The sequence below is a fragment of the Schistocerca cancellata genome, chromosome 1, assembly GCF_023864275.1.
Source record: "Schistocerca cancellata isolate TAMUIC-IGC-003103 chromosome 1, iqSchCanc2.1, whole genome shotgun sequence".
Taxonomy (NCBI): Eukaryota; Metazoa; Arthropoda; class Insecta; order Orthoptera; family Acrididae; genus Schistocerca; species Schistocerca cancellata.
The window spans coordinates 746791380-746935558 of NC_064626.1; the positions used below are offsets into that span (position 1 = coordinate 746791380).

Genomic DNA, 144179 nt, shown 5'->3' on the forward strand with positions numbered 1-144179 from the left:
ACTTTATCACCTCTGCCCACCAACAGATTGGATCCCGCCTGGTGACGCGGCAAGTGAATCATATCAGCGGAGCAGAGACGAACGGAAATCATTCTAGCTATGGTATGAGCCGCAAATTGGGAAATGCGCTGACCTAAGAGACTTTGACATAGAGCTGTCAGGAAATGTGCATTTCAGAAACGAGGAAGCTAGTCGGGTCTTCGCGTACTATTGCCTTCTGCACCTATGGAAAGAGTTGAAGGACGGTGAAACCACGAGTAGGCGACAAGGACGCCCACGCTTCATTACAGATGGTGGAGATCGGAAGCTTGCCCGGTCTGAAAATCAGATCGAATGGCGATCCAACGACAGGGTACATCATTATTTTGGAGCACACTTTTTACCTCGCACGGTTTGAACATGGGGCTCCGCAGCAGACGAACCCTACATGTCTCCGCGTTGATCCAACGTCGTCGTAAATTACGCTTGCAATTGGCACGGTTTCATCGGGAGGGCCAACGGAAATACGTCGCTTGGTCGGATGAATCACGTTTCTTGTTACACCATATCTTCGGTCGTGTTCTTATACGCCGTTATTCACGCGAACGGCAGCTCGAAACAGGGCCTGCCCACGGACGTGGGATGGTGCTGACAGTATTCTGCTGTGCGTGATATTCACCTGTACTTCCATGAGACCTGTGTCAGTAATTCAAGGCACCGAGCCAGCTGTGGATTATTTGTGCGTTATTGGGGACCACCTGCATCTCTGATGCCTATGGCATCTTCCAGCAGTGTAACTGTCAGTGTTAAGGCAAGAATAGTTCTACAGTAATGTAACAAGCACGACACTGAACTTACTATGTGTTGGCCATAAAATTCGCACGAAACGAACTCGATGAAACACATCTGGGGCGCTAAAGGGTGCCTGAATTACAAGAACTGTATGACCTGTGCGTAGACATCTGCTGCCACATACCTCCGGAAACTTACTACAGACATGTTGAGCCAATGCCACTATCAACCGCATAATGTTCCAAAGGCGGACCAATACGCTATGTGATGGTGGTGATAATGTTTTGGTTCATCGTGTATCCAAAGTGTGATGAAGATAAAGAAATTCTTCCTACTTTTCACTGATACTGCACTGGAGATCCAAAGAAACTGGTACACCTGCCTAATATCGTGTAGTGGCCCCGCGAGCAATCTTGGAGGGATGTCCATAAATCCGTAAGTGTACGAGGGGGGCGGGGCGGAGGGGGTGAAGATCTCTTCTGAACAGCACGTTGCAAGGCATCCCAGATATGCTCAGTAATCTTCATGTCCGGGGAGTTTGGGGGCCAGCCGAAGTGTTTCAACTCATAAGAGTGTTCCTCGAGCCACTCTGTAGCAATTCTGCACTTGTGAGATGTCGCACTGTCCTCCAGGAATTGCTCAAATCCGTAGGAATGCACAATGGACATGAATGGATGCAGGTGATCAAACATGATGCTTACGAACGTGTCACTTGTCAAAGTCGTATCGAGACGTATCAGGGACCCGTATCACTCCAAGTGCACACGCCCCACACCATTACAAAGCCTCCATCTGCTTGAACAGTCCCCTGCTGACAGGATCCATGGATCTATGAGGTTGTCTCCATTCGCGTACACGTCAATCCTCTCGGTACTATTTGATATGAGACTCGTCCCACCAGGTAATATGCTTCCAGTCATCATCAGCCCAATGTCGGTGTTGACGGGCCCAGGCGAGGCGTAAAGCATTGTATCGTGAGGTAAACAGGGGTACACGAGTAGGCCTTCACCTCGGAAAACCCATATCAATGTTTCATTGAACACTTCGCATGCTAACACTTGAAGGCCCAACATTGAAATCTACAGCAATTTGCGGAAGGGTTGCATTTGTGTCACGTTGTTATTGGACCTTTTTCCGGTACCAGCGACATCGGAGATTTGATGATTTACCGGATTCCTGATATTCACGGTACATTTGTGAAATGGTTGTACGGGAAAATATCCACTTCATCGCTATCTCAGAGATGCTGCTGCGTCCCATCGCTCGTGCGCCGATTATAGCACCACGTTCAAACTCACTTAAATCTTGATAACCTGACACAGTAGCAGCAGTAATCGATGTAACAACTGCGCCAGACACTTGTCTCATGTAGGCGTTGCTGACCGCAGCGTCCTATTCTGCCTGTTTACATAACTATTTGAATATACATGCCTGTACCACTTTCTTGGGAGCTTCAGTGCATATTACAAAAATAACTTTTAACTGTGTCTATGTCAAAAACTTAATTCAGGAGAGGATAGAAGCTGTATTTGAAAGCCGGTGAAATGAAATCTGCGTTTAATGGTTAGCCTCCAAATGGTTGTGCAAATAAGTGGAAATGCGTAGATTTAAGGCACTTACTCAACAAACCCCCCCGCCCCCCACCCCCCAGAACCATGGACCTTGCCGTTGGTGGGGAGGTTTGCGTGCCTCAGCGATACAGATAGCCGTACCGTACGTGCAACCACAACGGAAGGGTATCTCTTGAGAGGCCAGACAAACGTGTGGTTCCTGAAGAGGGGCAGCAGCCTTTTCAGTAGTTGCAGGCGCAACAGTCTGGATGATTGACTGATCAGGCCTTGTAACACTAACCAAAACGGCCTTGCTGTGCTGTGCTGGTACTGCGAACGGCTGAAAGCAAGGGGAAACTACAACCCTAATTTTTCCCGAGGGCATACAGCTTTACTGTACGGTTAAATGATGATGGCGTCCTCTTGGGTAAAATATTCCGGAGGTAAAATAGTCCCCCATTCGGATCTCCGGGCGGGGACTACTCAGGAGGACGTCGTTATCAGAAGAAAGCAAACTGGCATTCTACGGATCGGGGCATGGAATGTCAGATCCATTAATCGAGCAGGTAGGTTAGAAAATTTAAAAAGGGAAATAGATAGGTTAAAGTTAGATATAGCAGGAATTAGTGAAGTTCGGTGGCAGGAGGAACAAGACTTATGGTCAGCCGAATACAGGGTTATAAATACAAAATCAAATAGTGGTAATGCAGGAGTCGGTTTAATAATGAATAAAAAAATAGGAGTGCGGGTAAGCTACAACAAACAGCTTAGTGAACGCATTATTGTGGCCAAGATAAACACGAAGCCCACGCCTACTACAGTAGTACATGTTTATATGCCAACTAGCTCTGCAGATGACGAAGAAATTGAAGAAATGTATGATGAAATAAAAGAAATTATTCAGATACTGAAGGGAGACGAAAATTTAATTGTCATGGGTGACTCGAATTCGATAATAGGAAAAGGGAGAGAAGGAATGGTAGTAGGTGAATATGGATTGGGGCTAAGAAAAGAAAGAGGAAGCTGCCTGGTAGAATTTTGCACAGAGCACAACTTAATCATAGCTAACACTTGGTTCAAGAATCATAAAAGAAGGTTGTATACATGAAAGAAGCCTGGAGATACTGACAGGTTTCAGATAGATTATATAATGGTACGACAGAGATTTAGGAACCAGGTTTTAAATTGTAAGAAATTTCCACGGGAAATTGTGGACTCTGACCACAATCTATTGGTTATGAACTGTACATTAAAACTGAAGAAACTGCAAAAAGGTGGGAATTTAAGGAGATGGGACATGCATAAACTGACTAAACCAGAGGTTGTACAGAGTTTCAGGGATAGCATAAGGAAACAATTGACAGGAATGGGGGAAAGAAATACAGTAGAAGAAGAATGGGTAGCTTTGAGAGATGAAGTAGTAAAGGCAGCAGAGGATCTAGGAGGTAAAAAGCCGAGGGCTAGTAAATCTCCATGGGCAACAGAAGAAATATTGAATTTAATTGATGAAAGGAGAAAATATAAAAATGCAGTAAATGAAGCAGTCAAAAAGGAATTAAAACATCTCAAAAATGAGATCGACAGGAAGTGCAAAATGACTAAGCAGGGATGGCTAGAGGATAAATGTAACGATGTAGAGGCTTATCTCACTAGGAGTAAGAGCGATACTGCCTACAGGAAAATTAAAGAGACCTTTGGAGAAAAGAGAACCACTTGTATAAGTATAAAGAGCTCAGATGGAAACCCAATTCTAAGCAAAGAAGGGAAAGCAGAAAGGTGGAAGGAGTATATAGAGTGTCTATACAAGGGCGATGTACTCGAGGACAATATTATGGAAATGGAAGAGGATGTAGATGAAGATGAAATGGGAGATACGATACTGCGTGAAGAGTTTGACAGAGCACTGAAAGACCTGAGTCGAAACAAGGCCACGGGAAAAGACAACATCCCATTAGAACTACTGATGGCCTTGGAAGAGCCAGTCCTGACAAAACTCTACCATCTGGTGAGCAAGATGGATGAGGCAGGCGAAATACCTTCAGATTTCAAGAAGAATATAATAATTTCAATCCCAAAGATAGCATGTGTTGACAGATGTGAAAATTACCGAACTATCAGTTTAATAAGTCACGGCTGCAAAATACTAACGCAAATTCTTTACATACGAATGGAATAACTGGTAGAAGCCGACCTTGAGGAAGGTCAGTTTGGATTCCGTAGAAATATTGGAACACGTGAGGCAATACTGACCCTACGACTTATCTTAGAAGCTAGATTAAGGAAAGGCAAACCTACGTTCCTGGCATTTGTAGACTTAGAGAAAGCTTTTGACAATGATGACTGGAATACTCTCCTTCAAATTCGGAAGGTGGCAGGGGGAAAATACAGGGAGCGAAAGGCTGTTTACAATTTGTACAGAAACCAGATGGCAGGTATAAGAGTCGAGAGACATGAAAGGGAAGCAGTGATTGGGAAGGGAGTGAGACAGGGTTGTAGCCTCTCTCCGGTGTTATTCAATCCGTATATTGAGCAAGCAGTGATGGAAACAAAAGAAAAATTCGGAGTAGGTATTAAAATCGACGGAGAAGAAATAAAAACTTTGAGGTTCGCCGATGACATTGTAATTCTGTCAGAGATAGCAAAGGATTTAGAAGAGCAGTTGGACGGAATGGATAGTGTCTTGAAAGGAGGATATAAGATGAATATCAACAAAAGCAAAACGAGGATAATGGAATGTAGTCGAATTAAGTCGGGTGATGCTGAGGGAATTAGATTAGGAAATAAGACACTTACAGTAGTAAAGGAGTTTTGCTATTTGGGGAGCAAAGTAACTGATGATGGTTGAAGTAGAGAGGACATAAAATGTAGACTGGCAATGGCAAGGAAAGTGTTTCTGGAGAGAAATTTGTTAACATCGAGTATGGATTTAAGTGTCAGGAAGTCGTTTCTGAAAGTATTTGTATGGAACGTAGCCATGTATGGAAGTGAAACATGGACAATAAATAGTTCGGACAAGAAGAGAATAGAAGCTTTCGAAATGTGGTGCTACAGAAGAATGCTGAAGATTCGATGGGTAGATCATATAACTGATGAGGAGGTACTGAATAGGATTGGGGAGAAGAGAAGTTTGTGGCACAGCTTAACTAGAAGAAGGGATCGGTTGGTAGGACATATTCTGAGGCAAGAAGGGATCACCAGTTTAGTATTGGAGGGCAGCATGGAGGGTAAAAATCGTAGAGGGAGACCAAGAGATGAATACATTAAACAGATTCAGAAGGATGTAGGTTGCAGTAGGTACTGGGAGATGAAGAAGCTTGCACAGGATAGAGTAGCATGGAGAGCTGCATCAAACCAGTCTCAGGACTGAAGACCACCACCACAACAACAACAACAACAACAACAACTCAAGAAACCTTAAAAGGCACTCGCAAAAGGGAGACAATTTCGGTAAATAGTATTGGTATTCCGTATCAATAAAACGAGGAACATTGACAAATAAACACTGAAAAAGTTATCCCGTAAATTTATAATTCAGTGTTGGCAGCTGCAAATGGCAGACAAATTATAAATGGTCTCTTTTTGTGTAGTGTATTTGAAGTGAAACAACGGTAAATTACCGCATCGTAACTCCTATATATCACATTGTCATTTTATGTTGATTTTTTTTACGTTAGCAATGGAAATGAAGGGTAACGCAGAATATTTCAGGAGGGGGAAAGAACGTACATTATGTAAATGTATACTCTATTCTCATTCTTTGCGAGATACGACTATTTGGAATTCCTAGGAATCTTAAGAGACAGGTCATTGCTTAGGTTTTATTAATCCCAGATTATCAAATCTTAGTGGGATTTGAGATTGCAGTAATGTATAAAAACAGGATATTTTTATAATCAATTTGATATGGAACTATCATTACGGGTCAATGAAGTCAACTAATGCACAACCTATAAATTACGACATCGTTTGAATAACATGTGACGTACTAAACTTTGTTATGTTTTAGCGGTAATGTAACATGCCCCCCCCTTTTTTTTCAAGTTTTCTAATTTTACCAACTTCCCTTTACACTAAATGTTCACCAGTGACACTGGCGGCTCCAATACCTTTCCAGTTGCTCTTTAAGGTTCAAACAAACATTTCGAATGTGGACTTGCAACTCGCAGCTTGATTGCATCTTTAGCTTCTTCACATTGACCTTTGAAACAATAATCAAGTTAAAGTCGTATGCTCTGTGGTATGTAAAGAGCTTAACTTACCTGTCTGTGTCTCCCAAAGATTACAAAAACTGTTCTCTAGGTATCTCAATCATTAAATGAAATTAGAAATTTTTCACTGACTTTTTTTCTGAAGGCAGATAGATCGTTGCCAAGTTACACTCGTATTTTCAGTCGTCGTCGAAACTGAGTACCTCTTATTTCCATGTTCACAGAGAAAATAATTTCTAGGGATGGATTTCTTGGAAAACTGATGGATGTATATCTTCGTAACGTTTTACAAAACTCTTTATAGGAAACAAAGAGAGTCAAATATTAAATGTTGAATAGCAGAGTTCGTAGTGCGTATTATTCTACTTTGCCTTTTTCTCCAAAGTCAGTAACTGTCACACCTCATCTGTATATCTAATGTTAGTATTTTCTCCCAGCGTATCCATATAGTAATTAAATTTAGACTTACTGTTTGCAACATATGCTCTACCCGCACATTGTATTCCCACTCTCAGCTAAAAAGTTAGTCACGTAAATACATATAAATGTTTTTATAGTTCGTCTACTTTGACTGCTGCAATAACAGAAGATCAACAAGAAGAGAACGATAAGTCATTCGCTGAATTTTTTTTTTTTGCAGATACAAACTCCGTGTTTCACCCTTTCGTATCCACCCCTACTTCTGTTATTTTATTTGTTCATCTGATGATTACTTTGTCCTCCCTAGGTGAAAAAACAGAAGTACAATGCACTAACTCCTGCTGCAACTAACCTCTGGTCCTTCAAGAACTTTCTAGTTACGTCCCTCACATTGGAAGTGATATTTGGCACTGTGTGTAGGAACCTATTCCGAGGGTACATGGATTATTCGATAACAAGATTCTAATTTGTGATGACAGACTGCATGCTGAAGATTAGATGGGTAGATCACATAACTAATGAGGAAGTATTGAGTAGGATTGGGGAGAAGAGAAGTTTGTGGCACAACTTGACCAGAAGAAGGGATGGGTTGGTAGGACATGTTCTGAGGCATCAAGGGATCACCAATTTAGTATTGGAGGGCAGCGTGGAGGGTAAAAATCGTAGAGGGAGACCAAGAGATGAATACACTAAGCAGATTAAGAAGGATGTAGGCTGCAGTACGTACTGGGAGATGAAGAAGCTTGCACAGGATAGAGTAGCATGGAGAGCTGCATCAAACCAGTCTCGGGACTGAAGACCACAACAACAACAGACTGCATCATGAAGTATATCAGAATTTGGTTTTAAGTGATAGGGGGTATAGCGACAAACATTGAAGGTGTACTTCCTTGCGTAAGTTAAATAATACTTCGCGTTCAGCTGTGTTAATTTTCCCGCAGATGCTGGTCAAGCACTTCGTCGGCTGATTTCAACCAAATTGCATCGATGTTTGTGCATCAACTAAAACTACCACAGGGACGTAACTGAATAAATCACTGTTCTGTTATTTCAGTAATCATTTACTGTCACTACATGTTTACTACATTTCAGTTGCAGTTCATATCCCCTTCTTTCAGCCACTGAACCTAACATGAGCTTCCTTTGTGTAGAAACTACTTGTCCTGATTGCCTTATTATTCCATTTCATAGTAAGCGTATGTAATTTTCAGGCGTCATGTTGACGCTCTCGGGCGATTCCTTTTATCTGACCTGCAAGAATGTACGTAATTATCCTCTTTACTTCCGTAATCACTTTTTTAAAAGAGGGTACTGAAGCTGAGACTGATTTATGTATGTTTCCTCATGATCTTAAATCAAAGATTCATGCAACAGATTATTTGTTCGTTTAAGGCCAATTTAACGAATTACGATTTGGTAGTTTTATATAGGTGCAGTTCAGAACAGCGACTCACTGGTCCTGTTAGGACGTTTGCTATCAGATTTTCGCGGGGAAAATCTGTTCCGTAGATGAATGAACACTCAGCGATGAGACGGTGCGACGATTTAGTTATTGCCTTGGCCCACAGTGTACGGTTCTAATACTAAGTTTCCAACCTCAAACTGCTTCCAGCCAATAAACTTCGGAAAAAAACAGTGTTACACCATTAATAAACGATACGTTTGGGACAATCGGTGAACTGTTTTACCAATATTCTTGTATTCCTCACAGCTTTCACTATTAGCCACCGAGTTAACTAACGGCAGACGCAAAAGATGTCACACAGGATGACTACAAACAGCGTACGCGACTGGAAGATCCCTCAGCGAAAGGGATATAGGCTATACAATTATTATTGCGTCCGTGCTATTTGTAATTTAAGTGTCATAATCCCGAAGAAATTACAACGCTATGCATTTCATACACTGATGTGGTGCTGAACTCCTGATCCAGAAGTCTGACTTCTCTGTTTCTTACTCCATAGTAAGAAATTTTGAACAGATTTGGTGAATGTAAGATTTTGTGGCGAAATTTAATAACAGTCATGGGAATGACAGCCACGATGTGTTAACGTAAATCATGCGTCATCTAAAGAACTGATTTTCAATTGCAAAATATCCTGTAAAAGTTGTTTAATTTGTAGCAGATATTACCTTGGATGATCAGTTTTCTTACGAGCTCAATGTTCTCCATCATCATTTCATTAACTCTCATTTTGCTTTCGTCATTTTCAAATTATTTCTGCACACTGCGAAACTAATCTGTTGTAACCTTCCTAATAAATTATTTACGATGTGCCTACTTGGTCTCCTTAAATACAATTATTTATTCACGAATCCTTCCTCGTAACTCCACCATTGGCTTAGAGACTAACAACTACCTCACATTCTCTCACTGAACTATCCGACTTAACTGCGACTGTACGTTTTACCTACCTGGAAAATATTAACGCGTTCTCCGATCATCCTCACTATCAGACACATTATGGAGTTTAGCGTGCTCTGTTTCCGTTAACTTCCCACTTCCCTCCGAGCCGCCGCCCCCTCCCCCCCCCCCTCACGAATAATTTTGTATTTTCACATATTGTGTTTCATCGAAAACATTTGAATGCCTTTTTCAATCGTAAATTTTAGAAACAGATACATATACATTGAAGAGCCAAAGAAACTGGTACAACCTGCCTAATATCGTGTAGGGCCCCTGCGAACACGCAGAAGGGCCGCAACACGATGTGGCATGGACTCGACTAACGTCTGCAATAGTCCTGTGGGAATTGACACCATGAATCCTGCAGAGCTTTCCATAAATCCGTAAATGAACGTGTGTGGGGGGGGGGGGGGGTGGACATCTCTTCTGAACAGCACGTTGCAAGGTATTGGAAATATGCTAAATAATGTTCATGTCTGGGGAGTTTGGTGGCCAGCGGAAGTGTTTAAACTCAGAAGAGTGTTCCAGGAGCCCCACTGTAGTAGTTTTATGGAGTGTGGGGTGGCGTATTGTCCTGCTGGAATTGCCCAAGTCCATCGCAGTGCACTATGGACATGACTGGATGCGGGTGATCAGACAGGATGCTTACGTGTTATCTGTCAGAGTCGTATCTAGATGTATCAGGGGTCCCATATCACTCGAACTGCACACGCTCTACACCATTACAGAGCCTCCACCAGCTTGAACAGTCCCTTGCTGACGTCCAGGGTCCATGGATTCATGACGTTGTCTCCATACCCGTACACGTCCATCCGCTCGATATAATTTGGAACGAGACTCGTCCGACCAGGCAACATGTTTCCAGTCATCAACACCAGTGTCGGTGTTGACGGGCTCAGGCGAGGCGTAAAGCATTGTGTGGCAGTCATCAAGAGTACACGAGTGGGCCTTCGGCTTCGAAAACCCATATCGATATTATTTCGTTGAATGGTTAGCACGCCGAAACTTTATGACCAAACATTGAAATTTGCAGCAATTTGCGGAAGGGTTGCACTTTATTCTATCACGCTGAACGATTCTCTTCAGTCGTCGTTGGTCCTGTTCTTGCAGTAGCTTTTTCCAGCCACAGCGGTGTGTGTGTGTGTGTGTGTGTGTGTGTGTGTGTGTGTGTGTGTGTGTGTGGTTTGTTGCTGCAGGATTCCTGATATTCATGGTACACTCGTGAAATGGTCGCACCGGAAAATCCCCAGTTCATCGCTATCTCGGACATGTTTCTCATCGTCTGTGCGCCGACTATGACACCACGTTCAAACCAACTTACATCTTTAGCGCCTGCCATTGTAAAAGCAGTAACCGATCTAACAACTGCCCCAGACACTTGTCTTATATAGGCGTTGCCGACCGCAGGGCCGGGTTCTGCCTGTTTACATATCTCTGTATTTGAATGCGCATGCCTTTACCAGTTTCTTTGGCGCTTCAGTGTATAAGAAGATGGCTCAAAATGTAGCTAACAGCTATCCTTAGCTATTTTAGTTTTTATTGTCACCTCTTCCTGGCACTGGAAAGCTAGTGTTAAACCGTAATTACGAATGTTTAACTAGAAAATTAAATACAAAAAGTATAGTAATTACTGGATGAAATTAGAAGGCTGTATCTTTAGGAAATTTAGAAATAGAAGTATGACTATCATATTGAATTGCAAAATTTTAGCCAGTTTCGCTACCATCCGGCTTTTCTGTAGCATTAACCAATAGGCTCATGAACACGCCTCCAGGCCTGGCACAAATTTTGAACTATCATTAAGTTACATTGCAGGTTCGACACATCTGAATTGTTTGCACTATCCATCTCATACCACTGCAACCTCGCCGATTTCATCCGTATCATCCACAGATTCCATTTTAATGCGTTGCATCAATTTTTCGATCGTATCGTAACCTTTGGCTGAACACTTACGAAGTATACGTGAGAGCTGCATTTCTACGGCATATTCCGGAGGTATTTAGCTTTCTGGAGGTTTGTCGCTTGTTGGGTACTAGCGTTCCAACCAGCAGTGTTCCAATACGCAATCTCTTGAGTGATTTCAGTGTCCCTGCGATGCCCTCTGTACCTGTTTGAATATAAAAGGCGATACCTTCCTGAAGCTGCCCTCTTTGCCTTTCACAATCAGACTCATTCTGACCAGCAGCATGCATGCTGTTACTATTAACAGAAGAACTCTTGAGTCTTTAGGAATGACTAAACGCACCCTCTTGTTAGGTTGGGTGCTGGTATTTACCAGTGGCCTACCCTTTCCGCTGGGAGGAAGAGAAAATTTCGAAGGGTCCATTTCCGTCCCACGAGCAGCTAGGGAAATAAAAGTTCACCTAGACAGAGGCCCACTTGCCTACGCAGGCCTAATAGAACTGAAGGAGTTGCTCTCTACTGACTGCTCCACTTCAACCACCATGCATCTCGTCAGCGCACAGCACACCTTGAAACTGAGGTTTTTCTATCAGAGGTTTTAACTTCCTTCGTGATCCGGACAGTCAAGCAAAGATACCCGTTCCTTGTGAAACACAATGTTCCACGGCTGCGCCGCATTGTGGTCACTGAATCAAGTCCATAACTTATGCAGACAGAGAACTGGCGGCACTTACAAGTCTCCAGCTCAAAAACCATTGGGTCACCAAGCCCGTACCCAGTAAACGAATACTGAGTCCCTGAGGGCATTACTGAACCAAAGTTGCTAGCATTCGCTGAAATATGCACCGTGAACTATTGTTTGTGCGGTTGGATGGATATTTAGACATGACTTAATTAAATCTGAAGTGTTGTAACCATTTCGCGGGCAGGCGATGTGTCATAAAACGCTTCAGGCTTTAAGGAGCCTCGTGATTCATTCTAATTGTGAAGTTGTATGAGAAACAAAAAATGTAACATGACAGTCACATTTTGCTATGAGCAATGTATCGTATACATAATGTAGAGCTTAATTCTCAAGGGGCATATGTTCAAAATGGTTCAAATGGCTCTGAGCACTATGGGACTTAACATCTATGGTCATCAGTCCCCTAGAACTTACAACTACTTAAACCTAACTAACCTATGGACGTCAGACAACACCCAGTCATCACGAGGTAGAGAAAATCCCTGACCACGCCGGGAATCGAACCCGGGAACCCGGGCGTGGGAAGCGAGAACGCTACCGGACGACCACGAGCTGCGGACGGAGCATATGTAATGACTGCTGAGGTTACTCATTCCTAGTTGTAATATATCTCTCAACTTCCCGAAAAAGATCAGACTATTTTTCGTAATGAGAAGACGCTTTTTGGAATGAGATTTAGCGTTGGCAGAGCATGAAACGTCAATTGAGACTGAGTTACCAGCAGTTTTGGTGGTATAGCGAGGGCCGACGTGAAGAGCACAAGTTTTTGAAGACATTAGGGACGGAGTCGTCTTTAGAGACAAAAGTGACGAGGTCTTCCTCAGTGACATTAGGTCTGAACCGTCTAAGGAGACATTTGATGAGAAGACAGGAGAGGGCAAATACCGATGCGACCCGTACTTAGCCACCATCACCCGCTGCCACTTCATCCCACCTCGGCACCATTTAACTTTTGCATGTTATGCTGCAATATGGCCAGCGATCAACAGTCGTGAGACAATAGGAGCTCTTTGATCTCACTTGATGTTGGTCGTCCGTTATGTCCTTGGCCTCTTGGCCATGATGTTTGTTATTGGATTTTCTCGCACGCTCATCCTCCACACTTATCAAACCGATGCAATCATCACGAACAGAATGACCTCGAGGTAGCTTTGTAACCTGAGTAATCTGTTCTTTTATAAGCCACAACGGACTCATTTACATTAACTCACTTTGTGCACTCATTTGTTGTAAGTCGATTTTGTTTACTTGTTTTTGCCCAGTGATAATCTACATTCAGCTAAACTGCCAGTAAATTAATGTTTCTGAATTCCTGTTTCATTCTTGTGTACATCTCTCCCCAATGCTGTTCTCATAATTACTAATTTCTTGACTCACAGCTACAGTTCGTATGTCAGGAGCATCGCTCCCTTCAGTTTCCTTGCGCTTACTTCATTACCGTACATTTCAGTAGTAGTGAGGTGATTTCCATATCGAGAGGAGATAATTTGCGCGTATCAGAGGGTTATTTAGTGAAGTGTAACCGTAACCCCAGTGGCGTGTTGTAGTCTCTCTGAAACGGAAACACCTAGAGTGAGAAAATCTTTCACTTTATAGAACGTCGATTAGCGAAATACTTTCCTAAGTGTGGGAATCTTAGTTTCTGCAGCCATGTAGCTGCAATTGCTACATTAAAGCCTGTGGTACTGTTCTCTGGATTAAACAACCTTACCTATGCTTTTTCTTTCAGTAATCACTTACGTGTTTCTTGAAGTCTTCTCAGCGAATAGAATATTCCACCGTCTTTCAGCGTGTGCATCCGGGACATCGAAATTTCGTTCCCCGAGTTTTGTGCTATCAGAATTATAGCCACCTTCAACGGGACTCATTTAAAACCACTCGACAGAGTGATCTGCATAAGAACGGCATGTGGAAATAAGGTGCTCTGCAGAAGAACGGCATGTGGAACACCACTGACAAACCAGGGCTCTACAGCCAAATAAAAATATTCAGTGGCTGGACGTTGTGTTTCCACTAGCCGTTCCACAGATTACGTGAAAGTCAGCGCACTCGCCACAACCTCATCCTATTGGGATTCAGTGGTTAAGGAAGGTGTGAAAGGAATTGGCAGACAACTGCGAGGATTTCAAGCTCAACAATTCAAGGCAACTACACATTTCACGTCTGTGCTCTTAAGGGGAATTATTGTTCCAAGTCTTCATTTGCCTGTTATTGCAATTCCTGCAATTCGTGATAGTAACTAACCATGTAATTAGTATGCAATGCGAATTTGCTGGCTCTGTGACTGACATTTTGTTTCCAGATGCGTAATCTTTTCCTATGATTGGCGCTGTTGTGCTGACTGTCTTATCTGTGTCGCAAGCGCATTTTACTCCACATTACTTGTACATCATTGCGTCACATGGTTTTAATACAGTCAACTACTCGCCCTGAAGCTGGGCTATAGGAGTAGCAGCCGAAATATCGGCAGATGATATGCTGTCCAGAAGGTACGCCCAAAAGTGCAAATACTCACTTATTAAATGAAAGGAAAATATGTTTGTGGACGTAGTGTTACGAAACAATGTAGGAACCAAAGATTGTACTACAATTTACATTTCACGTAATATGGTAGAAGCTGCAGATAGGTTGCTTTTATTTTTAATCGTAATGCGCTACATAACAGTATGCAAAAAAGGTACAAAATTTGACGTTGCGTGGGTCGATGCGTGTGTCTGGGAAGCGCGACGGCGGAGCGCAGGAAGGCAGAGTAGGTAGAGGCGGACCGGACAACGCGGCGTGTCCAGGGCAATCAGGAGTCCTTGCGGTAGCCGGCGCGAGTGCGCGGCGCGAAGCCGATCATGGTGCCGCACATGGGGCAGTAGTGGCGTACCATGCAGTACCAGCCGCAGTAGAACGGTAGCCAGCAGCACCTGCGGAAGACCAGACTTAGTATCACCGCAGTGGACGTCACAAACACGAATTGCAACTACTCTAGGAAATTACAAAAACATGCGCCGATCTACATTTGAGCAAGATGTATGAGAAAGGCGAAATACCCTCAGACTTCAAGAAGAATATAATAATTCCAATCCCAAAGAAAGCAGGTGTTGACAGATGTGAAAATTACCGAACTATTAGTTTAATAAGTCACAGCTGCAAAATACTAATGCGAATTCTTTACACACGAATGGAACGACTGGTAGAAGCGGACCTCGGGGAAGATCAGTTTGGATTCCGTAGAAATGTTGGAAAACGTGAGGCAATACTGACCCTACGACTTATCTTAGAAAATAGATTAAGGAAAGGCAAACCTACATTTCTCGCATTTGTAGACTTAGAGAAAGCTTTTGACATTGTTGACTGGAATACCCTCTTTCAAATTCTGAAGATGGCAGGGGTAAAATACAGGGAGCGAAAGGCTATTTACAATTTATACAGAAAGCAGATGGCAGTTATAAAAGTCGAGAGGCATGAAAGGGAAGCAGCGGTTGGGAAGGGAGTGAGACAGGGTTGTAGCCTGTCCCCGATGTTTTTCAATCTGTATATTGAGCAAGCAGTAAAGGAAACAAAAGAAAAATTTGGAGTACGTATTAAAATCCATGGAGAAGAAATAAAAACTTTAAGGTTCGCTGATGGCATTGTAATTCTGTCAGAGACAGCAAAGGACTTGGAAGAGCAGTTGAATGGAATGGACAGTGTCTTGAAAGGAGGATATAAGATGAGCATCAACAAAAGCAAAACGAGGATAATGGAATGTAGTCGAATTAAGTCGGGTGATGCTGAGGGAATTAGATTAGGAAATGAGGCACTTGTAGTAGTAAAGGAGTTTTGCTATTTGGGGAGCAAAATAACTGATGATGGTCGAAGTAGAGAGGATATAAAATGTAGACTGGCAATGGCAAGGAAAGCGTTTCTGAAGAAGAGAAATTTGTTAACATCGAGTATAGATTTAAGTGTCAGGAAGTTGTTTCTGAAAGTATTTGTATGGAGTGTAGCCATGTATGGAAGTGAAACGTGGACAATAAATAGTTTGGACAAGAAGAGAATAGAAGGTTTCGAAATGTGGTGCTACAGAAGGATGTTGAAGATTAGGTGGGTAGATCACGTAACTAATGAGGTATTGGTTAAAAAAATGGTTCAAATGGTTCTGAGCACTATGGGACTTAACTGCTGTGGTCATCAGTCCCCTCTAACTTAGAACTACTTAAAACTAACTAACCTAAGGACATCACACACATCCATGCCCGAGGCAGGATTCGAACCTGCGACTGTAGCGGTCACACGGTTCCAGACTGTAGCGCCTAGAACCGCACGGCCACTCCGAGCGGCGAGGAGGTATTTAATAGGATTGGGGAGAAGAGAAGTCTGTGGCACAACTTGACTAGAAGGGATCGGTTGGTAGGACATGTCCTGAGGCATCAAGGGATCACAAATTTAGCATTGGAGGGCAGCGTGGAGGGTAAAAATCGTAGAGGGAGACCAAGAGATGAATACACTAAGCAGATTCAGAAGGATTTAGGTTGCAGTAGGTACTGGGAGATGAAGGAGCTTACACAGGATAGATTAGCATGGAAAGCTGCATCAAACCAGTCTCAGGACTGAAGACCACAACACAACATCTACATTTAGTTAGTTACATGATACATAGAACATTCGAACGATTCTTTTACCGAATTGATGTGAAACGAGTCAATTCACAGGAAGTATATATATATACATTAATGTTAATATTACTGAAAACGTTATTGGTTTTGTCATATTCATGCAACTACACATTTTCTTAATGGGAACCAGTTTTTAAGGTTGGTTTGTGGGATTGAAGGGACCAGACTACTAGGGCCATCGGTCCTTTTTTCCATGAACTTTAAACACTCACAAGGAATAATAACAAACAATGGAGATGACGAGAGACGACACAGGACGAGAAAGACACAGACAGAGACCAGACAGAAGGTTGGTTCAAATGGCTCTTAGCACTATGGGACTCAGCATCTTAGGTTATAAGTCCCCTAGAACTTAGAACTACTTAAACCTAATAAACCTAAGGACATCACACACACCCATGCCCGAGGCAGGATTCGAACCTGCGACCGTAGCAGTCCCGCGGTTCCGGACTGCAGCGCCAGAACCGCTAGACCACCGCAGCCGGCCCAGACAGAAGGAATTAAAATCACACCGAGTGTGAGTGGTTGGCCGACCATAGAAAAAAAAAAAAAGAGCCAACCAGCAAGAAACGCACTAAAAACCCCAATCTAAAATCGTAGGCCAAAGGCCAGACAACACAAAAAAAGAACACACACTTAGATCAAGCAATAAAAACCCCCTGCACGAATAAAACTCAGAACTAAATGTGCCATCACAACGTCATCTGATAGAAGCGCAGGAAGTGTATCAGGCAGCTCAATCGTCTGCCTGAGCGGATTTAAAAGCGGGCAGTCCAACAAGATGTGGACCACAGTCAAAGCTGAACCGCAGCGTCAAAGGCGAGTCCTCACGGCGCAATAAATAGCTGTGCGTCATCCAGGTGTGGCCAATGCACAGCCGACAGAGGACAACAGAGTCCTTGTGAGAGACCCGCAAGGAGGAGCGCCACGTACCAGTAGCCTCCTTGATGGCCCGAAGTTTGTCGAGTGAACGAAATGCGCGCCATTCTTCACCCGAGGTGCGAAGTATCTTCTGCTGCAAAACTGACTTGAGGTCGCTCTCCGAAAGGCCAGTCCCCAAGGGCGGTGCACCGACAGGCTGTTTGGCCAGCGTGTCAACACGTTCATTTTCCGGGGTGGCTACATGACCCGGGGTCTACCACAGGGCGGCCGCAAAGGCCAAGAGTATGGAGGGACCCCTGGATAGCCATCACCGGACGAGAGCGAGGGAAACACTGGTCGATAGTTCGTAAACTGCACAAGGAGTCACTACAGATAACGAAGGACTCACCTGAGAAGGAGCGGATATACTCTAGAGCGCGAGAGATGGCGACCAGCTCGGCAGTGAAAACACTGCAGCCAGCCGGCAATGAGTGTTGTTCATAATAATCACCTAGAGTAAGAGCATAAGCGACACGACCAGCAACCATCGAACCATCAGTACAGACAATGCCAGAGCCTGGAAACGCGGCAAGGATTGAAAGAAAGCGGCGGCGGAGGGCCTCAGGCGAGACTGAGTCCTTCGGGCCCTGTGCCAAATCGAGCCGAAGGCATGTGTGGGGCACACACCACGGGGGTATACGCAAAGGGGCCTGGAGAAGAGGTGGAAGACAGAAAACCTCGAGTGCAGAGAGAAGAGCTCTGATGCGAATCGCGATCGTACATCCTGACCAGGGCCACCGTTCCGGAGGATGGATGCCTCGCTGAGGGAACAGGAGACGATAATTGGGATGTCCAGGCAAGCTACAAACGTGTGTAGCATGAGCGACCAGTACTCGTTGGCTCTGGAACCACAAAGGAGGGACACCTGCCTCCACAAGTATGCTGTTGAGAGGGCTTGTCCGGTAAGCTCCAGTGGAGAGTCGGATCCCACTGTGAAGGATGGGGTCCAGTAACTGCGATGCAGGGGATGCTGAACCGTAAGCCAGGCTCCTATAATCTAGACGGGACTGATTTAACGCCTGGTACAGCTGTAGAAGGGTAGACCGATCGGCACCTCAGCTGGTGTGACTCAAGCAACGGAGAGCGTATAGATGCCACTAGCACGTCTGTTTAAGCTGCCAAATATGAGGCAGTCAAATCAACTGGGTATCAAAAATCAATTCCCAAATCCGATGCGCCTCCACCCCAGCAAGTCATTCGCCGTCAAGATAAAGCCGTGGTTCAGGGTGAACAGTGCATCGCTGGCAGAAATACATAACGCAGGTCCTGGCAGCAAAAAACTGGAAGCCATGTGCTACAGCCCAAGACTGCGCCTTTCAGATAGCGCCCTGCAGCTGCCGTCCAGCAGCTGCAATGCCAGTGGACCTATAGTATAGGCAGAAGTCATCAGCATACAAGGAAGCCGAGACAGACGTTCCAACCTCTGCAGCGAGCCCAATAATTGCAATAAAAAAAAAGCAGACACTTAAGATCGATCAATGCGGTACCCCATTCTCCTGAACTCGGGGAGGCCGCAACTTGCACAAAGAAGGAACGAAGCGACAGAAAATTTTGTATTAAAATCGGGAGTGGACCCCGAAGACCCCAACCATGAAGCGTAGAGAGGATGTGATGTCACCATGTCGTATGCCTTCCGCATGTCAAAAAAGATGGCGACCAGATGCTGAAGGCGGGCAAAGGCTGTACGGATGGTAGACTCCAAGCTCACCATATTATCGGCGGCAGAGCAGCCCTTACAGAACCCACCCTGAGATGGAGCCAGAAAGCCCTGAGACTCAAGTAGCCAACTCAACCTCCAGCTCACCATGCATTCGAGCAACTTGCAACGAACGCTTGTAAGGCTAATGGGCCAGTAGCTGTCCACCTCCAGTGGGTTCTCACCAGGTTTCAATACGGGTATTACGATGCTTTCCCGCCATTGCGAAGGGAACTCACCCTCAACCCAGATACGGTTGAAAAGGTCTAGGAGGCGGCGCTGGCAGTCCACTGAGAGGTGTTTGAGCATCTGACAGAGGATGCGATCTGGCCCTGGAGCCATATCAGGGCAAGCAGCTAGGGCACTTTGGAATTCCCACTCACTGAATGGAGCATTGTACGATTCAGAGTGGTGTGTGTGAAATGAAAGGCTCCAACGTTCCAACTGCTCTTTCAGGGAGCGGAAGGTCAGTGGGTAATTTGCAGAAGCGGAACTCTGAGCAAAATCCTCCGCTAAGCAGTTTGCAATTGTGTCTGAGTCAGTATAGACTGCACCATTCAGTGAAAGCACAGGTATGCTGATGGGGGTCCGATAGCCATAGAGTCGCCCAATCTTGGCCCAAACCTGCGATGGAGTGGTATGGAGGCCAATGGTGGAGACATACCTTTCTCAGCACTCCTGCTTGCATTGGCGAATGAGACGGCGGGCTCGTGCATGGAGCTGTTTAAAGGCGATAAGGTGTGCCAATGAGGGATGCCGCATGTGACACTGGAGTTCCCACCTGCGATCTTTAATCGCCTCAGCGATCTCGGGCGACCACCAAGGCACAGTCCTCCACCGAGGGGACCCAGAAGAACAGGGAATGGCAGATTCTGCCGCCGTAATGAAGCCAGTGGTGACCGAGTGAAGCACAGCATCAATGGCGTCATGAACAAAATGCTCAATAGTGGCAATGGAAGTGATCAGGTCCCAGTCAGCCTTATTCATAGCCCATCTGCAGGGGCGCCCAGGAGAGTGACGCTGTGGCAGTGACAGAAAGATTGGAAAGTGGTCACTACCGCACAAGTCGTCAGGCACACTCCATTGGACATATGGTAATAAGCTTGGGCTACAGATCGAAAGGTCGATGGCTGAGTATGTGCCATGTGCCACACTGAAATGTGTGAAGGCATTATTTAAAAGAGAAAAGTCGAGCTGTGCCAATACTTGCTCAACAATGCTGCCTCGGCCTGTTGCCACTGATCCATCCCACAGCGGGTTGTGGGCGTTGAAGTCGCCCAGTAACAGAAAAGGTGGAGGCAATTGGGCTATCAGCATAGCCAGGACATGCTGCGGGACATCACCATCAGGTGGAAGAGAGAGAATGCAGACAGTAACAGCCTGAGGCGTCCACACCCTACAACGACAGCCTCTAAAGGTGTTTTTAGAGGGACAGACTCGCTATAAAGAGAGTGAAGGACGTAGATGCCGACGCCACCAGATAACCTCTCATGAGCTGGCCAGTTCTTATAACAACCCCGATAGCCACGGAGGGCGGGGTCTCGCATCGCCAGAAACTAAGTTTCCTGAAGAGCAATGCAGAGGAAAGGGTGAAGGCTGAGAAGTTGTCGGAGCTTAGTAAGATGGTGGAACAAACTGCTGCAGTTCCACTGGAGGATGACATTGTCCATGGCCGAGAAAAGCGTGAAGGGACCGAGGAGGCAGATTACGCTGCTAGGTCACCTGCTGCCACCAACTGATTACCTGTGCTAGTGACATCCATTGTGTCTGAGAGTCCAGCGAGATCTAGGTCCTCAGCAGACTTCAGAATCTCTACCTCACCCTCAGATGCAAAGCTTGTAGGTTGCTGTGGGGTGGGTGCCACTGCACGTTCCTTCTTCTTAGAGGTGTTCTTCCTGGACTTTTCTCGCTGCTTCTTGGCTTTCACTGGCTGGGAGAGCTTCACTGATTCAGTCTCCAGGATGGAGGAGGATCGTGAAGCCCTACGACCAGCTGCTTGTGTGCACTTATGCCACTGCCAGAGGTCATGTCATTCTTCCCACTTGTGGGACGTCCCCGATGGTTGGGGGTGGGGGGGTGGGAGGGGTTGCTCCCAAGGTAGGTGGCGCAAGAGCAACAGGGTGGGTAGTGACCCCCATGGGCAAGGGGGCATGTTGAGTTTTACAGCTCGGTGAGCTGACTGGAATTCGCTGAACTGATGGGGCTATCACAGTTGTCATAGCGGCGGCATATGAGGAAGTCATTCACGCAGGATGGAGTCACTCATATTTCCTTTTAGACTCCGTATAGGTCAGTTGATTCAGGGTCTTATATCCCATTATTTTCCACTCTTTCTGTAAGATCCAACAGTCTGGCAAGCAAGGTGAACGATGCTCTCCGCAGTTGACACCGATGGGAAGTGAGGCACATGCAGTATTGGGAAGTGATGGGCGTCTGCAATCTCGACGTGTGGCTGGAAGAACAGCAGGAAGACATATGGCTGAACTTCCAGCACTTAAAGCACCACATCGGGGGAAGGATATAGGGCTTGACATCACAGGGGTAGACCATCACCTTCACCTTCTCTGGTAATGTGTCACCCTCGAAGGCAAAGATGAAGGCACCGGTAGCAATCTGATTTTCCTTCAGACCCCGATGTACGAGCCAGACGAAATGAATACCTCAATGCTCTAAACTGGCGCGCAGATCGTCATCAGACTGCAAAAGAAGGTCCATATGGAAAATAACACCGTGGCCCATATTTAATCTCTTATGGGGTGTGATCGTAACAAACATCCTCCAACTTGTCACAAGCAAGTAATCTTCGTGACTGGGCAGAGGATGGCTTTTTTATCAATACTGACCCAGAGCGCATTTTGGACAAGCCCTCCACCTCCCCAAACTTATCCTCTAAATGCTCTACGAAGACTTGAGGCTTTGTTGTCATGAAAGACTCCCTATCAGCACTCGTACAAACTAGGTACTGGGGCGAATAAGTGTCACTGCCATCCTGAGCCTTACGCTCCTCCCACGGTGTGGCCAAGGAGGGAAACGATTTGGGATCCTATTTCTGAGCGCTGAATTGGCCCTAGAACGCTTAGAGACTGCTGGCGGCTGGCCACCAGCAAGAGATGGTGTACCACGCTTCATTGCGTGTCATCTGCCCTGATGCCACCCACTCCAACCAAGGGTCCTCCCCACGGGCACCACCCAGCCTCAGCAAGGGCCACCTGGCAGGATGGCCATTGCCAGGAGCCCCGATGCCCCAGTGAGATAGGCACCTACTCCTTGGCATACATGGTGAGTTAATGGTGCAGGCATCAGCAGAGCGATCCCTGTGTTGTCAGGGGGCTACAACTAACAAGGTACATGGCGGCCCCACCACAACCGACTGGTTACCGTGCTGGATATTAGGTGGAAGGAAGTCCATGGTCGTCGTCTCTGCAAAACGCAACATTGCACAGTGCATGGTGGAAATCGCGCCCAGGAATGTATCCTCGTCCAAGAGATGGAGAACGAGCGGGACGGCAATGTGACGACGAGAAAGCTGGCTAAAGGTCTCAATGCACGATGGACACAATGCACCCTGTAAGGCACCCGTCCCCAACTGGCTCGCTCTTCGGAAGAATTTGGAAATATGGAGGTCAAACCCGAGAGGGGACTATCACATATAGGCCGAAACGTTTGAGACTCCTTTTAGTCGCTTCTTACAACAAGCAGGAATACCGTTGGCCTAATGTAACCCCTGAACCCGCAGGGGAGCCAGTTTTTAAGCAGAAATTCGTCAATTTCATAGGAGTTGTCCAGGAGAAATAAGTTTTAAAACTAATTTAAAACTTGCTTCGCTACCTGTCAGACATGTTATATTATTGGGCATATAAAAATTTTTGCTGCTTCATATTTATCTCCTATCTGAGCCACTGACAGCTTTAACAATGGCTTATATATGTCTCTGTTCCTTCTGGTGTTGTGGTTATATACATCACTGTTCTTCTCAAGTTGTGATGGATTATTTACGAAGAATTTTATTAGCGAAAATGTATATTGTGACGGTGCAGTTAGAATGTCTAGTTCCTTTAAGTGGTACCCACATGACGTCCATTGGTGAACATCACACTTTATTCTTACTGCACGCTTTTGCTTTTGGGCTATCAATAGTTTCTAAGTGACGAATTACCCCAGAAAATTATTCCGTACGACATTACAAAGCGAAATTTTGCTCAGTATGTTAGTAGGTTGATACATTTGTTTCCAAAAATCAGATTGGCAAGAGTATCTGAACTTGTTTGTTTAAAAAGCTCAGTAATATGCTTCAGCCAACACAAGTTTTCATTAATATGTGCACCCAAAAATTTGAAGAATTCTACCCTACTTACGCACTCCTGCTCACGTGTTACTCAAGTTGCTGGTCTTATTTATTATACAGAACTGCATGTAGTACGTTTTTCAAAATTTTGGGAGTTCCAGTTTTCAGAAAATTACTTAATTATTTAAAAAATATCATTTACTAAATCTTCTGCTGCTTTCTCACTGATATGATTTATTTTAACACTAGTATCGTCTGCAAAGGGTACCAATTTTGCTTGTTAAGTGAAGGAACAGGAGGGGGACACAAGATTAAACTCTATGGGACTCCTTTTGCAATTTCTCTTCAGTCACTAAAATTTTCTACGTTTCCGACATTGTCTGAATTACACAGCACACCTTTTGCAGTCTGTCAAATATGATTCAAGCCAGCTGTGCATAAAGCCATCAACTTCATAAAACTAGTGTTTTTCTAAGACATCATCATGATCTACACAAACACCTTGGAAAGCTCACGAAAAATAAAATACCAACTGGCGGTACAATAGTATTTAAGCTTGAACTATTTGACAAATTGAAGTGTAAACAGCATTCTCAGTCGGCCAACCATTCTGCAATCCAAGCTGTGGTATTCTGAGTAAATTATTGGCTCTAAGTGTGCATCTACTCTTGAGTATATTTCTTTTTCCAATATTTTCGAAAAAGATGTCAGTAAGGAAATCTGGTCAAAATTGTTTATGTCTGTCTTCTCACCCTTCGAACGAAGTGATTTAACAACTACATATGTTAATCTGCCTGGAAAAATTCCCTGTACCAGTGATATATTGCCTATGACACTGGAACTACTTTTTAGAATTCCGTTTGAAATTCCACGATCCCTACACGAGAATTTGGTTTTTAGAATTTTTATAATTGCTTTAATTATAGTGAAGGATTTTGTGCTACTTCTAGTTGCTTATTGTTTTGTGGAATTGCATTTTTGATATATTCCTCTTGCTTCTTAATCTGAATCATTTAATCCTATATTTTATGCTACATTTATAAAGTGATTTTTGAAAGTACTTGTAACTTGCATATTATCAGTCACAACAATGTCGTTTAGTTTAATTGTTATGGAATCTTGTTCACTGACTGCCTGTCTCCCGTTTGACAATGCCCCATATAGTTTTAATCCTATTATCTCCATTATTTCTGTCAAAACATGCATACTTCTGGACATTTTAATGATTTGCCTTAAATCACTACAGTATTTTCTGTAGTACGCAAGTAACGTTGTATCTTGACTTACTCTGGCCTTTACAGAAATTTCTCTTTTCCTCTTACATGAGATTTTAATTCCGTTAGTTTTCCACAGGTTAGTTTTTTAATGGATCTTCTGGGTGCTTTAGAAAAAGCATTGTATCCCATTCTCATTAATAAACCTCACTGCTTTGTAAGAATCTGCCTCAGGGATGTAAGGTGCCATAATTGTCCATCATGCTCAGATAAGCCATTAGCAATTGGATAAACTTTAGTAGTTTCATCCTTAGCACTGTCAATAAAAATGTTGACAGTATCTTACTGTTTTGCTGTACATGAACTGGAAAATTGACGAGTGAATTAGATTGAAGCACCGAAAAAATAACTAGTTAATTTTTTCTGTACGTGTGTTAAGAAATCTACATTGAAATTTCCACAAACTACCAACTGTTTCTTCTTGCGTGACAGACAGCTCAATAATGCGTCTAGATTTCTCATAGCTGAAATTTTCCTAGAGAGGATCTGTATACTGTTACAATTATCAGAAGTATTCTGCAGTAACAACTCACAAGCACATGCTTCTAGGTTCTGATCAACACAAACGCTATTTGTTTCAATATTTAGGCATACAACAATCTCATCACCTTGTTTTTCTACTCGCAGTATTTATTGCCCTCCATTACGTAAGACTATCGCGAATTCATTATCAGTCTTTCGAATAAGATTCAGCGTAACCAGTGGCGGCTATTGTACAAGAGTACTAGAGCACTTAAACACCGTAACTTTTGACACCTTGCTGATTTATTGGTTATTTTTCTTCAAATGCTATTAAACCTCATTCTTTATTTATTTCATTAACAGTACAGAGTAACCCACCACCTTGAAATGTAAGGTGGGTCGGATGCTTCTGAATCTAACAGAAAAGCCTTCTCATTGTTACAATCTTACTGTTATACAGTAGTTAATGCTTTTTTAAAAAGAACATGAAGAACATTATATATAAAGATTTCTGAGATTACAGCGAATTGAATGCTTAACAATTGTTAAACGTAATGTCAGGGTCACGAGCACACCTTCAGTTGTGCACAGTTTAAGGAGCTTCTCGCTCGTGTAACTGGCGTGATGTTATTGTCTTATGGGCCAAATACATACGGCTTTGATAAACAACGTTCACGGTGTGCACAGCTAGCCCTTACCACTCATCTATGAGTTTACATCAATGCCAGCAGATGGTATCACACTGCAGCAGACTTATCCCCGTTCACTTGGCATAAATCCCGCTAGAAAGTAGAACATTCCTCAGATATGACAATTCACTCACTATGTAGTAAAATTAGGTTGGACATCAGTATGTGTTATACTTACCCTCATAGAAAAACCTATTTCGTGGGAATCTGAATGAGATACAGTGTATTAAGTTTTGGATTTTATCATATAGTAATACGTTAGAAGTGCTGAGAACTGAAGCACAACATTATCGATTGTGAAATTTTAGTATTTATTCGTGCTTCTGACATCTGTTGATTTTACGGTGGGTCAAGTTTATCTGTAAGACCACATCGTACGTATACATCGACATTCACGTAAAGCTGTATCAAGAGTTCCTCTGATACTCACTTAAACGTGGCTTCGAAGACTGTACGCTTTTGTCCCTTACAGTTCTCAGCGCCTCATTGTTAGTCTAGTCAATTTGATTATTTCCGCAAATTGCAGTTTGTGTTTGGAGCTGGTTGTGTACTGTGAAGGAATCTGCTTTCCTGGCCTCCCACGCCAGATCCATTATCTGGGAAAGTGCCGAAAGCAAATCTATGTGACTGCAAGCGAACATTCAACAAATAACTGTTTAATATGCGTAAGCTGTTGTGTGGGATGATTTTCAGCCCGGAAGTTAATTCGTTAACGAAAAGATGTATTAAGGATCTTTTGTATTTGTCCGAAAAAATAAACAGAATGAAAACTCCTAACACAAAAACGCGAAACGGAGAGTTGTGAAAGCTTAAACATTATTTCATCATCATCAACGCCATAATAATAATAATAATAATAATAATAATAATAATAATAATCATCATCATCATCATCGGTTGGCGTTTTATATGTCAAGAATAACTCACCATATAGCGGAGATGCTGAGTCGCGATAGGCACAACAAAAAGATTCACACAATCATAGCTTCTGACCATTAAAGCCTTTGTCAGCAGTAGACGCGCACACACACACACACACACACACACACACACACACGTACGTACGTACGTCTGCAGTCTCAGAGCTGAAACTACACTGCGAGCAGCAGCACTGGTGCATGATGGGAGTGGCGACGGGAGGGGAGGGGGTTAAGGAGAAGGCTGGGGTGAGGAGGGGTAGAGATAATACGGTGGGAGTGGCGGACAGTGAAGTGTTGCAGCTTAGACGGGGGGGGGGGGCGGCAGGAGAGAAGGTGCAGAGGGGGGAGGTGGTAAGTAGCGGAAAGGAGAGAAATAACAAGAAATTAAAAGACTGGGTGTGGAGGTGAAATGACGGCTGTGTAGTGATAGAATGGGAACAGGGAGGGGGTCTGGATGGGTGAGGACAGTAACTAACGAAGGTTGAGGCTGGGAGGGTTATGGGAATGTAGAGTGTATTGCTGGGAAAGTTTCCACTTGTGCAATTCAGAAAAGCTGGTGTTGGTGGGAAGGATCAATATCGCATAGGCTGTGAAGCAGTCATTGAGATGAGGGGTATCATGTTTGGCAGCATGTTCAGCTACAGGGTGGTCCAATTGTTTTTGGCCACAGTTTGTCAGTGGCCATTCATGTGGACAGACAGCTTGTTGGTTGTCATGTCTACATAGAATGCAGCACGGTGGTTACAGGTTAGCTTGTAAATCACATGACTGGTTTCACAGGTAGCCCTGCCTTTGATGGGATAGGTGATGTTAGTGACCTGACTGGAGTAGGTGGTGATAGGAGGATGTATGGGACAGGTCTTGCATCTAGGTCTATTACAGGGATATGAGCCATGAGGTAAGGGATTGGGAGCAGGGGTTGTGTAAGGATGGACAAGTATACTGTGAAGGTTTGGTGGACGGCAGAATAGCACGGTAGGAGGGGTGGGAAGGATAGTGGGTAGGACATTTCTCATTTCAGGGCACAACGAGAGGTAATCTAAACCCTTGTGGAGAATTTAATTCAGTTGCTCCAGTCCCAGATGGTACTGAGTTAAGAGGGGAATGCTCCTCTGTGGCCAGACTGTGGGACTTTGGGAGGTGATGGAAGAGTGGAAATATAAGGCATGGGAAATTTGTTTTTGGACAAGGATGGGAGGATAATTACCATCAGGTGAGGCTTCAGTGATACCATCAGTATATTTAGAGGACTGATCGTCACTGCAGATGCAATGACCACTGGTGGCTACGCTGTACAGAAGGGGCGGCAGCTGTCGAAGTGGAGGTATTACTGGTGGTTAGTAGGTTTGATATGAACGGAGGTACTGATGTAGCCATCTCTGAGGTGGTCAACATCTAGGAAGGTGGCTTGTTGGGTTGGGTAGGACCATGTGAAGCAAATGGGGGAGAGGTTGTTGAAGTTCTGGAGGAATGTGAATTAGGTGTCTTCACCTTCAATCTAGATAGCAAAGATGCCATCAATGAATCTGAACCAGGGTGAGGGGTTTAGGATTCTGGGTTTTCACGAAGGATTCCTCTACATGGCCCATGAATAGGTTAGCATAGGATGGTGCCATGTGGGTGCCCATAGCCGTACAGCGGATTTGTTTTGAGGTAATGTCCTCAAAGCAGAAGTAATTGTGGGTGAGGATATAGTTGGTCAGAGAGACTAGGAAGGAGGTTGTTGGTTTGGAATCCATGGGTCATCTGGAAAGGTAGTGATCGATAGCAGTAAGGCCATGTGCATTAGGATGTTAGTGTACAGGGAGGTGGCATCAATAGTGGTGAGCAGGGCACCATGTGGTAAAGGGAAAGTAACTGTGGAGAGTTGGTCGAGGAAATGGTTGTTATCTTTTATGTAGGAGGATAGGTTCCAGGTAAGGTCGCCCCAATGAGGCCGGTTACTGTGCTCCCACTGAGAGGATCTCTGCTCTCGTAGACCAACACCTTCAACCTATTAGCCTGTGAAAGCTTTCGAAATGTGGTGCTACAGAAGAATGCTGAATATTAGATGGGTAGGTCTCATAACTAATGAGGAGGTATTGAATATAATTGGAGAGAAAAGAAACCTGTGGCACAACTTGACTAGAAGAAGCGATCGGTTGGCAGGACATGTTTTGAGTCATGAAGGGATCACCAATTTAGTATTGGAGGGCAGCGTGGAAGGTAAAAATCGTAGAGGGAGACCAAGAGACAACAACAGCATCTCTGTGCAAAATGGAGCAAAGCTTTCTATATTTATACAGATCCTTCAGAAAACGCTTCAGAAGGTACCGTCGGGTGTACTATCTTATGGGTCACTTAGAACAGTATAAGCTTTGTCTCAGACAGCTGAAGCGTTAGAATTCGTGAAGGCAATTAAGTGTTCTGTGACACAGAATGACGAAAGGATTGCGATTACTTTTGATTCTAAGAGCTGTCTTGGTGCCTTAGCCTCCTTAGGTATCCAGTTACCTTTCACTGACTTGTTACGTCAAGTTAAACCGGAAGGAATGTTCCGGTGGGAAGGAGAACGGAGAAAATCGGTAAATAAAGGAAAATATTTTAGCTGGACATGATCCCATATACCCAGCTTACCGCGGTTTCGAAACATATCTGTACACCGCGGAGCTATTTCTCCAATCACGACATTTTTCCTTTTCATAAATTTCGTCTACAGCTCACACGTGTGACTGCAACAGTTGAGATGCGGGGGACATCAATCATTTAGTCTTCGGCTGCTCGAAGTACGACCAGTAGAGAGAACAAATTCCTCTAAGAACCTAGGAATCATAGGATTCCGTTCCCAACAAGCATTATTAGGAATGATATAGCAGTGCTTCGATGTCCGACAAGATTTATTTTAGTGTGCAGTTTCAAAATATGACCACAGAGCCATACACTAGGTGCAATCGTCATTTTGCTTAAGAAATCGTTTGTATCTCAAAAAGGAGTGAATTTTCAAACTACTTTTTTTTTACTCGCCGCTTAGAAATTAAGCATCTCTCTGCTTACCAACGGTGAAGAAACGATTAGTTATGATGGCAAACTGCCTATTGGCTTCTGTCTCTGCTTCTTCGGCCGACGTTCTTGTGTTTCGCCAGAACAAGTGGTTGTCATTGTCAAAGCTCCACCCGCCATTGCTGGTGGTGAACTGGAGCTGAGCTCGCGGCCGCAGACTATAAGTACCTGGCGCGCCAACGTCCGAGGGCTTCTCCACGGTCATTTCCGGTGCGGTTCTCCTCTTGCTATCCGCGACGGTCGTTCGCTGCAGCACGGGAAGCCAGGACCCGTTTCCCTTAAGACTTTTTTCTTTCTTGATGTGATTTTGTAGACTTTCCCGGCGTAATAACTGCTGATGTTCTTCACGGGTTTGCAGCCGGATCATGTCGTCGTCCAGACAATATTTCGGTGGAGCAGCTGGCCACCATCTTCAGGTGCACTGCCTCGCTGGAACTGGATTCCAGCCACAACGGCGGAAGCCTTTATACACCACGGACAGAGCACTGCGCGTACGCGAGATGATGGGCACCGCCTCCTGGCGGCAAGTTGACACTCAGCGCGCCGGTGGGAGAAGACGGCAGAAACGATAAATAGCAACAGCACTAGTTGGAAGAATCCAATGATCGAAAAGAAGACCATAGTCGTTTAATGTCTGACAAAATCGGATTCCATATCTTACTTAGAGGAAAACCCTTACCCATGTTAATAATATTACTTGATAATCTAAATCCCCCCCCCCATGAACCATGGACCTTGCCGTTGGTGGGGAGGCTTGCGTGCCTCAGCGATACAGATGGCCATACCGTAGGTGCAACCACAACGGAGGGGTATCTGTTGAGAGGCCAGACAAACATGTGGTTCCTGAAGAGGGGCAGCAGCCTTTTCAGTAGTTGCAGGGGCAACAGTCTGGATGATTGACTGATCTGGCCTTGTAACATTAACCAAAACGGCCTTGCTGTGCTGGTACTGCGAACGGCTGAAAGCAAGGGGAAACTACAGCCGTGATTTTTCCCGAGGACATGCAGCTCTACTGTATGATTAAATGATGATGGCGTCCTCTTGGGTAAAATATTCCGGAGGTAAAATAGTCCCCCATTCGGATCTCCGGGCGGGGACTACTCAGGAGGACGTAGTTATCAGGAGAAAGAAAACTGGCGTTCTACGGATCGGAGCGTGGAATGTCAGATCCCTTAATCGGGCAGGTAGGTTAGAAAATTTAAAAAGGGAAATGGATAGGTTAAAGTTAGATATAGTGGGAATTAGTGAAGTTCGGTGGCAGGAGGAACAAGACTTTTGGTCAGGTGATTACAGGGTTATAAATACAAAATCAAATAGGGGTAATGCAGGAGTAGGTTTAATAATGAATAAAAAAATAGGAGTGCGGGTTAGCTACTACAAACAGCATAGTGAACGCATTATTGTGACCAAGATAGACACAAAGCCCATGCCTACTACAGTAGTACAAGTTTATATGCCAACTAGCTCTGCAGATGATGAACAAATAGATGAAATGTATGACGAGATAAAAGAAATTATTCAGGTAGTGAAGGGAGACGAAAATTTAATAGTTATGGGTGACTGGAATTCGTCAGTAGGAAAAGGGAGAGAAGGAAACATAGTAGGTGAATATGGATTGGGGGGAAGGAATGAAAGAGGAAGCAGCCTTGTAGAATTTTGCACAGAGCATAACTTAATCATAGCCACCACTTGCTTCAAGAATCATAAAAGAAGGTTGTATACCTGGAAGAATCCTGGAGATACTAAAAGGTATCAGATAGATTATATAATGGTAAGACAGAGATTTAGGAACCAGGTTTTAAATTGTAAGATATTTCCTGGGGCAGATGTGGATTCTGACCACAATCTATTGGTTATGAACTGCAGATTGAAACTGAAGAAACTGCAAAAAGGTGGGAATTAAAGGAGATGGGACTTGGATAAACTGAAAGAACCAGAGGTTGTAGAGAGTTTCAGGGAGAGCATAAGGGAACAATTGACAGGAATGGGGGAAAGAAATACAGTAGAGGAAGAATGGGTAGCTCTGAGGGACGAAGTAGTGAAGGCAGCAGAGGATCAAGTAGGTAAAAAGACGAGGGCTAATAGAAATCCTTGGGTAACAGAAGAAATATTGAATTTAATTGATGAAAGGAGAAAATATAAAAATGCAGTAAATGAAGCAGGCAAAAAGGAATACAAACGTCTCAAAAATGATATCGACAGGAAGTGCAAAATGGCTAAGCAGGGATGGCTAGAGGACAAATGTAAGGATGTAGAGGCTTGTCTCACTAGGGGTAAGATAGATAGTGCCTACAGGAAAATTAAAGAGACCTTTGGAGATAAGAGAACCACTTGTATGAATATCAAGAGCTCAGATGGCAACCCAGTTCTAAGCAAAGAAGGGAAGGCAGAAAGGTGGAAGGAGTATAGAGGGTTTATACAAGGGCGATGTACTTGAGGACAATATTATGGAAATGGAAGAGGATGTAGATGAAGACGAAATGGGAGATAAGATACTGCGTGAAGAGTTTGACAGAGCACTGACAAACCTGAGTCGAAACAAGGCCCCGGGAGTAGACAACATTCCATTTGAACTACTGATGGCCTCGGGAGAGCCAGTCATGACAAAACTCTACCATCTGGTGAGCACGATGTATGAGACAGGAGAAATACCCTGAGACTTCAAGAAGAATATAATAATTCCAATCCCAAAGAAAGCAGGTGTTGACAGATGTGAAAATTACCGAACTATCAGTTTAATAAGTCACAGCTGCAAAATACTAACGCGAATTCTTTACAGACGAATGGAAAAACTGGTAGAAGCCGACCTCGGGGAAGATCAGTTTGGATTCCGTAGAAATGTTGGAACACGTGAGGCAATACTGACCTTACGACTTATCTTAGAAGAAAGATTAAGAAAAGGCAAACCTACGTTTCTAGCATTTGTAGACTTAGAGAAAGCTTTTGACAATGTTAACTGGAATACTCTCTTTCAAATTCTGAAGGTGGCAGGGGTAAAATACAGGGAGCGAAAGGCTATTTACAGTTTGTACAGAAACCAGATGGCAGTTATAAGAGTCGAGGGACATGAAAGGGAAGCAGTGGTTGGGAAAGGAGTAAGACAGGGATGTAGCCTCTCCCCGATGTTATTCAATCTGTATATTGAGCAAGCAGTAAAGGAAACAAAAGAAAAATTCGGAGTAGGTATTAAAATTCATGGAGAAGAAGTAAAAACTTTGAGGTTCGCCGATGACATTGTAATTCTGTCAGAGACAGCAAAGGACTTGGAAGAACAGTTGAACGGAATGGACAGTGTCTTGAAAGGAGGATATAAGATGAACATCAACAAAAGCAAAACGAGGATAATGGAATGTAATCGAATTAAGTCGGGTGATGCTGAGGGAATTAGATTAGGAAAGGAGACACTTAAAGTAGTAAAGGAGTTTTGCTATTTAGGGAGTAAAATAACCGATGATGGTCGAAGTAGAGAGGATATAAAATGTAGACTGGCAATGGCAAGGAAAGCGTTTCTGAAGAAGAGGAATTTGTTAAGATCGAGTATAGATTTAAGTGTCAGGAAGTCGTTTCTGAAAGTATTTGTAAGGAGTGTAGCCATGTATGGAAGTGAAACATGGACGATAACTAGTTTGGACAAGAAGAGAATAGAAGCTTTCGAAATGTGGTGCTACAGAAGAATGCTGAAGATAAGGTGGGTAGATCACGTAACTAATGAGGAGGTATTGAATAGGATTGGGGAGAAGTTTGTGGCACAACTTGACTAGAAGAAGGGATCGGTTGGTAGGACATGTTTTGAGGCATCAAGGGATCACAAATTTAGCATTGGAGGGCAGTGTGGAGGGTAAAAATCGTAGAGGGAGACCAAGAGATGAATACACTAAGCAGATTCAGAAGGATGTAGGTTGCAGTAGATACTGGGAGATGAAGAAGCTTGCACAGGATAGAGTAGCATGGAGAGCTGCATCAAACCAGTCTCAGGACTGAAGACAACAACAACAACAACAACAACAACAATCTAATTTCAATGGATTCTTTAAGAACACATTCCCAACAGCGAGAAGCAGGAGAGATCAATTGTGTCTTGTCATACATCATCCTGTGTCCTTCGTTAAGGCAGTGTTCCGCCACTGCTGACTTCTCAGGCTGGAACAACCGAGTGTGCCGATGATGTTCCACACACTGGACCTGAATAGTTCGAATAGTTTGACCAATTTATTTCTCCGCACAGTGACACGGAATTTCATAAACCCCAGGCTCCCTCAAGCCCAAATTATCTTTAACTGAGTCAAGAACGGCTCTAGTCTTTGCCATCGGCGTAGAAACACTTAATATAATATTTTCTTAAAATTCTTGAAATTTTGGATGATATACTCCCCGCAAAAGGTAAATAAGCAACAGCTTCAAAAGTATCCTCTATTGGTTGATTGGTTGGGCTTGAAGGAACCGAACAGCATTGTCATCAGTCCCTTGTTTCAAATGTGGTCCATTCCGATAGTGACATCTCAGAAAAGTCAGAACGATAAAAGGGAAAAGGCTAAAATATGTAAAAGGGGAATCATGTTGTCAATGGTAAAAACAAAATGAGGTAAGTCAGCAAGAGAGGGAACCCAATGCTATGCTAGAGGCAGGAAATATCCCACCTCTGAAGCAGCAGAGGCAAGACCACCTGCGACTTATAAGGTGCAACCGCTAGAATGTAGAAGGGCATATGGGAAAAGGAGACTAACCAATCCTAAAATAAAAATAAAAACAGAGTAAAAGGGGAAGAAAAGAGGATCTCTGTCAGGGAGGGGAGTCGAGATTCTCCAAACACAGCTTACAGTGGGAGATACCCCAACACTCACCGCCCTGCCCCAACACCAGAGAGAGATTAAAAACCTTAAAACTGAGAATAAAAACCACTTTCCCGGAGGAAACCGAGAACCAGGGAGACCATCCGGGAATCGTCAGCCAACATCAAAGGTAAAGTGCGGGGGAGTCTGTACTTAGCACGCAGAGCCAAAAGAAGGGGGCATTCAACCAAAATGTGGGCTACTGACTGGAAGGCTCCACAACCACAAAGTGAGGGTGGCTCGTTACGCAAAAGAAAACCATGGGTTAGCCTGGTATGGCCAATGCGGCGACGACAGTGTGTGGTAGAGTGCTTCCGGGAGAGGCGAAACGAAAAACAGGCCTGGTGTCACCTTAATCGCACGAAGTTTATTAGACAGGGAAGTAGTCTCCCAAGAGTTGGCCCATGATTATGCGAAGTGTTATTTGATGTGAAGCCGTAAATCCGCTGCAGGAGGGGTTACAGAAAACCGGGGGTAACTGACTGCTCCCCCAGCCAAACGATCAGCGAGCTCATTACCCAGGATATCCACGTGGCCAGGGACCCGAAGGAAGGCAACGGAACAAGCAGAACGGTGAATATCAGCGAGATGGTCATGGATGGCAGAGACAAAGGTATGGCGCCAATAACACCGGTCAATAGCCAGAAGGCCACTCGTTGGGTCCGTACATAACAAAACGCGGTTGTGTTGGGGCTGTTTAATAAAGGTAAGGGCCTGGGAAACTGCCATCAATTCTGCAGTAAACACCCCACATGTAGATGGCAACAGATGATTTTCCGTTCCAACAGAGGACGTGAAGGCATATCCCACATGATTTAGAGCCATCAGTGCAAAAGACAACAGCATCCTGAAACTCCCAAAAAATTCGTCGCAAAAAGGAATGGAACACCATGGGGGGGATGGAATCTTTCGGACCTCGGCGGAGATCCATCCGAATTCGAGGCCGAGGAACTAACCAAGGGGGTCGGGGGTGGATGGGAGGGAGCGAGGAAGACAGGTCAAAGAAGGAAGCTGAAAATCACGGCAAAGAGACGCAAGGCGGAGCCCAACCGGTAAACCCGCCCGAGGGCGGGAATCAGGTGGGTAACGTCCAAGGTCTTGGAACAGGATAGAATAGGAAGGATGAGTGCGAGAGGAAATGGCAGCGAGGGCATAAGACATCAGAAGCTGGGACCACCAAACAGAATAGGGGGGCATCCCAGCTTCAACCAGGAGACTATCAACAGGGATAGTAGGGAAAGCATCGGTGGCCAAACGGATACCACGATGGTGGACTGGATCCAGCATGTGCAGTGTGGAAGGAGCAGCCGAACCATAAACTTGACAACCATAGTCCAAGCGATACAGAACTAAAGGACGATAAAGATGGAGAAGGAGGGAGCAGTCCGCACCCCAAGAGGGGAGGAGGAGATTAGTGTTTAACGTCCTGTCGACAACGAGGACATTAGAGACGGAGCGCAAGCTCGGGTGAGGGAAGGATGGAGAAGGAAATCGGCCGTGCCCTTTCAAAGGAACCATCCCGGCATTTGCCTGAAGCGATTTAGGGAAATCACGGAAAAACCTAAATCAGGATGGCCGGAGACGGGATTGAACCGTCGTCCTCCCGAATGCGAGTCCAGTGTGCTAACCACTGCGCCACCTCGCTCGGTCGCGCACCCCAAGAGGAGTGGGCAAGGAAGCGAAGGACTGAGTTTACAGAAACATCATACGTTCAGAAGTCTGATATGGGGCAGCCAAGTGAGCTTGTCGAAAAGAAGACCCAGGAAACGAAACTGTGGGACCACAGGCAATCGTTGTGCATCAAGATAGAGCTCTGGATTAGGGTGGATTGTAGTACGGCGACAGAAGGACCACCCGCGATTTTAAAGGAGAGAACTAAAACCCGTGTGAGAGGGTCCATGCAGAGGCACGCTATATAGCTCCCTGGAGCTGCCGCTCTCCAGAGGCCATTGAAGAGGAACTAACCCAAATGCAGAAATCATCCACATACAGGGCAGGGGCGACCAAAGGACCGACAGAGGCCACAAGTCCATCAATATCAATGAGTAAAAGAAGTACACTCAAGACAGAACCCTGTGGAATGCCCGTCTCCTGGGTCCATGGAGAACTAAAAACAGTACCAACCTGAACCCCGAATGACCGATGGAACAGCACTGGCGGATAAAAATCTGGAATGGGCCCCAAAGACCCCACTGATGAAGTGTAAGAAAGATGTGATGGTGCCAGGTCGTGTCATAGGCCTTGCGAAGGCACTGAGGAAAAGCCTGCCGAACTGCGGATTCCAAGCGAAGTAAGTGATCGATCGGAGACTGTCCCTCTCCAAAGCCACACTGGTAAGGGGACAATAGATCCTGACATTCGAGGACCCAGTTGAGCTGACGGGCTACCATCTGTTCAAGTAACTTGCAAACAACATTGGTCAGACTAACTGGCCAATAGCTGTCAACAAATAGGGGGTTCTTACCAGGCTTAAGGACAGGAACCATGATGCTATCCCTCCACTGAGAAGGGAAGTCACCGTGGAGCCAGATACGGTTAAACACCTGGAGAAGATGTTGCCATTGTGGAGCACTGAGATGTTGAAGCAATTGCTTATGAGTGGAGTCTGGGCCAGGGGCCGTATCATAAGAAGAAAAAGTGCAGAAAGAAATTCCCATTCAGTAAAAGGTTCGTTGTAAGATTCTGACTGACAAGGGTTAAAACATAATATGGAAGCTTCGCTCCGCTGTTTCCAGTGAAGGAAAGCAGCCGGATAGGAGGCTGATGCCATTGCAAAATGGGTCGCAAGATGTTCCGAAAGAATCGACGGGTCTGTACAAAGGCCATCTGGGAGGCGAAGGCCTGGGAGGGTGGACTGCCGATGGCAACCTTGGAGAGAGCGAAGTGTAGCCCATACCCATGACATAGGGACATTAGAAGTGAAGGAAGAAACAAATCGTTCCCAACATATCCGTTTGCTCTGTTTTACTAAATAACGGGCTTTAGCGCGAAGGCGTTTAAAGGTAATAAGGCTGGCAACGAATGGGTGCCTCTTAAGGTGTAACAAAGCTGGACTGCGATCATGGGTGGCAATGGCAATAGCCGTACTCCACCACGCGACTTGCCGGCGACGAAATGGTCCAGATGAGCGCGGCACAGCAAGGCTAGCAGCGCGAACAATCGCGTCAGACAAGTCACTTAGGACGTCATCAGTACAACCTGACAAAGGGTGTAAGTAGGCTGTTTATGTTTTCTTATTGGCAACGTTACGTAGCGCTCTGTATGAAAATCACTGGCTGTGCTGTGTGCAGTCTGGCTAGTTTGCATTGTTGTCTGCCATTGTAGTGTTGGGCAGCTGGACGTGAACAGCGCGTAGCGTTGCGCAGTTGGAGGTGAGCCGCCAGCAGTGGTGGATGAGGGGAGAGAGATGGCGGAGTTTTGAAATTTGTAAAAATGGATGTCATGAACTACTGTATATATTATGACTTTTGATGACTATTAAGGTAAATACAGGGTGTTCCAAAAATGACCGGTATATTTGAAACGGCAATAAAAACTAAACGAGCAGCGATAGAAATACACCGTTTGTTGCAATATGCTTGGGACAACAGTACATTTTCAGGCAGACAAACTTTCGAAATTACAGTAGTTACAATTTTCAACAACAGATGGCGCTGCGGTCTGGGAAACTCTATAGTATGATATTTTCCACATATCCACCATGCGTAGCAATAATATGGCGTAATCTCTGAATGAAATTACTCGAAACCTTTGACAACGTGTCTGGCGGAATGGCTTCACATGCAGATGAGATGTACTGCTTCAGCTGTTCAATTGTTTCTGGATTCTGGCGGTACACCTGGTCTTTCAAGTGTCCCCACAGAAAGAAGTCACAGGGGTTCATGTCTGGCGAATAGGGAGGCCAATCCACGCCGCCTCCTGTATGTTTCGGATAGCCCAAAGCAATCACACGATCTTCGAAATATTCATTCAGGAAATTAAAGACGTCGGCCGTGCGATGTGGCCGGGCACCATCTTGCAAAAACCACGAGGTGTTCGCAGTGTCGTCTAAGGCAGTTTGTACCGCCACAAATTCACGAAGAATGTCCAGATAGCGTGATGCAGTAATCGTTTCGGATCCGAAAAATGGGCCAAGGATTCCTTTGGAAGAAATGGCGGCCCAGACCAGTACTTTTTGAGGATGCAGGGACGATGGGACTGCAACATGGGGCTATTCGGTTCCCCATATGCGCCAGTTCGGTTTATTGACGAAGCCGTCCAGGTAAAAATAAGCTTCGTCAGTAAACCAAATGCTGCCCACATGCATATCGCCGTCATCAATCCTGTGCACTATATCGTTAGCGAATGTCTCTCGTGCAGCAATGGTAGCGGCGCTGAGGGGTTGCCGCGTTTGAATTTTGTATGGATAGAGGTGTAAACTGTGGCGCATGAGACGATACGTGGACGTTGGCGTCATTTGGACCGCAGCTGCAACACGGCGAACGGAAACCCGAGGCCGCTGTTGGATCACCTGCTGCACTAGCTGCGCGTTGCCCTCTGTGGTTGCCGTACGTGGTCGCCCTACCTTTCCAGCACGTTCATCCGTCACGTTCCCAGTCCGTTGAAATTTTTCAAACAGATCCTTTATTGTATCGCTTTTCGGTCCTTTGGTTACATTAAACCTCCGTTGAAAACTTCGTCTTGTTGCAACAACACTGTGTTCTAGGCGGTGGAATTCCAACACCAGAAAAATCCTCTGTTCTAAGGAATAAACCATGTTGTCTACAGCACACTTGCACGTTGTGAACAGTACACGCTTACAGCAGAAAGACGACGTACAGAATGGCGCACCCACTGACTGCGTTGTCTTCTATATCTTTCACATCACTTGCAGCGCCATCTGTTGTTGAAAATTGGAACTACTGTAATTTCGAAAGTTTGTCCGCCTGAAAATGTACTGTTGTCCCAAGCATATCGCAACAAACGGTGTATTTCTATCGCTGCTCGTTTAGTTTTTATTGCCGTTTCAAATATACCGGTCATTTTTGAAACACCCTGTACATTGTTTGTTCTCTATTAAAATCTTTCATTTGCTAACTATGCCTACTAGTAGTTAGTGCCTTCCGTAGTTTGAATCTTTTATTTAGCTGGCAGTAGTGGCGCTCGCTGTATTGCAGTAGTTCGAGTAATGAAGATTTTTGTGAGGTAAGTGATTTGTGAAAGGTATAGGTTAATGTTACTCAGGGCCATTCTTTTGTAGGGATTTTTGAAAGTCAGATTGCGTTGCGCTAAAAATATTGTGTGTTAGTTAAAGCTCAGTCATGTATAAAGGTTCTAAGGGGACGTTTCATATGTCGACCCTTAGCCGAGGATACCTCACTGGAATCTTCTGATTTTTTCTTGTAGTTTGTGTAATTAGTGTAGATTTTGTTTATTGCTAGCGCGTAATTGTAGAGAGAATCTCCTTTGTAGTTGCAGTCTTTCATTGTTGTACAGTAAAACAGTTGTGGCATGCATGTAGATTTGCACCAAGTATTTCGCAGCTGCGCTTGCAATTAACTAGATATTTTCAGTGCTATGTTAATGTGTTCCCCTATTTTTGCTCTTCAAATTGTGTTTTTCTGTGTTGTCGTGTGACATATTGTGACAATAATGGCAAGGAAAAACGTAACACTAGGCTCCAAAGTAAACTGAGAAATGACAGTGAAGACGAAAGCAGTGTGCTAACGCCACCATGTAATGAATTAACTAATATTCAAAGTAGTAATTTGGTAACTGTGCATAGGGAAATGGAGCGAGCGTCAAATAATGGTGTAGACAGTGAAACAGGTAGTAAACAGGGAAGCATTATCGATCGATCGGTCGGCAACAGCTCGCCTCAGGAATCGGGAATGACAGAACACAATATTGCAAATACTGTAGACTCAGGTTTTGGGTTCTCACCGTTTTCTCAAATGAGTCAAGACACATTTTCCGCTTGTCAAAATGTGAATGTTGCCGGTGCAAATTCACTGCCGAAAAGCACTGAGGAACATGTTTCAGACACCAGTGCATTGTTATTACAATTAATGCAACAAAGGGGACGTTTCATAGACAAAGGGGAAGAAAACACGACCTGTGCAGTGTATAGAGGCCAATCGGCGCGCTGGAAGGACCAACGAGGTAACCTGTCCATCGGGGAGCGGAAAGGGAGAGAGAGAATCAACGGAAAATGGTCACTATCACAAAGGTCGTCGTGTGGCGACCAGTGTAATGAAGGGAGGAGAGAGGGAGAAGAAAGACAAAGATCAATGGCAGAAAAGGTACCATGACCAGCATTGAAATGAATAGGGGAGCCATCATTAAGAAGGCACAAGTCGTGGTCCGTAACAAATTGATCTAAGAGAAGACCTCGTCTAGATGGAAATGCACTGCCCAACAAGGGATGACGAGCATTAAAATCCCTGAGAAGGAGGAAGGGAGGAGGAAGTTGCTGAAGAAGGGCAGTTAAAGCAGCAGGTGTAAGAGTCCTGTCAGGAGGAAGATAAAGATTCCAAACCATGACCTCAGAGTCTAGGTGGACCCTAACAGCAACCACTTCCAATGTAGTTTGAAGAGGAATCCACATGCTAGCAGTGTCTGTACGGACCAACATACAGACACCACCAGAAGCCCACAGGGGTCCGACCCAATTACGAAAGAAAACACGGAAGCCACACAGGGTTAGTGAGTGACCATTAGTAAAATGAGATTCCTGTAGAACCACACAAGCTGCAGAATAAGACGAAATAAGGGATTTCAATTCTGGAAGGTGACTAGTATCCATTAGAATTCCATTGGGTAACCACAGAACGATGATTTAAATGGGGGTTGAACAGGATAAAGCCAGTCATACCACTGGGTCACCACCCGTCACTGACAAGGAGGGGGCGACATCCACGAACGACAGGTCAGAATGTGGTTGTGAAGCCGGGGATGGGACCTCTGGTAACACCAGAGGATGTTTGCCCCAGGACTTATGTTTCTTCTTCTTTTCTGTTTGAGATCGAGGAGGGCTGTGTGGCATAAAGGAGCCAGCTGCAGCAAGATCGGGAACAGAAAGAGATCGGGCGACCTGGGAGCCGACAGACCCCGGTTCTCGCGGTCGTCGCGTGGCAGTAGACCTTTGGCCTGGAAGGTGCTGGGAAGGGGCATCCCGGGAGGGGCGCCCTTGACCAGCAGACGCCGAAGGAGTGGGACACTTCTCTGGCTGGGGAGGGGGAGCAGCGCCCAGAGGAGAAGGTGTGGGAGCAAGGGCGAGCAAGGGCGAGCAAGGGCGAGCAAGGGCGAGCAAGGGCGAGCAAGGGCGAGCAAGGGCGAGCAAGGGCGAGCAAGGGCGAGCAAGGGCGAGCAAGGGCGAGCAAGGGCGAGCAAGGGCTGACGACATAACTAAAGCATAACTAGACATCATGGACACAGGTTGAAGACGTGTTTACTTCTTACGAGCATCTGTGTAGGTTAAACGATCAAGGGACTTATACTCCTGTATCTTCTTATCCTTCTTATATACTGGGCAATCTGGTGAACGTGGAGAATGATTGCCATGACTAACTCACACAGGAGGGGGAACACAGGGACGCCCCTCATGGAGTGGGCGTCCACAGTCACCAGACAGAGGGGCCTGTGAACAGCGGGAAGACGTGTGTCCAAAATGCAAGCACTTAGAACACCTCATAGGAGGTGGGATGTACGGCTTCACATCACATCGATAAACCATAATCTTTACTTTCTCAGGGAGGGTATCCCCTTCAAAGACCAGGATAAAGGCACCAGTATCAATGCGATTGTCCTTAGGACCCTTCTGAACACGCTGAACAAAGTGAACACCCTGTCCCAAAGTTCCTCATCAATCTGAAGGATGAGGTCCCTAAAAATCACACCTTGAACCATATTTAGAGACTGGTGGGGGGGGGGGGTAATGGACACAGGAATTGTGTCAAGTTGGGTACAGGCACGAAGGGCCGCAGACTGGGCAATTGAAGCAGTTTTGATCAGCAACGAACCCGACTGCATCTTGCTCAGGGAGTCCACTTGTCTTCAACGTGTTCCACAAAGAATAAAGGTTTGGTATAAGTGAAAGTATCCCCAGCAGTCCTGGTGCAAACCAGATAGCGATGGAAAGGCTTTGCCCCTAGCCGATGGGCCTGACCCTCTTCCCAGGGGGTAGCCATGGAAGGGAAGGCCGAAGGGGCAGGAGAAGCAGCACTAGGAGAATCAGTTCGATGCAGAGAGACAGCCGCAGAAGAACGGCCAGAGTTCTGGACCCATATGCGTTTCATTTACATAGCGTCTGCCCTGATTCCACCCACTCCGATCAGGGGCTGTCCTCACGGGCGCCACACAGCCACAGCAAGGGCCGTCTGGCACAGCGGCCATTGACGGAAGTTCTGATGCTCCAGGATGACGAGCAACCACTCCAAGGCTTTCATGAGGAGGTCACAGCTCAGGTATCAGAAGTGTGATCCCTGTGTGTTCAGGGGGAAACCAAAACGGTACATAGCGACCCTACCACATGGGCTGGCTACAGTGCTGGCTATGCACCCTAGCATCATACAACGACAAGAAAGAAAAGCTGGAATGAACTAGGAGGGCACACGTCAGAGACACTAGGTAAGGTGCTCTTCCCCAAACGGCTCACACTACGGAAGAGAAATTTAGTAATGGAGGTCAAACCCCAAAGGGGGACCAGGGAGTGCCAAAAGGAGGAGGTGATTGCGCAACGAAGCTAAATTGCAAAACCAACATAACCAGGAGGATAGCGGAGGCCAACATAAGCAAGGACATCAAGAGAGGGAGAGGAGAGGGCGAAGGAGCAAGGAGAGGAAAGGAGGGGAAGGGGAAGGAAATGCAGCACTGGAAAGAAGGAAGACTGCAATAGCTCGGGGCCCCGTGCTCGACACACACGTATCCACAAGAGAGTTGTGGCTCACGTGACGGACCAAACTGAAGAGTACGGCATATATGTTGTTCTGTATATCCATTCTGTTTAAAAACATTCTTCAAATGATCAATTTCTTCTTTAAAATGTTCCTCGTCAGAAGTGGCGTAAGGCTTTTTACCAGAGACCGCAAACCTCCTCTACGTTGGTGTGGTGGATGACAGCTGGTCGCATGAAGATAGCAGTCAGTATGAGTAGGCTCCCGATATACACTGTGTCCGTAAGTCCCATCGTCCTTTCTTTGAACTAAAAGATCAAGAAATGTAAGTTTACCATCACTTTCAATTTACATAGTAAATTGAATACTCTGATACGATTCAAAGCATCAATTCCATGTGAACAAACCATAAAAATATCATCAACGTATCTCAAAAAACAATTTGGTTTAAGACACGAAGTTTTGAGTGCCATGTCCTCAAAGTCTTCCATAAAAAGTTTGGCGGCTATGGGGGAGAGTGGACTCCCCATAGCCACTCCGTCCAAACACAGCTTTAAGACTATTTTCAAACCGACAAAGAAAATCGAAGAGTGTCTTAGATCGGCAAAGAAGAAGAGGGAAGATGGCGGCCAGCTGGTCCGCCGAAATATTGTGTCTAGACGACGACATGATCCGGTTGTAAACCCGTGATGAATATCAGCGTTTCTTCTTTCTTGTTGAGGGTTGATAGAGAGAGAGAAGATCCAACGGAGAGCAGCGCGCTTCGTTACAGGATCATTTAGTAATCGCGAAAGCGTTACGGAGATGATAGATAAACTTCAGTGGAAGACACTGCAGGAGAGACGCTCAGTAGCTCGGTACGTGCTTTTGTTAAAGTTTCGAGAACATACCTTCACCGAAGAGTCAAGCAGTATATTGCTCCCTCCTACGTATATCTCGCGAAGAGACCATGAGGATAAAATCAGAGAGATTAGAGCCCACACAGAAGCATATCGACAATCCTCCTTTCCACGAACAATACGAGACGAATAGAAGAGAGAACCGATAGCGGTACTCAGGGTACCCTCCGCCACACACCGTCAGGTGGCTTGCGGAGTATGGATGTAGATGTAGAAGCTATTCCCATGCTTTTTTTATTTCTTTAGCCTCTCTGAACATGCGGGTGTGATTGTGCTTCTCTACAGCCAGAACTTCCGTGTCGGAGAATTTTACTACGTGGTCGGTCTCTCACAGTGCGTGCTCTGCCACGGCCGATTTTTCCACCTGCCCCAACCTGCAGTGTCGCTTATGTTCTGTGATCCTGGTGCTGATTGGTCGTCCAGTCATTCCGACAAACTTTCCCCCATGTACATGGTATGCGGTGTATTTCAGACATTGCAAGTGGATCCCTGTTCTCCTTTGCCGATGTAAGACACTCTTCGATCTTCTTTGTCGGTTTGAAAATCGTCTTCACGCCGTGTTAGCGCATTATACGACCCATTCGGTCTCACCCTGGGAATGTACGGCAGAAAGGCCGTAACTGACATTTCTTTTTCTGGTCTGTCGCTTCGCCGAGTGTTTGGCTCTGTTACACTTCCAATGTGACTTGTGGCGTACCCAGGGCTCCTCAGAACACTTTCCAGGTGTTGCATTTCGCATCTGAGGTGCTGCGACTCTCATATTCGTCCTGCTATGGTTCCTGTAATATCCCTTATAGCCACAGAGGGCAAGGGTCTGCATTGCTGCGAACCAGGTTTCCTGGAGGGCAATGCAGATAACAGGTGTAAAGCTTAACAGTTGCCAAAGCTCAGCCAGGCGATCGAAAAAACCGCCTCAATTCCACTGGAGGATGACAGACATCGTGAGACTGGGAATGCTTGGAACATTCAATGAGGCACTTTACACCTCAGATTCACCTGCTACCACCGATTTATTGCCTGAGCAGCCTATATCCATTATCTCTGCGGGTCTGGCGAGTAGAGATGGGCAAAACTGTTCTTTTCAGAGATAGGATCAGAACTGTTCACTTCCTGAAATGAATTAGCTCTTTTTCATGACTCACCACTCATTTACAATAGAAAATAAATGGAAGGCACATTGCCCTTTAAACTTGGTTTATTCCAGTACTATACCTGTATTTTGATCTTATTTGATTCTATTTTGAAGTAACACAGATAATGAGTAAGAATTTTGTATTGTTTATTGAAATTTCCACGATATGACAAAGTTTTTGATTATTGATTTATTTTGCACTATCGTGGTTTTTTGGGTGATCGGGAAATGTTGTAACTTGAGATTTACATTAACAATATATTTGGCTATAATGTATTAAAATTTCATTAACCTCATACAAATACATTGCAAGCCATATATTTTTAAAGTGAACGTTTCCTTCCAAAGACGCCTAAAATCGCAAAATCCGTACCAGAATAAGAAAAAAAATATAAATTTGACTGTAAAACGAAAGTGCTGCATATAGCCTTACGCAGAATAAAACAAGGAAAATATTGGTGTATCACATTTTGCGATACGTTTATCGGTTCGCTCGTAATTAAAGCGTAAATTCGAGTGTCCATAATAAAAATCCTGTAGTAAGAGGAGTCGTCAAGAACCTAATCTGATCAGTTTAAACAAATAAAAATAAAATAAAAACAAATGATGTATACATAACATAATAATGTAATATACATAGCAGTATTACTACGAAGAACAATATCCAGTAGAGACGAACTCCGATGCAGAAGCACTGAGTCAAGCAGGTCGAGCCGCAAGCTGTATTACTGCGTGAGCTAAGACCGCAGAGACCAGAGTGACACCTGAGTTGCTTTGCTCAACGCTCTGGCTAGAGTCGAGAACGGTGGGGTGAGCATCGAGCGGGCGAGTTCCGAGGGTGGGGGGAGCAGTGAACGGCCACCACTCACCCGCTCCGAGACAAATCGTCCGTTCCCTTGCGAGCAGGTTGTTGCAAGTAGTTCCTATGTTATCCGCTAGGTGGCTCTGTCCTGTTGCTCGCATCAACTGCCCAGAGGGCAGGACGTGCGACTGAAACGATCGCCGACAGAGTGCGATGCGAAGTTAAGCTGCGCCAGACACTGCACGCGGCAGACGACGCACAGAGACGGCATGGCATATGTGAAACACAAAATCCAGTGGGGCACTGCACAATGCAGGCAGCCAAGGTAGAAGCAGGGCAGAGGCCGGCGCTGGCTGTGTTGTGTGGCGTGCACTGTGCTGTGACCAGCAGAGGCACTGATGATATGCTCCGTCTCTCTCTCTCTCTCTCTCTCTCTCTCTCTCTCTCTCTCTCTGCCGTGGGAAACGTTTGGAGCTACCGTTCTTTTTTTCTGAATCACTGATTGTTCACTCCTTTGAAAGATTCAACTCTATGAATCAGTTCAAGAGCGGATCCCCCATCTCTACTGGCGAGATCTAGGTCCTCAGCAGACGCCAAAATATCCACTACATCCTCAGCCACAGAGCTTGTAGGTAGCGGTGGTGTGGGTGCCACCACAAATTCCTTGGTCTTAGGGGCTTTCTTTTCGGATTTCTCTCGCTGCTCCTTGGGTTTCCCTGACTGCGAGGACTTCACTGGCTCAGTCTATGGGACTGAGGATGAGTCTGAAGCCCTGTGGCCAGCTGCTTCTGGGCTCTTCAGCCACTGGCAGGTGTCGTCTTTCCCACCAGAAGAAACCTGGGAAGGGAGTGACCCAATGGACCCCCTCCCAGTGAGAGAAGCCTAAGAAGACTTACGCTTCTCCGGCATAGAATGGTTGGGGGGGGGGTGTTGCTCCCGAAGTAGGTTGTGCAGGAGGAACAAGGAGGGAAATGCCCCCCCACCATCAAGGGGCAGGTGTAGTCTTTTGGCTCTGAGAGGTGACCTGGGTTGGTGGGACTGATGGTGCTAGAACTGTTGTAGCAGCAGCGTAAGACGATGTCATACGCACAGGATACAGGTGTTCAAATTTTCTGTTAGACTCAGTGTAGGTCAGTCTGTCCAGGGTCTTGTACTCCATGAGTTTCCTTTCTTTCTGGAGAATCCTGCAGTCGGGCAAGCAAGGTGAATGGTGCTCTCCGCAGTTGACACAGATGGGAAGCAGTGCACATGGAGTATGGGGATGTAATGGGCGTCCACAATCTCGGCATGTGATGCTGGAAGTACTGCAGAAAGACATATGGCCGAACTTCCAGCACTTAAAGCAACACATCAGGGGAGAGATACGGGGCTTTACATCACACCGGTAGACCATAACCTTGACCTTCTCGGGCAATGTATCACCCTCAAAGGCCAAGATGAAGGCACCGGTAGCAACCTGATTATCCTTTGGACCCCAGTGGACACACTGGACGAAATGTACACCTCGCCACTCTAAATTGGCATGCAGCTCATTGTCGTACTGCAAAAGAAGGTCTCTGTGAAACATGATACCCTGGACCATATTTAAGCTCTTATGAGCGTGATGGTTACAGAAACATCCCCCATCTTGTCACAAGCGAGTAACTCCCGTGACTGGGCAGAGGATGCTGTTTTGATCAGTACTGACACACATCTCATTTTGGACAAGCCCTCCACCTCCCCGAACTTGTCCTCTAAATGCTCAACAAAAACTGAGGTTTCATCATCATGAAAGATTCCCAATCAGCTCTGTAACATACAAGGTACCAGGGCGAATAAGATCCACTGTCATCCTTAGCCTGACGTTCCTCCCATGGTGTGTCCAGGGAGGGGAACGATTTGGGGCCGTACTTCTGTGTGTTGAATTGAGCTCATGATCACTTAGAGACTGCTGGTGTTTCACCACCGGCAAGAGATGACGTCCATTGGAGGGAGACCTGGTGATCGAGCAAACCAAGGGAACGTGTCGACAAGTTGTAGAGCATGTTTGGTTACAACAGCGATATGTGAGCGAGCGTTATCCTCCTGGAAAACACCCTCTGGAATGCTGTTCATGAATGGCAGCACTACGGGTCGAATTGCGAGACTCACGTACAAATCTGCAGTCAGGGTACGTGGATGACCACGAGAGTGCTGCTGCTGTCATACGAAATCGCACCTCAGACCGTAACTCCAGGTATAGGCCTGGAAACCCAAGATACCTCCAACTCTGCCCTCCAATAAGATCTCACGTGACACCATGGAATACGCAAATGGCGGTGGTTTGGGGTCAGTGGAAGAGAATGGCATCTTCGTCGCCTGAAAGGCATTCCTGACTAACGTCAACTCACCAAGTCCAAACTCAGAGGTAACTAACGCTCATGATCGTTACAGCGTTTATTTAAAACAAACCTGATTTGCATCCTCATATTGGCGCTACTACCACTACTCTTATGCGACTTACTCGAAATATCAACAACATACTTGCCGTTGCCATTCTTTTCACTTTTGTGGCATCTAGCTCCAAGATTCTTTCCTCAGAGCAGTAGAGGTTGCAGCAGTATCCGTATGACGTAATCACTGGTGTGAAGTACCTTCAGCAGATGGTATCTTTCTTGTGGGAAAGACCGCCAGAATTTTAGTCTATCAGCGTGACTGGCTGATACGTTCGGAAGCTGCGCACTAACATGCTAACTTTCCATCACTAATATTTTAATAACGGTACATTAAACTTGCTTAATGTTGTGGAATAGTTATCTCTAAATAGCAAGCTACCGCGTACTTACTTAGAAAGTTAGAATTACATCCAAAACTAAAAAGAAAGCTAAACAAACAGATAGACTAAGCCCTTCGGGTGTTCTGCCTAGACCCGGCTCCCAAGCGAAGTTATTTCTAATCAGATCAGGAGGAGGCAGCCGTGGTTGGCAGTTGTGGTTGTCTTCTCCAGCAGAACAAATCTTAATTTTGTCCAAGAATAATGGACTATAACATTTTAAGAATCTGTGGCATCAGTTACTGGTGTCACAAGGTACAGATTGTAAATATATTAATAACATGGGACTTGTTCAAAAGACAGTGGATAAAGTTCGTAACTTGCAGTTTCTTGTGTTCTGCTCGAATAAATACAAGTTGCATCCGTAAATAGTTAACGGACGAGTTATTTACCCAAGGTCAGTTCTCGCTAACAGTTCATTACAGCCTCAAGACAATGGATCTACGATCTATGGGCAGGTAGTATCTTTGGAAGATTCCCGATTGGTCAAAATAAACAATTATGTACTTCACCCAGGGCGGTGACGGCAATTAGGCACCTAGCGTGTAATGCATTCCCACAACAAATTAAATCATTAACACGTCATCTGTGGTACACAGGAGAAAGTTGATTATAATTCATCTAATCATTATTTTACGCCGTAAAGCCTCTCAGATAGGTGAACAGTTCTCTTAGAGATGGACCATTCTGCTCTCGCTATCCAAATCACATCCTCGAGTGCCTATCTCTCACTAGCGGCGAAGTCGTCTCCACCTCGTGGCTACCACGCAACGATCAGCATCGGACCGTTTCAGCGCCAACTCGCTGCCGAGGGATTCCTCGTACCGTACATGCAAGAGGAGAATCGGTGACGCTCATTAGGATGCGAACGAGACATCAGGTGTGTAGCAAATCCACATCATCTCTTTGTGGCTGGTGCCGAAGTAGCCCGCGGCCTCTGACTCACCCGACAGGCAGGAGCGCGGCGGCGATGACCCATGTGCGTTTGGTGGTGGTGCGGTGCATCCTTGTGGTGATGACGGAGCGGCAGCTGGGGCACGTAATGAGCTGAGGCTCCCACCCCAGGCCCGCCGACACTGTAGCAACACACACAACTGTCACTGACATAATCAACAGCTCCAACATATACAGGGTGTTACAAAAAGGTACGGCCAAACTTTCAGGAAACATTCCTCACACACAAAGAAAGAAAATATGTTATGAGGACCTGTGTCCGGAAACGCTTACTTTCCACGTTAGAGCTCATTTTATTACTTCTCTTCAAATCACATTTATCATGGAATGGAAACGCACAGCAACAGAACGTACCAGCGAGACTTCAAACACTGTGTTACAGGAAATGTTCAAAATGTCCTCCGTTAGCGAGGATACATGCATCCACCCTCCGTCGCATGGAATCCCTGATGCGCTGATGCACCCCTGGAGAATGGCGTATTGTATCACACCCATCCACAATACGAGCACGAAGAGTCTCTACATTTGGTACCGGGGTTGCGTAGACAAGAGCTTTCAAACGCCCCCATAAATGAAAGTCAAGAGGGTTGAGGTCAGGAGAGCGTGAAGGCTCTACCAATCCATCGGTCACCGAATCTGTTGTTGAGAAGCGTACGAACACTTCGACTGAAATGTGCAGGAGCTCCATCGTGCATGAAGCACATGTTGTGTCGTACGTTCTAGCAGCACCGGTAGAGTATACCGTATGATATCATGATAACGTGCTCCACTGAGCGTAGGTGGAAGAACATGGGGCCTCAATCAAGACATCACCAACAATGCCTGCCCAAACGTTCACAGAAAATCTGTGTCGATGACGTGATTGCACAATTGCGTGCGGATTCTCGTCAGCCCACACGTGTTGATTGTGAAAATTTACAATTTGAACACGTTGGAGTGCATACTGACGAAACTAAAATGAGCTCTAACATGGAAATTAAGTGTTTCCGGACACATGTCCACATAACATCTTTTCTTTATTTGTGTGTGAGGAATGTTTCCTGAAAGTTTGGCCGTACCTTTTTATAACACCCTGTATAATGCCACCCAAAAACCAAAAAACGTGCTACACCAGTTACTGTATATGAAGCATGTTGAGAAAGTAGTGTGCTGTTCATCTACATCTACATTCATACTCCACAAGCCACCCAACGGTGTGTGGCGGAGGGCACTTTACGTGCCACTGTCATTACCTCCCTTTTCTGTTCCAGTCGTGTATGGTTCGCGGGAAGAACGACTGTCGGAAAGCCTCCGTGCGCGCTCGAATCTCTCTAATTTCACATTCGTGATCTCCTCGGGAGGTGTAAGTAGGGGGAAGCAATATATTCGATACCTCATCCAGAAACTTTTTTTTTTTTGTGGTTTTAGGGCGCACAACTTCAATGGTCATTAGCGCCCTGGCTACTCTAAGAATGCACCGCGAGGCACAAGTTGACAACAACTAAAAGGGAAAACACGATAAAAGACAGACTGACAGGCATAGGATTAAAAAACAGCATCATCAAATGTCCTTAGAGAGGTTTGTCAAATTGATAAAACGAAGAACACGAGCAGCTGCTCGTGGGTCATCCGCTAAAATGGCATCGAAGGTACTTGGCAGGTTAAGATCTAGACGCAGCGTGTTAAAATCTGGACAGGACATTAAAATGTGTCGAACCGTCAGCAAGTGCCCACATGGGCAGAACGGCGCCGGCGCAGCCGTCAGCAGATGGCGATGGCTGAACCGGCAGTGTCCAATTCTTAACCGGGCCAAAACTACCTCCTCCCGCCGAGAAGGGCGTGAGGAGGACGTCCAAGCCACGGGAAGAGGTTTTAAGGCCCGAAGCTTGTTGTCTGTAAGTGCAGCCCAATCGGCATGCCACAGCGATAAAATGTGCCGACAAATGACCCTGCTAAAATCGGACGAAGAGACAACAAGAAGCTGTCCGAGGCTGGAGGACCGCAGCCTTGGCCGCGGCATCTGCAGCTTCGTTCCCAGGGATACCGACATGGCCAGGAACCCACATAAAGCTAACCGGAGAACCGACGTCCACCAGCTGCTGAAGAGAGCGTTGGATCCGGTGTACGAAAGGGTGAACCGGGTACGGATCACTGAGGCTCTGGATGGCGCTCAGGGAATCGGAGCAGATGACATAAGCAGAATGTCGGTGGCGGCAGATGTAAAGAACAGCCTGGTAGAGGGCAAAGAGCTCAGCTGTGAAGACCGAACAATGGCCATGGAGCCGGTATTTGAAACTTTGTGCTCCGACAATAAAGGAACACCCGACCCCGTCATTGGTCTTAGAGCCATCTGTATAAATGAAAGTCATGTTGATGAACTTCGAACGAAGTTCCAAAAAACGGGAGTGGTAGACCGAACCGGGTGTAACCTCTTTTGGGAGCGAGCTGAGGTCAAGGTGAACGCGGACCTGAGCCTGGAGCCAAGGTGGCGTGTGGCTCTCGCCCACTTGAAAGGTTGCAGGGAGTGAAAAATTAAGGTGTTGAAGGAGGCGACGAAAGCGAACTCCAGGGGGTAGCAGGGCAGAGACATACAACCCGTATTGACGGTCGAGAGAGTCGTCAAAAAAGGAACGATAAGACGGATGGTCGGGCATTGACAGTAGCCGACAGGCATACCGACAAAGCAGTATATCGCGCCGGTAGGTGAGTGGCAATTCGCCAGCGTCAGCATGAAGACTCTCTACGGGACTAGTATAAAATGCTCCGATCGCAAGTCGTAAACCCCGATGTTGTATGGAGTTGAGGCGGCGTAAGATGGATGGCCGTGCAGAGGAGTATACGAAGCTCCCATAATCCAGCTTGGAGCGGACGATCGACCGATATAGACGAAGTAGGACGGTTCGATCCGCTCCCCACGACATACCACTGAGAACACGGAGGACATTTAAAGAACGGGTACAACGGGCGGCCAAATATGACACATGTGGAGACCAGCTAAGTTTCCTGTCAAATGTAAGGCCTAAAAATTTGGTTGTCTCCACGATTGGGAGAGCAACAGGACCGAGTCGTAAGGACGGTGGGAGAAACTCTTTGTAGCGCAAGAAGTTAATACAGACCGTCTTCTCGGCAGAAAAACGGAAGCCATTGGCGACACTCCAGGAGTAAAGACGGTCAAGAGAACGCTGAAGACAGCGCTCCAGGACACGTGTACGCTGCGCGCTGCAATAGATGGTAAAATCGTCCACAAAAAGGGAGCCTGATACATCAGCTGGGAGGCAATCCATTATTGGATTGATCGCGATGGCGAACAGAGCGACGCTCAAAACTGAGCCCTGTGGCACCCCATTCTCCTGGCGAAAGGTGTCTGACAGGACAGAACCCACACGTACCCTGAACTGTCGATCCATTAAAAAGGAACGAATAAAAAGAGGGAGGCGACCGCGAAGGCCCCATGTATGCATGGTGCGGAGAATGCCCGCCCTCCAACAGGTGTCGTAAGCCTTCTCCAAATCAAAGAACACAGCCGCGGTCGGGCGCTTCCGCAAGAAGTTATTCATAATGAAGGTCGACAAGGTAACCAGATGGTCAACAGCAGAGCGGCGCCTACGAAATCCACATTGTACATTGGTAAGTAGGCGTCGAGACTCGAGCAGCCAAACCAATCGAGAGTTAACCATTCGCTCCATCACTTTACAGACACAGCTGGTAAGCGAGATAGGTCGATAACTGGAAGGCAAGTGCTTGTCCTTCCCCGGCTTAGGAATCGGGACAACAATAGACTCGCGCCAGCATGCGGGAACATGTCCCTCAATCCAGATGCGATTGTATGTACGAAGAAGAAAACCTTTACCCGCAGGAGAAATGTTCTTCAGCATCTGAATATGAATAGAATCAGGCCCTGGAGCGGAGGACCGTGATCGGCCAAGTGCGTTTTCGAGTTCCCGCATGGTGAATGGGGCATTATAACTTTCACAATTCGAGGAGCGGAAGTTAGGTGGCCTAGCCTCCTCTGCCTGTTTGCGGGGGAGGAAGGCAGGGTGGTAATGAGCGGAGCTCGAAACCTCTGCGAAAAAGCGGCCAAAGGCATTGGAGACAGCCTCAGGGGCCACAAGGACGTCATTCGCGACCTTGAAGCCAGAAACTAGTGAGTGGACCTTAGTGCCAGATAGCCGGCGCAGGCTACCCCAGACAACAGAAGGAGTAGAACTGTTGAAGGTGCTTGTGAAAGCAGCCCAGCTGGCTTTCTTGCTTTCTTTGATAATACGACGACACTGAGCACGTAATCGTTTATGATACAATTCGCCACTGTAGGGTGGCGTTTAAATGTGCGTACAGCACGTCGACGAGCACATAAAGCGTCTCTACATGCTGCGGTCCACCAGGGGACCTGTACGCGACGTGGAGAAGTAGGGTGAGGGATGGAATATTCAGCAGCAGCAAGAATGACTTCCGTGAGGTGTGCGATCTGACGATCGCAGCTTGTGAAGGTTTGATCCTGAAAGGTCGCCCTGGAAGAGAAGAGCCCCCAGTCTGCCTTGGAGATGGTCCAACTAGAGGAGCACGGAGAGGGGGTATGCTGTAGGAGATGGATAACACACGGGAAGTGGTCGCTCGAATATGTATCAGAAAGTGCATACCACTCAAACCGGCGTGCAAGTTGGGGAGTACATATAGAGAGGTCTAAATGGGAATAGGTGTGAGATGTGTCCGAAAGAAAAGTAGGGGCGCCAGTATTGAGGCAGACAAGATTGAACTGGTTGAAAAGGTCTGCTAACAAGGAGCCCGTCGGGCAGGATGCTGGAGAGCCCCAAAGGGGATGGTGGGCATTGAAGTCTCCAGTTAACAAAAATGGTGCAGGTAGCTGAGCAATAAGTTGCATCATGTCTGCCCTGGTAACGGCAGATGACGATGGAGTGTAAACGGTACAAAAGGAAAACGTAAAAGTGGGGAGAGTAATGCGGATGGCAACTGCCTGCAGGCCGGTGTGCAACGTGATGGGATCGTAGTAAATATCATCCCGGACCAGCAACATAACCCCTCCATGAGCTGGGATACCTACCACAGGGGGTAGGTCAAAACGCACAGAGGTGTAGTGTGCCAAGGCAATTTGATCGCATGGGCGTAGCTTCGTTTCCTGGAGGGCTACGACGAGCGGACGGTGCAAGCGGAGCAGTAACTTCAAGTCCTCTCGGTTGGAGCGAATGCTGCGAATATTCCAGTGAATAAGTGCCATCGTAAGAAAAGGAAGATGAAAGAAGGGGTCACCTCGAAGGCCGCTGAGGGCCTGGCTTCAAGCGAGCACTGCCGCCGCTATCAGTAGGCGGACAGTCATCGTCCATTGGGTCTATAGGTTCATCGGCCATCTTGGGAGGATGGTCGGGAGGGGGAGCTTCCTCCGCCGGTGAACGGCCAGATGTACGGCTACCAGCGGTGCGGCCAGGCGAAACGGATGACGGCCTGGGGCGGCAACCGCTGGGTGGCGCAGGAGAAGAAATGCGCCGTGGCGGAGAAGGAGAACTGTGCTTCCTATGAGCCTTTTTTGAAGGACGTTTGGTGGAAGTACCGGTCGAAGGCTGGGAGGTCGAGGTACGTAGGAAGTCTGCAAGGGATGGTTCCTTCTTGAAGGCCCGTGCATCTGACTGCGGGGTCTTCGTCTTAGCAGAAGCTGATGAAGGGGCTGGTGTCTGTGGGGTGATGGGAGGAAGAGGAGACGTCGACCGCGCGATCTTAGCACTGGCCGAACGGACGACCGTGGTGCTGAAGGTCAGATCGCATGTCTGGGTTGCTACCTCCCTGGTAGTCCGAGGAGAGGCGAGGACAGTACTGTATTTCCCCGCTGGGAGCAGCGCGGGCTTCCTACTAGCCAATAGCTTGCGAGCAGCCGAGGTGGACACTTTCTCTTTGACCCGAATTTCTTGGATACAGCGTTCTTCCTTATAAACAGGACAGTCGCGGGAGGATGCGGCATGGTCACCCTGACAGTTCACACAACGAGGAGACGGAGGTGGACAGTCACCCTCATGGGCATCCCTGCCACAAGTGACACATTTAGCCGCATTGGAACAAGACTGTCGAGTGTGATTGAAACGCTGACACTGGTAGCAGCGCGTAGGTGTCGGGACATAGGGGCGAACAGAAATAACCTCGTAGCCCGCCTTGATGCGCGATGGCAGCTTAACACTATCGAAGGTCAAGAAAAGTGTCCGGGTCGGTACAAGGTCATTGTTGACCTTTTTCATGACCCTATGGACAGCCGTCACGCCCTGCTGAGCGAGGAAAGATTGAATCTCCTCGTCAGTCAATCCGTCGAGGGAGCTAGTATAGACTACACCACGAGACGAATTCAAAGTTCGGTGGGCCTCCACCCGGACAGGGAACGTGTACAGGAGTGTGGCCCGAAGCAGTTTTTGTGCCTGAAAGGCACTCTCAGTTTCTAGTAATAAGGTACCGTTACGCAACCTGGTACAAGATTTGGCAGATCCGGCTATGGCATCTACGCCCTTCTGGATAACGAAAGGGTTGACAGAGGAAAAATCCTTTCCGTCCTCAGATCGAGAAACGACGAGGAACTGTGGGCAGGCGGTAGTACTTTTGTCACTGGTGGCTGGTCACGTTTCCGTTTTTGGGCAGAAGTCGAGAGAGATGGAGTAGAATCCATTGCGGAGGAATCCCCCATGATTGCCAGCGTCTCCGATGGCGCGCTCCTTCCTTGTGGGGACCCTCTCAGAGGGCACTCCCGCCTTAGGTGAATGTTTACACCTCAGGTCACACCTCCCGAGAAACAGACGGAGGGACCAATCGGCATGGTCAGAAGGTATCAGCTCAGGCAATCACCCCTCTCCGGGCCTGGCCTTTACCAGGGGGTACGCGCGTGCCTTACATGTCTACCCAGGGCGGGGAATTACGCGTTACCCCGTCACCGGCTACGCGTGCGAACGCGTGGGTCGGCCTTCAGGCACGCACAGGGAGGAAGGAAGAAGAGGAAAAAGAAGAGAGAGAGGGAGAAAGAGGACAGACTGTCTCAAACGCCGAGGCGGAGACCAGAGAAGGCAAGGAGAAGAAGGCAATGAGAAGGCAAGGAGAAGAAGGCAATGAGAAGGCAAGGAGAAGTCAAGGGAAAGAGTAAGGAAGACAGTGAGGTGGAGAAGAGCAAAGAAAGGAACCAACAAAAGGAAGGAAGAAACGAGAAGTGAAAAACCAAAAAGACCACAATTATAGGTCGTGGAACCGTCCGTCACCGGACGCAGGCGCTAACTACCCCCGTGAGGGGGATGGACTCCTTTTAGTCGCCTCTTACGACAGGCAGGAATACCTCGGGCCTATTCTAATCCCCGGACCCGCAGGGGGGTCATCCAGAAACGCACCCTCTCGAAACCTGGCGAGCAAGGTACACCGCGATGCAGAGCGCCTCTCTCGCAGAGTCTGCCACTTGAGTTTGCTAAACATCTCCGTAACGCTATCACGGTTACCAAATAACCCTGTGACGAAACGCGCCGCTCTTCTTTGGATCTTCTCTATCTCCTCCGTCAACCCGATCTGGCACGGACCCCACACTGATGAGCAATACTCAAGTATAGTTCCTGGCCTAAGCCAATATTGCCGTGACCGTAACGGATTGTCGATTTTTGTGTTTGAGAATTGGCAACACTGAGTTGCAGAGGGAGACCCCTGACCAGAACGAACATCGCAGGACCACGGTAGTAAGTAAACGCACGTTGTAGTGTCCAGTTGCGTCAAGGATGTCCTCACACAACCTTAGGCACCAACTTGCGCCGTGTCACATTTGGAACCATTCCCCTGGCTTGGCGCTTTCAGATCATCTCTTCACCGCCCTGAAGGCATACACGAGGAATTAAATTTTCAACAGACAGGCAGGTGCAAAAAGAGTTCTGAAGTGGGTGAAGGAGCTGGAGCGAGAGTTCCTAAAGGAGGGGATAGAGAACGTTGTAACACAGCTCACCACGTGCACTGAACTGGATAACGATTGTGAGTAAAAATAGTTAAATGTATCAACAATATACTGTTCTTTTCCGAATACATAGTTCCTAAAAAATATATAAATACGTAGTACACTTACTTTCTGAATATGCCACATGACATCTAAATTGATATGCTGGGTTTAGCAGATTACGTTAGGCAGTTGTGTTTATTTTAACTTACAGATTTGTAATAACCTACAGTGACAATTCAGAATATGCGGCAAACCGCGACAAGAACTCAGATTTAGTTATTTTCGCAAGCATTCGCCTTAATCGTCAGACTATTAAACACCACTCCAGACCTGACACAAATTTTCATTGGTGTTCGGCAATTACAGGTAAGAACAACGGTGCCGAAGTTTCATAGGTGGAAATCACTAGTTCGAATCCTAATATGACACAAAGTCTCAATCACAGCTTTAGGTTATCATGCCGGCTCAGTAAATGTGAATGGTTTGCAATGATATCATTCCATTTGAACTTTATTAACTTCTTCCCTATCGATCCATTGACTTCATGCTCTTACAAAATTTGATTCCCGCCATATAGAATTACACCACCTGCAGGAAAGACCAGAAATTTATTTTATGACTGATGTATAAGACACATCAATGGTAACTGCTACGTGAAAGTTGTAATTTACAAATGCAAACAGTAAGTGTACATTCGATCAGTCAGTTACGAGCAGACATAGTTGAAGTAGCGGAGACGCGGCCGTAGTGTACCAACGTTGTGTTACAAATCGCAACGTAACATCTCTACATCGAATGTGCAAGATATTAACCAGAATGTTTTGAAGAACAGAAGTGTATGCAAAGTGTCCCGCACACCTTCACTTCCGAACAAAAATAATTACGTGTGGGCTCCTGCCGCGACTAGATTGAAATGTAACCAAGGAAAATTATTTTCTCGAAAAAATCGTCTAGTGTGAAGACACTATGATATCAATGCCAACCTATCACGGAAAGACAGAAAAGCAGAAATTCATATGAAAAGTCAACGCTTTGACGATATAACAGACGTTCAAGCAAAATGAATTTTCTCTCAGTTTCCCATGGTTTTATGAACCTTCTATGAGTTATACTTACGTGGAAGGGGAGGGGGCACCTTGAGAACAGCTGACGCATTAAAACCACCGTAAGTTTTTTGTTGTTTATTAATCCAGTTCCGAAGTTTTTTGCTCTAAAGAGACATGAAGCGCATAACTACGTAAGGTTGTTAGTTCCTTACTTATAATTCCGTTCACAGCGTTTATAAAACAAAGGAAAAATAAAATTTTCAGTCTACAAAAAACCAAAAGAAAAAAACTCACCCAAAATGCTTAATCCATTATCTTATTCAATATATTCATCTACACTATAGTTGCAAAGAAGGCCCACTGGCAGTTCCTGACCTAAGCCACTGTTCTTCAGGACTACTCTGTCGCAAAATTACTGCAAAGAGGAAGTACACACCAAAGGTTTTGTGGAATCGCGCATTCCAGCTGACAGGAGCAGCTCCTGTTGTTCCGTTGTGAACGACCGAAACCGGTCGTGGAGGAATTATTCTGTTACTAGTTATTGGCAGTTGCGGATACCCTGTGTCCAAAGAAAAATTTTGGACAAACTATCGTATAAAATGGTTCAAATGGCTCTGAGCACTATGGCACTTAACATCTGAGGTCATCAGTCCCCTAGATCTTAGAACTACTTAAACCTAACTAACCTAAGGACATCACACACATCCATGCCCGTGGCAGGATTCGAACGTGCGACCGTAGCGGTCGCGCGGTTCCAGACTGTAGCGCCTAGAACCGCTCTGCCACTGCGGCCGGCAAACTAACGTATACTAACATTACTTACGTCAATACAAGTGAATCATCAAATGGCGAGAATGGAACGCAAATTCTCTACAACTAACTTCAGGAAACTCCACAACACGCCCAAACAGTTCCGAAATCCACCTTCCGTCACCCTCAGATGTGGGGTTACTGTTCTCAGTCTTTGCGAGATCTCTGCGGATCCACCATACCACCCCAGCAGCCTGCTATCTCTGATAGACTAGTGAATCGTCTACGAATTTTTATACTTTCTACGGGTTCTGCCATTACTAAGATATACGCAAGCTCACAGAATTTTAGCAATGTAACTACACTAATGCCCAGAATTAAAGTAACAAGCCACTATTTCACCGTTGTTTTACTTCTGAAACAGCGTCCTTTTCAGAATCAGAAACCTATAGCGTACTATGCCGTGTAAACATTGTCTAAAAGATTCTTATGATATTGTACTTCCGGCAAAAAATTAAACTTCAGATTTCGCGTCTTTGCTGTTAGTGGCGTAAACGCGAAAATAAAATTGGCAGTAATGCGAATGTTGTATTTTCACATCGTAGATTGTCAATATCGAAATCATTTCTTCACTTCCCATTATTTCGTTACTTGAACATTGTGAAGTTCTTATTTTTTGTAGTTTAATCTTACTAAACCACTTTCTAGCGCATTGCTTATTTATATATTGTTTTCTCAAAACCTGTCTTCATTTGCACCTGTAGGAGATCGTCCAATACATTCAATATATTGAATAATCTCTACAGTGTTTTAATACTTATCTCTAACTAGCTTTTTGCTGCGTGGATCTCGAACCCGCATGAATTCTGAAAACTCCTGATGCCTATCATCAGTAAGAAAAACGGACACAAAAAACCGAAGGTGAAGCTGTCAGAAGTGCGCAACGGTAAAGAATTGATGTGTTTGTAAGCACAGATACAAGTATTTAAAGTATGAAGTACCAGGAACATCATATTTGCTAAAAATCAACTGCTGTGCTAATTGTCAGTAGAGAAACTTACTTCTCTTTCCTGATTCGCTTCAAGAAAAGTGAGATTTCGTGACGGGTACGGTCATTGGCCAGCGCAGTTACCGTTCGGGAGTCGTCTCTACAGATCAGGGAATCTCATGGCACCTACGGTCAGAGTATAATCGAACCTCACGTTCTTCATGAATTCAGCTGTAGCGTGGCGAGATCGGGCCGCACTCAACAGACGTTCACGTTCTACGTTAATCTCATAAGGACAGCAACGCAGCGTTAGGGCGTCTATTAGCATTCAAAAGTGATTCGCGTTCGCAAGAAGTCTCTAGAGATCGAGATGATGCAATTCTAGAACGCTGAGATGCTAAACGCTCTTCACGATCCGCTTCACTTTCTGTTAATGTTCTCAATCGTGCTCATATAGCTTGAGCAAAAAAGGAGAAAGGTTGGACAGTTTGCGGGAAGGTGTTTTTACTACTCGACAAAATTACTGACGATAATGTCATACCAACTGAAGAATGCATTCAAGGATGAAAGAAGTTAAACGAACGAAGATACTAATACGAAATCACAACTGTATCACACGTCATCGGTAAGACACGATGAAAACCTCTGAAAAAATGTACGAAAATGGTTTTTAGTAGAGACTCAAACTTATCAACGGTAATAGTTGCACTCATTTAAGAATGTCGGACGCGGGGCAGGAGAGATGGCCAAAAATTCCAAAAATGTTTCCGCTGCTGCTACTACCGTTACAGGGATCTCTCATGTTTCTTAAATATCTACTACATACAGACATCGGCTAGTTACAATTAATGAAATACTAAAGACAGTTTATATAACTTACTAAGTATATATCAGAAAGATCTTTATTAGAAATAATTTGAGACGTAAATAACTATAAGGGGGCCATCAAAAGGTTACCGTTCGGAGGCCGTACAGTCCAGTATCGATATGCCAAACAAGTAAAATTGTCGTCAGCATTGAGGCATCTCTAGTGTCTCCCAGCTGAGTTGGCGTAACGCCTGCGTTACTACATTTGCGGTATGGGGGCGTGCGTTATCGTAGAACAGTACACCCCTTGTCGCAGTTTTCGCGGACGATGGTTTTCAGCAGACATGCTTCATGCTCATTATTCTCTATCCTATGCCTGTCTACAGGTGCTTGTCCTTTGGCAGCAGGGGAAAAAAACAGCAACATGTTGATCCCGTTTTGACTAACTAATACAAACGTCTCGATAGTTCGCGTTTCTACATTTACCTCAGGCACGTAGGAAAGAAATACCACACTAGTACCTTGCCTTTGTGTCTGTGTTTATATAACCACAACTGAGTCTCACTACATGGTGGTGTCCCTTTGGCATCGCCTATGGTCCTCCCTTCATGGGAGTAAGCTTCAGCTTATTAAGCCTCTCCCAGCGGCTTGGACGACCTCCACTCGGCCGTCCCGCCGGGAGATTATTTTAACTCGGCTGTGTACTGAGCACGCCTTTTTAGCCATCGTGTAAGACGTGTGTATGTCTATTGTCTATTGTCAAACCACAATTTACGAAAGATGTTTATTTTATTAATAGGATTAAGTAGGAATAATTAATATTTGTCATGTTGGAAATAATTGTGGTAGCAGGGAATATCTGCACCAAAGCATTGTTGATATAATTTTAAAAAGGGCGAGAGAAACCGCGTACTGATATATTTTAAGAAAAGAGCGGGAAAGATCGCGCATTGATACATTTTGTAATGGTAGCAGGGATTGTCTGCACCAGAAAGCATTGTTGGCAGGAGAGACCGCACTTTAGCGTTCGTAGGAGTCAGTAGCAAGCGAGATGTGAAGCGAATTGGTAGCAGGTCTGAAGCTAGAGGTTCAGAGGAGTAGTGTGCCTGTCAGCCACTAGCTATGATTTTCAAGAGAATACAAACGGATGTACAGAGATATCAGCTAACTATTCTAATAAGAGGAACTAATATTATTGAATTAATTTTTTGAGAAACTCAAGACTACTGAAGGTATGTTTGTGTATTGCTAGTTGTAAGATTATTGTAAAAAAGTAAGTCCCATTTGAACGTTTGTAAAATCATTTCATTACCAGCAGTAAATATTTGAAGAAAAGTTTTCAGAATGTAATTTTTGCCAGCAATGTTGCATTACTGATTATAATCCATCCCAAAAACCATCAACGTAAAACTTTGCAAAAATTTTATTGTTGTCAAGAAAAAGTAACTATGAATTACGTAACTTCAGTCAAATTAAAGAATAACGTCAGCTCTGCTATTAAAGAATAACGTCAGCTTTGGTAATAAATACAGCCACTTATTATGACAGCCCACCAGCAGTTAATAGAGTATAGTAAACCAAAGTAAGTATATTCATGTAGCAGTCAGATGGCGATCCAGTAACAGTAAAAAAGGTAAGGAACAGTTTTGGGTTACTGCAGATAACGACTGAGGGCCACGACGACGACACATTCTATGTTTCGTTGAAATAATCAGAATATCACTTAATAAGCAGCAATTAAATTTGTACGCTAAGACTGACAAAGAGAATAAATTCCAAAGAGAAGATTTCATTTGTTATTATTAAGCAAGAGATAGGAGTCATAAGGGAAGGTTACATAGGTTATTGTAAAAGGGAAGGTTATCATTAACAAAAGAGGTATAGAGGAGACCGGAAGGTTTCAATCGTCATTTGCTAAGTGGCGCTACCCCACCACTTTGTACACGTTGCGGCCAAATTTTGACTGTCCGCCATTTCCTGCTGGAATGCCCTTTTTTAACAATTTACGTTCCAGCTTGGGTCTGCCGTCTGATTTATCAGCCATTTTAGCGAATGACGCGCGGGCTGTCGACCGAGTTTTACTTTTTATACGCCGAAGCAATATGGCGAAGGCCATTTCATTTTTAGTTTTGGACCTCCATTTCTGTATGATGTTTTTTTACAGCCCTTTTTCCACGTGCCTGTTTTTACCTGTCTCCTATTCTGTCCATTAGGACTGACGTATAGTCGTTTAACTCCTCTCTGTGTTCATGTTCTCTGGTTTTGATTTGAGCGCGTCTGACCCCAGTTGTTTCTTGCGCCCTAAAACAAAACCTACATTGCATGTACACTGTTAGCAATACCCTCAGACGGAAACTTTTCTATCGCCTCATAACGGAAGACAAAGAAATGAATGTATTAATTTCCCTTTAATATTTTCAACCTTACCAATCTTTTTGATATTCATCCGTTTGCGACTGCCCCGATGTGACATAGAATTTTGCCTATGCCGAGTGTAAAACTGTACTTACAGCCAACTGCGCGTTTCATACAAATGGTATTCCTATACACCACTTGATCCTGCATTATGTGATTAGTGTGTGGCTCGTTAAGTAATCGTTTCTTTCGTATAACCAAGCTATTAAAATTTAAATGTTTTTCTAGGAGTGAACGGGTATTTAGAGCGGGTACTGGACGTACACTGTTCCGATGGTGCCTCTGACGTGTTGCCACAAACGCAAGTATTGTAAACAGACCTCAGTGAGTTTATCGAGAAGTAAACTAAGCACTGACGAAATATTATTTGGATACTACTGGGTGTTCAAAAAGTCTCTCCGAAGTGCCGCATGATTGTTAGCCGCGCGTGCCGTATGCCGCAGTGAATATACCGAAATGAAACTCTGAAAAACAAGTTATTAATTTATTGAATATTCATTCTTACCTACAAATTTTCACATTAAATGTTGAAAGTCAAAATCGGTCAATTCAGTAGCAGTGGTCGACTCGTTTCTTATAGACGGGTTCTTGTACTCCATAAGAAGATAAGCTACGGAACTCATTAGCAGCCTCACGAAAAATAACATACCGACGTGTTTTGAGCAGTGGAACTAACTAATGCATACGTGCATGAACTCAGATGGTACAGCTTTGAATTGTAAGTAGCTTTTACAGTCAGCCTTCACAGACCTTTTACCGACTTTTCTATGTGCATCATTTTGCACATTCCATAATGCCGGCGTTTGCCTTACTCAACGTTTGGGATTTCAGTAGTGCTGAATTATCTATTTCACTGATAACATTTTTAAAGGCGAACAGTGAAATAAGCGTCAAAACCACATGTCGTTACTTAAACAACAACACACTGTGTGTAATCTTCAGAATATTAGCGAGTAGTAGTGCAAATGCAATCATGGCTATTTTAACCCATGTAAATTACAAATACTTGCGTTGCAAAGTACTTTTAGTACGACAAAACTACGACTTTGACTGAAGGTTCAGTCCCAAGATATCAGAAGACCTCAATGACATGATAGCGTATCTTTTAATTAACACGACTACAGGTATCGTTCTAGTAGACACGGCTTCTCCGTAGCTACAATGCTATTATGAAAACAGATTATCAACTTGCCAGCTGGTTAACAAAATGTAATCAAGGACTGAGGAAACATACTTTTTGCTGAAATGTTTTAATCTTTTAAAGTATTAGACTTGTCATTAATATATTTGTGTAAGCAAAACATATACTGTCCCGATTCAGTATTTAAGACAATGTCTTATTTTTGCAAAGAAAGACGTTTGTGTACGAAAGGATTCAATTAGGTTTTTGCCGTTTTTGCGCTAGAGTACACGCGGAATCGTAGCAAATGACACGACGAAAGTCGGTAATGTGGTTGGTCAAGTTGCTCTCAATGTTAGTCGAACTATCCGTACTGTTTTCACGTTGCTAATGGGATTCCTCAGTTCTGTACCGCGAACCGGTTAGGGCCTCAGTAGATTAACATATAAGCAAGCGAAACCCTCTACCTATTTAGAGGTGTTTACGTAAGTAGTGCCTCAAAAGTTAGCGGGGAAATAACTTGCTGTATCTGAAATTTGGTACAGTTCGTCGCTCTCTCAAAGCAATGGATCATATCTGATCGCGTCGACACTCACTGATTATTTACGAACGTTCGTTTATGCTTTTAAGGAGGAAGAGAGCGTTTTACGTCCCGTCGACAACGAGGTCATTAGAGACGGAGCACACGCTTGGGTCAGGGAAGGATGGAGAAGGAAAGCAGCCTTGCCCTTTCGAGGGAACCATCCCAGAATATGCTTCAAGCGATTTAGGAAAATCATGGAAAACCGAAATCAGGATGGCTGGACGCGGGTTTGAACCGTCGCCCTTCCGAATGCGAGTCCAGTCCGCTAACCCTGCACTGTTTTTATCCTTTTAAACATTGACTGTGCAGTATTAGACATCAGGCACATGAGCTGATGAACTAACTGGCGCAGTGTTGTAATTTATGTGAAGAAAATAAATTGCATATTGCCCTGTAACTAGAGTAAGCTCCAGAACATCATCTTAAACGCGATGTCGGGCTTGTTATCAGAACCTTCGCTAATGCAAGTTCAGTACCAGTTCCACAAAAAAAATTACGTGTCGAAGATGAAATGCTTGAAAATCCTGGAAACATTACATAAAGCACCAGAAAGTATGGATCTATAGGAATAAAATTAGAAATTTTTAATTGTTGGGTCTGCTATAAATATATTTTTTAGTTTCCTAGGGTATATTTCACCACTGTCCAGGTACCGGCAAGATTTACTATATTTGCTGCATCACCACGCAATGTGGTGATTATTTTACATGTATGCTATTTATGTGCTGGTATGTAGCGTTTGTCACTCCCTCTACTACAGAAACGGAAAATTCTGCCAAAGTTGTAAAAAAGTTTCGCATGTGACGGAATGTACATAGTTTGTAAAAGGCAAATCCAGTGTAAGAGTGGGTACAAATACGGTAATAAAAATGATTTGCAAAATTCCATTTGCGCACTCTTAATTCTTTTGACAAATATGTGGTAAGATAGTGTTGCCACTACCAGCAACAAAATTAAAGTTTTTATTGTCGGTGTTCCAAGCTAGACCTTTAAGGGAGTAGGTCAAGGGCAGCAAGATCTCTATTAATGGGATGCGAACTATCCGATTTTCGGATTATACGTGCGTTGTTCGGTAATCATTAAAAGTAATAAAAAAAGGAAGCATAATGTATTGTTATAATTGGATCGAACAAACTGTGTTCGGTAAAGGAACAAATCGAAGACGAGGCTAAGGATAAAATGCGTCTGTCTATATGTATACTGACACACTGAAAAATGAGAACCGTCGCCAGAAATATGCGACAATGAATTGAAGACAAGTGATACGAAATGCAGTGTGTGTTAAGTGTAATTACATAAATAAGTTGTCTGTTTCCAGTGAGTCAGGTTTTAAACGCGACACACAATGTTTCGAAAATATAGTAAATTGCAGTTTCCGGTAAAAACCGTGTGTATTTTCGTTTATCCGCGCAGATTCAAATCGTCATTAGCCTGGATAATAGCGCGCTTGGTACATTTGTTAGTGTTCTGTACTACTGGTATAAACGAAAATCTACGACGTTGCATCTGGCACCGTAAGTTACATGTTCAAATGTGTGTGAAATCTTAAGGGACTTAACTGCTAAGGTCATCATTCCCTAAGCTTACACACTACTTAACCTAAATTATCCTAAGGACAAACACACACACACCCATGCCCGAGGGAGGACTCGAACCTCCGCCGCGACCAGCCGCACAGTCCATGGCTGCATCGCCTGAGACCGCTCGGCTAATACCGCGCGGCTGGTAAGTTGTAATTTCGTTTCAATTGACAGTTTCTGCTAGCAGACACTGGTGAAGGGACTTACCGTGGTGGAAGTAGTTAGGTGGCAGGCAGCAGCGTTCGCAGGGCGACGCCTCGTCCTCGCTTTCAAACTCCTCGTCTTCATCCGTTTCGAACTCTGAGACCGCAGACATCTCTTCCTGTTATTCTTCGGCCGCGCGGTCGACTGACGCCTTCCATCGGCTGCCAGCGGTCGTGGCACAACGCTCCCTGCTTCACCAATCTCGAGCCTCCCTCCCTACACAGCAAACAGTACCAAGACGGCCGGCTGTGACTAATGGACTGATATTGGCAACGTTTAAAGGCCCTACACGCGTACCAACCGACCGACAATTCGGACGTGTATAGCCATTTTGACCCGCCGACCAACGAACTTACCTTGTAGGGATGTCGGGCAGGTAGGACCACCAGGCACCAGACAGCCGACACCCCTCCCCTCTCCCCCCCCCCTACCACAACCACCATCCCTTCCAACAAATTGTGCCTTGTCGTGTCAACTGCCCTGCCCAGCATCTGCCCTGCCCAGCATCTGCCCCCCTCTTATGAGTCCTCGTCCTCCATCGGTACCTTTCCCCCCTTCCCCCCACTTCGTTTTTGCCTCTCCTCCCCTCCTTTCCTTTCCCGTCATCTGTCCGGATTCCCCCCATCTGCCCTCGGCTGTGGTGTATCATATTTGTATTTACTAAGATGGTATCTGGACATGTCCGAAAGAACAGATACCATCGGTGACCAAGCACCTCGTTAGAATGAAATTACAATGAAACGAACACCCTTAGCTGCTTACAGGCGTTGACATACGTCAACGGGGACAGATGAAAATGTGTGCCCCGACCGGGACTCGAACCCGGGATCTCCTGCTTACATGGCAGACGCTCTATACATCTGAGCCACCGAGGACACAGAGGATAGCGCGACTGCAGGGATTTCTCTGGCACGCCTCCCGCGAAACTCACATTCTCAACGTATTGTCCCGCACTACATTCATAGTGCCCCCGCCCTTTATACTCATTACTCGCGACGCGTTGCCGATTCCCGTAAGAGTTCGGGCACTGTTTGTGCCCCAGGTTCGAGTCCCGGTCAGGGCAGATACCATCTTAGTGAATATACAGGGTGTTACAAAAAGGTACGGCCAAACTTTCAGGAAGCATTCCTCATACACAAATAAAGAAAAGATGTTATGTGGACATGTGTCCGGAAACGCTTCATTTCCATGTTAGAGCTCATTTTAGTTTCGTTCTTCCACCTACGCTCAATGGAGCACGTTATCATGATTTCATACGGGATACTCTACCTGTGCTGCTAGAACATGTGCCTTTACAAGTACGACACAACATGTGGTTCATGCACGATGGAGCTCCTGCACATTTCAGTCCAAGTGTTCGTACACTTCTCAACAACAGATTCGGTGACCGATGGATTGGTAGAGGCGGACCAATTCCGTGGTCTCCACACTCTCCTGACCTTAACCCTCTTCACTTTCATTTATGGGGGCGTTTGAAAGCTCTTGTCTACGCAACCCCGGTACCAAATATAGAGACTCTTCGTGCTCGTATTGTGGACGGCTGCGATACAATACGCCATTCTCCAGGGCTGCATCAGCGCATCAGGGATTCCATGCGACGGAGGGTGGATGCGTGCATCCTCGCTAACGGAGGACATTTTGAACATTTCCTGTAACAAAGCGTTTGAAGTCACGCTGGTACGTTCTATTGCTGTGTGTTTCCATTCCATGATTAATGTGATTTCAACAGAAGTAATAAAATGAGGTCTAACATGGAAAGTAAGCGTTTCCGGATACATGTCCACATAACGTATTTTCTTTCTTTGTGTGTGAGGAATGTTTCCTGAAAGTTTGGCCGTACCTTTTTGTAACACCCTGCATAGTTAAGGCTCACCGGCCACTTGACCATCTTCTTCTTCTGTGCGAATGCACAAACAGTGCCCGAACTCTTACGGGAATCGGCAACGCGCCGCGAGTAATGAGTATAATGGGCGGGGGCACTACGAATGTAGTGTGGCACAATACGGTGAGAATGTGGGTTTCGCGGGAGGCGTGCCAGAGATAAATCCCTTCAGTCGCACTGTCCTCTTTGTCCTCGGTGGCTCAGATGGATAGAGCGTCTGCCATGTAAGCAGGAGATCCCGGGTTCGAGTCCCGGTCGGGGCATACATTTCCATCTGTCCCCGTTGACGTATGTCAACGCCTGTAAGCAGCTAAAGGTGTTCATTTCATTGTCATTATCATATTTGTGCGAAGTTTTTAGTGCAGTGTTCAAGTGAATGTTCAGTGTTGTTCGTCTTTCGAAAGTGTTGCGAACAGAAATCATGCTGTCGCTGGGTGTGAATTTTATATCTCTTGCGAATATAAATCAGACTGTCGCCGTGTTTTTTAATTATCTGTCTATTATTTTACCCGTCTGCTTCATATGTACTTCATTAACATCATCAACCAGGGAAAATACGTTTCAGAAATTCAGTTTTGGTCTTCCGGAAGTTGCGTTGCATGTAAACGTGGTGGGTGACAAAACGCAAGAAGCGGAGAGATGATCATTGCTAGACCAGCCGCCGTCATAAATAGTAAACATGGAGAAACCGAAAATATGTTTCATTCTGGACGTGAAACGACCCACTACAAACATAACGATGTTGGTTGTTGACTTTTGTAGTATTGCTTTGAAAATTGTGTTCTGTGAGGTGAAGTCCTCAGATATTAATTGCATTTATCCCTGTTATTATAAGCTGAGAGAGGTGGCTCAGTGGTTAATATACCATAGTCTTATTACGGAACACCAAGTTTCGAATTACCGTCAAGTCATCATGATTTAAATTTTTTATCGTCTTCCAAAGTCAAAGGAGGATATGCCTGAGCCGGCCGGTGTGGCCATGCGGTCTAGGTGCTGCAGTCTGGAACCGCGTGACCGCTCCGGTCGCAGGTTCGAATCCTGCCTCGGGCATGGATGTGTGTGATGTCCTTAGGTTAGTTAGGTTTAAGTAGTTCTAAGTTCTAGGGGACTGATGACCACAGATGTTAAGTCCCATAGTGCTCAGAGCCATTTGAAACATTTGAGGATATGCCTGAATCTTTCCTTCCCCATTCCGGCCCAGCCAGAGTTAGAGCGTCTCTAATTTCTTCGACGTGGACAGGTCATTAAACTCTGACGCTGGAGTAATATGTTAGTTCTTGAAATCACGAAAATCAGATTTAAAATCAGATGCCTTATGCGTCAATAGCATTTACAGTTAATAAAGTATACATGTTGCCAAGGCTGTTTCGACTACGCTGCAGAAGTTTCGCTGGGAAGTGCTTATACGTCCTCCATACACTTCTGATCTCTTCGCATGCGATTTCCATATTTCTGAAGTCCTGAAGAAAGACATTCGTGACCCTAGAGTTGCTTCAGTCGAAGAGGTTCACGCCTGTGCACACAATCATGGTCCCGTAGGCACCAGCAAACATTTATCCACGAAGGCATTGATAGTCTTTGTCTCCCAGTGGGACAGATGTATTAACAGTCATAGCGATTAATTTTGAAGTAATGAACAATTTGCTTAATTTTTTTACGTTTGTCTCGTTTTGATTTGACTACCACATATAAGTGAAAATTAGAAATTAAATAAACAAATGTGTGTATCTCCACATTTGTTACTGAATGAACGAACTCATTTCAACTAATCACCCCTTTTAGACAATATTCCAGTTCCTACATAGAATAACAACCTTGGTGCCTTCAGTCACATAACAAAATTCCAATCCTGTGCATAGCTCTAACCTAATGTATGTTTGCTCATACTTATTGTTAAGTGCTGTCCTAATGAATTTTGTAAAAACATATGTAATTTTGTCAGAATTGTTAAAAGAGATAATTTTTATAGTTTAAGGCAACAATCAACAGTTTAAAAAAATTATATGTTTATCTTTGCTTGGTTCTCATCTTTGGGACCAGTTGCTTACTACAAAATGGGCTTATAACGCAAAACTTAAGCCGTACAGTACTAGTAAAGTTTGTAAAACAACGCTAAAAAGTGTTTCACGTAGTTAATACATTATACAGTCTTTCACCAAGAACCCACAGTCGGATCAGTTAAAAATAAAAATCATTTAACCCGAAGGTAATTGCGATTGTGCTGCCCCCTAGACATCGCGTCTCCACAGACTTGAAATATTCAGCCAGGTAAAAATTAGGCAATGTATCGGGAACTCCAGCAATAACATGTTGATTGGACCTTGAGCATGTGAATTCAGCTACAGTGATATTTTCTAAAAGCGTGCATTACGGAGTACACATGATGTTTGTGAGCCCCAGCTATACAAATGCTAAAATTTCTGGGTAATTTCACTGACGTCACGGAGCATATACCCTCTCTAGAGATTTGTTTTTGGGAACTTGCATTCGTTTGAAAGCAACAACTACATCCATTCATTGCTTCATTATACTTTTTTTTTCACGGGCTTCTGTGAGAATTTCCTCGTTTTAGTCCCTCCAGAACGGCCCCAGGTTCAGTCAGCCTGCTATCAGTAGAGTACCGGAGATATTTTACGGGGGAAAAGGCTACCGCCCTCCCCAACGCCACGGTGAAGAAAGCCTGTGCTCTACCTAAAGGCAGGTCAGTACCTCGGTCAAGGACTTCGTCACAGACTCTACTTTTTTTCTTTGTGTGAAAAATGATGACAGTTAGTAACAAATCGTATATTTTGAAGCCTATTTCGGAAGCAAGAAGGACAATTTGTTTACCAAGCTCGAGGCTATTTTCTTGACCCCACTCGTTCTGTAGTATGCAGGAAAACGTAAGGCATATTTAGTAGTAATTATTATTCAAATTGGTGCAGTGTAGCGTATAATGACGTTGTCAAAAGGATTTTGGGTTTCTACGAAGTGCAGCCATCTCAGTCTGTTCTTCTCCGAAGCATTCTAGGCGATTGGTTCAATGCTCTCCAACAATGGACTAAAGCTGTCACTTTCCTTATTTCCTGCTTATTCTTACTAATTTGAAATTTATGTCTTATGCATTCACGTTATTATTATTATTATTATTATTATTGTTGTTGTTGTTTGATTCTTAAACTCACTCCTCCCGCGTTAATCACTGAGTTTTCTTACAAACTCAGCCCTGTAATTCCAAGAGCAACAATGGAACGTATTAGTAATCACAGAATGACCTCAGAAGGTAACAAATTCTCCGAATAAGAAAACTGGGAGTCATCTGGCCAACTCAGTCCTAAAATTAAAAGTCTCTTTTCCACAATCAACATTAACTTACTCCTACATCCAGGGAAGTCCTACAATTTACGATGAACACTTAAAGAACGAAAAATTAAAAATTTAGCAAAGCAAGAAACAAGATTGCTAGATGAGTACACAATTGATTTTGGAAATTATTGACTGTTCTCAAGTCAGAGACGATGAATGCTTAAAAATACACCCCATCTGGCGGTTGCATTCACAGCTCCAAAAAACATTTTTAGTTTTGTAGTGAAAGTAAACCCTGTGGACAACAGATTAAAGACAATTACCTATAAATGTGCAAATAAAATATACAGAGTTATTAATGTGTATCTGTCGATAAACCAAGAAAATAAAACAAACCCAGAAACAATAAATAAGTCACTGGAGGTGGCAGAAAATACAATCTCTAAAACTTCACAAAATAACGTGAAGATTGTAATGGGCAGTTTGGGGAAAGAAAGGAAGTTCAAGATATCGACTGGCGACTTTCCTGAGCACAAATCGACTAATAAAAATTGAAAGAGAGCGGCAGAATTGTGTAGAAATTCCAGACTCAAAAATATGTAAACCCGTCTTAAGAAAAAAGGCTCAAAACGAAGAACATGGCGATCATACAACAAGAACATTTGTGAGTTCCAAATGAACCATATCTCAATCTCCTATCCACATCATAAGTTGATGACTCACACAAACCACTACCTAAACCGGAGTGAAACAAGCCTGAAAAATTCGGCAAAAGTATGTCAGTAATTCCTAAACTTGATACTAGTAAATTCAATCACTGCTACTACCCAACGAACTAGACAAAACTCAGGTACAAAACTGGGAAAAATTCACATAAGATTGTCAAAGGTACCCAGAACCAACTTCCTCTACAAATGCGGAAAAAACACCGTTGGTGGAATGAAGATAGTGAACAAGAAGTAAAATCTCTACACAAAGCATTGAAAACATGGAATATTAAAAAATGAGAAAATTCTCATGACGTAATCCTGGCAACAAGAAAAGAATCTTGTAAAGTAACTGGACAAACAAGACTATTTTACACAAACAGTCAACTTGGTGAAATTGAAAAAGACTTTAAAGAAAACACCAGGGTATTTACAAAACTTAAAACTAAATGGGTGCTGCGATCCCAAAAACCTCTGCTTCAAAAAGAAAAATAGACAACTCACATTTAACTACCAGTAAAAGTGTTGAACTTCGCAAATACGACTGTAATCCCAAAAGTAAGGTCTCCTATTTTTTTATAAGTACATAGAGTTGTTTATTTTTACAATGGTTTACATCAGTTTACAGCTTGAACATTTAGCTATTTTTCGACATAATCACCATTTCTGTCGATGCATTTTTGTAGACGCTGTGGCAGTTTTTGTATGCCCATGTCATACCAGCTCGCCGCCATGCTGTTCAGAAAGTTATGCACCTCTTCTTTCACTTCGTCGTCGGAGCTGAATCGCTTTCCGGCCAAATATTCTTTTAACCTAGGGAACTGGGCGCCAAGTCAGGACTATAGGGTGGGTGGGTGGTTATGTTCCACTGAAACTGTTGCAGGAGAGCAATGGTTTGCCGAGCGATGCGTGGGCGAGCGTTGTCATGGAGAATGTGTACGCCCTTGCTCAACATTCATTCCTCTCCTCCGGTTCTGAATTGTCCGTTTGAGTTTTTTCAGTGTCTCATAGTACCTGTCAGCGTTAATTGTGGTCCCAGGCATTCAGCTCCGACGACGAGGTGAAAGAAGAGGTTCATAACTTTCTGAACAGCATGGCATCGAGCCCGTATGACATGGGCACACAAAAATTGCCACAGCGTCTACAAAAATGCATCGACAGAAATGGTGATTATGTCGAAAAATAGCTAAATGTTCAAGCTGTAAACTGATGTAAACCATTGTAGAAATAAACAGGTCTATGTACTTATAAAAAAATAGTAGACCTTACTTTTGGGATTACCCTCGTACTATGAAAAACTTGTAAATTGCCCAGTGTCTAAAGAAATATTTCCATCATAAATTCCCTTAAAACCAATCCAGGTTCACAAGCACCAAATGAAGGGGAAATCACCGGACAAATTAGATGTTGAAAAATAATAAAGCATGTCCTGAAGACAGAATTGTTGAAGAACTCTTGAAATCAGCTGGGTCAATAACCTTAAAAGAAATTACACTGATCATGCAAAACATTTGGCAAACTTGAAATTCCGAATGATTAGAAAACTGCATCGATATGCCCACTACTTAAAAAGGGAGGTAAAACAGATAACAGGGACTTTCTTTCTTCCTACCCCACACAAAATGTTATCTGAGCGTCTCCTTGACCCAACATAGCAACAACTTGAATGCAAAATTGGCGAATATAATGTATGCTTTGTTCAACATGGCCACTCGTGGGCAAAGTGGGACTTGTCATTGTATGAACTACGCCTTTCACCTATATGTCGTGTAGAGGGCTGCATGTGTGCATACAGGCAGGCCGGGATGTAGCGCTAAGCTCGTCAGCAACAATCGGTCATTGCAAGTGCCCTTTTGTAATCAATCGTTAACATTTTGGAATGCGAGTAGATGTCCGCTGTTTGACGGGTGGCGCAGGAGGAATCCTAAAACCAACGCATTCTGAGCAGCCCGCAAGATCGGGCGCTGGTAAAAACCTAGGCCAGTTCTTTGGGATGTCAGTCAGTCCCATAGAGGAAGTCAGTCGCGCATTGTTAATACACGTACTTCTGTATTTATAGGTAAAACTGTAGGATCGTGCTGCCAATGGCCTTTCACAAGAATAGAGCGAAGAAGTATGTGGTTAGAGCTATCGAGACTGATGTGCGCCTTGGTTCCCCAAAATTAATCAGGCCCGAAATGATAACTTTGACGAGGATATTACCTATTTCCTTTCCAACCTATATCTTACGAGAGCTTGTGCTTCGTATCAAACGATCTCTTCGGCTCCACGGCGTTAAACCCAAATCTTCTCTCTCTCGTCATTTTTAGGAAGCATAATTCCAGTACAATAGCGCCGTGACCCGATCCATTTGTTTCAGGCACTGCTATTTCACAGCCTGAAAAGGCACTTCATATAACAGTCACTTATTTGTTCTACATTGTGTTGAATCAAATGAGCTGTAGATTCTGTGAACACAGTTAGTAATTAAATGTCAAATCAGCTGTCTAAATTTCCAATTTTATTTTATTTGAGCAGCCAGTTTCAGCATTACATCACCCCATCTTCAGGCCCCTGCCTTGTAGGAAGAATCCCACCTCTTGTACAGGCGAAATAAGGCCCAGCATTTAGTTACTGGTATCCGTAGATTCCTTCTTAGCACAGCGATCTCTTCTATCATCACTGGGTCAGCAAGTGATGATCGAAGGGATCGCTGTGTTAAGAGTGAATCTATGGACACTAGTAACTGAGTGATGGACCCCGTTTCGACTGCAAGTGAGGTGGAATTCTTCTTACAAGTCGGTCAGGGGGTCTGAAGATGGCGTAATGTAACGCTGAAACTGGTCGCACAAATAAAACAAAACTAGAAATTTAGACGGCTGGAGGTGTTTCGATATGACAATTGCAGTGAACAATCGAGATCTCGCTACCATCTTGTATAAAGATGGACTTACAGAGGTAATTAATTCTCACATTTCACTGGATACGTGGAAAGATTTGTTAATAAATCAACAAACATACTTCCCAAAACAAACCTCAGTTTGTAATTTGTCGTCGTGTCCCCCCCCCCCCCCCCACCTCCTGGGACTACGCCAAAAATAGCAGGGGTCCAACGCGATGAACTCAGTCCCACATTACTTAGGGATCAACAGTTCCACCATACCTGCACCACCGAAAAGCCGACCGATGTGGCCGAGCGGTTCTAGGCGCTTCAGTCCGGAACCGCGCTTCTACTACGGTAGCAGGTTCGAATCCTGCGCCGGACGTGGATGTGTGTGATGTTCCTAGGTTAGTTAGGTTTAAGTAGTTCTAAGTCTAGGGGACTGATGACCTCATATGTTAAGTCCCATAGTGCTTAGAGCCATTTAAACCATTTTTTGCGCCACCAAAAGCCCTGGGCATGCATCAGTAATCATGGCGACAGTGGTGGAACACCATCGCTCGAGGAGCGGAGATCTTGACTCGTAATGAAGGTACAAATACCTACAAACAATACCCACAACTGAATGCCGATGGAGGCAAAACAATTGTTACTGGCCAACCTTTGCTGACCGGTTATGTGGTATGTGGAGAGCTGGGTCGACAAGTATTTAGGTACTTCGCTAGCTGCTCATGCGAACACCAGGAAAACTACTAATCAAAACAAAAACGTAAATATCTCAGCAGAAATCACTTTTCGACCATGCTGGGTGTTTTGATTGTGTAGTGGCGTAGTTGTTTCATCAAAAGATCCAACCTGCGTTGTTTACGGCTGTACTAATCAATCCAGTTGTAGTTAAAAGTTTAAAGGAATCGCATTTCATTCGTAAGTGGAGCCGTTCAAGCAATATTTTCTTTTGTATCCATTAATTATGGTTGCACTGTTTACTTTTGTCGTAGTAGTTTTATATTTGTCGTTTGACTTTAGATTTGCCGTACTGTAGTCATTGTCCGTTCTCTCTCTCCTTTCCTGTGTTTTTCGCTGCCTTCCAAATCGCAAACGCTCCGAAATCCGAGCCACACTGTATCAGCGATCTCGTCATCGCACAACACATGCTGATTGCTTGGGCGGCATCTCATGCCCTAAATTCCTCCCGCAGATAATTATTCGTTGCCCACATTTCCTCCCGCTTAAAAAAAAAAAAAGGCTAGAACAGTTGGAGGCAGCGGTCATATGTGTGTGAGTATTGTATGTGTGATTGTGCGAATGTGTATTAGTGCTTTGCTTCCTTTCTGAAGAAGGCTTTGGCTGAAAACTAATGTGAGCACTCTTTTCGTCGTGCCTGACTGCTGATCAGCATGCGAGTAGCAGTCTATCCGTTTCACAGTGTAGTTACTCCCTCATGAAGCTTTTTGTAAATAATACACTGCACTTCAACAGGAACTATGTTGTACATAATATCAATACGAAAAGAAAAATGACCATCATCACGCCGCATTAAGATGGTTGTCTGTAACACAAACAGGGGTTCACGATGCTGCAACCAAAAGTTTTTATCACTTACCCATTGATATAAATGCCTGACAGACAGAAAAGTGAAATGACTCTGAGCACTATGGGACTTAACTTCTGAGGTCACCAGTCCCCTAGAACTTAGAACTACTTAAACCTAACTAACCTAAGGACATCACGCCCATCCATGCCCGAGGGAGGACTCGAACCTGTCACCATAGCGGTCGCGCCGTTCCAGACTGTAGCGCCTAAAACCGGCCTGCAAAATAAAATCTGAAACTATACTGAAATGTTTCTCTTTGAAAACTCCAGAAGATTATCTACTATTGTAACATATAAATGGTGGTGGGCAGTAAATACTGACTAACACCTGTCTGTCTTTTGTTAAAAAAAAAAACATGTTAATATATAATGTCTCGTTCCACATCATTACGATTTATCGTGCAAATGATACATTGAACGAAAAACTAAGCAACTAACTAGTGGTATATTACTAAGCATAGTACAGGCTTATATACTTGGAAAACCTCAGAACGAAATTCAGAAGTAAAATCAAACAGATGATCAAATTAGATATACATTACACTTGTGCTGTGTTCGGTTATTTACGGAAAACTAGCAGAGTTCCAGGAAAAGAAACAAATAGCCCACTGTTGAAAAGGTAGGCCTACATTTTACACAAATTAGGCAACCACTACTAAAAAAATTACTTACATACATGTTAAAGCAAAAAATCCATTTTATGGAGTTCGAGACTTACCACGTTTTTATCACGTTTATACCATCTCACAGTGCTGGAGGATATTTAAAAAATTATATCTTTTTTTAACCCTGTAAATTGCTATTATTGGTCATAGGTAAGATTTCAAAGTGAGAAGATGTGTAAACTACAGTGAAAGTAATGCAATGACAATCTAATAAAACAAGAACCCTACTCTACATGAAAGTATACGTCTATGCAGTTCTGTTTCTTTGACAGTTCAATAATCGTTTACTTTGTTGACATGCTCAAGTTACGGCAGCATGCCTTGCTACTTTACTCATTACCTAACAGAGAACACGTAGATAAGTTTTTTGCAAACGTGAACATTAAAAATGTTGTGCATAAGAGTTGAAAACTGAAAATGTTACTAACAAGAAGCAGTAATAGTGATCACACAAGCATTGGTTTCGAAGTTCCAGCTTCATTCGCTATCGATACAAATATAGGAAAAGTGGAATAAAATACATTAAGAAAGCATCCTTTTCACATCACATCCTTCTTTTGTTGGTTATTCGAAATACATCAACAAAAACAAGTTACACTGACGATGCCAAATCTGCCGTAGTACTACGGCTAATACGCATTCAAGAGCAGAAAGATGCTCGAAATTACCATCCTGACACTATGTTATTCACGCAAGCACTGTAATTCTTAGTATTTAAAACAGTTGTTGCATGCACAGGATAGAATTAATAAGCAAGAAGCAGTTGTAAACGGCAATCTGGTAATGTTTGGGACTACTTAAAATTGCTGTAGGGCCCACCCACTCTGGCTTCAAAACAACGAACATGGTAAGTCTATAGCGCCATCTCCCTCCATGGCCTTCCAGTACCGGTACTGACAACTCACGGGCTTGCACGAATCGTACCGATCAATTGTTATGGTATAATTTTCAAACAGAAGTAACATGGAGCGAATGCAGTAGATATTTGTAGCAAGGAATATGAAATTAAATTAAGGCTGTTTTAATACAACACAATGAGCAAAAGAGAAGTTACATCTAAAGATGTAGTAAATATTTGTGGTCGTGTCTCATAGTTCACAATGCATTTAAATACAAGTGTAATTACTATTATTCATTAATTAGCCACCCGTTCACACCGACAACTTAACAACGCTTCCTCAGGCAATTACTGTGTCTCATCTCTGGTGTGACTGAGGGTGGCAGCCACCTGAATCAGAACATTCGGCACGAAGTGTTCCGAGTGCCGCAGACTTTTAACGATCAGTATTTTAACTTACCGAAGTCTTGCTATGGCTCGTCTGCTGGGAGCTCATAATGTACTAATTTATGTAGGTTATCAATTAACAATAAGATCGGAACATATGCGATCAGAGGTGCCACCCCTAAATATCAGTATTGGCTCTTGAACAAAGAAGTTCGATGACCACTGCATGAGATCATTTAGTCTATACACAGAGTGAAGCAAAATTCCACTGTCGAACTTTCAGAGGTGGTAGTATGGACCAAAACAAGAAAAAAAGAGATTTTCAGTAAACATGGCCTTGAAAATGCTTACCTTACGAGCTATGAGCACGTGTTCATCTTCGCTAATATTAAATGTATCTCTGCCACTAAATATGTGCTCATACCTATTAAGGTACAAATTTTAGAGCCGCTGTTTACTGGACTTTATTTTTTGTTTTGGTCCATACTATCTCCTCCTTAAATATGGAAAGCAGGGAGCTTCCAATAGAAGAGATGTGTTTTACAGTATAGAAGATAGCACCTAGGCCATGAATATTAGAGCCCATATTTACTAGACATTTCTTTCTTGTTCTGGTCCACCTACCACCTCCGAAAGTTTGTCGCGGTCCTGTGACACATCCTTGGGGTACTCCCGAAATTACTTACATCTGATGATGTTGAGAACATCATGTTGAGTTCTGTCAGCTAGAAAGTTCTAAATAAGCCACTAACCAGGTCCGATACTCAGTAAGTTGGTACTTTGTCTGTGGATTTATATTGAATGCCTTCCGAAAGTCAACAAACAGAGCACCAACCCGAGGGTCGTTGCCTATGGTGCTTGGATCTCATGAACGAACATAGCGAGCTGTTTTTCCTAATTCTGCTTAGCAGGGCGAAATGTATGCTTTACAGCCAGCTAATTGCAGTTGGGTGCAGCTACAGAGTCCAGGCCGTAGTGGTACACATTGCTGTTGTGATTCCGTAACTCACGGAAGCAACCGTCCCAATAACGTTCAGAGTGCTTAGAAGACAGTCTGTCTCAAGTTGTAGTGGGGATTGCAGTTCGGCAATCAGGAATAGTCGTACGGCTCTGCTGAAATTTAACTACTGCTCGTTGGCAGAAAAATTTGCAGCCTTGTTACTGCAACAGTGACAGCTCGACATAATATAAGTGAGAGCAAGACATCCCCTTCAAGAAAAAAAAAATACTGAATGCCACTCGGCATTCCACACAAAGGTTTGGAGGGAATAAGGAGCATTTCGGTAGCGACAACACACTGCCTCTACCTAGGTAAGGTGTCTTGCTGAGATATGGCTCAGACAACAACGGACCATTACGTTTTTAATATGAATACCTCGACCAAACGAGCGGTTCTAGGCGCTTCAGTCTGGAACCGCGCGACCGCTACGGTCGCAGGTTCGAATCCTGCCTCGGGCATGGATGTGTGTGACGTCCTTGGGTTAGTTAGGTTTAAGTAGTTCTAAGTTCTAGGGGACTGATGACCTCAGATGTTAAGTCCCATAGTGCTCAGAGCCATTTGAACCATTTGAACCTCGACCAAACAAACTCCATTGGTCCAGACCACCATTATAACCATGGAGACTGGAAAATTGAGCTTCTTCTCCAGCAAAGATTGGGAGCTGGAGCTGTCGAAACTAATATACCAAGAATAAATATGACACTGCCCTTTATTTTCTAGAACATCCGTGAAATATTCTTAGACCCATGATTCCCTCTTCGTTGCCATCAATATACTCTATAAGAATTGCGCTTCATACAGCTCTTTCCCACTCGTACCAAATGAATGATTAAGCTCAAGTGAAACAACTAAGTTTTCTTGTGAGTTTTGCGGCGTTGTAGGCTTACCAGATTGCATGTAGGTTACTCCCTGTGAACAGAAGGTCGAACCTCCGTTTGTGATTGAATCTATTGGCCCATTCTGCAAGAGCCCCGGGCCTGTTGTCCTCAGACCTTCAAGAAAGCCGTGAAATTGTGACTTCCAAAGTGTGCTTACATAACCGATTGTCTCATGAGGTACGCTTTAAGAGAAATGAGAGTTCTCGAGCGCCTCGACACATGGGCTCTTGTTTTCCACCCCTATTGATGATATACTACCACCACCATCACCACCACAGGCCGTCATCGGGGATACAAGCCACCAATGTTGTGAGACCATAAAACAAAATTCGAGACCAGCCACGCAACAGGAAACAACACAAGCATTCCAACAGATTCCGAAAACAGAATCGGTACAACAGAAGTGGGCTATTTACGCTCAGATTATTACGCTATTTACGCTAAGAATATATACGTCCTTTCTTTAAGATCTAAATTGAAATCTAACTTTCTTTCTTCCTTTTCGGTCATTTTCTTTCTGTCCTTTTAGTTTTACATTTGGTGTAGAATCTCTTATGAAGAATAATACAGTACGGTTTGAGCAAAACGTAGTAGCGCTTTAAAACCTGAGAAGAAACCTTTAAATATTCGTGTTGCATTACTTAAGTTATATCAATAATTAAAACGTTGGGAAGACGTTTGCAGCAGTCGAAAGCGTTATAATGTAAATTTGTTGCATTTACAATACCTCAGCCCTTTTTTTTGTCTTGTGTAAGGTGTACTGAAGTTCATGGAGATATTTGACTGTTCTTTTACATTCTTGAATTTCGAGTCATATTTAGTTCCAAACGGTGTCTATAGTTCATATGTTTCTTTTTGACGTTACGATTAAGGTGCTTAAAAACTTAATCGTGACGTACAAAAATGAATAATTTCTGTTACTGTTTCATCACAGTGAATGTGATAATTCAAGTACTGCACGTTTCAAAAATCTGTGATCAATCTGCATGAGTAACGAATTCCGCTCTACAGGAATGTGGCTGCATTGCACTAGAAGATCAATATTCCTGGACATTTCATCTCTGGACGAAACATACTGAAAATTGTTGTAATTAAATTTCAAAGAATAGAGACGAACACAGAGAACTCACGGAGATTAACTGACAAAGGCAGTGGCCCCATTGGAAGCTCCGATAGCATCATAATATTACATGAATGCAATTTACTTTAAAGCAGCAATTTCCAGACACTGTATTTACTCACGTTTTGTGGCATTTCACGTGGAACCATAGCATTTCTTAAAATATTCACAGAATTAAATGTTCCATTCTTAAAATTTCAGTTATTGTTGCCAGAAAATTAAATTGCTACAGCAGATTTCTTTGCGCAATCTAGACAAGCGATGGTTCCACAGATACTACAAAATAAAGTCCGATTATGGAAGTACTTTCCCAGTACCTGATGCGTTTATTGGTTTGCAGTTTTCCCTTACTCAGCTAATACTTTCAGAAAATCTTGGAGAGCAGGTATCAAATTCATTTGCGACTTACAGTTTCTCTGAATCTAGTAATTTCCGTAACGATACTATATTTCTGGGAGCTAGGTAGCCGCTTGGTGTAGTGGTCATCAAACTAATTAGAAATTCAAAAGTACAACGATTGAATTTTTAAAAATTAACAATATAGATAGGTACATCTTAATTATCACTCTTCTAAGCTGACCATTGCTAAAAACGTCCGTAATCGGGCTGCGTTACGTTCGCTGAGGTCGACGCCACCCAACTTCTCCATCCTCGTCTTGTATATTTGTTTCGTCTACCTACTTTCGTTGATCCTCTCCATATATCCAAACCCTCTCAACAGACCTTTCTCACTAGTCAACACTACACCTTCTCTCTTTCCACAACACTCCCTAAAATAAAACTTAATAAACTTCGCTTAGAGTTTTAAGACTTAGTTAAACTATAGACACGTTGAATACAACTTGATATCATACTTAATAACTGTCACGTATCCATAAAACTGAATCATGACGATGACTGACAATCACTAATGTGAACAATGACCTTGCATGTCCAATGGAAAATTTGAGTAAGTCATGTATGTATGTGGTTGTTTTTAATTTTAGGCACGACTCCAGGTTCTCGTCAGTAAGTCGATTTCTAAATTCACTCTAGATGAGGTTCTTGCTTGAAAATTATTGTTCGCATGTAGACGCGAATAAAAAAAGAACAGCCAACAGTGGTCTCTTCACGAGTCAGGAATATTGTTCTATGTGTTCCATATCAACGTATCTTCGTTCTGTATATCTTTCGAGGGAGGCCTCTTGCGCTAAGAACTACGTTAACTTTAGTTTTTCTCCGATTTTTCTATATCAGCACAAAAACGTTTAGATTTCGACCTCCACATTTTTCTTAAATTCAGCAAGTGCGTTACAATATTTCCAATGTTGATATTAAAGGGAGAAAAATTTAGTTCCGTTACGGTAGGATTAATAGGTTATTTTCAACAAAGGCTAACGTCGCTTTTGCGGATTCTGAAATCTGTTGAGAAAAGTTTCCCTCGCATTTAAGTGTTATTTTGAAATAGCAAATGTCAGTATCAGAATTATTTTCTTGGTGATGATTCCACGAGCTTAGAAAGTTAATCAAAGTTTTCTTTCAAAATCACGAGAAGAAAAATATATTTTGTTTTCGATTGAAATGACCAAAGAGATATGTACTTCTAACATAGAAAAGATTGTTTCTTTTCCCCAGTAGTTTACGATTAAGCTGGTTTACTGCAGATTAAACATAACATCCACCATGAAATAAATTTTTTGCTTTTACTAATAATACGGTAGTTCTGAATAATCAACACCATTCTCAAGAACAAATGTGTCAGTTTCTATTAATACGGAAGCGCAACATTTCATAACGTGTTCTCTAGATAATCAAAGTATGTCGTGGAAAAGAAGATCTGCGTACCGTATTCACCCTCCATTTCAAATAAAAACTCTTGTAACTGGCGATGATTAACAGATTAACTATAACTGAAGTGACAATCTTAATCACCAATTCCATAACTTCACAAATTTATTTTGGTAAAGCCTGCTCACAAAGCGCTTCGTAAGGAATGGTGCAATGGAAAGTATCTCGTGATTCATCTTTTCTTTTTAAATGGTAACAAACCCGTTTCTTAAGCGGGTCATATTTTTCGCCCTGTCCCTTGAAGCTGAGCCAGTTTTATCGAGTTGAAAATTATGTTTATTAAAACACTAGATTTCAGCATTTGCTATACCCTCTCCACGTGCTTATCTTTGAGTGTTAACAATCCTAAAAGAGGAAAGAAATTATACAAAAAAACGAAACCTTTGCTGTGTTTATATGTATGTCGCAAGACTTTTCAACTGTTTTGAATAAGCCTGAGTCCAATTTCAGATCTTCTACTTGCTGGTTGGGAGTATTGGAAGACTCAAAATGTCTGTTCTTTCACTGATTTGGTTGACAACGGTAACTCTTTAATTTTTTTTTAGGATATCTGATTTGTTCTGGTAATTCCTAAACAGCAGTTCGGATGCGGTGGAGCACCATCCTGTTGAAAGATGAAGTCGGCGCTGTCGGTCTCCAGTTCTGGCATGAGCCAATTTTCCGCGGGCTACGCGTGAAACTTGCCCGCACGCGTTCAACCGTTTCTTCGCTCACTGCAGGCCGACCCGTTGATTTCCCCTTACAGAGGCATCCAGAAGCTTTAAACTGCGCATACCATCGCCGAATGGAGTTAGCGGTTGGTGGATCTTTGTTGAACTTCGTCCTGAAGTGTCGTTGCACTGTTATGACTGACTGATGTGAGTGCATTTCAAGCACGACATACACTTTCTCGGCTCCTGTCGCCATTCTGTCTCACTGCGCTCTCGAGCGCTCTGACGGCAGAAACCTGAAGTGCGGCTTCAGCCGAACAAAACTTTATGAGTTTTTCTACGTATCTGTAGTATGTCGTGACCATATGTCAATGAATGGAGCTACAGTGAATTTATGAAATCGCTTCAATCATTTGTAATAACCCTGTATATTCGCCATCTGTATACGGTTTTTCTGTCTTAGCATCTCTTGGTTAAGCACAATATTTGCCGTATTAACCATGCTAGAAGACTGCATTCAGTAATTAAATGAAGAACTTGATTTTACTTGACTCCTTTTAAGTTTCTCAACTGTTTTTCTTCCTTACATCACCGACAGCATTTTAGCACTAAATTACACCTGTTAAGATGTGAAATGTTTTTCCAAATCTGTTTCCTTGCCATGAGACAATGTGTCTTAGCAAATAAGACAGATCGGAAGACCGTTTAAGTTTCGAATAAACGCGGAAGTCTCGGTCTGTTTAGCTTTAAGATGGCGATTTTTGTCTTCCCTTTTTCTTTGCTTCTTCTTTTTTGCCGTGTCAAACAGTGTACCTGAAACGGTTTTATTTATATTAATAAAACTACCAAGGCAAAATAATTACAAGTCTTAGATCGATGATAAAAATACCGTAGAGATTGCAGTTGGTTGGAAAATACAGGTAACTGCATGCTTCAGGTAGATACTCGTACATTTGTCGCCCTTGCGAGATTTGATGACGCGATTACAGCACTAACCACTGCACAACTGGACTGCTGACTGACCGGCTAAATCAACTTCTGCATGAATCGTGGCGCCTTCCGCGCTTAGATGCCGATTGCAACTTCGCAGCACCAAACCTGCTTAACGCTGCTGCTGGGGGGGACGTTAGGGGGAATGGAAAGCGCTTCGATGGAATTGCCAACCGTAGGGACGCGTATTTTAACTACAGTTTTAGTCCTTCTCGTAAGAGCTATGAACCATCAGTTGCACTGTACGTGCGCGCCCTCAAGTGGAATTTTGTGGAAGAGCCACTCAAGGGGCTAAAGCACAGTTTTCCGACCACTGGCCTAAGGCACTGAAATTTTTCAGGGGATGGAATATAACGTTTTTGGTGACAAACGTGAAACGTTTGTAGTCCAGGCAGTATTCTTCTGAAATTTTGTTTACACTGTGAACATACAGATGGATGATTTGCAATTTGGAAGGGACGTGGCAGAATTTTACAAGGTACTACGTAATTTTTATATATCGTATGGAAACGACCGTTATTTCTAAAATAGCGGTAGTTGAAACGTGTCCTTTTTTTTTCAACTCAATCACAGTTACGTTTCACAGTCTAATATTTCCATCTTAGCCGGCCGTGGTGGCCGAGCGGTTCTAGGCGCTACAGTCTAGAACCGCGCAACCGCTACGGTCGCAAGTTCGAATCCTGCCTCGGGCATGGTTGTGTGTGATGTCCTTAGGTTAGTTAGGTTTAATTAGTTGTAAGTTCTAGGGGACTGATGACCTTAGAAGTTAAGTCACATAGTGGAAAAAAAATTCCGTCTTATGATCCAGTTGCTGCACACAAATTACACCGCAAGGTCCTCCTGTACAGCATCTGGATCTGAACATGACCATTTAATATGGTCGGAAACGTCATCTGCGAAGATAGCTCTGATTGGGTGGGAAAAATTGACCAGATGCGAGTAGGACTCGCGTACTGAGAGTTCCGTACAGACTTAATTATGTATGTAGGCAGTTAATCGATTACGGAAACGAGAATCTCGACTATTTTGACTTGTTATCGATATTGAATTTCGCAAGATATCGATCCCAGGGATACCAAGATCTGAGAATGTTTAATTTCATGTTCGAAGTCTGATAACAAATGACAAAAGAAATAATTTTTTCGTGTGATATAATTACAAATTAATAATTCGGATTTTTCCCTTTACTTGTACTTCGAAACCTTCTTACCAAATTTCATGATTCTAGCCCAACAGGAAGTACCCTAGGCCGGCCGCGGTGGCCGTGCGGTTCTAGGCGCTCCAGTCCGGAGCCGCGCTGCTGCTACGGTCGCAGGTTCGAATCCTGCCTCGGGCATGGATGTGTGTGATGTCCTTAGGTTAGTTAGGTTTAAGTAGTTCTAAGTTCTAGGGGACTGATGACCACATCAGTTGAGCCCCATAGTCCTCAGAGCCATTTGAACCATTTGAAGTACCCTATGGTTTTGTTGAGTGAGTTTGCAAGTATCAAAAAATGTGACATAATGGCCGTATCTTTCGACTGCACTGACTCAGAAGTTCCCGTTTATTACACAGCCAAAGGACTATAGACCTTAGTATGTTACATAAATTTCAACTTGATACGTCTACTCGTTTCTGAGATAAAGGAGTCTTAACAGACGGATGGACAGACAGCCTGACAACAAATGGCAAACAATATTTTTTTCGTTTGACAAAATTACAAATTAACAATTTTCGGATGAATTCCTTTGGTTTTCCTGTGAAACCTTGCTTGTTGCAAGTTTCATGAGTCTAGGTCAACCGGAAGTACAATGTAGGTTTTCGCGAGAGAGTTTGCGAGTAAACAAAATATGTGGCATAAATGGCCGTCTCCTTTGATTGCAGTGACTTAGAAGCTTCAATTTTTACACCAGCAAGCGACAGAAGATCTCAGTAAGTGTCATAAATTTCGACTTGATGCGTCTACCCGTTCCTAAAAAAATGGGCTTTTCATAGTCGAACGGACACACAGACGGACGCACAACAAAGTGATCCTGTAAGGGTTCCGTTTTTATTGATTGACTGAGGTATGGAATCATAAAACAAACAAACAAAATGAGAAGGCTCCTTTTAACGAAAGTTAGGTAATCCTTTACTAGACAATAACTCTCATAAATCTCAGTGTCCTAAGCAGTTTCCTTCCTACAAATTATAGGTCTATTCCCTGCTGCTCTGCGATGTAATAAATTAATGTAGACGAAGGCCTGGGTACTGAGCCCATAACGAAAAGTTTAGATGGATACCGTTTTAAAATGGCTGAGGACAGTCTAGAAAGCGATGTTGAATCAAATAGTGCCAACTAAATTGAAAGTGGACGTAATACAATATGGGAACAATGCGAAAGTGAAGACGAATTTATTTTGCCACTTGTGAATTCCTTGAATGCAACAAATGATGGAGGTGATGGAGGACAGAAGTGTTGAGACTGAATCTTTAGCTAAGGCTCTGCTACAAATACATTAGGTCGAAACAAAAGTCGCTGCTCGTCGAAACGATGGCCAATGACATTGTTTTTCCGCAAGCTGGGCTAAATGGTGTGAATGCCTCTGTCCTTCGCAATTGCTATAGACACAATACTCAGGAGAACCGTTTTAATTTTTGAAGAAGCTTGTAAACTCGTTGGTGACACCACAGATAAAAAATTAGTCAACAAGTGTCACATACCCTTTGAACTTCGTGCATCCTTAACCATGTTTTGGGTGTAGCAGAACCAAGAGTGGAAGTTGTAGAACGATTGGAAAAACGTAGGACATGCTCCACCTGTGACACAGAAAAGATGGATTATATTTGCCACTGTTGCAAGAAGCCAATCTGAGTTGAAATTTCTTAAAAAATTTTCAGCGAGTGCAAAGTAAACCTCTGAGGAAGAAACGAAAAAAATTGTTCAAATGGCTCTAAGCACTACTGGACTTAACATCTGAGGTCATCAGTCCCCTAGACTTAGAACTAACTAAACCTAACCAACCTAAGGACATCACACACATCCATGTCCGATGCAGGATTCGATCCTGCGACCGTAGCAGTCGCGTGGTTCCGAACCGAAGCGCCTAGAACCGCTTCTTTTTGTGTCTCTTAATATTTTATTCAAAAAAGAAAAGGATAAAGGAAAGGGTTTTATTTGTTGGTAATTTTGTTCTTACGTATTTACTTGTAATTCTTTTTTTTCTATTTTTCTTTTTTCTCGGGGGGTGTCCACAGCAGCCAGAAGGCGGAATGTCCTGGTCGTCTTCTCGTTCAGCGAGGTTGAAACACCCTATAATTACCGTTGATGTCTCTCATCTGTCCATCGTGTGCATTCTCTTAGTCTCTCGGGCACAACGGCCGCAAGGAAGAAACGAAACACCTAAAAAATACTAGCGTAATTTTAAAAAATGTTTTGTGGGAGTTTTTCATGTTTTTATTATTACATGTAATAAACCATAAAAATATAGCAAAAAGTAAAATTTGGAATGCAGAGTATTTGAGTTTGCGTAACATTATCATGTACTGATATGTTCATTTTGAGTGGTTTTCTGTTTAAACACTTTTTTTCGTAAAAATAAAGTTTAAAGTTTATTTGAATAAACATTTTTGTGTGCTATTAATGTAACCTTTTATATAAATCTGAACTGTTACACTGAGGTTGCTGAATGCAATTTTTAAGGCTGTTTAACTGTAGCGGTCACTCAGGCCACACCTGGGACAGTGGATAACCAAAAAATGGCCTGGGAAACTAACAGTCAAGGGGAGTATAACAGTGAGACATTTTAAGGAGAGGCAGTGTGCTGCTATAGATCCTGTGGCGATGGTTTCCTGATAGACAAAAGTCAGTAATAGTCGAAAGACTTTGGACGCCTAACTGTTTTGTCCAGCCACTTGAGTTGCCCACCATGAAGCACCAAATTCAGTTAATGGTAAACATGTCTTGAAATTTGAATACATTCTCATGTAGCAGTGCCTCATGCTAATCCTTTTCTGATACACATTCAACAAAATAGAAAATTGCAGCTAATAATGATCGTTTAATAACCATAGTACGAATATTAACTTCTCTTCCACATACGTCAAGTCTCGCAACACAAACACATTTAACGTAATCACTGAAAACCACCTAAAAACTGATATGTTAACCACCCATACAAGTTATACACGGATAACAATATATACGCGGTGTGTGAGAAAAGTAATGAGATGGGCATCCCTATGAAATCCCCAAACCACCTTCCCTACCCTCTGGCTCCTACCCTTGTAACCGCCCCCGGTGTAAAACCTGTCCCATGCACCCTCCCACCACCACCTACTCCAGTCCTGTAACCCGGAAGGTGTACACAATCAAAGGCAGAGCCACGTGTGAAAGCACCCACGTGATCTACCAACTGACCTGCCTACACTGTGATGCATTCTATGTGGGAATGACCAGCAACAAACTGTCCATTCGCATGAATGGACACAGGCAGACAGTGTTTGTTGGTAATGAGGATCACCCTGTGGCTAAACATGCCTTGGTGCACGACCAGCACATCTTGGTGCAGTGTTACACCGTCCGGGTTATCTGGATACTTCCTACTAACACCAACCTATCCGAACTCCGGAGATGGGAACTTTCTCTTCAATATATCCTCTCTTCCCGTTATCCAACAGGCCTCAATCTGCGCTAATTTCAAGTTGCCGCCACTCATACCTCACCTGTCATTCAACATCATCTTTGCCTCTGCACTTCTGCCTCGACTGACATCTCTGCCCAAACTCTTTGTCTTTAAATATGTCTGCTTGTGTCTGTATATGTGTGGATGGATATGTGTGTGTGTGCGAGTGTGTACCCGTCCTTTTTTTCCCCCTAAGGTAAGTCTTTCCGCTCCCGGGACTGGAATGACTCCTTACCCTCTCCCTTAAAACCCACATCCTTTCGTCTTTCCCTCTCCTTCCCTCTTTCCTGATGAGGCAACAGTTTGTTGCGAAAGCTTGAATTTTGTGTGTGTGTTTGTGTTCGTTTGTGTCTGTCGACCTGCCAGCACTTTCATTTGGTAAGTCACATCATCTTTGTTTTTAGGTATATTTTTCCTTCGTGGAATGTTCCCTTCTATTATAACCATATCATTAATTTGAACCCAACAATTACGTTTGTTATTGGCGCCTTTGCATTTCGAAATCTTTCCTGTCGTCTTATTTCTCTTTATTTTCTCTTTCTGTTTTTAGCAGTAGTTTCACTTTGTATTCACCTTCCCCTTTTACCGTAATCTTCTATACAATTTTATCCCGCCATATATATGCTCAACAATACGTAACCCACTTCCCAACCATAACCAAAAGATTTTATTTTCCGCTTTCAACACTACCGCTGCTATAAAATCCACCGTTTCTAGTTCAATAACAGCTGCTTTCACGTATTTAACAACCATTTCGGCTAGTTCTAATAACTTTATTTCCACTTCCGTTTTTCGCACATCACTGATCATTTTAGCCGCTCCCCACAGGTTTTAACGTCATTTTTTCTACAATTGTTAGCCCCATTTTCGTAATCTTTCACCACAACACCATTCCTTTAATACGTTTTTTTCGAAATTTTCCCGAATTTCTCCGTCCTTTAACGTGATTTAGCGGCAACACAACCACCTAACCTTTTTGCACATCGCTGTCTACCAACCCAAGTTCACCACAAGATCAACTTAACCAACACTTTTTCGCCTTTTTTCATACCAGATCTCCAATTGCTTTCTAGTTCACCTTTATCTCTCCCCATATATTTCTATCTTTCTTTTTCATTTCAACCTCATGTTAAACTTTCCACCTTCTAATACCATCTCACCCTCACAACACCCCCACAACGACCCCATTAAGTTTTATTTACATTCCCTCCGCAAACATGCCTTCACCCTAGCCAGATTACGCTCACATATTTTATTTTCTCAGGCTTGTCTGACATTTGGCATAACCCCCAAAGGCCTCACACTTAAAGTTCCCATCTCTGGCTGCAACCCTTCTTTCCATCAGTCCCTATACTAGTTCCAAACTGAACAATCCATTGCCCTCACCCACCTAATCCTTCACCTACACATCAACTCAGCCAATGAACACACCCGTCAACTCCTATCCTTAAAAAGTCCTCAATCTTTCCTCTCCCACATCCACACCGGCTATTCAGAGCATCCTCCTACAGGCCAACCGCCAATTAGAACAGCATGCCACCCTTCACCCCAAAAAACTATCCAATCTCCTGGTTTCCCACCTCCGGAAAGGCAACTCACTCACCCTTCACAACCTTTCCAGCAAACCTCAACCACCTCTCATTGCACACAAACCCAGTCTCTCCCATCTACTCAGTCTCCCACTTCCAGCTCCACTCCCTCCAAAACCTCAAAATTCCGATCAACACAATCTGGCACCACAACACCATAATTCAGTAGTTAGCCTTTCCTCCAAACCTCTCTCCCAATCCGAAACCTCTGTCCTATCCAAAGGCCTCACCTTCAGCCCCACTCCCAGATTCAACCAAACAGCCCTCGTCAAAGATTTACTGTCCTACACTCATACTCTCTGCTGGAAGTATCACTTTGCCACGAAGAAAAATGATCCTAATCCTACCCCTAATGATACAACTCCACAAGACACTATCCAAATTGAACCCTGCCTGGAACAGTTCCGTCCTCCATCACAGCGGGACCCACCTCCTCTTCCTCAAAATCACCCTCTCCAAACCTTCCAGGAATTTCTGACTTCCAGCCTTGCCTCTCAATCCTTCTTAAAAAACCTTAATCCTACTCCCAACATCACCACTGCTGAAGCCCAGGCTATCCGTGATCTGAAGGCTGACCGGTCCATCGTCATTCTTCCGGCGGACAAGGGTCCCACGACCGTGGTACTTGATCGTCGGGAGTATGTGGCTGAGGGACTGCGTCAGCTTTCAGACAACACCACATACAAAGTTTGCCAAGGTAATCCCATTCCTGATGTCCAGGCAGAGCTTCAAGGAATCCTCAGAACCTTAGGCCCCCTACAAAACCTTTCACCTGACTCCATCAACCTCCTGACCCCACCGACACCCCGCACCCCTACCTTCTACCTTCTTCCTAAAATTTACAAACCTAATCATCCCGGCCGCCCCATTGTAGCTGGTTACCAAGCCCCCACAGAACGTATCTCTGCCTACGTGGATCAACACCTTCAACCCATTACATGCAGTCTCCCATCCTTCATCAAAGACACCAACCACTTTCTCGAACGCCTAGAATCCTTACCCAATCCGTTACCCCCAGAAACCATCCTTGTAACCATTGATGCCACTTCCTTATACACAAATATCCCGCACGTCCAGGGCCTCGCTGCGATGGAGCACTTCCTTTCACGCCGATCACCTGCCACCCTACCTAAAACCTCTTTCCTCATTACCTTAGCCAGCTTCATCCTGACCCACAACTTCTTCACTTTTGAAAACCAGACATACCAACAATTAAAGGGAACAGCCATGGGTACCAGGATGGCCCCCTCGTACGCCAACCTATTCATGGGTCGCTTAGAGGAAGCCTTCTTGGTTACCCAGGCCTGCCAACCCAAAGTTTGGTACAGATTTATTGATGACATCTTCATGATCTGGACTCACAGTGAAGAAGAACTCCAGAATTTCCTCTCCAACCTCAACTCCTTTGGTTCCATCAGATTCACCTGGTCCTACTCCAAATCCCATGCCACTTTCCTTGATGTTGACCTTCACCTGTCCAATGGCCAGCTTCACACGTCCGTCCACATCAAACCCACCAACAAGCAACAGTACCCCCATTACGACAGCTGCCACCCATTCCACATCAAACGGTCCCTTCCCTACAGCCTAGGTCTTCGTGGCAAACGAATCTGCTCCAGTCCGGAATCCCTGAAGCATTACACCAACAACCTGACAACAGCTTTCGCATCCCGCAACTACCCTCCCGACCTGGTACAGAAGCAAATAACCAGAGCCACTTCCTCATCCTCTCAAACCCAGAACCTCCCACAGAAGAACCACAAAAGTGCCCCACTTGTGACAGGATACTTTCCGGGACTGGATCAGATTCTGAATGTGGCTCTCCAGCAGGGATGCGACTTCCTCAAATCCTGCCCAGAAATGAGATCCATCCTTCATGAAATCCTCCCCACTCCACCAAGAGTGTCTTTCCGCCATCCACCTAACCTTCGTAACCTCTTAGTTCATCCCTATGAAATCCCCAAACCACCTTCCCTACCCTCTGGCTCCTACCCTTGTAACCGCCCCCGGTGTAAAACCTGTCCCATGCACCCTCACACCACCACCTACTCCAGTCCTGTAACCCGGAAGGTGTACACAATCAAAGGCAGAGCCACGTGTGAAAGCACCCACGTGATCTACCAACTGACCTGCCTACACTGTGATGCATTCTATGTGGGAATGACCAGCAACAAACTGTCCATTCGCATGAATGGACACAGGCAGACAGTGTTTGTTGGTAATGAGGATCACCCTGTGGCTAAACATGCCTTGGTGCACGACCAGCACATCTTGGTGCAGTGTTACACCGTCCGGGTTATCTGGATACTTCCTACTAACACCAACCTATCCGAACTCCGGAGATGGGAACTTTCTCTTCAATATATCCTCTCTTCCCGTTATCCACCAGGCCTCAATCTCCGCTAATTTCAAGTTGCCGCCACTCATACCTCACCTGTCATTCAACATCATCTTTGCCTCTGCACTTCTGCCTCGACTGACATCTCTGCCCAAACTCTTTGTCATTAAATATGTCTGCTTGTGTCTGTATATGTGTGGATGGATATGTGTGTGTGTGCGAGTGTGTACCCGTCCTTTTTTCCCCCTAAGGTAAGTCTTTCCGCTCCCAGGACTGGAATGACTCCTTACCCTCTCCCTTAAAACCCAATCCTTTTGTCTTTCCTTCTCCTTCCCTCTTTCCTGACGAGGCAACCGTTGGTTGCGAAAGCTAGAGTTTTGTGTGTATGTTTGTGTTTAATTGTGTGTCTATCGACCTGCCAGCGCTTTTGTTGGGTAAGTCTCATCATCTTTCTTTTTAAATATATATATATATACACACACACACACACACCCTCATGAAGTTTGTTGTAAATAATCTTCTGCAGTTCAAAAGTAACAATGATGTACATGATTACACCAAGAGAAAAAAGAGAACAGTCATTTCTCTGCATTAATCTTGTCTTTAACACAAGAAGGGGTGCACAATGCTGCAACAAAAAATTTGGTGACTTACCCAGTGATATAAATGTCTAACAGACAACAAATTAAAATTAGAAAAAGACTGAGAAAGCTTCTCATTGACAACTCCATCCATTTTGTAGAATATTTTGTATTATCGTAATGTATAAAAAAATTACTAACACCCGTACATACAGGGTGTCCCAGGATGGAATAGCTAATAATTAGTGATATGATGAGAATGATCATTTAAAGCAAAACAGTCAAGTAAACATGGACTCTAAAGAGTATATCTTAAGAGTTATGAGCCGTTCTTCATCTTCAATGCTGTGAAACAAAGCTATTCTGTTGTAAGCTTGCTATCCACATTTTGGGAGGCAGTAGCATGGACCTATACAATTAAAAATATGGTCTAGTAAAGATGGGCTATGAAAGGCATACCTTAAGAGCTATGATCATTTGTTCAATAGAAGAGTTTCAGAGTAAAGAACATGAACAAGTGCTCATACCACTTAAGGTGCATTTTATGGGCCATGTTTAATGGATTTTTTTTCTTGTTTTGGTCCATACTACCACCTCCCAAAATATGGAGAACAAAGAGCTTGCAACAGAAGAGCCTTGTTTCCCAGAATCAAAGACAAAAAAATGTTTATAGCTCTTAAGGTATAAATTTTAGAGCCCTTGTTTTCTAGTTATTTTTACTTTGAATGATCATTCCTGTAATGTCTCCAAATATTGACCATACCTGAAGGGACACCCTTTATAAAAAATAAAAACCTTGTAAATGTTGAGCATGTAACAATATTTACAAACTAATTTGAATATGAATAAAAAAAAGATTCATTCCACATCATTATGATTTATGGTGAAAATGATCTGTTGAACATGAAACTAACTCAACTGCATTTTTGTTCTGTGCCAGGTTTGTTACTAGCTTTCAAATGAAAATATATTTAAGATTTTTTGACTTATTCTACATTCATCAGGAGCAGTTCACTTAGGATTTGTGGAATATACATTAGTATATATTTTTTCCTTTGTTAAAATGTATTCTTGTTTTATGACATCTTCTTCATCCATGATGATCTCCTCACTCTAAATATAGGGAACAAAATTACAGATAATCGAATAAAATCATTATTTTGTTGTAAATTACCTTTCCAAAAATGTTTGGGAACATTGGAAGAAAAGAGGTGGGTCTGTCATAAAATATTACTTACTTACCTTCACTTTTATAAATGGGTGTTACCACTATACACTTCTGTCATTCAGAAAGTCCACATTCACTAATTGACTGGCTACAAAGGTTAACTGTAAAAGCTAACAAGGAAATAAAAGGTTATCCTAAATGAACCATCAGATTTCAAAGAACTGTGTATTTACAAGTATATGATGTACAGAGATGGGTCATATATGAAAAGGTAGATACACTCACCAAGTCTCAGGTACATTCTACATATGTTCGGTGTGTGCGCCCTTGATCACATGGCATACATCTGAAGGGTAATCTACTTCTGTTCACATGTTCACTAGCACTATTTGTCAACATCTTATCACTGCATTCCTGTAGTTCTTGAAGCATTGTTGGGATTGACATATACTAAATGAATATTTCAAAGCATTTTTACCTACTGTCTCTATGATGATGGAATTTCTATTATTTTCCATGAAATGTAAAGTATTAAGTTATATGCTACACTGGTAGACAGTTATCCTTGATTTATGGCTGTTCTGCAGTTTAGAGATCTACACATTGTTCAGTGTGTCATACCATGATCTAACGAAAAAGCCTTTGTTGCTAATATCCAGCATGACCTTACCATTCCACCAAGGTGTCTCTTTCCATCTCTTTTTGTTGCTTGTCCTCCCCCATATTGCTTCTACCCCATTCCTCTTCTACCGTTTTTGGTTCATTCTTTGGGATGCTTTCCTTTACTACTTGTAGGTACTGTAGCCTGATTTCTTCCTCCTAGAACCTTTAGGGTATGGTTTCAGAAGAGAACAGTAGAGACAAGAGAGGAGTATAAGGCAAGAAAGAGAAAAGCAAAAAGAGTGGTGGCAGAGGAAAGAAGAAAGTGGATGGAACAGTGGACAAGAATGATGGAGGAGGATAGTGAAGGTTCAAAATAGATGCTATGTGGGATGATTAAAAGTAAGAGGAAGAATGGTACGACAGATTATGCTTGAATGTGAACAAAACTGGACAAGATGTAGAGAATAAGGAGGAACTCAAGAATATGTGGAAGGAGTATTTTGAAGAACTCCTGGCCCAGAATGGAGACCTGGATGAGGAGGAACAAGTCGAGGAGAAAAAAGAGGAGGAACAGCAAATAGAAAAAAGACCTTACATGGGAAGAAGTGGAAGAGGCATTGGGCAACATGAAGGGAGGGAAGTCACCAGGTCTGGATGAGCTAAGTGCAGAGATGGTGAGAGCAGCAGGAGAGGTGAGAATACAATGGCTATATATAGTAATAAAAATTGTATGGAGATAGAAGATGATCCCAGAAGACTGGAAGAAGGGAATAATTGTCCCGATCTTTAAGAAGGGAAATAGAAAAGAGTACAAGAACTGTCGGGGGATAACATTGATGAGTCATTGTGCAAAGATTTTTGAGAAAATTTTGGAAGCACCAATTGAGGCAAAATTAGAAGGAAGAGTGAGAGAAGAGCAACATGGCTTCGTAACAGGGAGGTCCACGGTGGATCTAATTTTTGCTGTAAGACAACTGCAAGACAGCACTATGAATATGGAATAGATCTACTAATGACCTTCCTGGACGTTGGAAAAGCATATGATAGTGTATGTAGAAGCAACGTGTGGAAAGCCATGGAGAACAGAGGAGTAGCAAAACAGGTTATTTGGAGGATAAGGGAAGTGTGAGCTGTATGAAAGTGGGAGGAGAGAGATTGGATTGGACAGAAGAATGGCTTGAGGCAGGAAAGTGCACTTTCACATTACTCTTCATTGCAGTGATGGATGATATAATGAGTACAGTAGCACAAGTAATTGATGAAAGGAAGATGGAAGCTATGGTGTTTGCAGATGATCTGATGATTTGGGGGAATAAGGAGGAAGTACAATAGCAGCTGGACGTATGGGAATGAAAAGTACAAGAATATTGGATGAAATTTAGTATAAGTAAGAGTGAGATGATTATCACACCAAGAAAGAAGGAGAGAGGAACAACTGGAATAACAGTTGGTGGGGAATGATTAAGGAGAGTGGAGAGTTTCAAGTACCTAGGAAGCCTGATACAGGAAGATGGAAAAAATGACAGAGAAATAAATGATTGGGGGAAAAAAGCAGAAGCATTTTGGAAGAGTGTCAGAAGCCTAATATGGAGCAAGGATGTACCCCAAATCAGTAAAAAGGTTATATACCAGTCATACTATATCCCGATCCTGTATGCATCAGAAACCTGTGATATGAGGAAGAGAGAAAAGCAAAGTACAAGCTAGTGAGATGAAATTCTTGAGAAACAGTATTGGAGTGACAAAGATAGACAGGTTAAGAAACACGAGGGTCAGAGAGTTAATGAAGGTGGGACGATTAGAGGAGGAGATAGAGAAATCAAGGCTGAGATGATATGGATATGGTAAGAGAATGGAGGAGAAGAGGGTACCCAGGAGGATACATGAGATGAAACTGGAAGGAAACAGACCAAGAGGAAGACCAAGAGACAGATGGCTGAAAGGAGTAGAGGAATGCGTCCAGAAGAAAGGAGAAAACTGGACCAAGGTGAAGATGGAGAAATGGAGGCAAGATAGAAGATGATGGAGAGGACTATGCTCCATACAGAACTGGCCAGAGGCTGGAAACTCCAAGATGATGATGATGATCTGGCATGACCTTTGTTAATACTATCATTTTGTGAATAGTAATGTTTCATTACTTTTCCTACTATACTGCTTTTGAGAATTATGTGGTGTTGAGAGTGGAAATGTGAATATTTTATGCTCTTGCCTTACTTGCAACTTACACTGAGATACATGTATGATCTGATGCTAAGGACTATTCTGTATTATGTTGTTGAGTGAATGTATTATGTTAATGGACTCTTTGAGTATAGAAGATGATAGAGCAAAGGACATAATGTAGTCTCGAGGATTTATAAAGGTAGTTATTCCACTGCACTACTGTGGAGTGATGATACAAAGATTATGATGCTTTGGTATAGTGACTACTGGTAATGATCTTTGCAACACAATGATTAAGATTAGGAAATATTTATTATGATAATGATCAGAGATTTTACTATGTTATGATTGTAACTTCAAACTATAATACATTATGATGACTCAGTGATGATATAAGCCACATAATGAAAAAAAATGAAACACTGATAACAGCTAACATGATTATGAAGGAGAAGTAATATTGCATGTTGAAGGTACTGACCTAATCATAGGTATCTATGTTGTAGATAACTGCGTGTATATTTCATCACATTTCTTCACATTTAAATATTTTTTATTTTTTGTTAAAATTTAGCTTACATTTCCTTTGTGCAAGCACACATGCATCTGCATTGCTAGCTACTAATTGTCTACTCTTTAATGAATGTGTTATTACACTGCTCTATGTTATCTTAAATAAATATTTGAAAGATTGCAATTACCATGTGTACAGTATTTTTTCATCTGGTACTAACTTCAAAATTTTGAACAATCAAACAAAATATAAATGCACAAAATCATATTCATAATGTGTGTATAGAAAAAACTCTATACTTACTTAACATTAAAATTTAGAATACCAATATATCAAACAATGAAAAATCCAGGATAGCCGGGTAGGGATGGAGAATGGTAAAGTGCTTGTTGTGGGAGCCTACAGGGGCGAGGTGGAAAGAGGGTAGGACAGCTAAGTCCAGTCAGGAGATTAGACAGGAAAGGGGGGGGGGGGATAGTGGAAAACAAGAGAAGTAAAAAATCTGAGCATGCATTGGTGGCACAAATGGCTGGAGTGGGAACAGGGAAGGGGTTAGATGGGGAAGGACAAGATTAACAAAGTTTCATGCAAGGAGGGTTATGGGAAGTGTAACGCCGCTTCCTTTGGACGCAAAGATGAAAATATAAAAATAGTGCCCAAAACCCAATACAAGCCCCAAATCCAATATCCAAATTTCATAAAAAAAAGAAAACAAAGCCCCACTGTGATAGCATCACTTCAATAATAGCAATTATACTGAAGAGAAACAATGTAAAAAGAAATAAAAAAGAAACCCAGTATAAGTAACTTAGTATTTTTGGAAAATAAAGTAAAATAGAATCCCTTTTGTATCAAATTAAAGTAAAAGTAGATCGCAAAGTAGTGTACTTATAGATCACGGGGTAGGACATGTGACCTCGAAGAATAGTCCTTGTGAGTATCCTTTGAGGACACTGTGGAATACAGAAGATAAAGTTATACATTGTTAATGTGCTTCTAGTGCTTGCTTGATCATGTCATAACTTAACGTGTGCTCTTGTACATAGATGATACGAGATTGTTTTTACATTTTGGAGATTTGTGATCTGCTAGAAATTATTAAGCTTGAAATAGGTAGATCAGCAACTTCGAGTATATCATTACGTAAAGTCAAGATAGAACTGAAATTTGTCTTAAATTGATTATTATCAATGGAAGACTGAAATTTGTCCCAAAGTGATAGACTGTTAGTAATTTAATGAAAACGGAAGTGAATATTTGTATCGAATTGTGAGAAAATACTTCGTTTTCGTTAAAACAACTGGTGAAATCTGAATCTTATTGCAAACTTTTGACTGAAATTTATGTAACTAATTCCACCCAGCTTAGGGAAAGGTTACTTCTTTAAGACAATGATAGGATGTGCTTAGACTATAATAAACCAGCATAACATGAATTTACCATGTTTGACATTTATTTCATACCAAATAATATTATGTGCTTACAAAACATTTTATCAGTGCAAAAATACAGCTTAATAACAGAGTGCTGCATATATATATATATAAAATTCTTTGTTGCTCTAAAAAAGTTATGATACTGATTCAGACTATTTAGCTTACGTAAACTGAAAACTTTAGTGGAGAAACTATTCTGTATATACTGTAACCATGGTTAGTGCAATAATAGCAGTTTGTATGCATCTACATGTAGCTGTGCTCGTACACGTCGGGGAGCATGTGATTATTTGAGCTGGCCGGTACAATTAATGCGCACTCAGTGTGAATATAGTGCAACAGGACAGACTTCTTTTGTAATGTTCCTTATCAGACAGTATACAGGCATTCTACTGCTATCTGGTCGGGGCATGAACTTCATCAGCGATCATTTTCAATAGAAGGAGTGGTTACAGAAGGTAAGTTATGTGGGGAGAGTTTTCACTTGCACAATTCAGAAAAGCAGGTGTTGGTGGGAAGAATCCAGATGGTACAGGCTATGAAGCAGTCGTTGAAATAAAGGGCATCATGTTGGGTGATGTGCTTAGCAATAGGGTGGTCCAGCTGTTTCTTAGCCACAGTTTGTCAGTGGCCATTCATTTTCAATAGAAGGAGTGGTTACAGAAGGTAAGTTATGTGGGGAGAGTTTTCACTTGCACAATTCAGAAAAGCAGGTGTTGGTGGGAAGAATCCAGATGGTACAGGCTATGAAGCAGTCGTTTAAATAAAGGACATCATGTTGGGTGATGTGCTTAGCAATAGGGTGGTCCAGCTGTTTCTTAGCCACAGTTTGTCAGTGGCCATTCATGTGAACAGATAGATTTTAGGTTGTCATGCTCATGTAGAATGCAGCTACAGTGGTTGCAGCCTAGCTTTTAGATTGTGTAACTGTTTTCACAGGTAGCCCTGCCTTTGATGGGATAGGTGATGTTTGTGACTGGACTGGAGCAGGTGATGGTGGGAGGGGATACAGGTCAGGTCTTGCATCTAGGTATGTTACAGGAATGTGAGCCATGAGGCATCTTGGGGTTGTGAGCAGGGTTTGTGTAGGAATGAACAAGGACATTGTGGGGGTTTGGTAGGCAGTGGAATACCACTGTGGGAGAGGTGGGAAGGATTGTTGGTTGGACATTTCTCATTTCAGGGCATGATGAGAGATAGTCGAAACCCCAGCAGAGAATGTAATTCAGTTGCTTCAGTCCCGGATGGTACTGTATCATGAGGGGAACATGCCTTTGTGGCCGGACAGTGCTGTGGTAGGTGGTAGGTAACTGGAAAGATAAGGCACCAGAGATCTGTTTTTGTACAAGGTTGAAAGGGTAAACAGTCTGTGAAGCCCTCAGTGAGACCGTCAGTATATTTCGAGATGGACTGCTCATCACTACAGGTGTAATGACCACAGGTGGCTATGCAGTATGGAAGAGATGTCTTGGCATGGAATGGATGGCAGGTGTGAAATGAAGTAATTTATGGTGGTTAGTAGTTTTGGTATTTGCAGAGTTACTGATGTAGCCATCTTTGAGGTGGAGGTGAACATTGAGTAAGGTGGCTTGTTGGGTTGAGTAGAACCATGTGAAATCAATGGGTGAGAAGGTGTTGAGGTTCTGGAGGAATGTGGATAGGCTGTCCTTCCCTCGACCCATATCATGAGGATATCATCAATGAATCTTAATAAGGTGAGGGTTTTGGAATTCTGGGTGTTTAAGAAGGATTCATGTAAGTGGCCCATGAGTAGGTCGTCATACAATTGTGCCATGTGGGTGCCCACAGCCATACCCTGGATTTGTTTGTAGATATTGTTTTCAAAGGAGAGGTAATTGTAGGTGAGGATATGGATGGTCATGGTGACTAGGAGGGAGGTTTCTGGTTTGGAATCCTCAGGGGTGGGGCAAAGTAAAGTGCTGCTCATGGGAGCATACAGGAACAGATTGGAGAGAGGGTAGGGCAGTCACACAGAGGTTGGGGAAAGGGGTGTGGGGTGCAGAAAATGAGAGGAGCAAAAGGACTGAGGGTGAGCTGGTGGAATAGATGTCTGTGTAGTGCAGGAATGGGAGCAGGGAAGGGGCTAGATGGATAAAAACAAGACTAATGAAGGCTGAGGCCAGGAGGGTTATGGAAACATAGGATATATTGCAGTGAGGGTTCCCAGCTGTGCAGTTCAGAAAAGCAGATGTTGCTGGGAAGGATCCAGATAGCACAGGCTGTGATGCAACCATTGAAATGAAGAATGTCATGTCATGTGGTGTGCTCATCAGGGGCTGTCTCTCTCATCACGCACTGCTGCTCGCAGTGTGGCTTCAGCTGCCAGAGACTGGTCATGTGTGTGTGTGAGTAGCATTTGTGTGAGTGTGAGTATGTATGATGTCTATTTTTGACGAAGGCCTTGTTGGCTGAAAACTCACTTTCCTGCAGTTTTTTTGTTATGCCTACCTGTGACTCAGCATTTCTGCAATATGGTTCAAAGCAACTATCATTTTCATAATAATGTTGAACACCAATATATGATACAGAAGACTAACATGCCTGATGTTTAAGAAACTAAATTAACTTTTATTCCTGCATAATAATTACAGACATTTCAGTAACCAAGCATTGACTATTATATAGCTCTTTCATCCCCATGTTTATTCACTCTTATTTTTCATTATTATGATTTTGGCATATTTTAATAGATCTGGAAGTATATCTCAGGATAGTTATATCTCTTCCCATTATAGTTACCCGTCAATGGTTTTTGTTGCATGTGACTTATCTGCCTGCATACACTTCTCATTTTTGTGGCAGATCAATTGGTTTATTAAGTGCATGACCAATTTAATGGTCATTGGTTACATTTTTGTCTAGAGCAAGGTTGTCCAACCTTCAAGCTTACCTGGTCTACACTGCATGGAGATGAGTATTTTTGGGCTGTATGTAGTATACTTAACACTAGCAATAACCGTTGAGGAAAATAAAGGTTGGGGGTATGGTCAGAGGTGTGTAGTTAACACATTTAAGTAGTTAAGAATTTATAAATTTTTGATTCTTTATTCTAATAAGTTGTAATTAATCTGATATTTTGTATATGAGATTTTATTAATAATTTTATGTATAAGTAATTACATATCACAGAGTTAATGTGACATTTGACTTTGAATTGGGAAACTAATGTATCAGTATAAAGCTCTGTCCAAGTGGTTGCAATGCTCACAAGGGAACATCCCCATCGCACCCCCCTCAGATTTAGTTATAAGTTGGCACAGTGGATAGGCCTTGAAAAACTGAACACAGATCAATCGAGAAAACCGGAAGAAGTTGTGTGGAACTATGAAAAAAAAGCAAAATATACAAACTGAGTAGTCCAAGTGCAACATAAGCAATACAAGGACAATGCTAGATCAGGAGTGCTGTGGTCCCGTGGTTAGCGTGAACAGCTGTGGAACGAGAGGTCCTTGGTTCAAGTCTTCCCTCGAGTGAAAATTTTACTTTCTTTATTTTTGCAAAGTTATGATCTGTCCGTTTGTTCATTGACGTCTCTGTTCACTGTAATAAGTTTAGTGTCTGTGTTTTGCGACCGCACCGCAAAACCGTGCGATTAGTAGACGAAAGGACGTGCCTCTCCAATGGGAACCGAAAGCATTTGATCGCAAGGTCATAGGTCAACCAATTCCTCCACAGGAAAACACGTCTGATATACTCTATACGACACTGGTGACGGCATGTGCGTCACATGACAGGACTATGTTGTCGACCCACCTAACTTGTGCACTTGGCGAATGGGTAAAAAGATTCTTCTACCTTGCCCGATTTAGGTTTTCTTGTCGATGTGATAATCACTCTCAAAAAAGGGATCGCATCGGACGGACGGACGGACAGATAATAATTGTCTGAAAATAAAAAATTAAAACTTTTCACTCGAGGGAAGACTTGAACCAAGGACCTTTCATTCCGCAGCTGCTCACGTTAACCACAGGACCATGGCGCTCCTGAGCTCACATTATCCTTAATGTTGCCTATCTTCTCATGGACTACTCAGTTTGTATATTTTGCTTATTTTTTTCATAGTTCCATACAACTTCTTCCTGTTTTCTCGATTGATCTGTGTTCAGTTTTTCAAGGCCTATCCACTGTGGCAACTTATAACTAAATCTGAGGGGGGTGCGATGGGGAGGTTCCCTTGTCAGTGTGTTCTCAAGGTGTTTGTCTGAGATTTTGGTTCTATTATTTACTCTTTATGTACTTTACTATAGAAAATAACTATTCACAAATGTACATGCTCCTAAAGAAAACTGTCATACATAAAGCATGACTATGCAGCAAGTGATATTTGTCTCTGGGCAGGTAGGATTTGAAGAGGTCCAACAAAGATATCTGATTAAATTTTTCTTATAGTTTGATGTCACATTGCATAACTCCACACATTCCATCTGCAAATTTCAGGCAGTGTGCCTGTATTGTTTTTAAAAGGCATCACATCTTCAATAAGAAGGCAAGTCAGATTATCTTCCTTCCAGGGAAACCATGTAAAAAGAAGGCTGTTGACGTACCTTGTCCTGCCTTCAGATCTATTTCATGTTTGCACCAATATGGCATGTACAAACACCTGACCTGCACATGTGTCTCAGTTGCCCATTGCTGATAACAGGTGGCACTCTGTCTGCAGCACTTTGAGCAAGGCCACATAGCTGGGAGGAGGGCCCTTTGATTCAGTGAAAACACTGGTTGTGACACGTAGCATGCTTTACTGTCGATATGGAAGTAATTGAAGCAGCTGAAGAGGAATGACACATGTGGAGGGGATGGAAATGGAAGGGAAGTCATGAACTGTGGCAATGAAATGTTGCAAAATCATGATTAAATGTCATAAGTTTGATGCTATGCATTTACAACATAACCTTAATTGCTTCAGTCACTCAGACAATGTGTATACAGTGTGCAAAGATTACATATCAAAAACAGGTCTCTGTTTATGTTCATTGCAGGGGGAAGATTACACTGCAAAAAGCGGTCTGATGGTGAAACAAAAGAACAACCTGCCTGTTGGAAGAAAAGTGCTTTCTGGACAGATGGCGTGTAAAGACCTGAAAGTTAGTTTTCGGAATACCGCCTCCCACAAAAGCTGCATTTGAGTGCACCACATCAAGGACAAGGGAAAGGATATGATTTTATATAAATATTTACTCTGTGCAACCTGTAAGATTGATAAGGGAAGTCTTGGACAAATTCAAGTGAAGATGAAAGAAGAACAAAGCTGATGTGATGGTAAAGGAGAGCACAGCCACCATGACAAAAAACAGATGGAGTCGGTGAAGGAGTTAATATACACACATTGTCTGTCCATTCCCTATATGGAAAGCCACTTCAGCTGGAAGAAAACTGGACTGGAGAACGTCACAAACTCAGAGATAAATCTGTGCAAGTTGTATGAAGTCTTTTAGATTTCTATGCTGCCATAACAGGTGACTTAAATTTTCCCATGTCCAGAAGACGTATGAAAAGCTTCAGCCAGTCCATAGATTTCAGATTTTTGCTCTCATGTTGTGATGTGAGTGATGTTCGTTTTGAGAATGAACTAAAAGATTTGAGACTCCAGATGTTATGTTACATGAACGGAAAGCTAGCTTCAGCTAGTCCATAGATTTCAGATTTTTGCTCTCATGTTGTGATGTGAGTGATGTTCGTTTTGAGAATAAACTAAAAGATATGAGACTTCAGATGTTATGTTACATGAACGGAAAGCTAAGAAACACTAGGAGCTGAAAGACGAGATGTTAAAACTGGAGTGTTCACTCATTTTGGACTTTGATTATGCACAGAATCTGTCCCTTTCAAAGCTTTCAGTCATGAAACAGTTCTAGAAATGACTCCTATGCATGTATCTGTTCAACAAACATATTAACGGTGCACGTACTCCAGTGTCCTTCATGCTCCACTTAAGAGCAGGAGTTACAAAAAAAGGTGCCAACACTGTGTGCTCCTTCTGGTATCAAAGTGATAAAACTGAACTTTTACAAGGAGAAGCATGAGAGACTCGTTCTGTCCTCAGATGCCTACTCGGGACATAATAGCAGCTACACACTGTTCCATCTCCTGAGTATGCTATGTAGAACTCTGAATGTGCAGATAATGCATGTGTTCTCTGTGAGGGGGACTCATATTTTCAATGTGACAAGAACTTTCTGAACTATTCTCAGAAGTTGTAAAGGATGGAGGTGAGCTGAGCAAAAATCTCCCCTTTATAATGATTGATTGGACGCGAGATGACATCCTGTTCAACTTTATAAGTCAGCCATGAAGGTCAAGATTAAGAAAGGCAGAAATGTGGTGGAAAATTACAGTGGCGTGGGAGAAAAAGTCTATCTGGTGCAGGCCCCAAATCTGGCTACCATTCTGTCATCACTCAAGAAACCAGACCAATCGCACATTAAGGCATCAAAGAAGGATGTTCAATGTCTGTTGTGATTTGTTACCCCTGAAAAGCACTTGTTTTATAAAAAAATTGCAGACCCCTAATGATGTATTGGGACCTGATGATGAGGAGGCAGAATCAAAAGTGGATGAATCATATTTGGGTATTAAACAAGGCTGCAGTCACTTTTTTTCAAATACAAAAGCTGAGAAAAAACTAATAATAAACATAATATTTTGTAACCTCTTGTGTTTCACTACATGAAATTGAAACAAATGGTCATTCTGTGTTTCAAATGTACTTGTCTGTCACGTCAAACAATAGGATATAATAAGGTAAATATTCCATTTTCAGATTTATTTAATGGACTATTCAGCAGGTACGGAATATAAATCTTATGATCTTAGGTGGAGGAAAGATGCTAGTCTACTATTTGGAATGATAAGTAGGCTTCTGCTTTGAAGAAGCCTATTTAACCCTTTAACTGCTCTGGACGTGTTAACACACATGCCTTTGTAACTGTTATAAAAGAGTTACAGGACTGGTAGAGAGCAGACATTGACACTAATTGCAGTCCACATGAAGATTTATAACTTCTTGTAGTGACATGATAAATCTCCAAATTTTCAACAGAGAACTGTTTAAATTTCTAGTTTCGCATTTGCAACGTGGATTGTTCTGTTAGCTCCTAATAATTATCAGTTTGCAAGGAGGTTTATAGTCAGTTGTGTCAATAATGGTCTAAACACCAGCTAGTTATTGTTTGGAAATGAAAATGTTTATTAAACCTTTCTTTAATATTGTGAGAGTATCAATGACAGATAGTCACTAGGACACCACAATACTGTTCAGAGATCAAATTTGTGAAGCTAGCTGTTGAAACTTTTCTAAGTCTCAGAAATACTGCAGAAAATTTTACAAGTCTAAACATGATGCAGCTCACAGTTAGAGAGCAAAAAGCTGACTATTTAAAAATTTTTTGTGTGTCTGAGCTGATCAGCCAAAAAATTTTGATCACTTTAGTCATGACTGACATGCTGCTCATCCACACATCCATCCATCCTTAGTGATCTCTCAAAACAAACTGTCCACAGTCAATATGGTCACAGTCCTTTAATAGACATAATCCGTCAGTGTGACAATCACAAATTTATATTAGAATTATTGCTACTACCATGTTACACATGGATTAGGACTAGTATTTTGTCAGCTTTCCTATTGTGACATTAGGTTTTTGATGGAATCCTGGATTTTCTTCTTATTTAAATTTTAATCAGTGACATTGTTAACCTATGCTTTATTTGCTATTATCCATTACCAAACACAATGAAAATTGCACATTTATAGATATCTAAGGGCTTTTACTGTCTCATACTGCCACTGTATTTATTGATTTGTAATTTATTCTACATTACAATACATTTTTTTCATCCTTGGAATTACGATTCTGGCTCTTAACTCTGTATGCATTATATTAACAAAAAATCTGAAACTATTTCGATAGCACTGTCCAAGTGCTATCTTGGTTCTTTAAAAATCACTTGTAGCACTTGGGATTACTTAATTTTTAGATGTAATAGATACATTCAAAACTTGTGTCTTTAATATCTATATATTCAAAACTTACGTCTTTAATATTTTGTCTGTCAAGTGGCTGTTTAGACACTCTTACTTGTTTTAATCTTTCATTTGGTGCCATTGCTTATTTTTAACTTTATTAATTTGGTTTTTACATATTTTATGTGATTTACTGGTCTCTGACACCATGATATGCCAGCACCTCACAACACAAATGGCTAGCTATGCACCTGAGGCAAACCCACTCATTAACTCTCCAGGCTTCCTGCTGCTCTTCTGTTAGCTGGCTTACTTCATGGCACTCTTATTCCACCAACTGCAGAGGTTTCACTAGCAGACAGTTATGCTCATTACCTCCTCACAAGTTATGCTTGCCTGTGTGAGTGACCTGCCCACACTGTTTCACCTGTCAAACTGTCATATGTTTAGTCATGACTGGCTGTCATGTCTCTTGCTGACAATAATAATCAGTTTCAGCTGAACTGCACAGACAGATAAAAAAGCACTAGTGCAGCTGAAGTTTCTTTAGCAAGCACTACACCAATGAAAGGTGAGCAACAGCTACATCTCTTAGCTGTAATTCTATGCTCCTGAATGTTCTCACACACAAGAGAATTTTTGGAATATGTATTACAATAAAAATAATTTAGTGGTGCTCAATGGCCGGGTGCAAATCTTTAATTTGTACGCCACCTCAGAAAGTCCTTATCTCAAATGTGCCCCAGCAGGTTCCACAGTTATGCATGGAATCCAAACCATGTGTTCTTCCTTGTGACTCCTCACATTGTTTAGAGCTGAAGGCTAGATTAAAGCCAGACTAAAAATTTCTGTGATCTGACTGGGATTTGACCCTGCCACTTCTCAGTTTTCATGCATGCACTTTAACACCAGAATAGAAGGTCCAACAACAAAAGAATGAATCACTGAGTAGTGAATGGTATATATCAGAATGCTATGTACCTAATCTAAGAGCACAAAATGATTTCTTCCATTGTCAAATGCAAAAGAGAGAGTGGATAGGTGGAAAGAGTACATTGAAGGTCTCTACATGGGAAAGGAACTTTCTGATTACTTGATAGAAGAATCTGATTACTTGATAGAAGATATGGGACTTAATGTGGAAAACACAGGGTATCCAATATCAGAATCAGAGTTTTGAAAGGCTTATAATCAAATAAGAGGGAAGCCATAGATGAAATTCCTTCAGATTTTCTAAAACCACTGTGGAAAGTGACGACCAAAGAACTATTCAAATTCCTTTGTTGAATGTAACAATCTGCAGATACACAATCAAACTTTTGGAAAAATATCATCCACACCATTCCAAAGATAGTGAAGGTGCACAAGTGCAAGAACTATCTCACAATCAGTGTGACAGATCATGCATCCATATTGCTGATAAAAATAAAGTACAGAAGAATAGAAAATAAAATTGAGGATCTGTTATATCTACATCTACATCCATACTCTGTAAACTAGTGTGAAGTAAATGGTAGAAGATACTTCTCACTGTTATCAGTTATTAGGGATTCTTTATAGTACATTCACACATGGAGTGTGAGGTGAATGGCCATTGTAATGCCTCTGTGCATGCTGTGATTAATATAATCTTTAAAATAAGCCTCATAGACTGACTGCATTTTCCTAGTATTCTATTGATAAACTGAGATCTGCGAACTTTTTTTACGTACTACAATGATCACTTTAGCTTTAGGAAAGGTAAAGGCACTAGAATGGCAGATCTAATGCATTTGGTAATGGAAACAAAAATTAAGAAAAATCTGGACATGATCATAGGGTTTGTTAATCCAAAAAAAGTGTTCAGTAGCTTAAAATGGTGTATGTTGTTTGAAATTCTCAGAAAAACTGGTGTACACTATAGAAAAAGATGTGTTGCATACAATATATATGAGAATGAAGGAGGAACAATTAGAATGGAAGAATGGAACAAAACGTTTGTATTATAAGCAATTGAAGAAGCTATGATAGAAGTAAAAGATAGATTTAAGAGTAGAATTAAAATTCAAGGTGAAAGGTCAACAATGGTAAGACTTGCTAATGATATTGCTGTCCTCAGTGAAAGTGAAGAAATATTACAGGATATTTTGAGTGGAATGAAGAGTCAAATTATCATAGAAAACAGACTGAGAGTAAATCAAAGAAAGATGGAAGTAATGAGAATTGGCAGACATGAGAAAAGTTAGAAACCTATCATCCAAATTGAGAACCATGAAGTAGGTGAAGTGAAGGAGTTCTGACACCTTGGAAGCAAACTAACACATGTCAGGTGAAGCAAGGAGGAAATGAAAAACAGACTAGCAGAGGCAAGGAACACATTCTTGGCCAAAAGAAGGCTACTAATATGAAACAGTGGCCTCAGTTTGTGGAGAAATTTCTGAGAATGTATGTGTGGAGCACAGCACTGTATGGAACAGAATCATGGACTGTGAGAAAATTGAGAGAGAAGTGAATTGAGGTGTTTGAGATGTGGGGCTATAGAAGGACATTGAGAATTAGGTGGAGTGATAAGATAAGAAATGAGGAGATTGTCTGCAGAATCAGCGAGGAAATGAATCTGTGGAAAATACTGACAATAAAAATGGACAGGATGATAGGATACGTTGTTATGACATCAGCAAAGAACTTCCAAGGTGATAGAGGGAGCCATAGGGGATGAAAACTGTAGGGGAAGACAGAGGTTGTAATAGGTCCAACTAAAAATTGAGGACACTGAGTGCAAGTGCTACTCTGAGATGAAGATGTTGGCACAGGACAGGAATTCATAGTGGGCTCCACAAAACCAGTCAGAAGACTGATGGAAAAAAATAGCAGACACACTATTCAAGAACCACAGGAAGAGGAGAAACACTTGGAACAACCCTGCCTGCAGACACGGGAATATGCAAGCTTGATAACATAATGGTGAAATGGAGTTTCTAAACTCAGATATTGTATTGTATTGCATACCCCTGAGCAAATATAAACTCAGATCACAATTTAGTGATGATGAATAGTAGGCTGAAGTTCAAGAGAATCATTACTAAGAACCAATGTGTAAAAAAGAAAAAAGGGGTACTGAAGTACTGGAGGGGTGATGACGTACATTTGAATTCCTCTGAAACTGTAGTTACTGTGGTAATGAATACCACAGTCGGCAGTTCAGCTAAATGTGTATTGACAACCCTAAAACAGGCAACTGTTAGTAAACATTGGGTAACAGAAAATATACTGAAATTGATTGGCAAAAGAAGGAAATACTAACATGTTAAGAAAAAGAATGGAATACAGCATTATAAGTTAGTTAAGAATTAAATATATAGGAAGTGCGGGGAAGCTATAGTGAAAATGTCTTCAGGAAAAATATGAAGAAATAAATAAAGAAATAGTTATTGGAAGGAGAGATTCAACAGATACAAAATTCAAATAATGTTCAGTGAAATTAAAAGAAATGCTATCAAGATTAGGAGTACAAGGGTATTTCACTATTAAATGTGGGGTACAATGTCTGCAAATGGAAAGAGTACACTGAGGGTTTCTACAAGGGGGAGAAACTGTCTAGTGGCATGGCAAAAAAAGTTAATTTGGAAGAAGTGTGTGATCTTGTCTTAGAGGCGGGGTTTAAAAGAGCTATTGAAGACTTGTCAACATACAAGGTCTAGGGAATAGATCATATTTCCTTCAGAATTTCTAAATTCATTGTGGAAAGTAACAAGTTTTATGTTCTATTCAAGAAAAATGCTACCGAAACTTATGATGAACTGAAGAGAGCTTATGGGTACTATGTTTCCATTGGCATCGTGCTTTCAAAAGTGGCCCGGAAAATGCTGAATCACAGGGAGGAACATGTGCATCTATTACTCCCATAACAGAAACAACAATCAACACAGCAGGTGCCATTATTTGTGATGAATTATGTCTCACTGTGAGACAGCTTGCACTCATCCTTGGGATATCAGTTGCGAGTACTCACCAATTTTAAAAGAACATTTCTTGCAAATGCATTGGGTGCGTGCCTGATGTTGGAAACAATGTGTTAAAGACAAGGGTGATGCTTGGTGACAAAACATCATCACTGGTGATTAAACATGTGTGCACTGTTATGACCCAAAGATGAAGCAGATCAGCACAAAATGGGTGCAACATAGTCAATCCCCACCACAAAAGTAACGAGTGCAGAATTTAGCCAATAATACCATGGTCAACACTTTTTTTTTAATTACGAGGATATGCTGCATACTCACACAATTCCAAGAGACACTGCAGATTACTGTACAGTACAGTACTGTACTGTACTGTACTGTGCACTCTTGTCAAAGAGTCATTTCAACAGTGTCATTTCATCCAAGCAACATGATGAAGAAACAATAACTACTGAACAGACATCTGTTTGCTAAAATATTTAATGTGGCATAAGTGCACTTGGTTCACACAGCTGTGAGCTGCACAACTGAATCATGTTCAGCAGTGGATCTCATGCTTCAACTTTGCAATGGAATCCTATATTTACATCTGTATCTACATATATACTCTGCAAGCCATTGTATGGTGCATGGCAGAGGGCACTCTGTACCACCAATAGTCTTTTCCCTTCCTGCTCCTCTTGCAAACAGAGTGAGGGAAAAACAGGTATCTATATGCTTCTGTATGAGTCTTAATATCTCATATTTTATCTTCATTGTGCGTACATGAAATTTATGTTGGTGACAATAGAATCATTCTGCAGTCAGCTTCAAATGCTAGATTTCTAAATTTCTCAATAGCGTTCCTTGAAAAGAAAGCCACCTTCCCTCCAAGGATTCCCATTTGAGTTTCCAAATCATCTCTGCAATACTTGCATGGTGTTTGAACCTACTGGTAAAATATCTAGGAGCCTTCCTTTGAACTGCTTCAATGTCTTCTCTCAATCTGACCTGGTAAAGATCCCAAACACCCAAGCAGTACTCAAGAATAGTTTACACAAGTGTCATATGTTTGGTCTCCTTTATAAATGAGCCATACTTTCCCAGAATTCTCACCATAAACTGAAGTTGACCATTTGCCTTCCCTACCACAAGCCCCACATGCTCATTATATTTCATATCACCTTGCAACATTACACACATGTATTAAAACAACATGACTTCACTAACAGGCCACTACTAATGATATATCTGAACATCATGAGTTTGTTTATCATACTCATCCATATTAACTTACATTTTTTGTACATTTAGAGCTAGCTGCCATTCATCATACCAACCACAAATATTGTCTAAGTTGTCTTATATCCCCTACAGTCACTCAAACTTGACAATTTGCTGTACACCTAACATCATCAGCAAACAACTGCAGAATGCTGCCCAGCGTGTTCACCAGATCATTTATCTAATATAGAAAATAATAATGGTCCTGTCACACATCCTTACAGCACTCCTCTTGATACCCTTGTCTCTGATAAAAACTCTCTTTTGAGGACCACACTCTATTACTATTACTTAAGAAGTCTTGAAGGTACTCATGTATCTGGGAATCTATTTTATATGCTTGTACTTTTGTTAGTAGTCAGCAGTGGGGACCTCAAAGGTCAGTGAGCGATTGCTGAAGCAACTACGTTGTTTGATTGAAAGCTTTTGCTTTTTGCTGATTTGAGGACTGTAGTGAGACTGTTTGAACAAGAGTGCTTTAAAGTATTTTACAGACTAATAAATGCAATGGAAAACAGATTTCAGAAATATGAAAAACTGTCAGAAAATGCTTTAAATTAAAGCTCTGTGTCTTATCTTGAAAAATGTGCAACTGATTTTGGTGTCAAATATAGTAGAGATATTGGCTCAAAGAAATTAGTGAAGTGATGGCTCAAGTTCTAGGTGAATCAGCAGATTAAGGGTACTGAAACTGTTTCCCATTTGGATATTTTTAAGGTTTTTAAAAGTATGGGCCAAGAGATGTTTATCCAGGTGTCAAAATAAATTTGCCCACTACTAAAATTGACAATTTGTGTGTTACTTTATGATATTTCAGTCTCTCTCAGTCCTCCATTATGTCTGGGACTAAAATTTTCCTAATAATTCTTCTCTCTTCTTTCAGGGTGTTTTCTGGATAATCTTTTCTGTTGAGAATTAAGGTTCTGTTCACATACAGAGCTTCGGATTGACTGTCATGTTGTAATGTCTAATCTTTGTTTGTGCAAGTACACTTTCGACTGTAAATGTCATGAATTCTCCCAAACAGTCACTTGAGATTCATAGTCCAGCATTTTGGGTGAAAGCAGACTGTTAACTCCAACATATTGGCCATAGGATGTGCTACAGCTATTGAACTGGATTTCAGTTAGATAGTAGTTTCTTCACTCAGAACAAAGAAATCATCATCATCATCATTTAAGACTGATTATGCCTTTCAGCGTTCAGTCTGGAGCATATCCCCCCTTATAAAATTCCTCCATGATCCCCTATTCAGTGTTAACGTTGGTGCCTCTTCTGATGTTAAACACTTCAAAATCATTCTTAACCGAATCCAGGTACCTTCTCCTAGGTCTGCCCCGACTCCTCCTACCCTCTACTGCTGAACCCATGAGTCTCTTGGGTAACCTTGCTTCTCCCATGCGTGTAACATGACCCCACCATCTAAGCCTGTTCACCCTGACTGCTACATCTATAGAGTTCATTCCCAGTTGTTCTTTGATTTCCTCATTGTGGACACCCTCCTGCCATTGTTCCCATCTACTAGTACCTGCAATCATCCTAGCTACTTTCATATCCGTAACCTCAACGTTGTTGATAAGGTAACCTGAATCCACCCAGCTTTCGCTCCCATACAACAAAGTTGGTCGAGAGATTGGACGGTGCACAGATAACTTAGTCTTGGTACTGACTTCCTTCTTGCAGAAGAGAGTAGATCATAGCTGAGCGCTCACTGCATTAGCTTTGCTACACCTCGCTTCCAGTTCTTTCACTGTGTTGCCATCCTGTGAGAATATGCATCCTAAGTACTTGAAACCGTCCACCTGTTCTAACTTTGTTCCTCCTATTTGGCACCCAACCGGTTTATATTTCTTTCCCACTGAGATTACTTTCGTTTTGGAGATGCTAATCTTCATACCATAGTCTTTACATTTCTGATCTAGCTCTGCAATATTACTTTGCAAACTTTCAATCAAATCTGCCATCACAACTAAGTCATCTGCATATGCAAGACTGCTTATTTTGTGTTCACATATCTTAATCTCACCCAGACAGTCTATTATTTTCAACATGTGATCCATAAATAATATGAATAACAGTGGAGACAGGTTGCAGCCTTGTCTTACCCCTGAAACTACTCTGAACCATGAACTCAATTTACCGTCAACTCTAACTGCTGCCTGACTATCCATGTAAAGACCTTTAATTGCTTGCAAAAGTTTGCCTCCTATTCCATAATCTCATAGAACAGACAATAACTTCCTCCTAGGAACCCGGTCATATGCCTTTTCTAGATCTATAAAGCATAGATACAATTCCCTGTTCCACTCATAACACTTCTCCATTATTTGCCGTAAGCTAAAGATCTGGTCCTGACAACCTCTAAGAGGCCTAAACCCACACTGATTTTCATCCAATTGGTCCTCAACTAATACTCGCACTTTCCTTTCAACAATACCTGCGAAGATTTTACCCACAATGCTGATTAAAGAGATACCTCTGTAGTTGTTACAATCTTTTCTGTTTCCATGTTTAAAGATTGGTGTGATTACTGATTTTGTCCAGTCTGTTGGAACCTATCCCGACTCCCAGGCCATTTCAACTATCCTGTGTAGCCATTTAAGACCTGACATTCCACTGTATTTGATGAGTTCTGACTTAATTTCATCCACCCCAGCCGCTTTATTGCACTGCAATCTATTGACCATTTTCTCCACTTCCTCAAATGTGATCCTATTTCCATCATCATTCCTATCTCATTCTACCTCGATATCTGAAACATTACTGATCGCATTTTCACCTACATTGAGCAACTCTTCAAAATATTCCCTCCATCTGCCCAAGGCATCCACAGGATTCACCAGTAGTTTTCCTGACCTGTCCAAAATACTTGTCATTTCCTTCTTACCTCCCTTTTGAAGACTGCTAATTACACTCCAGAATGGTTTTCCAGCAGCTTGACCCATAGTCTCCAACCTGTTTCCAAAGTCTTTCCAAGATTTCTTCTTGGATGCTGCAGTTATCTGCTTGGCTTTGTTTCTTTCTTCAACATAACTTTCTCTGTCTACCTGAGTTCTAGTATGTAGCCATTTTTGATACTCTTTCTTTTTCCTTTTACACGCTGCCTTGACTGTGTCATTCCACCAAGCTGTTTGCTTCATCCTACTTTTACACACTACTGTTCCAAGACATTGTTTAGCCATTTCTAGTACTGTGTCCCTGTACCTTGTCCATTCCTTTTCCAATGACTGTAATTGACTACATTCAACTAACTGGTACCTTTCTGAGATCACTGTTATGGACCTGTGCCTGATTTCCTTATCCTGAAGTTTCTCCACTCTTATCCTCCTACATATGGACCTGACCTCCTGCACTTTTGGCCTCACAATCCCAATTTCACTGCAGATTAAATAATGATCAGTGTCATCAAAGAATCCCCTGAATACATGTGTGTCCCTCACAGCCTTCCTGAATTCCTGATCTGTTATTATATAGTCAATGACAGATCTGGTTCCCCTGCCTTCCCAAGTATACCGGTGAATGTTCTTATGTTTAAAAAAGGAGTTTGTGATTACTAAGCCCATACTGGCACAGAAATCCAAGAGTTGTTTCCCGTTCCTGTTGGCCTCCATATCCTCTCCAAATTTACCCATAACCTTTTCATACCCTTCTGTTCGATTTCCAATCCTGGCATTAAAATCACCCATGAGCAGAACACTGTCCTTGTCCTTTACTCTAACAACTACATCACTGAGTGCCTCATAAAAACTATCCATCTTATCTTGATCTGTCCCTTCACAATGCGAATATACTGACACAATCCTAATTTTCTTGCTAGACACTGTCAAATCTATCCACATCAGTCATTCATTTACATACCTTATTGCAACTACGCTGGGTTCCATTTCTTTCCTGATGTAAAGCCCTACACCTCATTGTGCTATTCCTGCTTTGACTCCTGACAGGTAGACCTTGCATTCTCCCACTTCCTCTTCTTTCTCACCCCTTACCCGAATGTCACTAACAGCTAAAACGTCCAGTCCCATCTTACTTGCAGCCTCTGCCAGCTCTACCTTCTTCCCAGAGTAGCCCCCATTGATATTAATAGCTCCCCATCTCATTACCATTTGTTTGCCAAGTCGTATTTTAGGAGTCCCTGGTTTGTCAGTTAGAGGTGGGACTCAGTCACCTCCAAAGGTCCGAGGCATTTTGTTCTGATTGTTGCCAGCATCATATTTAAAGTACCAGGGAAGCAGGTTGCTAGCCTTACTTGCCCCGAGTCCCATTGGGTTTTACCCCTAACGGCTGAGGGACTAACCGGTGGATTTGGTAGTCTTTGCCATATGAGCACAAAGGTGACCACGACTCAGAATATGTCCGAGATGCCCAGCCTTCTTCCAAAGTAACTGGTATCCCGACTGTCGGGACCACTTACTTGGCCACTCATACGTTGCCCGAGGTTCATGAACTAGGACATGACTACAGGAACCCACACCATGAACCACGAACAAAGAAATGTAAAGTAAAATTATAATAAAAACATAGTCATTGAAAGAGATGTGTGGTCATCTCTTTTTCTTCTGTTTCTAATTAGTAATGTGTGTACTATTGATAATTATAAAACACAAATAAAATCTGTTCCTTATTATTATTATTGTTTTCATATGGACACTGTTGGATCACACAGTGCTTTTAGATTCAATTTCCTGATCTTCTGTATGGCACTCATTCTCTCTTTGTAGGCTATTTTTCTATTTCAGTTCTCTTTGTTCCTGGTTTTTATGGTACCAGATTATCCCAACAGTTTACCTTTTGACTGAGCAGATTCCAATCTACTACTTCCACTGCTTCTGTCTGGCCTTTCTTGTGGTACTTCTTAACTCATTTGGTCCACAGAATATTCTTTAATTTTGTGACGTATGCCATAATCTTGTGTGTAAGCCTCATTTCTGGAAGCCTGAACATGTCCATAAATTTTAAATTCTTGTTTTCTAATGCCTGCAATCAGAAATCACATTTCCTCTGTTTTTTTAACAGTATTTCAGTCTCTTTTGCCTTGACCTAAAATTTTCCTTAAAATTCTTCATTCTTCCTTCAGGCTGTTTTCCAGATCAACTTTTCTGTTGAGAATTAAGATTTTGTTCACACATGGAGCTTCAGGATTGTTCGCGATGTTGTAATGTCTAATTTTTGTGTGTATGCACATGCACTTTTGGTTGTAAATGCCATGCATTTTCCTACATGATCTCTTGAGTCATTGTAATCCAGTGCTCAGTGCTTCCTCTACTAGTCTTGTTTGTTCTATGATCTCACTGACATTCTTGAAGTTCCTTTCCCTTTTGACTTGCTGTGTTACATTTTCAATTTCTGACCTTTTCAATCTACCACATCCTCCAAAATCCCTTACCAATATGCTACAAAATTCAGAACCAAAACAATCCCAGAACACTTTTGTTAACTCTCCACAAAACTCCTCAGCCCTACAGAAGTTTCAATCCTATCCAAAGGTCTCACATTCAGCTGTACTCCCAGGTTTAACCACTTTGGACTTTTGAAAGACCTACTCTCCTTCTCCTGCTCCCTACAGTGGAAACACTTCTTTGCTGCCAACCCCTCCAACCAAAGCTAGTCTAATCCTAACATCAAACCCTGCCTGTCCCAATTCATACTACCATCCAACTGTGACCCTTCAACACTCCCACCTAACTATACCCTGGTTATTTTCCAACATGGCCTCACCATCCTTCCCCAGGTCCATACCTAAGAACAACAACCTTTCAACAGAAGAAAGGACTGCCCTACACAACAAAAAACAGTCCCTAACCTGGTCATCCTCCTGGCAGACAAAGGTTTCACCACTGTTGTGACGAACTGGAGTGACTACCTGGCAGAGGTCTTTTGCCAGTTGTTCAACACCTCCATCTACAAGCTCTGTCAAAGTGACCCCATCCCAGAATTCCAACATAACCTCCAATGCCTGCTGAAATCCTTAGGCCCTTCCCAGAACCTCTCTACTGAATCCATTTCCCTGCTCATCCCAATAGCAGCCTGGACACCCACTTTCTACACACTCCCCAAAATCCACTAAATTAACGATCCTGGGTGTCCCATTGTGGCTGGTTACAGTGCACCAGCAAAAGAATCTTGGCTCTTGTTGACCAACATCTACAACCAACTGTCCAAAACCTAGGCTCCCACACTAAAGATACCAACTGCTTCCTGCACCGGCTCCCCGTCATTCTACCCATTACCTCCCGTGTCCCTAATCAGCACTATAGATGCAGCCTCCTCATACGCCAACATCTCTCATGGTCATGGTCTTTATGAGGACTACCTCTCCCAATGACCTGCAGATTCCAGACCCACAATTTCATTCCTTGTACACCTAACCAACTACATCCTAATCCATAATTACTTCACCTTTGAAGGAAAGGTACACAAACAAATTCGTGGCACAGCCATGGTCACCCACATGGCACCTTCCTATGCCAACCTCTTTGTAGGCCGCTTGCAGGAACATTTCTAGCTTCCCAAAACCCCAAACTCCTGGTCTGGTTCAGGTTTATTGATTACATCTTTATAATCTGGATCCAAGGCCAGGACAACTTATCCTCATTCTTCCAAAATCTCAACACCTTCTATCCCACTCACTTCACTTGACCCTCCTCCACTCATCAGCCACCTTCCCAGATGTCAATATTCTCCTCTCAAATGGCTGCATCCACACCCCAATTCACATCAAAACCACTAATCACCGGTAGTACCTGCACTTTGACAGCTGCCACCCCTTCCACATCAAAAAATCCCAACTATACAGCCTGGCCACCTATGGTGGATACATCTGCAGTGATGAGACCTCCCTCACCCAGTATGCTGAAGGCCTCACAAAGGCCTTTACAGACAGGCAATAACCCCCAGACCTAATACACAAACAGGTCTCCCGTGCCATATCCCCACACACACCTGATCCTCACATCCATCCCAAGAACCAACCACAAAGAAATGCCTCCCCTGTCACCCAATACCACTCTGGACTGGACAACTGAACCACATCCTTCATCAGGGCTTTGATTATCTGTCATCATACCTTGAAAGGAGTGACATGCTATCCAAGATACTTCCATCCCCTCCTAAAGTGATGTTCCACCACCCACTTAACCTCCGCAACATCCTAGTCCAACCCTATGCCACTCCCACCTCCATCCCCTGCTACGGAGATCATACACTTGTGAAAGACACAGACACCTGCCATATCCACCCAACCAGCACTTCCTACTCCAGTCCTGTCACAGCCTGGCAACCTGTGAAAGCAGCAATGTTATTTATCAACTCTTCTGCAACCACCACAGAGTGTTTTACATTGGTATGACAACCAGCTGTCAACAGAATGAATGTCCACTGCCAAACTATTGCCAAAAACAGGGTGGACCACCCAGTGACACAACATGCAGCAGAGCACAACATGTGAGATTTCAATGACTGCTTCACAACCTGTGCCATGTGGACCCTCCCAAACACCACCAGCTTTTCTGAGCTGTGCAGATAGGAGCTATCGTTACAGCACATCTTTCACTTCCGTAACCTCCATGGCCTAAATATAAGATAACTCGTTTGATGTTTCTTGATCTAATGTTCGTTCTATGTTTGTGTCCTTTGAAGTAAACATGCTGAGAATACACTATGTGATCAAAAATATCCGGACATCCCCAAAAACATACATTTTTCATATTAGGTACATTGTGCTGCCACCTACTGCCAGATACTCCATATCAGCAACCTCATTAGTCATTAGACATCATAAGAGAGCAGAATAGGGCGCTCCGCAGAACTCATGGACTTTGAACGCAGTCAGGTGATTGGGTGTCACTTGTGTCATATGTCTGTATGTGAGATTTCCACACTCCTAAACATCCCTAGGTCCACTGTTTCCAATGTGATAGTGAAATGGAAACATGAGGAGACAAATACAGCACCGCACTGGCTGACCTCATCTGTTGACCGACAGAGACCACCAACAGTTGAATAGGGTTGTAATGTGTAATAGGCAGACATCTATCCAGACCATCATGCAGGAATTCCGAACTGCATCAGGAGCCACTGCAAGTCCATGAGACTCAGAGGCCCATAGACACGGGCTCACAGGTAGATGCCGTGTTTCTTGACTTCCACAAGGCATTCGATACAGTTCCCCCACAGTCATTTAATGAACAAAGTAAGAGCATATGGACTATCAGACCAATTGTGTGATTGGATTGAAGAGTTCCTAGATAACACAACGCAGCATGTCATTCTCAATGGAGAGAAGTCTTCCGAAGTAAGAGTGATTTCAGGTGTGCCTCAGGGTAGTGTTGTAGGACTGTTGCTATTCACAATATACATAAATGACCTTGTGGATAACATCAGAATTTCACTGAGGCTTTTTGCGGATGATGCTGTGGTATATCGAGAGGTTGTAACAATGGAAAATTGTACTGAAATGCAGGAGCATCTGCAAAGAATTGACGCATGGTACAGGGAATGGCAATTGAATCTCAATGTAGACAAGTGTAATGTGCTGTGAATACATAGGAAGAAAGATCCTTTATCATTTAGCTACAATATAGCAGGTCAGCAACTGGAAGCAGTTAATTCCATAAATTATCTGGGAGTAGGCATTAGGAGTGATTTAAAATGGAACGTTCATATAAAGTTGATCGTCGGTAAAGCAGATGCCAGACTGAGATTCATTGGAACAATCCTAAGGAAATGCAATCCAAAAACAAAGGAAGTAGGTTACAGTACACTTGTTCACCCACTGCTTGAATATTGCTCACCAGTGTGGGAACCATACCAGATACAGTTGATAGAAGAGATAGAGAAGATCCAATGGAGAGCAGCGCTCTTTGTTACAGGATCATTTAGTAACCGTGAAAGCATTATGGAGATAATGGATAAACTCCAGTGGAAGACTTTGCAGGAGAGACACTCAGTAGCTCAGTACAGGCTTTTGTTGAAGTTTCGAGAACATACCTTCACCAAGGAGTCAAGCAGTATATTGCTCCCTCCTATGTATATCTCGTGAAGATATCATAAGGATAAAAACAGAGAGATTAGAGCCCGCACAGAGGCATACCAACCAATCTTTCTTTTCACAAACTGTACAAGACTGGAATAGAAGGGAGAACCGACAGAGGTACTCAAAGTATCCTCCGCCACACACCATCAGGTGGCTTGCGGAGTATGGATGTAGATGTAGATGTAGAAGTACTATGACTGTTAGGCAGGAGGTGAGAACACTTGGATTTCATGGTTGAGCGACTGCTGATAAGCTACACATCATCCCAGTAAATGCCAAACGATGCCTGGCTTGGTGTAAGGAGCATAAACACTGGACGATTGAACAGTGGATAAATGTTGCATGGAGTGACGAATCACAGTACACAATGTGGCAGTCCAATGGCAGGGTGTGGGTATGGTGAATGCCTGGTGAACATCATCTGCCAGTGTATGTAGTGCCAACAGTAAAATTTTGAGGGTGTGGTGTTATGGTGTGGTCGTATTTTTCAAGGAGGGGGCTTGCACCCCTTGTTGTTTTGCAAGGCACTATCACAGCACAGGCCTACATTGATGTTTTAAGCACCTTCATGCTTCCCATTGTTGAAGAGCAATTTGGGGATGTCAATTGCATCTTTCAGCATGATCGAGTACCTGTTCATAATGCATGGCCTGTGGTGGAGTGGTTACATTGACAATAACATCCCTGTAATGGAGTGGCCTGCCCAGAGCCCTGACCTGAATGCTCTAGAACACCTTTGGGATGTTTTGTAACTCTGACTTCATGCCATGCCTCACTGACTGACATTGATACCTCTCTTCAGTGCAGCACTCCATGAAGAATGGGCTGCCATTCCCCAAGAAACCTCCCAGTATCTGATTGAATGTATGCCTGCGAGAGTGGAAGCTGTCATCAAGGCTAAGGGTGAGCCAACACAATATTGAATTCCAGCATTACTAATGGAGGGCGCCATGAACTTGAAAGTCATTTACAGCCAGGTGTCCAGATACTTTTGATCACATAGTGTATCTCGCACATGACTCAAAAGAGAAGGCTCTCTCTGTAGTTATTTACAGTGTGTACTGTGTAAAGTATCCATGATTATTTGTGTAAGTTCTTCAAGTGTGTTTGTCCTTATGTGTTTTAATTACTCTGTGATGATGCCATCTTCTTCAGATCCCCTGCTGTTTTTGAGTCTAAGGATATGTTTGTAGATTTCATCTTTGGTGGGTGGTTCAGGCTGTGGTTGTGTCTGTATAGGAGTTTCGCTGAGAAATCTTAAAGGCGTTCTGGACAGTTTTGTAGCTCAAAGAAGTATTGAAATTGCTCCCTAAACGTGCTGTGTTTTGTTAGAGCGAGTTTACAGTTCTGCTTTCTAAAGCATAGATTCAGTGGTATGTATCCATGGATCTTCCCACTGAACATCCTCTAAAAGTAACATATGTGTTCCCTAAAGCTGTTTTCATTAGTTTAGTAATGCGTGTGTCCTTTTTGTGTGTCTGATTAATATTGTGACCTGCTTTCTGATATCAAAAAAGTGTTTTTTAGTCTAGGGTGATTTTTTATTTGTTATTCTTCTGGAAGGCTCTCTTTTGGTCTTTCAAAGTGTTTTCACATATGTAGTGACAAGTTAGTCGCTTCGTGTTCTTCTGTCGGTTAGCTTTTGTGGCTTTCTGTATTGACTTGGTTTGGAACTATTCCTAGGTGACTGCCCATTATTTCTCCCATTTCTCTTTTATATTAGTTTCTTGGATCCTTTTTGTGTCAATCTTCTGAAGGTGTATACTTGTTCGGTGTGGTCTTTTTCAGTGAATTTAACTTTGATGTGAACAAGACATAATCCGAATTGACGTTTGTAGCTCTGAAGATTTTTACATCATGGTATGTGATGGATTTGTTACTCATCAGGCAGTTGTATGATTACCTCCAAGTCTTTTGCTTTCAAAAAGTTTCCTCAGAGAGGTCGACATGATTTTCAAATTATTTTTTCACACGATCTGTCTCCATTCTTGTTGGTTAATTTATGTACTGGAAAATTGCTAACATTTTTTTGTATACTTTTGCTCTGCCAAGTTAAACAATGAAAATACTTAGTAGGATTCTTATATAGGTTCTTCAACAATATTGGGGAAAGGATAGATTGCTATTCACCATAAAGATAACCTATTGAGTTGCAGACAGGCTCAACAAAAAGACTGTTATATATTATAGCTTTTGGCCAAAGCTTTTTGCAGCAAAGAAAACGCACACACATTGTATGTGTGTGTGTGTGTGTGTGTGTGTTTTTTTTTTTTTTTGTTGCAGAAGGCTTTGGCTGAAAGCTGTAATGTGTAACAGTTTTTCCGTTGCGCCTATCTGCCACTTTGTGGATCATCTTTAAGTTGAGTAGCAACCTACGTATCATTTTCCTAATATTGTCGATATTCCAGCCTGGAGATTCCATAGCTATACATGTTTTCTTTATCAACATTATTGTGTTGGCAGAAGAGCCAACACCGTGTTGCTAGAGGAGGCCGAAATGCACACGTTTAAGCTCACACAGGCTGGCGTGAGGTCTGGAAAATGACAATGTAATTAATATAGCCAATAAGGTACGTTGCTGCTGGAATACTTAACTTTAATCCATAATTGGTGTACATCGCTCTTGACTGTACAGGTTTTACAATCTCAATATTAACTGGTAATGGCGCCTTGCTAGGTCGTAGCAAATGACGTAGCTGAAGGCTATGCTAACTATCGTATCGGCAAATGAGAGCGTATTTGTCAGTGTAGCTTCGCTAGCAAGTTGGCTGTACAACTGGGATGAGTGCTAGGACATCTCACTAGACCTGCCGTGTGGTGACGCTTGGTCTGCAATCACTGACAGTGGCGACACGCAGATCCGACGTATATTAGCGGACCGCGGCCGATTTAAAGGCTACCACCTAGCAAGTGTGGTGTCTGGCGGTGACACCACAAACATCATACTAAATCGATTGTGCAGTAGCTCCATAAACAAAACAATACGGTTTTACTTCTGCATTTTTTAAAAGAAGTTTATGCTATATGTAAAAACCAGGACAGAATGTAATAGTGTAATGAAAAGGATAGCTGCTACATATAGCAGAGCTGCTGAGTTGCAGAAAGGCTCTGCTATATGGTGAGTAGCAATTATTATTTTCATTTTATTTATACTACTTGTGATTTATTTAATACAATGATGTGTTTCATTTGCTGTGTGCAATATTGTATATAAAGATAGTTCAACTAAGTAATATTTTTCAATAATGCTTAAATTTTATTAAAACTACTTAAAAATCATGAATGTAGCTAAAGCTATATAGAAAAAAAATGTAACTGGGGGACGGTGGGGGTAGGGTGCTCAGATTTGGCAGTTCTGCCAGGGGTAGAGGATCACCTCAGTATGGTTCACAGAATAGAGAGCATACAGAAAGAAAACCAGTGGGTGGCTCCTTTGATTTTTAAGAAGACACACTTTGCACTAAATGTCAAATTGAAACCAAGAAAATGCAGCACAATTGGTGCTTACTACTATGGTTTGAAATGTACATTCTTGTGAAATGGATCTAATCTAACCAACTAAATGGAAGGTAATATTAATGAAACAGACTGTGATAAATCTTTAGCTAAAAGCTTACCAGGTAAGCTTTTAAATTCACTGATGTTCACATTTGAAAGCTGTGAACTGCCATAGCTTTTAGCTTCAGATGACAGTAAAGTTACTTTATTTTGTAAACATGTTTTTTTCTCACAACAGTTTCATTTTACTTCTTAATTTTCGTTTTCTGGGACTTTGAGCTGATAAATCAACTTTACTTCCAACAGAAGTAGCTGTTATGGGACAATCTGAAGGACTCTGTATCTGTGCTGCAATCTTCATTCATGTTTTCAGCCTGAAAGTAACACATAAGTATGATTTTAAGTGGAAGCAATAGGCTACATTAAAATTAATCTATACATATTTTTTCAGTTAGGCCGAGACTATAAGTTCGTTCTAACATTTTATGTAATATGAATAATATTCGTTTAATAAATTATGATTGATAAGTGCCATTCAGAAACTTTTGTCAATTCTTGTCCTAAAGATGGGATATGTTTAAGCTTTCCTCTTATGCAGCTGTTGGAGTAGAATGTCTTCTTCTTCACCATTTTGTTCCAGGAGTAAGTTCAGCAATAAATCACATTCACTCATGATATCCAGCCACTAATGCCGACTGTTAATGACCTTAGCTGCAGGCTTCTTGCATGTGGCACTGTCAGACAGTGTACTCAAATAAAATACAGTATTTTAACTTTTATTGTTTCCATAATGTAGTGAGGTATGGCTTTCCATCCAACTTTAAAAATGATTTCAATACTTGCTACATTTAATACACAGCAATGTCTCACTTAAAATGAGTGTAATACAAAGTAGCCAGTGACCACATTTTTCACTGTAAACACTTTGAATTTCATGCTACTTGGAAATTAATCATCAAAATAAATTGGCCAATATTGAAAAATAGACCATTAATCACCAAGCTGTTGTATGAAAGTATAAGATAAGAAAAAAAGAAATTTTGTGTGCCATTTAGTTTCCTCAGAATCTAATGAGAGGCATTTATTGTGAAAAAAATGTGAAAATGTAAAATAGATCTTCTGAAAGTTAAAAGAGAATCTGTACCAAATAACTAACCCCCATGATTATGTAGCTATTGCTTCATTTACATACTGTGTTGAGTTTAATGAGCTTTTGTCATTTAAAGGAAGGAAATCAGAAAAATGGCAACCACTCATTACTTTCTTGCACTGTCTTTTCTGTTATTACTGCTCATTGTACAACAATAAAGCTTAAAATGTAAACACATATTCCTAACTTTTGCAGTACATCAAACAACTGTTTACTTTTAGGTTCGCCCAGCAGCTAAAATATACAATTTATAAAATAAACGAAACAATCTGTTCGTCTCAGGCTTAAAACTCAACTGATTACTTGGTTTCTGTGGTGTCACCGCCAGACACCACACTTGCTAGGTGGTAGCTTTAATCGGCCGCGGTCCATTAGTACATGTCGGACCCGCGTGTCGCCACTGTCAGTACTTGCAGACCTAGCGCCACCACATGGCAGGTCTAGAAAGACGGACTAGCACTCGCCCCAGTTGTACTACGACTTTGCTAGCGACTACACTGACGAAGCCTTGCTCTCATTTGCCGAGAGACAGTGAGAATAGCCTTCAGCTAAGTCCATGGCTACGACCTAGCAAGGCGCCATTAGCCTTACAGTGATTGTAATTAACCGTATCTGGAGATAGACTCATTTGTATCGTCAATAGCGATGTACCACAAGGATGCATTAAAGTTAAGTATTCAAGGAGCTGCATACTTTTCTTATAGCATTAATTAGGTATCCTGTTCCAGAATTCACGCCAGCCGGCGTGTGTGTACACGTGCCTTTCGGCTACCTCAGAGTGGCGTGGCTGTTTTGCTACGCCACAACAGTTTCAATATGGCAGACTTGGTGCATGCACACTAAATTTTGGGACATGGATTGCAGGCAAGTTTCCTTTATGTATACTCTCCATTCTGTGGTACTTTCCTGGTCCTATGTGACATTTTTCTTAACCTGATGGCCTAACAGGAACTTAAGGGACATTGGTTTGACAACAAGACCAAGGCGCTATAAGCTTTAAATGCGATACTGAAGAGGGTGTCAAGAAATGGCTTGCTGCACTTCTTCCAGGAATGGAAAAGGAGATAGTACAAGAATGAGATTTTCACTCTGCAGCGGAGTTTGGAAGGTAGGAGATGAGATACTGGCAGAAGTAAAGCTGTGAGGACCGGGTGTGAGTCGTGCTTTGGTAGCTCAGATGGTAGAGCACTTGCCCACGAAACGCAAAGGTCCCGAGTTCGAGTCTCGGTCGGGCACACAGTTTTAATCTGCCAGGAAGTTTCGAGATAGTACAAGTCTGCATTGGAGGGGATGGGGGAGGGGGGGGAGGGGATGGAATATTTTATGGGGGACAAAAGCTGTATGAATGATTTTTAGGGTTCTGTACCTTGATTTGTAAAAAAATGGTACCCTTATAGAATCACTTTGTTGTCCATCTAGCTGTCTGTCTGACTTTTCAAAACCCCTTTTTTAATAAATGGATAGATGTATCAAGTTGAAATTTGTCTCATATTAAGGTCTATGGTCCCTTGGCAGTGTAAAAAAAATGAAGTTTCTAAGTCAATACACTCAAAAGACATGGCCATTTGTGTCACATATTTTGCACAAACTCACTCATTGAAACCTTTGGGGTACTTCCCCTTGACATTGAATGAAATTTGGAAAGAAGAAAGGTTCCACTGTATGGTTAAAGGAAAATTGAGAAAATTGTTAGTTTGTCACACAGAAAAATATTTTTGTCGTTTGTTATCCTACTTAAAACATAGAATTAATACATTCATGAAAGTCTTGTTACCCCTGGGACTAACATTTTGCCTATATGAATGTTGATAACAGGCAAAAATTATTGAGATTCTCAATTCCTGGAATGGATGAAATGTTCATATACATAATTAAGTTCGTACAGAACCCTCAGTGCGTGAGTCCTACTAGCACAAGGGCAATTTTTATTTTTAGTATGGCCTAGCCAAACCGTGTGCACTACTGAAGCAGCCAATACCATTTGTTTGTTAAAAAAAAGCCTTTTGCACATTATTTACAATAAACTGTTGTATGGTCGTTAGTGCCAATCTTTACTGAAGATCCCTTATGTGTCTGTGTTTCTGGGAGAGTCAAATAAAAATGATCTAAATGATTAATGGAAAATCTCATATAAAGATGTGAATCAAATACTAACAAAGAGATAGAGGGGCTGGCCAGTACTTACCTCAGCTGAGTACAGCTGATAGATACACAAAACAGAACAGAAAATTTACGTTCCTAGCTTTCGGAACTTTGTTCCTTCATCAGGGAGGAGAGGGGGGAAAGAAAGGGAAGAAGGGAAAGTGGATTCAGTTACTCACAACCCAGGTTATGAAGCAACAGTGAAAAGTAAACAGGGAGGGTAGCAAGGATGGAGGCATGGTTGTCAGAGGGAAGCCAAAGATATTCTACTGTAAGTACTGTAGCTACACTGTACGTGCCATTTGGTTTCCCCACCCAACACCAGTCCCTCGGAATTGCGGAGATGAGAACTTGCACTCCAACATATCCTTTCATCCCGCCATCACCCTGGACTGAACCTACGTTAACCAACCTCTCTCCCATTTACACTTCAGTCTTTTCCTCTTTCCCTTTCCTCTTTAGCCATTCACGCATCTTTTCATCCTACATAGTTGTGTTTATCTTTATTCTATATACCTCTTTACTTCTGTATGCATCCTCTTTAGTGTGAAGCTGGCACAGTACTTACAGTAGAATATCTTTGGCTTCCCTCTGACAACCATGCCTCCAACCTTGCTGCCCTCCCTGTTTATCTTTCCCTGTTGCTTCATAACCTGGGTTATGAGTAACTGAATCCACTTTCTCTTCTTTCCTTTCTGTCCCCCCTCTCCCTCCCTCTCCACCCTGATGGAGGAACAAAGTTCCGAAAGCTGTTCTGTTTTGTGTATCTATCAGCTGTACTGAGCTGAGGTAAGTACTGGCCAGCCCCTCTATCTCTTTGTTAGTATTTGTTTCAAATAAAAATGAGGCAGATGAAGAAAAAATAAGTTATTATATCAAAAGTAATCACTGTAACTGTTAATAACTTTATCCCACTGTGAGATAAGACAGTCAATGCCTTCATCAAAAAATGTTTGTAGTTGCCTACAGAACCATAATTCTACCCAGGCATGTGCTTCTTTGTCCAAAGCAAATTGATAGCCACAAATATCTTTCTTTGGGACTCCAAACATATGGAAGTCAGAGGGGAGGAAGGTGAGGACTGATTAGAGGACATGTAAGGGGTCCCAGCAAAACTTCTTCAGTGTGGTCAAAACAACAGGCACACCAGCCCCAGGAAAGCCATGATCTTTTTCTTTAACTGCAAGGGCCTGCTGCTCTTTGACTTTCTGGAATACAGCACCACAATTAACACACATTGGTACATGGGCAAACTGCAAAAACTGAAGCACCTCATTAATTACAAATGCCCTGGAAAGTTGACAGACCATTCTCCTGCAGGGCAATGTCTGTCCACATATTTCCAGGGTTTTCTTTGACTGTGCTGCAGGAGTTTCATTGGGAGACTCTTATACATGCTCCATGCAGTCCCAATATCTCCCCATACAGTTTCTATATTTTTGGAGCCCTTAAGAAAGAAACTAATGGCTGTCAATTTGCTTTGAATAGAGGGGTGTGCGCCTGGGTATAGTCATGGTTACAAAGGCAACAGCAAATGTTTTGCATGGAGGCATTGACCATCTTGTCCCAAAGGGGGATAAATGTATTAACAGCTTTGGTGATTACTTTTGAAGAAATACACAGATTATTTACTTTTTTCCATTATCTCTCATTTTCATTTGAAATGGATGATCAGAAACTGTCTGAAAAGCTCACAAAGGTGTTGCAGATTAGGTTGCACTGAGAAATAATAGTTAAGGAAAAAATCTGACATATTGTGCCTTTTCTGAGTTAATTAACACTGAAGTCCATGAATCAGCATGGTTTTAAAAAGCACCATTCATGCAAAACTCAGCTTACCCTTTTCTTGCATGATATACTGCAAACTAGGGATGAAGGGCAACAGGAAGATTCCAAATTTCTAGATTTCTGGAAAGCATTTGAAATGGTGGCCCATTGCAGGTGTTAACAAAGGTATGAGCATATGGAAGAAGTTCACAGATTAGTGAGTGTTTCGTAGACTCATTAAGTAATATAACTGAGTATGTTGTACTCAACAGCAAGTGTTTATCAGTCAAGGGTATCATGAGAAATGCCCCAGAGAAGTTTGATAGGACCACTGTTGTTCTCTGTATACGAGGGTTGGAACTTTAATAGTGGCAACTATTTATTTACAGCTCATACAAAATAGATACCTGTTTCAAAGTTTTACTGACCCTCAGAGTAGTAACCAGCATTGTGTATAACCTGTTGCCAGTGATGTGGAAGTCATAGGATATTCTTAGTAGTGCCATTTGTGTTGAAAGTTCGAGCAGCGTAGTTTATTGCCTGACGAATTTGTAGCAGTTCTGAAGCAAATACAGTGAAATGTTTCCTTCAGTTTAGAAATCAAGTTGAACTCATGAAGGCTTAAGTCATGGGAGTGCAGTAGGTGGTATAGCACTTAGCAGCCCCATCAGTCAAACAAATTAGTAACAACTTGCACTGTACATGCTTGAGCATTGTCCTGCAAAATGATGGTCAGGTCCTGCAGAAAGAGTCATCACTTCTGTCTCTAAGCTGATCATAGGTTGTGTTCCAAAAATGAACAGCATAACGACAGAAGTTATGGCACTTTCTGTGGGACTGACCATCATTTTGCACGACAGTGCTCAAGCACATACAGTGCAAGCTGTTACTGATTTGTTTGACTGATGGGGCTGCTAAGTGTTATACCACCTACTGCACTTCACTGACTTAAGCCCTCTCAAGTTCAACTCGATTTCTAAACTGAAGGAAAGACTTCACGGCATTCACTTCAGAACTGCTACAAATTCGCCGGGCAATAGACCACGCTGCTCGAACTGTCAACACAACTGGCACTGCTGAGAGTATCCTATGATTTCCATATCACTGGCAATGTGTTATACACAATTCTGGTGACTACTTTGAAGGTCAGTAAATCTTTGAAATATTTATCTATTTTGTACGAGCTGTAAATAAATAGTTGCCACTATTTAAGTTCCAACCCTCCCACATTAATTGTTTGGCAGACAGGATGGGCAACAGTCTGTGGTTGTTTGCTGATGATGCTGTGGTGTATAGTGAAGTGGCGAAGTTCAGTGGTTGGAGGAAGATACAGGATGACTTAAGTAAATTTATAGTTTGTTAGATGAGTGGCAGCTGGCTCTAAATGTGGAAAAATGTAAATTAATGTAAATGAGTAGGAAGAACAATCCTATAATGTTCGGTTCCAGCATTACTAGTGTCCTGAGAGTCAAGTCATTGAAATATCTGAGTGTAATGTTGCAAAGCAATATGAATTGGAACGAGCATGTGAGGACTATGGTAGGGCAGGCAAATGGTCGACTACTGTTTATTGGGAGAATTTTGGGAAAGAGTAGTTAACCTGTAAAGGAGACCATGTATAGGAGGCTGGTGTGACCTGTTTTCAAATACTGCTTGATTGTTTGGAAACCGTATCAGGTTGGATTGAAGAAAGACATCACAGCAGTTTGGAGGCAGGTTGCTAAATTTGTTACTGGTAAGTTCGAACAACACATAAGTATTACAGCGCTGCTTCAAGAACTCAAATGGGAATTCCTGGAGGGAAGGTGAAGTTCTCCTCAAGAAACATTATTGAGAAAATTTAGAGAACCAGCATTCAAACCTGAATGCCAAGTGATTCTACTGCTGTCAACATCCAGTGTGCATAAGAACCATGATAATAAGATTTGAGAAATTAGGGCTCATACGGAGGCGTACAGATAGCTGTTTCTCCATCACACTATTTGTGAGTGGAATGGGAGAAGAAATGACCAGTAGTGGCGCAGGGTTCCATCTGCCATGCACCATATGGCAGCTTGCGGAATATCTATGTAGAGGTAGATGTAAATGTAGATGTGGAAGTTAGCCAATCAAGCTGTTGCGGACACACATTCAGGTGGGCTGCCAGTTATAATTAGTGTCAGTTGTTCTTACAGCATAAATGATAGTGCATAAGACTGCTCAGCCTTTGACTCCAGTTTGATCCTTGTTGCTGTCCTGTGTACAATTTTTATATCGCTCTCTTATTCACCTTTAGGAAATCAAATGAAGAACATTTTTGATGATGCCATCTCTGGTGTGTTACTTGAATTTGTGCATGCAATGTCTTGATTGGCTACCTTCAGTGCTAATTAATTTGGAAATGGTGCAACATATAGAATTTCTTTCTTAACAACAACTTTGCAACACAATGTGCCCTAGACCCTTACAAGCATTTCAGCCTTTTTCCAACCACCACATACGAGGGTTGGAACTTAAATAGTGGCAACTATTTATTCACAACTGATACAAAAGAGTTACATGTTTTCACCTGTTACTGTCCTTCAGAGTAGTCACCAGCATTGTGTAGAACCCATTGCCAACAATGTGGAAGCCATAGTATACTGTTAGTGGAGCCTGTTCTATTGATGGGGTGAATGGAGCAGTCTACTGCCTGTTGAATCTCTGGAACAGTTCTGAAGCAAATGCCACAAAGTGATTCCTTCATCTGCGGTATCAAATTAAAGTCACAAGAAATTATGGCTGGGGAGTATGATGGATTATACAGTACTTCCCAGTCTCATAGACTGAATAGAGCAACTTGGCCGGCTGGTGTGGCTGAGCGGTTCTAGGTGCTTCAGTCTGGAACTGTGCGACCACTACGGCCGCAGGTTCGAATCCTGCCTCAGGCATGGATGTGTGTGAAGTCCTTAGGTTAATTAGGTTTAAGTACTTCTAAGTTCTAGGGGACTGATGACCTCAGATCCCATAGTGCTTAGAGCCTTTTGAACCATTTTTTTTTTTTGAATAGATCAGCCACAGTTTGCACTGTATGCGCCCACACATTGTCATGCAAACTGATGGGTGGGTTGCACAGAAAGTGTCACTGCTTCTTTTGCAAAGCTGGCCACAGGTGATGCTCCAAAAATGTACAGTGATACTGTGCATTGACAGTCTGCTGTGGAGGAACATAAGGCATTAGGATAACACAATCACAGTCATACACGAGAATCACCATAACTTTAGACCACTCCATTTGCACCATCAACAGAACAGGCACTGCTAACAGTATACTACACCTTCCACATCACTGGCAATGGGTTCTACACAATGCTGGTGACTACTTTGAAGGACAGTGACAGGTACAAACATGTGACTCTTTTGTATCAGTTGTGAATAAATAGTTGGCACTGTTTACGTTCCAACCCTTGTATAAAGGGGAAACATTGTTAGAGAAAACTTGAAAAGTCCTTGATCGATTTACTTCAAATTTTTATGTGATACTCTAATAATCATTTGGACATACAATGCGTATGTATTTTATAATATACAGGGTTATTACAAATGATTGAAGCGATTTCACAGCTCTACAATAACTTTATTATTTGAGATATTTTCACAATGCTTTGCACACACATAACAAAAACTCAAAAAGGTTTTTTAGGCATTCACAAATGTTCAATATGTGCCCCTTTAGTGATTCGGCAGACATCAAGCCGATAATCAAGTTCCTCCCACACTCGGTGCAGCATGTCGCCATCAATGAGTTCGAAAGCATCGTTGATGCGAGTTCGCAGTTCTGGCACGTTTCTTGGTAGAGGAGGTTTAAACACTGAATCTTTCACATAACCCCACACAAAGAAATCGCATGGGGTTAAGTTGGGAGAGCGTGGAGGCCATGACATGAATTGCTGATCATGATCTCCACTACGACCGATCCATGGGTTTTGCAATCTCCTGTTTAAGAAATGCCAAACATCATGATGGAAGTGCAGTGGAGCACCATCCTGTTGAAAGATGAAGTTGGCGCTGTCGGTCTCCAGTTGTGGCATGAGCCAATTTTCCAGCATGTCCAGATACACGTGTCCTGTAACGTTTTTTCGCAGAAGAAAAAGGGGCCATAAACTTTAAACCGTGAGATTGCACAAAACACGTTAACTTTTGGTGAATGGCGAATTTGCTGCACGAATGCGTGAGGATTCTCTACCGCCCAGATTCACACATTGTGTCTGTTCACTTCACCATTAAGAAAAAATGTTGCCTCATTACTGAAAACAAGTTTCGCACTGAACGCATCCTCTTCCATGAGCTGTTGCAACCGCGCCGAAAATTCAAAGCGTTTGACTTTGTCATCGGGTGTCAGGGCTTGTAGCAATTGTAAACGGTAAGGCTTCTGTTTTAGCCTTTTCCGTAAGATTTTCCAAACCGTCGGCTGTGGTACGTTTAGCTCCCTGCTTGCTTTATTCGTCGACTTCCGCGAGCTACGCGTGAAACTTGCCCGCACGCGTTCAACCGTTTCTTCACTCACTGGAGGCCAACCCGTTGATTTCCCCTTACAGAGGCACACAGAAGCTTTAAACTGCGCATACCATCGCTGAATGGAGTTAGCAGTTGGTGGATCTTTGTTGAACTTTGCCCTGAAGTGTCGTTGCACTGTTATGACTGACTGATGTGAGTGCATTTCAAGCACGACATACGCTTTCTCGGCTCCTGTCGCCATTTTATCTCGCTGCGCTCTCGAGCGCTTTGGCGGCAGAAACCTGAAGTGCGGCTTCAGCCGAACAAAACTTTATGAGTTTTTCTATGTATCTGTAGTGTGTCGTGACCATATGTCAATGAATGGAGCAACAGTGAATTTATGAAATCGCTTCAATCATTTGTAATAGCCCTGTAAAATGGGGAAACATTGTTAGCAAAAATCGCCGAAAGTTATTAACCTATTTCCTTCAAATTTTTAAACAATATTCTAATAAACATTTAGATTTATATAAGCTTTATATTGTTTTAACCAACAATGTACAGGTACCCGTTAAAATTGTCTGTGAGAAAGAAACTGTTGTGTTGTACTATGCTATGAAATTTGCAGTTCCATTTCATTTCTCACAGTCAAATCATGATAGCAGGGTGTTTAAACCATTTGACAAATTGTTTCTCCATATATATTCTTTATCTTTACATATTATAAAAAAATATAGACGCAACAATGTATGTTTTGTTCTCTTCCTCATAGTCAATTTTAACAGAAAACAGGAAAGTTGTTTTTACGGCTTATTAGCTAATGATAAGAAGACTACTATGAAATCTGAACAATCTGAAACTTTGGAATCTCACTCATTTGCAGACTAAAACTATGCGGAATACTGTCATTGAAGCCATTATCTTCACAGATCCAGCAGGGAGAGAGGTCTCCCTCATACCCTGCATGCCAGGAATTCCAACTGGTTTCCCATTCATTTTAAGTGACTTTGGTTCCCAGTCAAGGTTTCATTTGCAATAACAATAAACAAGGCTGAAGAACAGAAAGAGGGAGAAAGAGGAGATGGACATTCAGAGGGAGAGGAGATGCTCAGGGAGAGTGGGAAGAGGAGACAGAGAGAGAGAGGGAGACGAGAAGGATGAGATGGAGAGAGAGAGAGATGGCTCCTCCCGCTGGAGGTTCGAGTGCTCCCTCGATCAAGGGTGTGTGTTGTTCTTAGCATAGGTTAGTTTAAGTTGTGTGTAAGCCTAGGCACCGATGACCTCTGCAGTTTGGTCCCTTAAGAACTCACACACATTTGAAAATTTAGGGAGAGGGAGAAGAAGGAGGTGAACAGAGAGAGGAAGGTGGAGGAGGATATTAGAACTTATATTTAATTCTTATACATATTTACTATACATCATTGCCAGGTTCACTAGTATACAATCTGTATCTGAACAAAGAGGCAACAAGAAGCATAAAGAACCAAGTGAAAAGTGCTCATCCTTCAGCAACTTATGCACTGAAGAACAATGATAGAAATAAAAGAGAGTTTCAGGCATGGGATTAAAACTCGTGGTAAAAGTATATTGATTAAAAGAATTACTGATGACATAACTGTCCCCAGTGAAAGTGAGGAAGAATGACAGGACTTATTGAATAAAATGAGCAGTTTAATGAGCACAGGGGATATGGTTGGAGAGAATATTAAAAAAAGATGAATGTAATGAGGAGTAACAGAAATGAGTTCAGCAGTAAATTTAACATTGAAATTGGGGACCACATGTTAGATGAATTGAAAAAATTCTTTTACCTTGGAAGCAAAACTGTGCATGATGGACAAAACAGTGAGGATATAAGAAACAGATTGGTACAGGCAAAGAGGGTATTCTGTACTAGTAGAAGCCTACTACTATTAATCATGGATTTTTAATTTGTGGAAGAATTTTCTGAGAAAGTGTACCTGGAGCACAGCATTACATGGAAGTCAATTATGGACCATAAGGAAATTGAAAAAGAAGAGAATCAAAGTGTCTGAGATGTGGTGCTATGGCAAGATGCTGAAAATTATGTGGACTGACAAGATAGGAGGAAGTACTCTGAAAAAATGGCAAGTAAAGGAATGTGGAAACCACTGACTGCAAAAAGGGACAGGATAATAAGACAAGTGTTAAGGCACCAGGTTGTGACCCCTGTGGTATTAGAGGGAGCTATAGACAGCAAAAACTGCAGAGGAAAACAGAAATTGGAAGATATCCAATAAACAATTGAGTATGTTAACTGTAAGTGCTAGTCTGAAATGAAGATTTGACTCTGTAGAGGAAGATGTGGGATGCCATTAAACCAGTTGGAAGGCTGATGAGCACCCCCCTATCTCCTACTGCCCCCCCCCCCCCCCGCCCCCACACACACACATAAGAGAACTGCTAGTGGTCTGTGTAAACTAAATGCTTTTATTGGAGTGTTAGAAAAAAAGCAGCTGCGCAGTAGTGTAAGAGAAGAGGCAGAGACTCTTCAGATTAGTAGTTGTGCACATAATGATACAGATATATATCCATAGTAATCTGCAAGTAAGTATTATTATTATCAGTGTGAGTAAATAATCAATAGTGATAATTTAATGTTAGAACACAATGTGTTTATAAAGCCCCTTACAATTTCTGTTTTAACAATAAAATTTTTGCCTTTTTTGCTTGTAGTATAAGATCATGAACCATGGACCTAGCTGTTCATGGGGAGGATTGTATGTCTCAGTGATACAGGTAGCTGTATTGTAGGTGCAACCACAACAGAGGGGTTTCTGTTGAGAGGCCAGACAAATGTGTGGTTCCTGAAGAGGGGCCACAGCCTTTTCAGTAGTTGCAGGGGCAACAGTCTGGATGATCGACTGATCTGGCCTTGTAACATCAACCAAAACAGCCTTGCTGTGATGGTACTGGGAATGGCTAAAAGCAAGGGGAAACTGCAGCTGTAATTTTTGCAAAGGGCATGCAACTCTACTGTATGGTTAAATGATGATGGTGTCCTCTGGGGTAAAATATTCTGGAGGTAAAATAGTCCCCCATTCAGATCTCCAGGCAGGCACTGCTCAAGAGTACATTGTTATCAGGAGAAATAAAACTGGTTTTCTACAGATCGGAGTGTGGAATGTCAGATCCCTTAATTGGGCAGGTAGATTAGAAAACTTTAGAAGGGAAATGGACAGCTTAAAGTTAGATATAGTGGGAATTAGTGAAGTTTGGTGGTAGGAGGAACAGAACTTATGTTCAGGTGAATACAGGGTTATAAAAATAAAATCAAATAAGGGTAATGCAGGAGTAGGTTTAATAATGAATGAAAAAAATAGGAACATGGGTAAGCTACTATAAATAGCACAGTGAGTGCATTATTGTAGCCAAGATAGGCATAAAGCCCATTCATAGTAGTACAAGTTTATAAGCCAACTGGCTCCACAGATGATGAAGAGATTGAAGAAATGTATGATGCAATAAAAGAAATCATTCAAATAGTTGAGGGAGATGAAAATTTAAGTCATGGGGGACTGGAGTTTGATAGTAGGGAAAGGGAGAGAAGGGAAATTAGTAGGTGAACATTGACAATGGGTAAGGAATGAAGGAGGAAGCCATCTGGTAGAATTTTGCACAGGGCATAACTTAATCATAGCTGGTTTAAGAATTATGAAAGAAGGTTGTGTACACGGAAGAAGCCTGGAGACACTGGAAGTTAAATTGTAAGACATTTCCAGGGGCAGAGTTGAAATCTGACCATAGTTTATTGGTTATGAACTGTAGACTGAAAGTGAAGGAAGTGCGAAGAGGTAGGAATTTAAGGAGAGATTGTAGAGAGGTTCAGAGAGGACATTAGGGAATGATTGACAAGAACAGGGGAAAGGTATACAGTAGAAGAAGAATGGGTAGCTTTGAGAAAGGAAATAGTGAAGGCAGCAGAGGATCAAGTAGGTAAAACAATGAGGGCTAGTAGAAATCCTTGGGTAAGAAAAGAGATATTTAATTTAATTGATGAAAGAAGAAAATATAAAAATGCAGTAAATGAAGCAGGCAAAAAGGAATACAAACATCTCAAAAATAAGATCAATAGGAAGTGCAAAATGGCTAAGCAGGTATGGCTAGAGGACAAATGTAAGGACGGAGAAGCATATATCACTAGGGATAGGATAGATACTTCCTACAGGAAAAGTAAAGAGACCTTTGGAGAAAAGAAAACCACCTGTATGAATTTTAAGAGTTCATATGGAAAACCAGTCCTAAGCAAAGAAGGGAAAGTAGAAAGGTGGAAGGAGTGTATAGAGGATCTATACAAGGGTGATGTACTTGAGGGCAATGTTATGAAATGGAAGAGGATGTGGATGAAGATGATATGGGAGATATGCATGAAGAATTTGACAGAGCACTGAAACATGTAAGTCCAAAGAAGGCCCTGGGAGAAGACAACAATCCATTAGAACTATTGATTGTCTTAGGAGAACAAGACATGACAAAACTCTTCCATCTGGCGAGCAAGGTATATGAGACAGGAAAAATGCCCTCAGACTTAAAGAAGAATATAATAATTCCAATCCCAAAGAAAGCAGGTGTTGACAAATCCAAACATTACTGAATTATCAATTTAGTTAGTCATGGCTGCAAAATACTAACATGAATTCTGTACAGACGAATGGAAAAACTGGTAGAAGCTGACATTGGGGAAGATCAGTTTGCATTCCATAGAAATGTTGGAACATGCAAGGCGATACTGACACTATGAATTAAATTTAGAAGATAGGTTAAGGAAAGGCAAACCTACATTTCTAGCATTTGTAGACATAGAGAAAGGTATTGACAGCATTGACTGGAATATTCTCTTTCTAAAGGTGGCAGGCGTAAAGTACAGGGAGCGAAAAGATATTTACAATTTGTACAGAAACCAGATGGCAGTTTCAAGGGGCATGCGAGGGAAGCAGTGATTGAGAAGGGAGTGAGTAAGGGTTGTAGCCTATCCCCAATGTTATTCAATCTGTATAATGAGCAAACAGTAAAGGAAACAAAAGAAAAATTTGGAGTAGGAATTAAAATCCATGGACAAGAAATAAAAACTTTGAGGGCTACATTGTAATTCTGTCAGAGACAGTGAATGACCTGGAAGAGCAGTTGAACAGAATGTACAGTGTTTTGAAAGGAGTATATATGATGAACATCAACAAAAGCAAAGCGAGGATAATGGAGTGTAGTCAAATTAAATTAGGTGATGCTGAGGGAATTAGATTAGAAAATGAGACACTTAAAGTTGTAGATGAGTTTTGCTGTTTGGGAAGCAAAATAACTCATGATGTTAGAAGTAGAGCAGATGTAAAATGTAGACTGGCTGTGGCAAGGCAAGCGTTTCTGAAGAAGAGAAATTTGTTAACATCGAGTATAGAATGAAGTGTCAGGAAGTCTTTTCTGAAAGTGTTTGTGTGGAGTGTAACCATGTATGGTAGTGAAACATGGATGCTAAGCAGTTTAGACAAGAAGAGAACAGAAGCTTTCAAAATTTGGTGATATGGAAGAATGCTGAAGATGAGATGGGTAGATTACATAACTAATGAGGAGGTACTGAACAAAATTGGGGAGAAGAGGAATTTGTGGCACAACCTGACTAGAAGAAGGGATCAGTTGGTTGGACATGTTCTGAAGCATCAAGAGATCATCAATTTAGTATTGGAGAGAAGTGTGAAGGGCAAAAATCGTAGAGAGAGATCAAGAGATGAATACACTAACCAGATTAAGAAGGGTATAGGTTGCAGTAGTTACTCAGAGATGAAGAGGCTTTCACAGGATAGAGTATCATGGAGAGCTGCATCAAACCTGTCTCTGGACTGAAGACCACAATAACAACAACATAAAAAATGTATGCAATAGATGAAAGAACCACTAGTGTTGCTGACCGGCTATGTCCGGGACTACTGGATGTCACTTTTTCTTGGAGATGGATTGCCCAAGCATTGCCAACACTTTGGACTGCCCATTCACCCTATTTTGACTCCACTGGACTTTTATATCTAGGGATTTGTCAAGTCTGAGGTGTAGCAGTAGGAAACCAATACTTTTCAGAACTGAAAAACTGCTGTTTTGCAGTTGTGGAACAAATAATGCCATTTCTATATCAGAAAATATGTTTCAAGCTACACAGAAATGATGGAACTTGTGCCTACATTTGCATGGTTGTCAGACTGAAATCTACTAAATTTATTTCAAGAAGTGTCTCAATACATGTGCATTATGTTTATAGCCCATAACAAATTGTTTGACGGGAAATCAGTAACTGATTTAAAACATGGAATTCTTTTAGATAAGGTAACTCATTATGGTTTGAGTGGGGCAGTGCACAAATGTTTTAATTCATACTTAACTGGAAGAATGCAGAAAGTTGAAATAAGTGGTTCATGTAATGCTAAAACAACAGCTGATTCCTCAAACTGGGGGGGGGCTATCAAGTACGGGGTCCCACAGGGTTTGGTCTTATGTCCTTTACTGTTCTTGATATACACTCCTGGAAATGGAAAAAAGAACACATTGACACCGGTGTGTCAGACCCACCATACTTGCTCCGGACACTGCGAGAGGGCTGTACAAGCAATGATCACACGCACGGCACAGCGGACACACCAGGAACCGCGGTGTTGGCCGTCGAATGGCGCTAGCTGCGCAGCATTTGTGCACCGCCGCCGTCAGTGTCAGCCAGTTTGCCGTGGCATACGGAGCTCCATCGCAGTCTTTAACACTGGTAGCATGCCGCAACAGCGTGGACGTGAACCGTATGTGCAGTTGACGGACTTTGAGCGAGGGCGTATAGTGGGCATGCGGGAGGCCGGGTGGACGTACCGCCGAATTGCTCAACACGTGGGGCGTGAGGTCTCCACAGTATGTCGATGTTGTCACCAGTGGTCGGCGGAAGGTGCACGTGCCCGTTGACCTGGGACCGGACCGCAGCGACGCACGGATGCACGCCAAGACCGTAGGATCCTACGCAGTGCCGTAGGGGACCGCACCGCCACTTCCCAGCAAATTAGGGACACTGTTGCTCCTGGGGTATCGGCGAGGACCATTCGCAACCGTCTCCATGAAGCTGGGCTACGGTCCCGCACACCGTTAGGCCGTCTTCCGCTCACGCCCCAACATCGTGCAGCCCGCCTCCAGTGGTGTCGCGACAGGCGTGAATGGAGGGACGAATGGAGACGTGTCGTCTTCAGCGATGAGAGTCGCTTCTGCCTTGGTGCCAATGATGGTCGTATGCGTGTTTGGCGCCGTGCAGGTGAGCGCCACAATCAGGACTGCATACGACCGAGGCACACAGGGCCAACACCCGGCATCATGGTGTGGGGAGCGATCTCCTACACTGGCCGTACACCACTGGTGATCGTCGAGGGGACACTGAATAGTGCACGGTACATCCAAACCGTCATCGAACCCATCGTTCTACCATTCCTAGACCGGCAAGGGAACTTGCTGTTCCAACAGGACAATGCACGTCCGCATGTATCCCGTGCCACCCAACGTGCTCTAGAAGGTGTAAGTCAACTACCCTGGCCAGCAAGATCTCCGGATCTG

The 144179-nt window shown here is 42.8% G+C and overlaps 1 protein-coding gene and 1 non-coding gene across 2 annotated transcripts; one reads left to right on the plus strand and one right to left on the minus strand.

The window, feature by feature from the left end:
• Window positions 1-14708: 14708 nt before the first annotated feature.
• On the minus strand, window positions 14709-67753 carry LOC126100366 (lipopolysaccharide-induced tumor necrosis factor-alpha factor homolog). Its single transcript, XM_049911000.1, has 3 exons — window positions 67645-67753; window positions 50211-50340; window positions 14709-14918 (listed from the first exon to the last, which is right to left on the minus strand). Exons 1-3 carry the CDS (start codon window positions 67751-67753, stop codon window positions 14798-14800), a joined length of 360 nt encoding a protein of 119 aa, XP_049766957.1. The 3' UTR covers window positions 14709-14797.
• A 1959-nt stretch (window positions 67754-69712) lies between these two features.
• Window positions 69713-69786, plus strand: Trnat-ugu (transfer RNA threonine (anticodon UGU)). The gene has a single exon. It is a non-coding gene; the product is annotated as a tRNA-Thr (tRNA).
• The last annotated feature ends 74393 nt before the right edge of the window (window positions 69787-144179 follow it).

Bases quoted from the DNA above. Each gene is read 5' to 3' on its own strand.
- LOC126100366 (XM_049911000.1), bottom strand. From the start codon at position 67,753: ATGTCTGCGGTCTCAGAGTTCGAAACGGATGAAGACGAGGAGTTTGAA. The intron at 50,341-67,644 runs GTAAGTCCCTTC...GTGTTGCTACAG, and splicing joins ACCTAACTACTTCCACCACG to TGTCGGCGGGCCTGGGGTGG. The intron at 14,919-50,210 runs GTGAGTCAGAGG...GGTCTTCCGCAG, and splicing joins GCCGCGCTCCTGCCTGTCGG to GTGCTGCTGGCTACCGTTCT.